At 41.7% G+C, this 144,179-nt stretch overlaps 5 protein-coding genes across 8 annotated transcripts in view; 3 read left to right on the top strand and 2 right to left on the bottom strand.

Moving 5' to 3' along the window:
* The window catches only part of SAGE1 (sarcoma antigen 1), an 18,746-nt gene extending 18,236 nt beyond the window's left edge, over positions 1-510 (top strand). Inside the window, exons 10-11 of the mRNA XM_064384244.1 lie at positions 1-74; positions 459-510. The exon at positions 1-74 is cut by the window's left edge and continues 20 nt beyond it. Of these exons, the coding sequence (XP_064240314.1) occupies positions 1-74; positions 459-510 (126 nt within the window). The remainder of the gene's footprint in view (positions 75-458) is intronic.
* Positions 511-19,136: 18,626 nt separating this feature from the next.
* Positions 19,137-27,915, bottom strand: LOC105730833 (cancer/testis antigen family 45 member A6-like). Of its 3 annotated transcripts, none has more exons than XM_064384236.1 (5): positions 27,674-27,915; positions 23,627-23,798; positions 21,441-21,686; positions 20,954-21,047; positions 19,137-19,746 (listed from the first exon to the last, which is right to left on the bottom strand). In XM_064384236.1, the coding sequence occupies exons 2-5, from the start codon at positions 23,790-23,792 to the stop codon at positions 19,656-19,658; spliced, it is 597 nt and encodes a 198-aa protein (XP_064240306.1). In that variant the 5' UTR covers positions 23,793-23,798; positions 27,674-27,915; the 3' UTR covers positions 19,137-19,655. The 3 variants fall into 3 exon arrangements, with proteins under 3 accessions (XP_064240306.1, XP_064240311.1, XP_064240307.1); XM_064384241.1 differs by having other exon boundaries at positions 27,831-27,915; XM_064384237.1 differs by having other exon boundaries at positions 19,185-19,746; positions 27,657-27,915.
* Positions 27,916-31,047: 3,132 nt separating this feature from the next.
* Positions 31,048-40,330, top strand: LOC105730836 (large ribosomal subunit protein eL42-like). Its single transcript, XM_064383721.1, has 2 exons — positions 31,048-31,172; positions 40,009-40,330. The coding sequence occupies exons 1-2, from the start codon at positions 31,048-31,050 to the stop codon at positions 40,328-40,330; spliced, it is 447 nt and encodes a 148-aa protein (XP_064239791.1).
* A 6,802-nt stretch (positions 40,331-47,132) lies between these two features.
* MMGT1 (membrane magnesium transporter 1) lies at positions 47,133-59,981 on the bottom strand. The gene is made up of 5 exons (XM_064360965.1): positions 59,590-59,981; positions 56,882-56,934; positions 53,532-53,635; positions 49,983-51,335; positions 47,133-49,949 (listed from the first exon to the last, which is right to left on the bottom strand). The coding sequence occupies exons 1-4, from the start codon at positions 59,666-59,668 to the stop codon at positions 51,176-51,178; spliced, it is 396 nt and encodes a 131-aa protein (XP_064217035.1). The 5' UTR covers positions 59,669-59,981; the 3' UTR covers positions 47,133-49,949; positions 49,983-51,175.
* Positions 59,982-72,084: 12,103 nt separating this feature from the next.
* Positions 72,085-133,032, top strand: SLC9A6 (solute carrier family 9 member A6). Of its 2 annotated transcripts, XM_012472317.3 has the most exons (17): positions 72,085-72,409; positions 81,637-81,836; positions 84,388-84,465; positions 84,742-84,818; positions 85,108-85,220; positions 88,307-88,412; positions 96,650-96,791; positions 98,857-98,962; positions 99,256-99,344; positions 103,284-103,397; positions 108,115-108,226; positions 109,815-109,968; positions 114,744-114,833; positions 116,019-116,049; positions 119,002-119,081; positions 126,010-126,115; positions 130,352-133,032. In XM_012472317.3, the coding sequence occupies exons 1-17, from the start codon at positions 72,085-72,087 to the stop codon at positions 130,622-130,624; spliced, it is 2,196 nt and encodes a 731-aa protein (XP_012327740.1). In that variant the 3' UTR covers positions 130,625-133,032. The 2 variants fall into 2 exon arrangements, with proteins under 2 accessions (XP_012327740.1, XP_012327741.1); XM_012472318.2 differs by lacking the exon at positions 114,744-114,833.
* Positions 133,033-144,179: the final 11,147 nt, after the last annotated feature.

Below are 144,179 nucleotides of genomic sequence, written 5' to 3'. Positions count from 1 at the left end.
TTGCTTGAAGAAGTACAAGGATCTCTGAAAGTCAAGAGACAATTTGTTGAATTTACCATCAAGGAAGCAGCAAGGTAGGCGCAAAAGGAAACTCTTCTATTGTTTTAAGCACTTGTACCCAATCTGGGACAGGAGCAGGAACAAATCATGCCTTGTTCTTCCTAATCCCTAGCCCTCAATCATAGTTCATGCTATTTCCACAGGCATGTAGGTTGATATTGTCTTATTCTAACACTTCCTTCTAATGCCATGGAGCCTTCCAAATTTATCATAATCTGGGAGTGGGTGTGGGCCCTCAGTTGACTCATTTGGTCTTTTTCTAGTTCGTATTTTTCCATGAGGATGCATTTTCTATTTGCATGTAGATTGTAAAGTCTGTTTTGTATCCACTACTACCTCTTACATATCACAGATGCTGTGGGTATCCTCCGGTTAATGGAATACCTCTTTAATTTCAGGTTTAAAAATATTGCCTTAATTCAGCAACTCAAGAAGGTGCTAAAAAAATAGATGCCCACTGCCATCTCAGCAAAGTTAAGCACATGAGAAAAAAATAATTGTGTTAATGCAAAGACCAAGGAGAAACAAGGACATGTGCTATACAATGGACTAGGTCATTGCTGAAGCTCCCTGTAGTTTGAAGTGAAGAGAATTCCCTTCCTGAAGCTAAGAAAAAAAAAAGATGGAGATTTTGAAATTTAATAAATGTCTGTTAGTCAAAGCTAGACTTTTGTAGTTTGTTGGTTTGTTTTTCTACCTGAGGAGGGATATGAGTTGATAAATCACCAATGTATTTAGTATTACAGTCATGGTTTCTACATTGTTGTAGCTGGTATTTATAACTGCCTTCGTTCACTACCCGTTTCTCATTCCCTTTGCCCTGAGATAGCGTGTCATCTGGTCATGGTGCTTGGACTGGCAGGATAACTCAAACCTTCATCATTGAACAGTCTGAAGGACTATTAGATATCTGCCTGGATTGGGTTGCCGTAATTTTCCATTAAGGGTAATCAGAAAACATGGGAGGACTAAAAAGCTCTCTAGACACAGCAGACATACTCCATTTTAGCCCCTGGTGTAGTGCAATTAATACCCCTTTGATGGTCAGGTTCATCACCCCAAGCCAGTAGACGACCGCCTCCTTTGCCTCTAGATGAAAAGTGATGAAGAGACCAAAATGGTCAGCTGGCAGTATGAATCTTTTTTCAGTGGAATCACTATTGTGTCCCTTGGCAAAAGCATTTCTTCCTTTAGAAATAAGACTTCTAGTTCAGCAGAACCTAAAGTCAGGAGAATAGGAAATGTTTTTGCTAGTGGGTCACTGGGGTATAGAGTGAGTAGAGACACTTCCAGTTATACCCCTTGAATCTAGGACCCATGAATCCTGACTATGGGAGAGAAAGCAAAGTATGTTGGATGCAGACATACAGCAAACACTGCTTCCTAAGAGTGATTTCTCAGATCTGCAAGACATTGCCACCTAGCTAGCACTATAACCGAGTTCCGCAAGTCCATTGCACAGTTCTGTTGATCCAGTCACCTTAAGATAATGAGGGACAGTTCGGTAGCCTGATTTGGAGTCCAAGGCCAATGTGGGTAAGACAGTATCACCTCTAAAAAAAAAAAGCTGATGGAGGATAAGGGAATATAAATATTAAGACCAGTGAATTACTATGAGCATGGGCCCATCACTACACTTTATTATCTGTGAGTGCCTTGTGTGGAATACCATGGTGGTAAATAAGGCATTTTTTCTAACTGCACAAATGTTGATTTTCTCAAATTACTGTGGGTGGAAATGAAGATCCATAGTCAGTATAAGTGTCTATTTGAGTAAGAACACAGCCCTGTCCCTTCCATAGTGGAAGTCGTCCAATGTAACCACCTGCCATCTGGTAGCTAGCTGATCACCCTGGAGACAGGTGCCATATAAGAGACTCGGTGTTGCTCTCTGTTTCTGGCAGATTGTACACTCAGCAATGACTATGTTACAGAATTTTGTTCCTTAGTTCAGCTGAAACCGAGTTCTTGTCACATGACCAGGAAAGATTAGGTTCGTGGACACATTGAAGGGTGAGGAGGGGAATGTACTAGTTGAAAAGGAAAATTAGGAAGGAAAGAAATCTCTCAGCAAAGCGAGAGGGAATCCTGCTAACAGGCGCCCACCTCCCAGATTGTTTCTGTGCCACCACACAGGAACCAAAGAGACCAGGCTCCCCATTGCCACCCCTGCACAAGGCACAACCTTCCCGTGGCTCCGCCCCCTTCCCCCAGTTACCCGTCAGCATTACTGAGAAAGAATCAGTTGGGAAAGGGCAAGCAAACAATGACAATTCTTCTTCTGGGTCGTGGGTTTCATTCAGGACCAGCAGTCTGGTTTTTCAACCTTCAGGCCGTTTTAGGCTAGAAAGTGGAGTTTCGCCAGGGACTCTCGTCTGTCTCGTGTCTCTATCAACTGTAGCCAGGTTGGCCTTGGTGAGTGGAAGTCGGTGCTTCTGAAGCATAATCTCTATCCCTGTCACCTTGGCCACTTTGTGAGCTCATGAGGCTATGACACAAGTGTTGGGGAGAGAGGCTGATTAATATCTAGATAATAGGTACCTTATCCTTCAGATTATTAAACTTCTGCTCTGCTGAGGTTACCCTTTGCTGAGAACTCTCCTGAGACCCAAATATCTTCACATTGTATGTCTGTTTGGGCTAGTTTTTTGCCACATATTTTTCCCCAGACCTCCTTGTCACAAATTTTCAATCATGTGTCCACAAAGTTCCTGATCGTACACCCAACAAATGAGACACAGCGTACACAAGGATACATACTTATAGGTCTGGCCATCTCTCTGCCACACAGGAGCACTGCTGAAAGTTCTTCCCTCTTGGAAGGTTTCCCTTCACCACTGTCCTTCAGGGCTATCCCAGTTGGTCCTGTCATAATGCTGCTGTCCACTTCTGGCTTGTGTGGTAGGCAGGCATTATGAACGGACTGAATATGTGTGACCTCTGAGAACTCATACGATGAAACCCTAAATCCCAATGGGATGATATTTGGAGGTAGACTGTTTGGGAGGTAATTAGGTTTAGATGTGGTCATGATGGTTGGGTCCCTGTGATGAGATTAACGTCCTTCTAATTAGAGAAAAGAGAATTTGTTCTTCCATGCCTCTTCAACATGTGAGGATATAGCAAGGTGGCTGACTGCAAGCCAGGAAGAGGACCCCCACCAGAATTTGAGCATGCTGGCACCCTGATCTTGGACTTATAACCTCCAGAACTGTGAGAAAGAAATGCCTGGTGATGAAGCCACCCAGTCTGTGGTATTCTGTGATAGCAGCTGGAGCTGACTGAGACAGCTGTAGCCTGATGCCCCAGATTCCCATCTCCTGTATACTCAATCACTAATCCTAATACTGCTATGGTGGGATTTTGCCGGAGAATTAAGGTCTCAAGTCACTTAACCTTGAGACATGAATGTGCTGTGGGTGGGCCAGACCTGGCAGGGGAATCTTTGAAAAGCAGAGCATTTTCCTCACCCAGGATCAGAAGAAGAGCTAAGAGAGTCAAAGCACAAGAAGGATGTGACACAGCAGGCCCTCTTTGAGGATAAAGCAGTGCTCCCGAGAAGGTACAGTGTGGCTCTAGGCATTTAGAGCAGTCCCTGGATGACAGCCAGCCAAAAAATGGGAACCGCGCTCCTACCACCTTAAGGAACTAGATCTAAATGAGCAATAACCTGAATAAGCTCAGAAGTGGATTATTCTACAGTCTCCACATTAGCACCCAGCCGGCCCGTTTTGAGTTGGCCTTGGGAGACACTCAGCAGAGAGGCCGGTTGAGCCTTCCTGGTCTTGACTTGCAGAACTGTGGATAATACACGTGTGTCGTTTTAGGCCCCTCATGGGATGTAGCGTGTAGGCAAGTGAGCATGCGAACTGGCCGGCTGCTTTGGCACTGGCGAAAGCAAACTCCGTGCAGGCGATGTGGCAGCATCCAGGTAGGAGTGCCTGTGACCCCAAGGCCCCAGATGGCATGTTGCAATGCTTTCTTAGCTCCACCATCCACAGAGAGCAGTGTGTTGTCAGCTCAGTGGGACCTTTGCCTCATTGTGTGAGGTGGTTGCCCTCTGTCAGCAAGGGCAAAGGGCCAGTGTGACAGCCTTGGTGGGTCCCAAATTCTTGTCTGGTGCCCAAGAAGAATGAGATCACGCAATGAATTGAAGGATGGTGAGTGCAAAGAGTTTTATTGTGTGATGAAAGCAGCTCTCAGCAGAGAGGGGAGCTGGAAAGGGGCCGGGAAGGGCAGGTCGCACTCCCCTGAAGTCAAGTTGCCTCTCTGCCTTTCTCCTCTGAAGTCGAGTTGCTTCTCCCCAACGTCCAGCCGACATCTGAAGACAAGTCACCTCTCCCTTATGTCCAGCTGCTTCTCCTCTCTACTGGCGGTATGTGGGGTGTTTATAGGCATGGGATGGAGGGCTGGGCAGGCCGTAGGTAGTTTTGGAAAAGGCACCATTCGACTGGTAAAAAGACATTACTTAGAAAGAATCAATTGGCAGAGAGTGGCCAAACTGGGATAGAAGTTCTCACTTCAGGGTTTTCAGCTTGAAGGTGGGGTTTCACCGAGGAACTACCCTTGTCTGCCTAGAGCTTCTCTGCCTCCTGCCTCTATCACGTGGAGATTTGATATAAGCTGAGGTAGGAAGTGTAAGGTTGGTTGCGTCTCCGAGACCTCGGACACACCCCCCCTCCCCCTCAGGGAGCTCGGACACCCCCCCCTCGCGGGGAGCTCAGACACACCCCCTCCCCTCGCCAGGAGCTTGGACACACCTCCTTCCCTTGCCGGGAGTTCAGACACAGCCCCGCACCAGGAGCCCGGGAAAAAAAGCCTCACCAGGACCTACCTGATACCATTTTGTCCTATCCAGGCCCCACTCCATGCCTGCCATTTTGTCTTCCTGTTTACCATTTTGTCCTATCTGGGCCCCGCTCCCCGCCATTTTGTTCCATCTGAGCCCCACTCCCCGCCATTTTGTCTCACTCACCTTGGGCACAACCAATCAAACGCCTCCACTCCCTATAAAACCCCACATCTGAGAGGAGTCCGCGCGACTTCTCCGGCCCTTCTTGTCGGACCGCAGAACCTCACCCGGGAGCCTGAATAAATTCCCTCGCATTGGATTATTTTCGTGCTGGCCTCAGTTTCTTCATCTTACACTCGGTGAGAACGGGCCTTACAGGAAGGCCCCAAGAATGGGTTCTGCTGACCTTGCCAGCTGAAAGCAGACAGTTCCTCATGATCTTTAAAAAAACATGTATACAGAAAAAGGCATTCACATCATCTTACACACACATATATACATGTGTGTGTGTATATATGCATATATGTAATGTGTGTATATATGCATATATGATGAGGCCCCAAGAAGGGATAGACCCATCCCAGGTCATAGGCGGCTAGGGCTGGAACAGAGTCTAAGAAGCCAAATATCCAACCTACAGTGTCAGGGCTGCTCCTTGCCCAGACCCAGGAGCCTCAGGTATTTTGGGTGAGAGCCTCTCTGCTTACTGAGGGCGGTATTTCGGCAAACGCACCCTCACTGGGTGCTTCCACTCTATTCCTCTAGCTATAGTGTTCTAGATATAGTCTTCTAGATATAATGTTAAATACCTATCTAATTTTAAACATCTATCTGCATAAAAGGGAGTTGTCACGTAGAATTGGTGTGATAGAGTATTGTTACATGACTATTCTGTCTCTATAAGGCTCTTCTCTCACATATAATACCCGACAAGGGGGCAAATATTTCCGGACTTGCCCAACCCCAGCACGTTGGGAAGCTGAGGCGGGAGGATCACTTAAGCTCAGGAATATGAGACTAGCCTGGGCAACGTGGCGAGAACCCATCTCTACAAAAGATAGAAAAAATAGCCGGCTTTGGTGGTGCACACCTGTAGTCCCAGCTACACAGGAGGCTGAGGTGGGAGGATCGTTTGAGCTCAGGAGATCGAGGTTGCAGTGAGCTGTGATCCCACCGGCATGCTCCAGCGTGGGTGACAGCACCAGTACCCATCTCAAAGCAAACAAACAAACAAACAAAAAACAAAGACATATAAGAAACACGCTAACAGAGAGTGGATTCATCCTGACTGGATCGTTTATTCCAAACAATGTTTGTCTTTATCTGGTTCTCCGCGAATACGTTTTAGCAGTAATGTGACAGAATCAGATGTTTGAAACTCAATGAAGGGGGTTCAAAGGTTGGAAGAATTAAAGTAGAGTTTGGAAGCAGAATGTCGTGTTCCCCATGATGCGTTTCCAAATGTATTATGGTATGTATATGCAGACACATAGCTTAATAGACGATGGTTTGCAGAAGGTGATTAAATCAACCAAAGTGGTAGTGGTAGAATATTTGGAGTGTGTTTGCTGGCTGTTCTGTGACATCCATTCTTGTTTTCTTAGCTTAAAAGAATTTAAACAAGAGGCACGTAGCAAAGGAGATGCAGCATAGAGTAACTTATTGCAAAGGAAAAATAATATTTTGAAAGTTAGGTGTAGAATAGACAGTACAGCCTGGGAGAGACAGACGGGATTCAGGGCTGGCTGCTCCTAAGGATGAGACAGCATGGATTATTACCTGGGAAACTCCCTTTCTGGGAGTCTTACATGATTATTCATAGGGAGGTGGGAAGAGGTGTTACTAGTGAGCATGTTCTGGGTGGTCCTCTTGTGCTCATGCCCAGTAGCTACCCATGCTTGTTAATAATTCACATGTCACATTAGCATCTTAAATCTCCACCCAGGGGTGTGTTTTCTACTATGATAATGAGCAAAGGGTCAGTTTGAGGACAGGTAAAATCAAAGTACACATGCTCTCTGCAGAGGAAAGTCCCTACTGAAGACAGCCTTGCTTGAATGAGCTTAACTGCAATGTGAATGCTGAGGCTTATTGTGTTGGTTGTACGGTCCCCACGGTTGCTGCGTGCCAAGGACATGGTCACTTCCTTGACTACCTCTCCTGCTTGATTACCCTCTAAGAGATCTTAGGGCCTAGAATCATGTGGGAGGTTGAGGGGCCAGGTCATTTCTTCTGAAGCTCCTTCCTGCTGAGTGGGGCATTCTCCCTGCCCAGCCTGGGCCCTAAAGTCTCTTCCTGCCTGATCCAACGGGGTGTGAACCACGTTGTTCACAGGACTGGTGGGCAGGACATGAGATAGCTCATTAGCAGCCCAAGGTTGGAAGCCTTGCAAAACCATCAATCATATGGACCTGGAGAAACTGTGAGCAAGAGAGTAAGAGATCAGCATTTTAAACACAGTCAGACCAAAAGTCAAAGCTAAAAGTATGTTAACGACTGGCAATGTTAAAGGGAGCAGAGCAGACAATAGCTAATGCTTCCAGTTCCCATGGAACTTCCTAAAGTGTTAATTTCGTTTGCCTGGGTGATGACATTTCTGATATTTTCTTGGACTAAACCAGACCGATTGATGTAAAAAGAACATTCATCTTTCAGATACAAACATGTTTCTCTTTGACCGGCTGTGAGAAGATTGAAGGCTTTTCAGTTTTGTAGGACTCTAATGGCTAGGGAGTCCAGCTGCTGTTGAAGTGTAGCGAGGCCCTCTGCCGTTTGTGGGAGGGCCACCGTCGTCTCCTAAAACGGATTATGCTGGATGTCGAGGCTCTACCTCCCGTAGCTGACCATGATAATCCCAGTAGAGAGGGCAGTAGTAAACTTAAGGGAATACAGGGTCTTGCTGGGAGCTGTATCTTGCTATGCTGGTACATGGGGAAAGGGAGAGATGTGTTAGCCCACGTGAAAGTTAGATAAGGGAAACGTAAGCGATAGAGCATCGCCCCTTCCATAGTGGGTAATTGTAGATATGCTGAAGATCCGCAAACCACAAAAATGACTTGTGATGCTGAAATTTCTGCTGCAAAAGTATTTTGCATTAAAGTGGTGAAAGCAGTGGAGGGCCTATAAAAGGGGTCTCCTGTTTTGTGGCCTATAAGCGAAAGGTTATGTGCAACCAAGTTGGCAGTGGTTACTGGGTCCATTAGTGAATGCTAGAGTTGGGCCGTGGCATTACTAAGTTCTTTAATTAAAGCTCCTCCTTTAGGGTTCAACCACAAGGCATAGTTGTCCTTTGATAGGATATGTTGACAGTCCCTGGAAGATATATTGAGATGGGGTGAATAAGGGCTTTCTGTGAGAGGATGGCCTCAGCAAAATCTAGAGGTTGTAGCTTTGTTGATAGGAAATAGAGGTGGTACCAGTCCAGGGACATCATAGAGCAAAGAATTGGTTTCCTGGGTGAGGTGTCCCCTTATTAGTTTAGTTCCTGCAGAGGTATTGACTCAGATAGGTGACCCAGTGACAAAGTATCACCTACACTGTCTCTCCTGGAGTTCTACGAAAGTGACAGCACTAGCATAATTATTGTAAAGGCAGAAAGGGAATTGCTGTGAATAAAAGTTATGTAAGAAAGCATTCTTTTTTCTGTTTGGGACATTTGAACTGCTGTTGATAAGGAACTCAGGACCTGACCCAATAAAATCCCTTTGCATTGACCATTGGGCCTGACATCCCCATTCTTTGGCCCAGTGCGTTTGCCCATGGAGATGTGCTGGGATGCCAGGCCAGTCTTCTAAGGGCCCAGGTCTGGCATATCCCCAACTTTTGGTAGTTACGCAAAGTCAACAAGGTTGAGTTAAGTTCATTTTTTCAAAATTTTATTTTTGAGATGTAATTTTGCTCTTGTTGCCAAGACTGGAGTGCAGTGGTACAAACTTGCCGCATTGCAATCTCTGCCTCCTGGGTTCAAGTGATTCTCCTACCTCAGCCTCTGAAGTAGCTGGGATTACAGGCATGCACCACCACACCTGGCTAATTTTGTGTTTTTAGTAGAGACGGCGTTTCACCATGTTGGTCAGGCTGGTGTCAAAACTCCTGACCTCAGGTGATCCACCTGCCTCAGCCTCCCCAAGTGCTGGGATTATGGGGCGAGCCACTGCACCCAGGGGTGAGTTAAGTTTAATAGACTAACACTATGGTTAATTACTTCCCCAGCACACAGGCCAGTGTATCTAAAAGCCATTAGAGTATGGCAGGCACGTGCCAAGAAAACAAAGATGTTGCTTGTCTTCCAGCCTGGCTTTATCTGGAATTGTGCTCTTGAATAGAAGCTTTAGAGCCTCTACGGGCTGGCAGCTGTAATTAGTAGCTTCCTCTGGTTCCTGTAAAGGCTTATTACAAAGTTTAATTCTGGTCGTGCGAACCTCACTGGCTGTTCCTTGCAGCTTGACAGCCACTGAGGTGGTTAGTAGTACTTACTAAGGTCCCTTCCATTTAGGAAGAAGTTGATCTGCTGGGGAGCCTTTCTTTCAAGTTGTTAATAGGACCCTGTCTCCAGGTAGGATTTGGGGGATGTTTTTCACTTGTCCAGGTGAGGGCAGCACTGTGTTGCTGTATTCCTGGATTGCCTGTTGTACAGGGCTTAAGTGTTTTTCGTGTTGTTGTTGTTGTTGCTTTTATTTGTTTGTTTCCAGCAGAGTGTCCCTCTGTGGCCCAGGCTGGAGTGCAGAGGTGCGATCTCAGCTCACTGTAAACTCCGTCTCCCAGGTTCAAGCGATTCTCCTGCCTCAGCCATCCGAGTAGCTGGGATTTAAGGCCCGTGCCACCACACCCGGGTCACTTTCGTATCACAGGGGTTTTACCATGTTGCCCAGTCTGGTCTTGAACTTCTGACCTCATGTGAACTGCCCCCTCGTCTCCCAAAGTGATGAGAGTGCGGCTGTGAATCACCGCGCCTGACCCCTGGCTTAGATTTTGAATATATTGTATATTAGACTGGGTTTCTGGTTTGATTAACAGGTCTAAGGTAAGGAAGGGTCTCCCAGAAGTCTTTTCAAAAGGACGAAGTTTTGTCTTTTCTTTGGGTGCCACTTGTATTCTCATGAGGGCTTTAGGCAATAGAGTGTACCAAGATCCAGAAGTTCCCTGGCACAGTTTCGCCAGGGACTGCCTTAAAGTTTGATTAGTCCTATTAACCTTGCGTGAGGAGTGTGGCCTCCATGAGGATTGGAGATGAAATTTAATTTCCAAAGCTTGGGCTATCTATTGGGTCATGGTTACAAGAAAACGGGGCCCTCTGTCGCTCTGGAAGGAGCAGAGGAGGCCAAATCCTGTTAGGAACTCTTTTGGCAGTGGCTTGGCCACTCCCGTAGCTTTCTCTGTTCTGGTGGGGAAAGCTTCTACCCATTCCGTAAAGGTGTCTACAGAAACTAAAAGGTATTTAAAAACCTGGAAGGAGGGCCTTTGGGTGCAGTGAATTTGCCAGTCCTCACCAGGATAGGTTCCTCACCACTGGACTGAGGTTAATAAAGGAGGGGACCCTTGTTTTGTTTGCCCCCATTGTGGGTAACCCCCCATATAGGCACCGAGGAAAGAGACCTAAGCAGAACCCTGGCACAGTTAGGGCTTGAAGAATATCTCAGTTTATAGTGTTACTACCCAGCTATTTCCTTTTACATAATCCTTTATGTAATCATATATTAGTTTGTAGAATTAGGGCTTGAAGAATCCCTTTATATAATCCTCTCTACATAATCATATAATAGTTGATAGTATGAGTGCCTAAAGAGTATTTCCCTACATATATAATTATATCTTAGTTCATAATCAGAGGGATGCCTAGAGTAGACACAGTACAGAGCATGAATTAAGGAATAAGCAGCTTATAATCGGAGGAGTGCCTAGAGCACTCAGACACAGTGCAGAGCATGATTTAAGGGAAAAACAGTTATACCAGGACAAGAATCCATGGCCCAGGCGGCAGCATTCAGTATCGTAAAGATACCCACTGTATGGCAGGCTTGGGGCAAGAGCCACTCCTCCTGATAAAGGAGTTGTAGGACCTTGCTCCAGTTCCTGTGGAAGGCTGCCCTCAGACCGGCAATCCCCCTTGGTGACTGTGAACTTTATCAGCTCTTGCTACTGTGCTGCTCGAAAAGCGTCTTCCCATAGAACGCATTGGAAGCTGCCAGCAGGTGGCGGTAACCTGACACCTCTGTCACTCCTGCGTAACTTAAAGCATCCCCCCATAAATCTTCTTAGAAGTAGTTTGCCCATAGGTAGAAGTATTGCACACTGCACCCTCTTACTGCACACAGCCCTTGCCTTGATGAGAATGGGCCCCTTGCTGTGCACTGTCCACCTCCTAGCCTAGGTGACCTAATGGAGGTGGACCCCTTGTTTTATTGCTCACGACCCTATCATTATCCTTAAAGATGATTTCACTCACTGCCCTGCCGCCTAACCTATACACAATAAATACTCACGCTTCTGGACATTCGTGGCCCCTCGAGCCCAGCTGCGTTTCCTTGTACTTCTGTTTCCTGTCTCTTTATTTCTCGGATCCTGCGCCTCAGCACAGCATAAGGCACACCCCGCGACCCTGTGGGGCCTTCAGCCCTACACCGCGTGGTAATTTTGAGAGCAAAGTTCACAGTCCTGAGTGACCTTTTTATTGTGGTTGCCAGGCCTTTACCTCTAAACACGTGGTCCGTCCAGGTGGTCATAGTGTCCTGCCCCATATGGATGGAATTATGTAAATTTTTAACAATTTTTCATGGGTGGGACTAACAAGAGCTTTTCACCTATGAGCCTCCAACCCTCAGGTGTTAGGATCCCCTGATTTTCATCTCAAAAGAATGAGGTCGGGCACGGTAGCTCACATCTGTATGTAATTCAGAACTTTGAGAGGCTGAGGTGGGTGGATCACTTGAGGTCAGGAGTTCAAGACCAGCCTGGCCAACATGGCGAAACCCTGTCTCTACTGAAAATACAAAAATTAACCAGGTGTGGTGGCATGAGCCTGTAATCCCAACTACTTGGGAGGCTGAGGCAGGAGAATTGCTTGAGCCAGAGAGCTGCAGGTTGCAGTGAGCCGAGATTGGGCCACTGCACTCCAGTCTAAGCAACAGAGCAAGACTCCATCTCAAAAATAAATAAATAAATAAATAAATAAATAAATGAAGAGAATGGGAGAGAGGAATAAGGCCAGCAGGGCTACAGCTTCCATAGCTGACCTCCTAGCTTCCCTGCCAGCCCTTGCATTGCCCAATGCGACCGAGGAGTTTCCTTTTTGATGTCCCTGACAGTGAATGACTGCCACCTGATTAGAATCATGCAAAGCCTCGTAAAGCTGCAGTATTTCCTTTCCATGTTTAATAGGGGAATTCCATGCATTTAGAAGATCTCGCTCTTTTCAGATAGCTGCATGTGGTTGAAGCACCAACAAGGCATTCTTGGAGTCAGTGCGTATGTTAAGTGCCTTTCCTTGACCTAGATCCAGGGCCCTAGGGTGAGGAACCAGGATCCAGGGTGAGGGCAATTAGCTCTGCTTTTTGTGCTGAGGTTTAGGTGGCAGTGTTTGGGCATCTGTTGTTTGGTATAGACTCACCACAGTATATCCTGCTCTTCTTTTTCCATTTTTAAGAAACTTACTTCCATCAGCGAACCATTCATGATCAGGATTCTCAAGAGATGTATCCCTGAGATTTATTCTGTGTAAGTAGACTTGGTCCATGATTTTACTACAGGAATGAGTTAGGTTCTCGGAGGAGTTGACTGGCATGAGCGAAGCTGGATTAAGGGTGCCACAGTTTTTATAGTAACCTTGTGGGAGTCCGGGAGGAGAGCCTGATATTTGATGAGTCTTCCTCTCAAGAGCCAACAGTGACCCTTTATTTCTAAAATTCCCTGCACTCAGTGGGGAATGAGGACCTCTAAGGTGTGTCTAAAAGTCAGCTTCAGGACTTCCTACACTAGAATGGCAGTGGCCGTGACTACCCTAAGGCAACCAGGCCATCCACAGGCCACGAAGTCCATGTGCTTCTAAACGGAGCCAACTGGATGAGGTGGTTCTTCCAGTTTTTGGCTAGGACTCCTAAGGCGACTCCCTCTTTCTCTGTCACATATAAGGTGCACAGAATTTCCAGGTCAGGAGTCTAAGTAAGGGCCTTTTTTATGTCTTCAGACGTCCTGGTTCGTTCTCCTTCCCGTTGTAAGAGCTCAGTGTCAGGCCCTTTTGGAACCTCAGATAGAGGATGAGCCATTGGTCCAAATCCAGGAATCAGGATTGTACAGAAAGTGGACATTCCAAGAAAAGTTCTGTGTTGTCTCTTGGTTTGGGGACTAGGCAACTCCAGTGGGGCTGGTTTTATTTTCCCGTCGAGCTTCCTTCTTCCAGGGGTTTTGGTGTACCCTTAGTAAGTTACTCTCTGTTTGGTTAACTGTGCCCTTTTATTTGAAACCTTGTATCTGCTTGCTCCAAAGAAATTTAAGACTGTGATGGTATTCTTGTCAGATGTTTCCTCAGTAGGGCTACATATTAAGATGTCATCTACATAGTGTAGGACACTGCCTTCCCTAAGTTGTAACTCTCAAAGATCTTTGCCTAGGGCTAGTGCAAACAGGTGAGGGCTATGGTGAAAGCTCTGGAGCCATAACACCCAGGTGTACTGGTGGGTGTTCCCTGTATTTGGATCTGTCCACTCAAAGGCAAATAGAAACTGAAAGGACAGATGCACTGGGATGCAAAGAGACAGAATATTTAATGTCTAGTACACTAAACCGTTGGCAATACCCTGGAATTTGGGTTAACAAGGTATAAGGGTTTGCTACTAAGGGATGAAGAGGGTTCCTGCCTCGTTTATGATTCTCAAGTCTTGTGTCAGTGGATGTTCACCATCTGGTTTTATGACTGGTGGAATAGAAGTATTACAATGTGATTGGCAGGACACAGGTAAACCATGCTGTCAGAATTTAGAAATTAAGAGCTCCAATCCTTTCTTTGCTTCTAAATTTAGGGGATATTGTCTTTTATTGGGGTACCTATTGGGGTCCTGTAGTTTAATGACCACAGGTTGAGCCCAAAGGGCTCTTGTGAGCACCCTGTCATCCCAGATGCAGGATTTACATTGGGAGGTAATCTGTTGGCACCGTAGTGAGGACCATTTGGGAGGGACTGGTGCCTTTGAGTGATGTGATGGCTCCCGTGATATTTAATAAATCTCTTCCTGAGAGTGAGGTAAGATACTCAGTAATAAGCAAGAAAGAGTGTGCCATAAAGTGATCCTTACAATGACATGTCATTAAGGGAGTAAAATAGTAAGAATGGGGTTGCTCATTGACCCCAGTTATAGTACAACTTTCTGAAGTCAGGGTCGCAACATGAGAAGTTAATACACAGTAGGCGGCCCCAGTATTCATTAAAAGAAAATCAGTATTCTTACCTGCCACATCAAGGGTCAGCCGGAATTCCAGATTGGTAACTGGAGTGTTCTTTTCAGTGGGGGCTGTCTGGATCCCTGGAGCTCCTCAGTCTTGAGTTAGTGCCATCTCGAGGAAGGATGTCCCCTTTCCCCTTTGGGACTGAGGAAAACCCATTCCCCAGTGACTATCTTCTTTACAGACCGGGCATGGCCCGGGTGCAGCTGTGTGCGCCCTCTGGCCTGGTGCTTCAATTGTCTGCATTGAAAGCAGGCTCCTCGATTGTCGTTACCTTGCTGGTGATCGGTTTCCAAGCCTCAAGGTTCCTGGGGGTGACTTGGAGGTTGCAGGTCACTACTGACAGAAAGAGCTGTCGTTTTAGCCCGGGCTTTATCTCACTTGTTCTTGCACTGGACTTTGCCTTTCTCCTCAGCCAGATTCCTATTATGAAATACTCAAAAAGCCCTTTCTATTAATTGAGGCATAGGTGTTTGTGGCCCTAGTTGTAACTTCTGTGAATATTCATAAGGAGGTGGGAAAAGGTGTAGCTAGCAGGCATGCTCAGGGTGGTCCTCTGGGTGCACATTTGCAGTAGCTGTCCATGCTTGTTCATACATCACAGGTCTCATTAGTATCTTAACTCTCCACCAGGGATGTGTTTTTGACTATTATAATGAGCAAAGGGTCGGCATGAGGACAGGTAAAATCAAAACACAGAGGGAATTCCCGAATGAAGATAGCTTTGCCTGAATGCGCTTAACTCCAGTGGGGATGCTGAGCCTTATTGGTGTTGATTGTATGGTCACCACATGCTGTGTCCCATGGACATGGTCACTTCCTTGACTCCCTATCCTGCCTCAGTGTGATTAAGAATTGACCTCATGAAAGATCACAAGAAATTATTGAAAGTCCAAATGCTTTAAATTTCTGAATCGAGGTGAACTTACAGGTGTGTATAATGTTGTTAGAGCTAACCATAGGCCATCATGAGTCTTACTGGTCTTAAAAATTCAAAACAAATATTTAATGCTTCTGGGAAATCATGTTAAATCTTGTGAGAACCAAACAAGCAAACCGTGTATTCTCACTTCTTGATTGTACACCAGATGTAACCGATTCTGAATAAATGTTTCAGATGATTAAGTATATTTACGTTAACAATAATGTCGTAACAATAGAAGAATTTTTTTAACTTCATTGAAATGAAAAGAGCTGGGTAGAGTCTAGTTTATAAAATGATTAACAAATTAGAGGATACTATTGGCATAAAAGTACTCAGAGCTAGGGATATGATAACAGAGCACTTATGGCAGGTGCATACAAGAGAACATACCTGCCAGAATTTATGCAAAAGTAATTATGCCAAATATGAGACTCACTGGGCTCATTTTTTGCATGATTCAATGAGTATAGGGAAATTCTTGTGTCTGTTCCTAATAATACGTGAAAGTATGTCTGGAAAATATATATTTATGTGAAGATATACTGGGCATCAAGATAACTTGCAATCGAGACACTAGAAACCGATTAAAGATGGTTATCAACTATTAAAACACGTAACATGAAATGACATAAAACATTATTCCAAGCCCCAAGTGGCTTGTCACATGTAGATTACAAATTTTTGTGTGACTCTTTTGTTTAATAATATTTTCTGCCAAGTAGAAAAAGTTAATAAAGCTGTATAATTTTTTTAAAAGCATAACGAGGCCAGGTGCAGTGGCTCAAGCCTGTAATCCGAGCGCTTTAGGAGGCTGAAGTGGGCGGATCGCTTGAACCCAGGAGTTCAAGACCAGCCAGGACGACACGGTAAGATGCTGTATCTAACAAAATACATAAACATTAGCTACGTGTGCTGGCGCACACATGTAGTCCCAGCTAGTGGAGTGGATGAGGTGGCAGGATCACTTGAGCCCAAGAGGTCAAGGCTGCAGTGAGCTGTGATTGTGCCATGGCACTCCAACCTGGGCAACAGATCAAGACCCTGTCTCAAAAAAACCCCCAATAACCATACATACAAGAAAGCAAAGCTACCTTTGTTTATAGCAAGTGGAAGAAAGCATCTTTGAAAGTATGTTTTATGGAGGTGAAAGTTTAACAAGATAAATGAATGCATTTCCTTGATTTGAAAATGTCGGGAACAGAAAAGTAGAGAAATTAGAAATGTCCAAATCACCAGCTAAGAATATAAATCTTACTTCAGATTATGTTGGGAAAACTACAATTCAAACAGAAAGCAAGATGTTTATAGATGTCCTAATTTCATATTAATAATGGAGATATGACAAGGTAAACAAAGTGTTTGGAATCTTTACCTGGAGAAATATTACTTCCTATGAATACATCTGATCTACAAAAGAAGCCACTGATGTAGCTTGTAAATATTCGGTTGATAGGTCTTGTAGATCTTCATCTACAATAATTAGTTTGAAGCAGAACATAGTATCAATACTTTGTAACACATCAGCATCAGGTTTGGATCTTGTAAAACTGAGTCACTAACCTCCCTTTGCACAGTCTTATCCAAATTTAGCCCTAAGATTTTTATTAAACAATGCCAGTCACAGTGGCATCCTGCAAAGCAACTTTCAGTAAGCTGAAGTTGAAAAAAAAATCGCTTCAGGTCATCATTTTGTCAAGAGAAATTGTCACAGATGGCAATTCTTCTCACTGAAAACGAGATCAACAAAGTAGTATATTTTCAAAGTATGATGAGCTCGCTTCTGTTAGAGCCAGAAAGTAAGATGTTAATAAATTCTATTTGGAGCATAAATAAAAGATTCCAATTTAAAATAATGTTGCAGGTGGGCCCAGTGTCTCACGCCTATAATCTCAGCACTACGAGAGGCCGAGACAGGTGAATCCCTTGAGTCCAGGAATTCAAGACCAGCCCGGGCAATGTGGCAAAACCATCCCTACAAAATATACAAAAAGTAGCCACGCGTGGTGGTGTGCACCTGTAGTCTCAGCTGTTTGGGAAGCTGAAGTAGGAGGATTGTTTGAACCCATGAGCTTGAGGCTGCAGTGAGCCATATTGTGCCACTACACTGCAGCCTGAGTGACAGAGCAAGACCCTGTCTCAGTATATGCATATATATATATGGGGGGGGGGAGGGAGAGAGAGGGTAAATAACAAAAACAAATAAATAAAATAATAATGTAAGATTTGTTCACCTACTTTCCAAATTTTCAATATCTTTGCGACAACTTTAATGCCCTGGAAACACTAATTGTTTAAAAAATTATGAAAACATGTTTATCGAGGTGCACAGTTCCCCTGTGCCTCGGGCTCCAGTGTGACTCCGCACAGCACTAAGTGGGGGCAGGGGAGTACGGCTCCCCACATCCAGGCATCGTGAGCGACTCTTCCTGGAATATAAAAAGGAGAGAAGTGGAAGAAGGTAGTTTTATTGTATGATCTCAGCTTAGAACAACACAAATATATAAGCAGTTCTGTAGATCAGAAATCCAGGCAGTCTGGATTGGTTTCTCTGCTTAGGATCTCACAAAATCACAGTTAAGGTATCAACCAGGCTGGTGACTAATTGAAGACTCAGAGAGAAACTGTCTTCAAGCTCATTTGGGTTATTGGCAAGTCTAACTTCTTAAAGTTGTAGAACTGAGGTACTCATGTTCTTGCAATCTTGGCTGAGGCCATGCTAAGCTACTTGAGCCACCTCCAGACTGCCTTAGGTGCACTCTTCCATCTTCTAAGCAGTAATGGTGCATCATGATTATGGTGGCTGACATAGAGGTTATCCATGGTCTTGGTAACGTGAACTTTCATATACCAGGTCCATGTCGCTACAGCTACTGCTCACTATTCAATCTGCCAGCAGCAGAGACCAACACTGAGTCCCCAACAAGGAACCATGTTCCAGAGTGGTCTGTCAGCTTCCAGATAGCACTGTGATTACTTGAATCTGCTTCCACAATTGAAGGGACATCACTTTGATTTGCTCGAATGGACACTCATTCTGGACATGGATTTTCATTCTCACCCATGGTACTTCAAGAAAACAAACACTGTGGTATTAGGAAAGGCTGTGTCCACCATCGTGGTATCCCACACTGTACCAGTTTTAAACAGGAAACTCACTTTACGGGAAATGAAGTATGGCAATAGGCTCATGCTAGCCAATGAGACTAGTCTTGTGATACAGTTCACCATCCTGAAGCGGCTGGCTCAATAGAACAGTGGAATGATCTTCTAAAGCCTGACTTGTAATTCTAGCTTTGCGGTAGTGCCTTAAGGGTTTTGGCTAACAATATAGGAGGTGGCAATGCTGTATCCCAGAATCAAGTATATGGAACTATTTTTCTATAGCCACGTCTATGTCTTCAAGAATGAAAGAGGCAAGATGAGGGCCTCCTCTCACTATGACTTCTGGGTATCTAGTAGTAAAATTTTGCTTCTTGCAAACATTTGGCTCTGCTGGACTAAAGATCTTAGTTACAAATTGGGAGACTTTTTTTTCAACAGCGGATCCAAAAATCATTCCATTGAAATGAAAGTTGTGTCTGCAAGCTGATCACTTTGGAAAGTTCATTCACAAACAAGAGACAAAGAAGGGGGTCCGCTAGTGGCTGGGGTGATGGAAAATGACGATCAATAGGAGATGGGGTTCCTACTACACCAGAGGCTAAGAAAGAGCATGACTTATATGTCTAGAGAGCTTCTTAGTCCTCCCGTGTTTTGTGATTAGAGTTAATGGAAATTACAGCAAATGAAAGTTGTGTCTGCAAGCTGACCACTTTGAACTCTTCACTCCTCTCAACCAAGAGACAAAGTAGGGGGCCCGCTACTGGCTCGGGTGATGGAAAGAAAATGGATATTGGGTTCCCACTACACCAGGGGCTAAGGGACAGTATGTCTGATATGTCTAGAGAGCTTCTTAGTACTCCTATGTTTTATGATTAGAGTTAATGAAAAATTATACCAACCCCATCTAGGCAGGACACCTAATGGTTCAGACTCTTCAGTAAAGAAGGTTTGAGTCATCCTGCCAGGCCAGGCACCATGACCAGCTGACATGCTTTCCCCAGGGCAAATGGAATGAGAAACGGGTAGTGAAAGAATACAGTTATAAATACCAGCTACAACAATGTGGGCTGCTGCAGAAACCACGACTGTAACAGTATTTACCTCATGGGTTAATAATATCTGCCAGGACAGGAGGGAAAACCAACCAACCAACAAACAAGTTATCCTTTCAAATGAAATGCTTATGGAAAAAGACCAACTTTTACTAACAGAAATTTCTTAGCCTCTGGGAGGCCATTTTATTCACTAACACACGCTAGGAGGCTTCAGCAATATCCTACTCCATTGTAGGAAACAGCAATCCGATCCTTTTTCTCCTCAATCATTAAAGAGATTCTGCATTTAGGGTGTGATGTTCCTTCTTGGACAAGTAGCCAGAAGTAGTTTTTCCAGTTTCTTCTCAAGGTGTAGAATTAAGTCTCCTCTCATATATCTGAAAAGAAAGAGACGTGTCATTAACCAAAAGAGAGCCAAAGAACCTATGCTGTAGGAAGCACTGTGGGAGATAGAAGGATGAAGTAACAGTCAGCATGGAGACAGAAATGCATCTGCATGGTAAGAGGTAGTCCAGCCAGGCAATAGCAAATGCTGGCGAGGGTGTGGAGAAAAGGGAACCTTCATACACTGTTGGTGGGAATATAAATTACTACAACAACGATGAAGAACAGTTTGGAGTTTCCTCGAAAACCTGAAAATGGAGGTATCATGTGATCCAGAAATCCTCCTGCTGGGTATACTCCCAAGAGAAAGGAAGACAGTAAACCGAAGAGATAACTGCACTCCCGTGTTTGTTGCAGCACCGTCCACAGTAGCCAAGATCTGGAAGCAACCTAAGTGTCCACCAACAGATGAATGGATAAAGAAAATGTGGTACATATACACAATGGAGTGCTGTTCGGCCATAAAAAAGAATGAGATTCAGTCATTTGCAGTAATATGGATGGAACTGAAGGTCATTATGTTAAGTGGAATAAGCCAGGCACAAAAAGACAAACTTTACATGTTCTCACTTATTGGTGGGAGCAAAAATTTTAAACAACTGAACTAACGGAGATAGAGAGTGGAATGGATGGCTGCCAGAGGCTGGGAAGGTTGGTGGGGGTGGGGGCAAGTGCAGATGATTAATACGTACAAAAATGGAATGAGTAAGATGTAGTATTTGATAGCATGACACGGTGACTATAGTCAGTAATAATTTAATTGTACATTGAAAATTACAAGAGTATAATTGGATTATCTGTAACACAAAAGATAAATGCTTGAGGTGATAGACATCCCATTTACCTTGATGTGTTTATTACACACTGTTGTATCACAATATCTCATATACCCCAGAAATATATGCATCTGCTATGTACCTACACAAATTTTTTAAAAAGCGATAATCTAGCAAATATAAAGACTGCCAACTGAGGGACAATGCCTTCCGCAGACTACAGTGAGAATGGAAGTCTCCATAGGCTTGGAAGGATGAGTTAGATTCAGATAACATTAGCCTAAGTAACTGTGGAGACAGACGTAACTATGAGTGAGGGCCACGGTGAGAAACTCAAGGCAGGGGCTGTTTCCCCACGCTCACCGCCAGTACTGTGTTGGGCCCAAGTGCTTAAAGAAATTGGACAGTTCCTATCTCTGCCCACCTTGCTGCTTCCTTGATGATGGTTTCAAAAAATTGTTTCTTGACTTCTATAGGTCCTTGCAGTCCATCAAGCAACTTGAAAATTTTTTCATATACTGAGGATGTTTAAAAAAAAAAACTTCAGTATTATCAAATATAAAGAAGAATAGAAGTGAATCTTGGTTAATCTATACCTCAGCAATCATGCTTCACAGGCTAAAATGTTTTAAATGCTTAAATCAAGATAACTTCACATACAAAAACTAAATAATAAAAAGGCGCCTGTACAAACATACAAATGAAACTCTTTTAACCATACTCAAGTAAGAAAAGAAAAAGGAAAGGTGTACTATATTTTAGTCAAAGAAAAGAGGAACCACTGTAAATTATGTGCAAACTCAACTCTGGCAAAGAATTCGCCTCAACAGGTAACATGGATAGTTTCTTTATCATAGAAAGAGAGACTTCCTCTAGTTTGTTTTTAAAATAGACATTCTTATACTACTTACTTTGTCCAAAGTGTTGAATTTCTTTCATTAACTGACGTTTTATATCAGCACTATTTTTTTCTTGGCTTTTTGGAAAGAGGAGTATTTCTGTGACTTTTAGGTCATCTCCAGAGAAATTGCTGGTAATGATTCCTCCTACAGTTGCATTTCTACAACGTTTCTGCATCAGTCCATCTTTGCTGAAGCCGATGAACTCATCAATCTGATAAAATTGGCTCAGTGGAATACCATCTCCTGACTTAAGCTCTGGTGAAACAGATTTTGACAAAGAGCCATCAGTTGGAGTTTCACCACGTTCTTTCCCCTCCACATAGACATCATGAATGACAGATCTGAAAACCAAACTGAGAAGTCGAGCTGTGGGATATGTGTGTTTCGTCACCCCTCTCGGTACATCTATGTGCTCCTCAGTTTCTAGGGAACTATTTATTTCATAGATGGGAGGATATACCAGGGAGAAATCCCAGACCTGACGAACTGAGGCCAGGACACATAAAACGATAAAACCATCTCTTAGTTTCTGGCTCTATAAATACATATGGAAACCAAGTAAGACAGTATAACTCTAACAAATATTCACAGGTCCCTGGTAGTCATCTGTTAGTGTCAGCTTGTTATGCTTTATAAGTTGAAAGCAGCAAGTCTCACTTGATATCATGATTTCTCAAATTCACATACAACCTGCCATGCTTTACTCAGCTGGAAGCCAGACAACTTGGATACACCACAACCTGCCTCCTCTCTATATCAAATATATTCTGAGAAAATGGAGGCGGCCATTAGTGCTGAAAGTTCTATACCTGCTCCATCAGCAAAAATCCCTTTTAGTGTATGATCTTCCTCAGCCTTCTTTTCTGTCTCAGAAAAGTGACTTTCTTTTCACTCCAGGTCTGACACCTCTTTCATTTATTCGTTGTCTGTGACAGTAGCATGCCAGGAGCTGGGGATCAGCAGCAAGCAGCCCAGAGAGCAACGTTCCCTGCCCTTGTGGAGCTCACATCTTCACGGGACAGTCAGACAGTGTGTGCACAATGATCAAATGAAACAAACAGCGTTGGGGTGGTGTTGGGGAAGCCGTCCACAGGCCTGTGGGAGACAGGAGCAGAGGGAGCCTCAGGAGCTACCACTGGTTGGGCAGGGCCTTCTGAGGAGGTGCCCTTGGGCAGCGATTGGAGGAAGAAGTGGGGCAGCCTGTGCAGAGGCAGAGGGGGATTTCCAGTCTGCAGTGAGGCCAAGGGTAGGGGCTGGAATGGGGATGGACCAGGCACTATGGGGTAAAGGACAGAGGCAGAGAGAGCCAGGAGATGGATGGGACCCGTGTTAGGAGAGGGTGAAGAAGGCCAGGCCATGTAGAGCCTCGCAGACCAAAGCTGGTTTACGGTCTGTTCTGAGTGCTCAGGAGAGTTGAGGATGGATTTTCAGGAGTGATGTGGCATGATGTAATTGACATGCCAACACGGTGACCTGGCTGCAGGGTTGGAGGGTGTGTGTTAGATGGGGGCAATAACGGGAGACACGGAGACATCACAGTAGCTCAGTAACTCATCATGGCAGAGTGGGATAGAAGGAGAGAGAGATATGCTGGGGTTCAGAAATTTTTTACAGTATTTACAGAAGAGAAGAAAAAGAAAAGTAGAAAAAAAGAATGATAGGAGTCAGGCGCAGTGGCTCATGCCTGTAATCCCAGCACTTTGGGAGGCTGAGGTGGGTGGATCATCTGATGTGAAAAGTTCAAGACCAGCCTGGCCGATATGACAAAACCCCATCCTATTAAAATTACAAAAATTAGCTGGGCATGGTGGCTGGTGCCTGTAATCCCAGGTACTCAAAGGCTGAGGCAGGAGAATCACTTGAACCCAGGAGACGGAGGTTTCAGTGAGCTGAGATCACCCCACTTCACTCCAGCCTGGCCAAGCAAAACTCCATCTCAAAAGAAAAAAATGATAGGGATTCACCAATGAGGACAAGAAATTTAAAAAAAAAAAAAAAAGATTGAAGAAAATGGAAATCCTAGAAAGTTTCCATGAAGAAGCATGTGAACAACTGTGAAATGCTGCTGAGAAATTAATGGCCATGTCAAGTGAAACTGTTCACCTTAACAAGGGCAGTTTCTCTGGAGGGGAACAGGCAGGAGGCCAACTGCACCGGACACAGCATGAAGAGGAGGTGAGGACAGGCTGACTTACTCTTTTCTTTGGACATGGCAGAGCCTCCAATAAGGCCATCTCCTGCTCCTTGTTTCCTTGCCAACAGGGCCATCTTCTGCCTTTTCTGATAAGGACTGTCAGATTCCCTGGGACATTTAAATACAGTTTCAGGATCACCAGCCACTTTCTCTGTTTTATTGGACATTGTTTCCTGAAAAACATCAATGAACATATTCAAAAATAATAAAAATCTATCAATCAAAAAATGGCAAACAGTTCTGCATATATGTATACAATCAAGACTTTGAATCATTGATTTCACTTTTAATCATGAGGCAAGATTTAGCAAGTCTCAATAAACACTCTGTTCTCAGGAAAAGGAATCTATATTAATGTATGCTTAGTAAAAAAAGAAGAAAGGTGGTACAAGCAAAATCAATCGGAATGCTTGTGGAATAAGCAGCTCTTATCAACCAAAAGTAGATAAAAATATGATTACCTATTTGAAGATGTATAAACCAATCTGTATTAACCCTTGTTAGGAAAAATAGTTCCTGTTCTTTGTCCTCATTTTAGGAGATTGATACACACCTGATAACAAAATCTGACAAGGACATTAGAAGAAAGAAAAACTACAAGATCAAGCCAAACTACAAGCCAAGATCACCCCTGAACTTACACACAAAAATTCCAAACTAAAGGTGAGCAACTAAAATGCCATAGAACTTAAAAAGGACATACATCAGCCATGGTGGAGAATATTGCAGAAAGCCAACATTGATTTAACATTTGAAAATCAACAAACGTAATGCACCACATTAACAACAACAACAACAAAAAAAAAAAAAAAAAAAAAAAAAAAAAAAAAAAAAACAGGGAAACACTACATGATCATTTTCATACATAGGTCAGTGTTTAAAGTCCATTCTTGATTAAAAACTATCAGCAGCTTAGGAAAAAGGGCTACTTTCCTATTCTGGCTAGCATATGTACAGAAAAAATAGTAAATGCCATACTTCATAGTGAAATGTCAGTATTTTCTCCCTGAGTTTGAAAACAAGACAAAGATGTCCACTATCCATTCAACAATTTTCTGGAGGTTCTAACAATTGCAGTAGCATGAGGAAACTATAGTAGGTTTAAGATTTGGAAAGAAATAAAATGGTCATTATTCATGGATGACATTGTTCTGTACATAGAAAATGTAAAGGAATAAAATCATCGTGATTAATAAGCAAACTTAGTGAAGTTAGTAGATATAATAAAAAACCACTGGTGTTTCTGTATAATTAGTAACAACAAATAATCAGAATATGAGATTTCGAATGCTACTAAAACCAGTACCAAAAACATCAAATACTTAGGAATAAATCAAATCAACATGTATTAGGGTACTACACAAAAATTATAAAACATCACTGAGAGAAATTCAAGACTGCAGTAAATGGAGAAAAATATTCTTGCCATGCATTGGAAGACATTATGAAGAGGCATTATTGTTAATTCTCTCAGCATGATCATAGGACTCATATTTAAAACTCCACCATGTTAACAAAATGTTTTCTGAAAATTGACAAGCAGATCGTTTTTAAGTACATGCAAATTAAAGATTTGGAAAAGCCATGACAACCTTTAAGAAAAAGAACTGAGTTGGTAGATATGTACTACTAAATATGAGATTTACTATAAGGGTAGAGTAATTAAAACAGTGTAGTATTGGAGCAATGACAGACAAATGCACCAAAGGAAGAGGACACAGAGGCCAGAAAGAATCTGGAAACACAAAATACAGAAGAGCTGTAAATCATCGTGGAAAGGGTAGTGCTTCTAATAAATGCACTTGATAAATGCAGGGAAAATACAAACCTTGATTCTTACCTCTTCCCACTCCACAAAACTTTATTAAAAATGGATAGACAATCTAGAAAACACTTAAGATATTGTCTTAACAACTATAGAATGGGAAAAGATGTTTTTAATGAAGATAAGAAAGCCCTAACTAAAAAGAATGAATTGTTTAATTAGACATAATTAAATGGAAAATTTCTGTTCCTCAAAAGACACTATTAAGAGAGTGAAAAAGCAAAGATTGTTTGTAGATTATATATTATGTAGTATACAGTACAGGTCATATGTAAAAATATATATTAATTACACACATACATATACATATGTATTTATATATACATATATATGTATATATACATTTGTTGCCAGATATATATAAAGGATGAGTTCATGTCCTTTGCAGGGACATAGATGAAGCTGGAAACCATCATTCTCAGCAAGCTAACACAGGAACAGAAAACCAAACACCACACGTTCCCGCTCATAAGTGGGAGTTGAATAAGAGAACACATCGACACAGGGAGGGGAACATCACACACCAGGGCCTGTAGAGGGGTGGGGGGCTTGGGGAGGGATAGCATTAGAAGAAATACCTAATGTAGATGATGGTTTGATAGGTGCAGCAAACCACCATGGCACGTGTATACCTATGTAACAAACCTGCACGTTCTGCACATGTATCCCAGAACTTAAAGCATAATAATAATAATAAAGAATATTATTGTCATGGCATTGGGTAAGGCAAAGATGTTTCTTAAAATAACGAAAAGCACTAGCCATAAATAATACACGGATTAATAAAATTAGGAAGATGTGTTCATCTAAAACATTATTGTGATCGTGTAAAAACAAAACAGCTTTATGGAAGATACTAAAATTGTACATGTATTTTTATATATGTACATATAGGCATGTGTGTATAACTGAAATCCAGAATATATGTAAACTACAAATCCATTTTTAGATTACAAACATCTCAATAAAAGCTGGGGGGAAAGACCTGAAAAGGAACTTTATAAATGACAGTTAAATGACCAATAAACACATAAAAAGGTGCTCAAAATAAATAAATAAATAGCTGGGCGTGGTGGCTCTGCACTCCAGCCTGGACAACAGGGGGATACCCCATCTCAAAACACAAACAAAAATCAATAAATAAAAACTTTTTTTTTTTTCTAAAAAAAGGTGCTCAATCTCATTAATCAGCAGAGAAATGCAAGTGTAGACATAAGGAGAGATCACTGCACACCCATCAGAGTGGCTGGAATGAAAGCCTAACTGTACAGCGAGTGTGTGAATGTGGCACAGCTGGAACCTACAACTACTTCCGGACTCCGATTCCCGCACAGATACCTGAAGCCGTGGCTGAAAGGTCAGATAGTACCCCGGGGAAGAGCTCCTTCAGGACTGAGAACCAAGGGAGGAAAAGCACCCCAACCCGGGGCGAGACAGAGCTCCCAGGGTCAGGTGGCCTCCCTCATGGCCAACACAGAGCTCCCTGAGTCCCACCATAGGCTTAGAGAATCCAAGGAACAGCACCCCACTCCCCCACAGCACCGGGAGACAGCACCCACAGATAATTTAAAAACCCAGCACCAAGAGAAAGGATCTGGTAGGCGTCCCCATCCCAGACAAGCAGAACCAAAGAAAGGCCAACACATCGTAGCTGAGAGTGAGCAACATTGAAGAACAAATGTGCCCCATGGCCGACATCAGCACCCAACGAAGAGTCCCTCGCGGGCTGAGATAAAGACCCCGACGGAGAGTGACCACACAGGGAGGCGATCATGTGTCCGTAGAACAGCCACCCCCACCCCAGTACCGAACACAGACACACCCCCTCTGGCAGAGTCCCTTCAGGGCTGCGACTGAGCGTGGAAGAAACATCGCAGCACCCGAGACCAACACAGGCGACCAAGGCAGGGTCCCTACGTCCGAGTTCAGGTCATTTCAGCAGGAAAAGTCCCTCACATCACCAAGAGGGAGGCCCCAAGAAAAACTCCCCGGCCCCACAACATAACCAAGACGGGGTGCCCAGAGAAACCGCTCCCCCACGGCTCACACAGGCGCCCACGCTGGTGTCCCCAGAGCGGAGTCACATCACCCAGGAAGCCCACACCACACACCCGACGGAGAACACCCTAGAAAAGACACTTTCCTAGGACAAAGGACACTTTCCAGGGCGAAATTAAAGCATCCGGGGAAAAACTGCCCCTCTCACAGTCCTGAAGTCCTGACCTTGCCCGAGAAGCGGAGGTGTCGCCTCACAAAATGGCAGTGAAATTGTTGTGACGCCTCACCCCGGTGGAACTTTCCAGAAACCTGTCCTCTGGGAGTTGTGGGAAATGTGCCCTCCTAGGGCACCTGGGAGTGATGTGCATGGGACGCATCTCACCAGAAGCACCGATCCCGTAGTGCCCTAAGGAGATGGAAGGAAGGGAAGCTTCCGGCCACCGCGTGCCCTGCCCAACCCGAACACTGAGAACCTGTTGGGGACGCCAGAGTCCAGAGGAGAAGCCTCCTAAACCAGCAGGACCAACGGCGCCAGCCCAGAGAACAAGGAAGCGCAGCCTTACCCTCACTGACTCTGGCGCCCTCTCCAGGCGACCTTCAGTGACAAGTGCACAGCGACATAAGCAGAGGAGCGCAGAACCTTCTGACACAGCGAGATGAAATCACCTAGGTAACACAGTGAGACTCTGGCTCTCCGTAGCAGCCAAGCAACCAAAGAAATAGAACAGAAAGAAAAAGAAAAAGAGCGAGAGAGAGAGAAAGGAAAGAAAGAAAGGAAGAAAGAAAAAGAAAGAGAGAAAGAAGAAAGAAGGAAAGAGAGAGAGAAAGAAAGAGTGAGGGAGGGAGAGGAAGGAGGGAGGTAGGGAGGGAGGGAAGGAAGGAAGGGAGGGAGGGAGGGAGGGACACAAAAATTAAGCCAGGCGTGGTGGCAGGTGCCTGTAATCTCAGCTACTTGGGAGGCTGAGGCAGGAGAATTGCTTCAACCTGGGAGGCAGAGTTTGCAGTGAATCCAGATCGTGCCAATGCACTCCAGCTTGGGTGACAAAGCTAGACTTTGTCTAAAAATTTTTTTTTAAAATTTTTTAAAAAAACAAGGTCAACCTCTATCTGTTAACATTATTGTTGTTATTGTTATTGTTAATTGATAAGAAAAAGGAGGGCTCAGTGCTGGCTCACAACCCTAATCCCAGCACTTTGGGAGGCCAAGGTGTGTGGATTCCTTGAGCCCAGAAGTTCAAGAGCAGCCTGGGCAGCATAGTGAAACCCTGTCTCTACACAAAATACAAAAATTAGCTGAGCGTGTACCTGTGGCCCCAGCTACTTGGGAGGCTTGAGACCAGGAGGTTGAGGCTGCATTGAGTATTGATTGCACCACTGCACTTCAGCCTGGGTGACAGACCGAGACTGTCTAAAAACAAAAAGAACAAGAAAGGAGAAGAAACCTCATTATGTTGCATCTATTAACCGTTTTTATCTGGAACTTTGTACATTTTTCCACTTTAGTTTTTTGTGGGTTTTTCTGAGACAGAGTCTCACTCTGTTGCCCAGGCTGGAGTGCAGTGGTATGATCTTGGCTCACTGCAACCTCCGCCACCCAGGTTCAAGCATTTATCCTGCCTCAGCCTCCTGAGAAGCTGGGATTACAGGTGTGCACCACCACGCCCTGGTAATTTTTGCATTTTTAGTAGAGACAGGGTTTCACCATGTTGGCCAGACTGGTCTCGAACTCCTGACCTCAAGTGATCCATCTGCCTTGGCCTCCCAAAGTGCTGGGATTACAGATGTGAGCCACCGCGCCCAGCCCATTTTTCCACTTTCAAAACTTATTTTAAGTGCAGCAAAACTTACTTGAAATGTTTATAGTGGTAAAAAGTATTACAGCGAAATTTTCAGAGTTTTAATGGAACAAGCAGCTTCACTCGACACAACTATTTGGAAGGGATTGTTTCACTGGTTTTGTAATTCAAAAGTTATGTTTGTAAAAAAAATTTAAATTTAAATTTAAAAATATAGCCAGGCATAGTGGTGGGTGCCTGTAATCCCAGCTATTCGGGAGGCAGAGGCAGGAAAATCTCTTGGATCTGGGAGGAGCCAGCTTTAGTGAGCTGAGATAGCGCCACTGCACTCTAGCCTGGGTGACAGAAGGAGACTCTGTCTCAAAGTTGGGGAGGGATAACATGGGGAGAAGTGTCAGACATAGGTGATGGGGAGGAAGGCAGCAAACCACATTGCCATGTATGTACCTAAACAACAATCCTGCATGATCTGCACATGTACGCCAGAACCTAAAGTACAATTAAAAAAAAAAATCCCACCACAGCAGTACTCATGTGAGTATTGGATTGAATAACCATGAGACTAGAATCTTGGTGGGGTGTAATTAGAATCCTGCCTACCACACAAGCCAGAAGTGGACAGCTGCATTATGACAGTCCTGACTGGGACAGGCCTGAAGGACAGTGGTGAAGGGAAATCCTCCCAAAGGGAATAACTTTGAGCAGTGCACCTTCTTGGAGGAGACACACCCAGATGTATAGGTATGTATCACACATAGGCTGTGTCCCATTTATTAGCTGAATTGTCAGGGACTTTGAGGACACATGATTAAAACTTTCTGACAAGGAGGTCTGAGAAAAAAAAATATGTGGACAGACCTGTCCAAACGGACATGCAATGTGAAGATATTTGAGTCTCATGAGAATTCTCAGCAAAGGGTATCCTCAGCAAAGGGTATCCTCAGCAAAGCAGAATTTTAATAATCATATAGATAATGTGCTTATTAGCTAGATATTTATTAATCAACCTCTTTCCCTAACACTTGTGTCACAATCTTATAGGCTCAACAAACAAAGTGGTCAAACTGTCAGGGATGGAGCTATGCGCAGTAGCATGGACTTCCACTCACCATGGCAAACCTGGCTATGGTCATTGCTGAGTGAACAATCTTCCAGAAATGGAGACCACCACTAAGCTCCCAATATGGCATCAGACTCCAGAGTGATCTGCCAGCCACCAGGTGGTCGGTGGATTACAATTGATCACTTGTATTATAAAAAGAGAAGTGCTTTGTTCTTACCTGAACATTTAGTCTGGATGCGGATTTTCCTTCCCACTGGCAACGCTTTTGAGAAAACCAATATTTGCAGATTTGAAAAATGACTTATCCACCATCGTGATATCCCACACAGTACCACTTCTAAACAAGGAACTCACCTCACAGAAAATGAGTGTGGCGATGGAGCAATACTCACAGAATTCACTGTTCTTATTATGCTTCCTCTCACCCTGAAGTATAATGACCTTTGGAAGACTGAGTTATGTTTTTGGCTAGGCGGCAATAACTTGAGGGGCAACAGCGTTAGGAGATGGTAATACTCTATCCAAGCATTTATATGCATAGATATATGGTGCTGTTTCTCCCGTAGCCTGCATTCACAGGTCCTGCAATCAAGGTGTGGAAATGAAAGTGCCTCCCCTCACTGTTCATCCCTAGAGATACAATAGGAAAAATGTTGCTTCTCATCCCCACAATTCTATGCTCTTCTGAACTAGAAATCTTAGTTCCAAAAAGAGAAATGCTTTGATTAGTGGAAACAACAATGACTCCATTGAATGGGAAATTGAGACTTCCAGCTGGCTGCTTTGGACTCCCCATCCTTCTCAATCAGCAGGCAAAGAAGGGCTGTACTGTACTGGCTGGGGTGATTGAACTTGACTCTCAAAGGCAAATTGAGTGCCTACTACAAAAGGGGCTAAGGAGGAATATGTCTGATATGTGTGGAGCGCTTCTTAGTACTCCCATGTTTTGTGATTCAAGTCGATGGATAATTCTAATAACCCAACTGAGGCAAGACATCCTGGAAAGTCCATTCAGGAATGAAGATTTCAGTCATCCTCCCACCCCAGGCAAAGAACCTTGAACAGCTGAGGTGCTGCCTGAGGACAAGGGCAATGGAAGAAGGCAGTTACAAATACCAGCTATGACAATGTGACTGCTACAGAAACCAGACTGTAATAGTGTTTAGCTTGATGAATTAATAACAGACCCCCTCCTCAAGTGGGAAAACAAGCTATATCTTCAAAGATAATTCTTAGGACAAAAATTCAGCTTGTAGTGATAGAGAATCATAACATGAAAAAGTTTCAATTTTTTTCTTGGCCTATGGAAGGCAATTCCCTTGACTGCCCCATTCTAGGAAACTTCACCAAAATACACATCCGTTCTACAGCCCAGCAAACTTGTCTCATTTCTCACAGATAGTTGTGAAACATTATTAAATGGTTTTGATGTGGTTAACTTTGTTGTGAAGGTGGTGGAAATTTATTTCTTCTAACACTGTCTAAAGGTCCTAAATTAAGGCTCTTCTTTTAAACTTGAAAATAAAGAGACATTTTATTAACAGAAAGATACCTAGAGCACATGTGATCTGCAAGACATTGTAAGGGTCAGAAACAGAAGCTTACTATGTACATGGGATTATGAAATAAATTCTCCTGGAAAGTTGCAGGATATAAAATCAACACACAAAAATCAGTTGTGTTTCTATGCACTAAACAAGCCAAAAGACAAATTAAAAACATGATTCCATTTATAATAGCAACAAAAGAATAAAATACTTAGGAATAAACCTAATCAAGAAGGTGAGAGATTTGTACACTGAAAACTACAAAACACTGATGAAAGAAATGTAAAAAGGCACACATAAATGGAAAGACCCCCCCATGTTTGTTTATGGATTGAAAGACTTAATATTGTTAAGGTATTACACTACTATGCAACCCAAAGAGATCTGCAGATTTAGTGCAATGCATATCAAAATCCCAATGTCAGTTTTTTGCAGAAATAGGAAAAAAATCCTAAAATTTATATGGAATTTTAAGGGACCCATATAGCCAAAAATATTTAGAAAAAGAAAAAGTTAAAAGACTCACATTTCCTTATTTCAAAATATAATACAAAGCTATAGTAATTAAAACTTTGTGACACTAGCATAAAGACAGACAAATAGACCAATGGAACAGAATAAGAGCACAGAAAAAAAAAAAAAACCCTGACATATGTGGTCAAATGATCTTTGACAAGAGTGCCAAGACTACTCAATGGTGAAAGGACATTGTCTTCAACAAATTATCTTGGGAAAACTGGATATTCACATGTGAAAGAATGAAGCTGGACCTGACACCATATGTAAAAATTATACAAAAATCAACTCAAAATAAATAGAAGACCTAAATGTAAGATCTACAACTACAAAGCTCCCAGAAGAAAACATAGAGGATAGAAACACTTTTACATTGTTGGTGGAAGTGTAAATTAGTGCAACCATTGTGGAAGACAGTGTGGCGATTCCTCAAGGACCTAGAAATAGAAATACTATTTGACCAGTAATTCCATTACTGGGTATATACCCAAAGAATTACAAATTGTTCCATTATCAAGACATATGCACACGTATGCTCATTGTGGCACTGTTTACAAGAGCAAAGACTTGGAACCAACCCAAATGTCCGTCAATGATAGACTGGATAAAGAAAATGTGGCACATATACACCATGGAATACTATGCATCCATAAAAAACTATGAGTTCGTGTCCTTCATAGGGACATGGATGAATCTGGAAACCATCATTCTCAGCAAACTGACACAAGAACAGAAAACCAAACACCGCATGTTCTCACTCATAGACGAGTATTGAACAATGAGAAAATGTGGACACAGGGAGGAGAGAATCACACACTGTGGACAGTTGGGGGGGCTAGGGGAGGGGCAATGGGGGTGGGGAGGGATAACGTGGGGAGAAATACCAGATATAGGTGATGGGGGGAGGAAGGCAGCAAACCACCTTGCCACGTATGTACCTATGCAACAATCCTGCATGATCTGCGCATGTACCCCAGAACCTAAAGTACAATTTAAAAAAAAAGGAAAAAGAAAAAAAAAGAAACATAGAGGAATAGCTTCATGATATTGGACTTGGCAATGATTTCTTGAATACAACACTAAAAGCAAAAATAGACAAATGGGACTACATAAAATTTTGTGCATCAAAGAATGTAATCAACAGAGTGAAAAGACAACCTATGAAATGGGAGAAAATATTGGCACATTGTTTATCTGTTAAGGGGTTAATATCCTGAATATGTAAAGAACTCCTTAGCTAGGCACGGTGTTGCGAAACTGTAATCCTAGCTACTCAGGAGGCTCAGGCAGGAGAATCGCTTGAATCCAGGAGGCGGAGCTTCCAACAAGCCAAGATCTCGCCACTGCAATTCAACAATAATAATAAAATAAAATAACTCAAGTTAAAAATGAGGAAAGTTTGGCATGTTCTGGGGTAGCACAAATATTGGACAAATGACTTGAATAAATATAACTGCATATCTCCAAAGATGATATATAAATGGCTAACAAGTATATGAAAAGATACTCAACATGAATAATCATCAAAGAAATGCAAATCAAAACCACAATGAAAACCTCACACCCATTAGCATGGCTATAACAAGTGTTGGTAAGAATGTGGAAAAATTAGAACCGTTTTGCACTGTGGATAGAATTGATGCAGTGGCTATATAAAATAGTATGAAGGCTCCTCAAAAAATGAAATAAAACTACCATATGATCCAGCTATCCCACTTAGATATATATCCAAAGGAATTGAAACTGGATCTCAAAGAAATGTTTGCATATCCATGTTCATAGCAGCATTCTTCACAATAGCCAAGAGGTGGAAGCACCCCAAAGGTCCATCAAGAGACAAATGGATAAACAAAATGCAGTTTACATATAGAGAATCTTACTCAGCCTTAAAAGGGAAGGAAATCCTCTCATGAGCTACGACATGGATGAACTTTGAGGACATTTTGCTAAGGGAAATGAGGCAGTCACAATAAGATGAATATTATATGATTCCACTTATATAATGAGGTATATAAACTAGTTAAATTCTTTTTTGTGCGTGTGAGACAGAGTCTCGCACTGTTGCCCAGGCTGAAGTGCAGTGGCGCAATCTCGGCTCACCGCAACCTCTGCCTCCCGAGTTCAAGTGATTCTTGTACCTCAGCCACCTGAGTAGCTGGGATCACAGGCACCCGCCACCACCCGGTTAATTTTTTTTTGTATTTTCGGTAGAGACGGGGTTTTACCATGTTGGTCAAGCTGATCTTGAACTACTGACCTCATGGGATCTGCCCACCTCAGCCTCCCAAAGTGCTGGGATTTAAAGGCATGAGCCACTACACCCAGCCTAAATTCATTCAATTCAGAGACAGAAAGTAGAACGGTGTTTGCTCGGGGTTAGGGGAGGGGGCAATGTTTTGTTGTTGTCGTTGTTGTTTTGTTTTTGTTTTTGTTTTTTTAATGGGTAGAGTTTTCAATTTACAATCAGCCCATATTTGCAGAGACTAGTTAACTCGATAAATAGATAATTCAATTAATTGGGTAGAATACTGTCTCCTTCCATGTTCATAACCTCTGATGGAGCAGATTTTGACAAGGTGCCATCAGGTGGAGTTTGACCACTTCCATCTTCTCCTCATGGACATCGCAAATGACAGTAGCATCTGGAAACCAAATTAAATGGTAGAGCTGCAAGGCAGGTGCATTTCATCACCCCCACAGGGATATCATTGTACTCTGCAGTTTCTAGGAAATTACTATTTCATAAAGTAAAATGATAAACCAGACGGAAATCTCAGACCTGAAAAACTGAGCTCAGAAAAGATAATACACAAAACTACCTCTTAACTTCTTGGCACTATCAATACGTACAGAAATCGAATTAAACTATACAACTAATAAGCATTCATAAATCCCTGATATGGAATCTCACTCTGTTGCCCAGGCTGGAGTGCAGTGGTGCGATCTCAGCTCACTGTGACCTCCGCCTCCCTGGTTCAAGCGATTCTCCTGCCTCAGGCTCCAGGTAGCTGAGATTACAGGCGCACACCACCACGTCCGGCTAATTTTTGTATTTTTTTAGTAGACTGTTTCACCATGTTGGCCAGGCTGGTCTTGAAATCCTGACCTCGTGATCCACCTGCCTTGGCCTCCCAAAGTGCTGGGATTACAGGCATGAGCCACCCTGCCTGGCCGGTACTCTTTTTTTTTTTTTTTGAGACAGGATCTTGCGCTGTCACACAGGCTGGAGTGCAGTAGCATGGTCATGGCTCACTGCAGCCTTAACCTTCTGTGCTCAAGCAATCCTCCTGCCTCAGCCTCCCTAGTAGCTGGGACTACAGGCATGTGCCACCACCCCCAGCTAATTTTTCTATTTTTGTAGAGATGGGGTTTACCACGTTGCTGAGGCTGATCTTAAACTCCTGGGCTCAAGTGAGCCTCCCACCTCGACCTCCCAAAGTGCTGAGATTACAGGTGTGAATCACCACACCCAGCCAAGATACTCTTCATTTAATGTTGCCCTTTTGCCTTTTACAAGTTGATGAGCTGAAAGTCTCACGTGATGTCATGATTTCTGAAATTTGCATATAATTTTGCGTGCTTTTCTGAAGTAGAAGCCAGACAGCTTGGATACACCTTGAGCTGCCTCCTCTCTACATCAAATATATTCTGAGAAAATAGAGGTGGCCATTAGTGCTGAAAGTTCGATGCGCACTCCATCACCAAAAATCCCTTTTAGTGTATGATCTTCCTCAGCCTTCTTTTCTGTCTCAGAAAAGTGACTTTTTTTCACTCCAGGTCTGACACCTCTTTCATTATTCATCATCTGTGGCAGGCAGCATGCTGGGAGCTGGCAATCAGCATAAAGCCCCCCAGAGAGCAACGTTCCCTGCCCTTGTGGAGCTCACATCTTCACGGGACAGTTAAACAGTGTGTGCACAATGAGCAAATGAAACAAACAGCCTTGGGCTGGTGTTGGGGAAGCCGTCCACAGGCCTGTGGGAGACAGGAGCAGAGGGAGCCCCAGGAGCTGCCACTGGTTGGGCAGGGCTTTCTGAGGAGGTGCCCCTGGGCAGGGCTTGGAAGAAAAAGCAGAGCTGCCTGTGCAGAGGCAGAGAAAGAGTTCCAGGCTGTGGTGTAGCCAAGGGTAGGGGATGGACTGAGCACTACGAGGTGAAGGACAGAGGCAGAGAGTCAGGAGGAGATGGATGAGACCCACTTTAGGAGAGGGTGACAGAGGGCAGGGCATGCAAACCAGAGCCAGGAGTTCAGGATCTGTTCTGAGTACTTAGGAGAGTAGAGGACAGGTTGTCAGGAGGTGCATGGCGTGATGTGATTTACATGCCAACATGATGACCTGGCTGCAAGGTTAGAGAGTGTATGTTGATGGGGACAGGAATGAGAAACATGGAGATAGCCTAGTCACTCAGTGATTGATCATGGCAGAGTGGACCAGAGAGGTGGAGTGAAACGGTGCCGTTTGGGAATTATATTAGACATCAAGTTGCCTGGAGTTGCTAAGAGATTGTAAGAGAAGAATAAAAGAGAAATCACAGTGATTGTAAGGGTTTTTTTTTGGCCTGAACCACTGGGTAAATAGCAGGACCAGGAGTGTTTAGGAGCCAGCATACAACTTGCAAAAGCAGATTGTGCCCAACTCTTCTGGACTCAGTGTTCAGTGACCAGATGATAGCTCAATGCTAGCCATGTCAGGATTAATTTACACAACACAGTAATCTGCAAAGACTGCAAACCAAGGCTTCTCTACCCTACCACCCTACACATACCTGTGGACAGGGGATTGTTACAGTTTTACCAGTACACTGTATGATGTCATTAACTGTGTTGGCAAGTGCTGTAGGTAGAGAAGGTTTGTTGGGAGAGACAGTTCAGGAGTTCAGTTTAAACACATGGAATGAGCCGGGCACAGTGGCTCATGCCTGCAATCCCAGCACTTTGGGAGGCTGGGGGGGGGGGGTGGATCACAAGGTCGGGGGTTCGAGACCAGCCTGACCAACATGGTGAAACCCTGTCTCTACTTAAAAATACAAAAATTAGCCAGGCATGGTGGCACGCACCTGTAATCCCAGCTACTTGGGGGTCTGAGGCAGGAGAATTGCTTGAACCCAGGAGGCGGAGGCTGCGGTGAGCCGAGAACGTGCCATTGCACTCCAGCCTGGGTGACAGAGCGAGACTCTGTCTCAAAAAAAAAAAAAAACATGGAATGGAATGGGTTGAATTTTAAATGTTTCTTGGACAAGCAAGTGGAGATGCCATGTATGCATTTGAATTTGAGTTTGGAAGAATGAAATTGGACCCTGATCTCTCAACATATACAAAAATAAACTCAACGTGGATTAAAGACTTAAACATAAGGCCAGAAAGTTTAAAACTCTTACAAGAAAACATAAAGGAAAAGCTTCTTACCATTGTTCCAGGCAATACTTTTTTGGATAAGACCCCAAAAGCACAGACAACAAAAGCAAATAAGTTCTGGAAACTTGTTGTATATATGGTGACTATAGTTAATAACATTGGATTGTATACTTGAAAGTTGCTAAGAGAGTATACTTTAAATGTTCTTACCACACAAAATAAATATACAAGATGATGGATACATTAATTTGCTTGATTTAGTCATTTAACAATGTATACATATATCAAAACCTCATGTTGTACACAGTAAAAATATACAAGTTTTATTTGTCAATTATACCTTAATAAAGCTGGAGAAAAATAAACTTAGAAAAAACATGCAATGAAATGCAATAATTATTAATGGGGACAAAATTAAAAGCATTGTTAAGAAGTGAATCTACCAAAAACCTACAGTGTGCATCACTTCTAGTGATTAAAAATTTAAAATATTCTTTGTAAAATCAAGAACAAGGATGCCCATTAGTGCCACTTCAATTCAACACTGCATTATAAGAATTCCCAGCTTGTATCCTGAGATAAATTATTTGTCTAAACTGAATTCTCAAAGTAGTCTATAGAAAAAGCATTTAACAAGGTGGCTAGATATAAAATCAGAATATAAAAATTAACTGTGCTTCTATATAAGAGTACCAAGAAACTTAGGAAATGTAAGTTTTTAAGATAACATTAGCAAAACTATATAAGGAATAAGTATATAAAGATATATATGTATAAATATATATCATATATATGGAATACATATGGACTATATATATGAAGTATGTGAATGTATATATATATATATATATAATGAATATAAGCAGGTATACCAACCAATATGCAGATAATTATAAAATTTTACTGAAAGACATCAGAGAAAACTTAAAAGGGGGGCTACACTGTGGATAGGAGGACTTAATGTCCATCCCCATCTTCAGTTTAATGTATAAATTCAATAAAATGACAATGAAGATCCCAACACGTTTCTTTCATGGAACTTGACAAGCTGATTCTGAAATGTATATGGGCTGGGTGCAGTGGCTCACACCTGTAATCCCAGCACTTTGGGAGGCCGAGGTGGGTGGATCACCTGAGGTCAGGAATTTGAAACCAGCCTAGCCAACATGGTGAAACACCGTCTCTACTAAAAATACAAAAATTAGCAGGGCATGGCTGTAGTCCCAGCTACTAGGGAGGCTGCCTGTAGTCCCAACTATTCAGGAGACTGAGGCATGAGAATTGCTTGAAGCTGGGAGACAGAGGTTGCAGTGCAGGAGCTGAGATTGTGCCACTTCTCTCCAGCCTAGGTGGCAGAGCAAAACTCTGTCTAAATAAATAAATTAATTAAATGTATATGGAAAAGTAAATTCTCAAGACCAGTCAAGATAAACATGAAGAACAAATTAGGGGGACCTGACTTGCTGTTTTTAAGACATTATTAAACTTTAATAATAATGACAGTGTGACATGGATGCAGAGGTACATGGATTGAACAAAGAAATAGAATAGCAGAGCCCAGAAAGCATCCTATGCATATGTGGAAATTTGACACATTTCAGAGGTATCATTGAAGATTATTGGAGGAAAGAATAGATCGTGTAGTAGTGGACAGCACTGGGACAACTGGCAATCCATGTGAAAAATAATGCCGTTGGATTTCTTTCTTACACCATATTTTATAAAGCAATTTCAAATGGATTAAGTGTGAAAAAAAATTAAGACTTTAGAAGAAATTATAGAAGAATTTCCTTAAGATTTCAAAATAGAAAAATATTTCTTAAAGAGGGCACAAAAAGTGCTAAACATAACAGGTTACTGCAATGGTATTGATAATACTCTCATTTTTACATTTGATGGTATATTAATCCATTCCCCTTTTATTAAGTTTCATCTTATATATATGTATGCTCTGTATATTTAACACATTTGACTACAAAAAGAAAGGCATATAAATTATGGCAGAGCAAAAGATCAGTACCCTTTTAAAATCATAAAAATAAAATAAGCCTAACTCATAGCAGAATTCTCCTCCTCCTAGTGAATCTGTGGTTTAAAGGAATTATTAAAGCAGGACTAATAATAAGGGAAATTTAAAAACCAAAATCCTAGCAAGCTGTTATTTTTAATGAATATTTGTTTCATCAGATGAATGCAAGGATGGGTCAACATTTGAAAATCTATTCTTGTAATTCACCATTTTAATAGGTAAAACAAGAAAAACCTTTCTTTCCGTGCTGATAGTGCTCATGCAAAGATAGTGAACGTTCCTAAAACCCACTGGACTTTCTGTAAGAAGTGTGGCAAGCACCAACCCCACAAAGTGACACAGTATAAGAAGGGCAAGGATTCTCTGTATGCCCAGGGAAAGTGGCATTATGACAGGAAGCAGAGTGGCGATGGTGGGCAAACTAAGCCGATTTTCTGGAAAAAGGCTAAAACTACAAAGGAGATTAAGCTAAGGCTTGAGTGTGTTGAGTCCAACTGCAGATCTAAGAGAATTCTGGCTATTAAAACATGCAAGCATTTTGAACTGGGAGGAAATAAAAAGAGAAAGGCCAAGTGATCCAGTTATAAGTGTCATCTTTTCTTTTATGAAGACAATAAAATCTTGAGTTTCTGTTCAAAAAAAACATGGTTATTTCGATAGATTCCAAAAATGCATTTGACAACATTCAAGATATATTCCTGAATTTTAAAAATAACAAGGAGTAGGATACAAAGTTAATACACAAAAGTCGATTACTTTCCTAAATCCCAAATATTGGAAATTGAAATTTAAAATTTAAAGGCAATTTCACTTGCAAGAGCACCAAAGTAATGAAATATGCATAATCCAAACAAAATATGTACAGGATCTACATGTGGAAAACTACAATGTCTATATAAATGGAAAGCTGTTCCATATTCACAAATTGGAATATGCAATATTATTGTCAGTCCTTCCCAGAGGGATCTACAGATTCAAAGCAATCAGCATCAAAATCCCAGAAAACTATCTTACAGATACTGACAAACAGAATATAAACCTTCTAAGGAAAGAGGAATGATGCTGAATAGCCAACACAATACTAAAAAATAACAACAAAGTTGGTGTATTCTTAGTACCGAATTTCAAGAGACAGTGTAAACGTACAATGATCAAGACACTGTGAAACTGGCAATAGACACACTGACCAATGGAACAAAGTAGATAGCCCAGAAATAGATCCACACATATGCAGTCAATTGGTTTTTGACAAAGGAACAAAAGCAAAGCAATGAAAAAAGCATAGTCTTCTCAACAAATGTTTCTGGGACAAGTGGATGGCCATATGAAATAAAAATGAACCTAGACATGGATCTTATTTATACCTTTTGCAAAAATTACCTTAAACTGGATTACAGATCTAAATGTAAATGAAAAACTACAAAACATCTGTAAAAAAACATAGGAGAAAATCTAGATGAGCTTAGGTTTGGAAGTGAAATTTTAATTTCAACACCAAAAGCATGATCCATGAAAGAGAAACTCAATAAGTTGAACTTTACTACAATGAAAATTTCTGTGTGATAGACACTGTTATAAGAATGAAAAGACAAGCCACTGACCAGGAGAAAATATTTGCAAAACACACGTCTGTAAAGGACTTGTATTCAAAATATATAAAGAAGTCTTACAACTTACAACTCAACAATTAAGCAAACAACCCAATTTTAAAATGGGCAAAAGACCTGAACACATATCTCATCACAGGAGAAATACAGATGGCAGATAAGCACATAAGATGCTTAACATAATTTGTTGTTAAAGAACTGAAAAATTAAAACAAAGAAATAGCACTACACACCTATTAATAGCTAAAATTTAAAAACTGACAATACCAATTGGTGGCAAAGACATGGAGCAAGAGGAATTCTTGTTCATTGCTGATAGGAATGCAAAATGGTACAGCCACTTTGAATGGTAGTTTGGCTACTTTTTTTTACACAGGGTCTCACTCTGTCACCCAGGCTGGAGTGCAGTGGCGCCAACACGGGTCACTGCTGCCTTGAACTCAAGCAATCCTCCCACTTCAGTCTCCAACTGGCTGGGACTACAGACATGCACCACCATTCCTGGCTATTTTTTTTTTTAATTTTATTTTGTGTAGAGACAGGGTTTCACCATATCACCCAGGCTGGTCTCAAACTTCTGGGCTCAAATGATCACCCATCTTGACCTTTCAGGGTACTGGGATTACAGGTGTGAGCCATTGCACCCTGCCTGGCAATTTCTTACAAAGCTGAACATAATCTTATACAACCCAGCAATTCTGCTCCTCGGTATTTACACTCAACCAATTTGAAAAATCATGTCCACACAAAAACCTGCATGTGAATGTTTACAGAGCTTTATTAATAACCAGCAACAACTGGCAGCAACCAAGATGTCCTTCAATAGGTGAATGGATAAAGAAACTGTAGGAACATCCATACAATAAACTATTATTCAGAGTTAAGAAAAAATGAATTATCCAACTACAGAGAGAAATGGAGGAACCCTGAATGCATATTGCTAAGTGAAAGAAGCCAATCTAAAAAGACTACATACTGCCTGATTCCAACTACATGACATTCTAGAAAAAGCAAAAATGTAGGGACACTAAAAAGATCAGTTGTTACTGATCAGCGAAATAAGAGGACACAAACAGATGGAAAAACATTCCATGCTCATGGTTAGGAAGAACTAATATTGTGAAAATGGCCATACTGCCCAAAGTAATTTATAGATTCAATGCTATCCCCATCAAGCTACCATTGACCTTCTTCACAGAACTGGAAAAAACCACTTTAAACTTCATATGGAACCAAAAGAGAGCCCACATAGCCAGGACAATCCTAAGCAAAAAGAACAAAGCTGGAGGCAAAATGCTACCTGACTTCAAACTATACTACAAGGCTACAGTAATCAAACAGCATGGTACTGATACCAAAACAGAGATATAGACCAATGGAACAGAACAGAGGCCTCAGAAGCAACGCCACACATCTACAACCATCTGATCTTTGACAAACCTCACGAAGACAAGCAATGGGGAAAAGACTCCCTGTTTAATAAATGGTGTTGGGAAAACTGGCTAGCCATATGCAGGAAGCTGAAACTGGACCCATTCCTTACACTTTATACAAAAATTAACTCCAGATGGATTAAAGATTTAAACATAAGAACTAACACATTAAAAACCCTAGAAGAATATCTAGGCACTGCCATTCAGGACATAGGCACAGGCAAGGACTTCATGACTAAAACACCAAAAGCAATGGCAACAAAAGCCAAAATAGAGAAATGGGACCTAATTAAACTTAAGAGCTTCTGCACAGCAAAAGAAACAATCATTAGAGTAAAGTGGCAACCAACAGAATGGGAAAAAATTTTCGCAATCTACCCATCAGACAAAGGGCTAATATCCAGAATCTACAAAGAACTAAAGCAGATTTACAAGAAACAAACAAACAAACAAACCCATTCAAAAGTGGGCAAAGGATATGAAAAGACACTTTTGAAAAGAAGACAAATATGCGGCCCACAGACATATGAAAAAATGTTCATCATCACTGGTTATTGGAGAAATGCAAATCAAAACTACATTGAGATACCATCTCACGCCACTTAAAATGGTGATCATTAAAAAATCTGGAGATAACAGATGCTGGAGAGGATGTAGAGAAAAAGGAACACTTTTACACTGTTGGTGGGAGTGTAAATTAGTTCAACCATTGTGGAGGACAGTGTGGCAATTCCTCAAGGATCAAGAAATAGAAATTCCATTTGACCCAGCAATCCCATTACTGGGTATATACCCAAAGGATTATAAATCGTTCTATCATAAAGACACATGCACACATATGTTCATTGTGGTGCTGTTTACGATAGCAAAGACCTGGAACCAACCTAAATGCCCATCGATGATAGACTAGACAAAAAAAATGTGGCACATATACACCATGGAATACTCTGCAGCCATAAAAAACGATGAGTTCGTGTCCTTTGTAGAGACATAGATGAACCTAGAAACCATCATTCTCAGCAAACTGACACAAGAACAGAAAACCAAGCACTGCATGTTTTCACTCATAGGCGGGTGATGAACAATGAGAACACTTGGGCACAGGGAAGGGAACAACACTCACAGGGCTGGAGGGGAGGGGAGGGGAGGAGAGGAGAGGGGAGGGGAGGGGAGGGGAGGGACAGCGGGGTGGCGGCGGGGAGGATGGGGAGGGATAACACTGGGAGAAATGCCTGACCTAGGCAACGGGGCAGGGGGCAGGGATGGAGACAGCAAACCACTATGGCATGTATGTACCGATGCAACAATCCTGCAGGATGCAGGACATGCACATGTACCCCAGAGCCCAAATACAATTAAAAAAAAAAGCTCAGTGGTTAACAGAGGCTCAGGAGAAGAGGGAGGGATAAATACATGAAGCTCAGGGATTCTTATGGCTATGAAACTATTCTATATGATAATACAATTGTGGATACCTAACATTATGAATCCATCAAAACTTACTGAACTTCCAGAAACAAAAAGTGATCCTTAATATATATACATTTTTAAAAACCATTTGGGAGGTCAGAGGAATACCGAAATAGAATATAGAATGTGACAAAACAAGCTAAGCTTATTACAAATTTATGAAACAATCTCACTGAAGGAGATGCGGGCAAAGGTGCTGACCTAAGCAACCTTGAAAATGAGTAGAGACTGTGAAATTAAGGGCAGCAAAGGAACAACCAAGAAAGCTACATAATCACTGTGCTCTAGTTGATAAAGTTGTTTCTTGTGGGGGAATGGGTTAACAATTCTGAAGCCACTTTATATGTATACTGGAATTAAACAATTCAAGTAAGAAGAGAGCAGATGGTGGGAGTCACGTTTCTCAGTTGGAGTAGAAGTTTACAAATATGCAAAGGAAGATGTTAGAATAATCTATGTGGTAATGGATTGAACATCAATATGAACCCGTTTCATTTAATGGAAATACAGATGTTACATATTTACACTTAGGCATAAATGCATAGGTTGGTATGCACACATGTATTTCCTTAATCTGTCTGCTAAAAAGGCCTAGAGGCAATGAAACATCAGTAGCAAAAAGCGAACCTAGTGGCCAGACACTGGTTTATACCATTCTTCAAGGAACCAGGCTCCTTGGCAAAATGGCTGATTCTAGAACTGGGGAAGGAAAAATACAACACAGGCCTGAAACATCTTTGTAGTGCCAGAAAGGAAGTGCTCAAAAGCAAACAAACAACAACAACAAAGAAAAAACCCACAATGACAATGATGGGAATATGTCAAAGGGACACAGGAGTCCAACTGAAAATGCTACCAATGTCTGAAACTGGAACAATTTCAACAAAATATAGTATTAAAGGATAAAGCAAGGCATAAAATGAGTCAAACTCATAAAAATAAGTGAATAAATGGGGGAGAAGAAACATATCTCCCATGCAGAATTCCAATTATGTAAATACTGTATCCTCAAGGAGGTGCAGCATAACATTATCACTCCTTAAGCATGGGCTGTGCAGAGTGACTTCCTTTCAAAAAGTACACTATGGAAAGGGGAAAAAGGAGTACACTGGGGAAATCTGACAAACACTACCTCAGCCAGGTGATCAAGATTAACATCAATAGTAATAAATTTGCCCTTGATGTGATGAGAATAGCACCTTACCTTAGTGGTCTTCCTCCAAAAACATACACAACTTTATTTCCCTGAAATAAAATTTCAGGGAAAATATCAATATGATTTTAGATTTGGACAAAATGATGTGAAAGCTTATTTGAAAAATCATGCAAGAATAACTAGAAAAAAATCCTGAAGAATGAGGTATGGACTAGTTTAATAACCAAAAAATCAACAGACAAATCCCAGTAGAGAAAGATTCTACAAAATACCTGACCAACACTCCTGAAAACTATCAAGATCATCAAAAACAAGGAAAGTCTTAGATACCGTCACAACCAAGAGATGCCAAGACATGATGACTAAACGTGATGTGGTCCCCTTGATGGAATCCCAGAACACAAAAAGGACACTAGGTAAAACCAACAGAAATCTGAATAAAGTATGGATTTTAGTTAATAAAAATGTATTGATATTGGCTGATTGTGTCAAATGCCTCATGCTAACATATTAATAGGGGAAACTGAGTGTGGGGCATGTGGGAATTCTCTGTACTATCTTCTCATTTTCTCCATAAATCTAAAACAGTTCTAAAAAATATTGTTTAGAAAATACCAGTTTACAAAAGTGGTAGACTGTTGAGACTACAGAGACACACTAATCAATGGAATTTGTCAACCTTGATGGGGACAGCTATAAAAGCTATTTGGGGGATACATGGGAAAATATGAATATGAAATATTAGGTGGTCGATCCTTTTTTCACTTGTGAGAATGGAATTGTGGCTAAATGGGAGAATGTCCTTACTCCTGTAGGAGTGGCACGCTGACATATTTAGGGATGTCCTGAAGTGTGATGATAAAGTCTGCAACTTCGCTCAAATGAATCAGGAGCGGGGAAAAAAAGCACATTTGGAGAGAGCAAAAGCAACAGTGGTAAAATGTTAAAAATGGTGAACCTTAATGAAAAGTATACTAGTGTCCAGCCTACTATTCCTTCATATTTTCTGTAGATATGAAATTTTTCAAAATAAAATTTCAGGGAAAATATCAATATGATTTTAGATTTGGACAAAATGATATAAAAGCTTATCTGAAAAAATAAACATGCAAGAATAACTAGAAAAAATCCTGAAGAAGAATGAGGTATGGACTAGCAATACCCAAGATTAAAATGTATAACCATTTAAAATAATTAAACGACTGGTATTTTTTTCAACAGACTACAGAGCCCAGAAGCATATCTGAACAGTATGAATGAGGATGATGGTTTTTCCAATCAGTGTGGAAAGTTAATAAATGGGGTTGGAATACATAGCTATTGAAGGGAGAAAAATGTTGAATCCTTTCCTCACTCCTACTACCTAGACAAATTCCAAATGAATCAAAGATTTAAAAGTTGAAAAAAACCCTTAAAAGTATTGGAAAAATAGATCAAATTTATTCTTAAATGCAGAGGCAGCCTTTCTAAGCAAGGCAATATCTCAGAAGCCGTAAAGACTAAGTTTAACTACATAAATAAAACTTAGGAAAATATTATTAAACATGACAATGGACCAATTTTCTTAGCTTACAGAAAACTCATACAAATCAATAAAAAACATACCACCTAATAGAAAACAGAACATGACTACAGAGTTCACAGGAAATATCAGTAACCGATGAACATGAAAATGTGTTCCATCTGCTTCATTAAAATGCATTAGACCTTGATTAAAATGCAAGATACCATTTATTCACTTTCACATAATCAGACTTCAAAAGTTCAGTACCCAGTATTGGCATGGGTTTGGCAAATAATCATTCTCATACATTATATGTGGAAGTAAACTGGGCAAAGATTCCTAGAGGACAGTTCGGCAGTAACTACTGAACTGAAAATAAAAAATACCCTCTGATCCAGCAATTCTATTGCTAGGAACCCCGTAGAATATAAACTCATTATATGCATAAGTATATTCATCACAATGTGATTTAATAAAATATTGGGAACAACCTAAAGAGCCTATCAATGCTTGAACATTTGTAACACATTCAAACATTAGAATACCACACAGTCATTTAAAATAATGAGGTATTTCTATATATACTGATACAGAGTGATCTCATAAAACACAGGTAGCAAAAAAGCAAGGTACAGAAGAATATAGTCTGATTCCCTTCACGTGAATTCTTTTTAAGTACAAATTTGCTGACAAATAAAAAATTGTTTTCCTGTGAGAACGTACAAGACACTTGAAACTGGTTACTTTTGCAGAGAAATATTAGGGTAGAAGGGAAGGGGCCAAATTTTTATGCCTTTCTGTATCTGTACCATCTGATCTTTTTGCCATGTGCGTATACTAGCTTTCTTGCCCCCACTCCCCTAAGAACACTTGATTAGCAGGTTATTTTGAGATATTCCTAGGTAGGTTTGAATATCGGTGGTGTTATTTTTCAAAATACTGTAGATAAGTGCCAAGTTTTGCAATTTAGAATGTCCCCTAGGATTTTCACTAAACTTTATATTTGCTCCCTTGATGCTTTAATCATAACGATTTCCTATTAAGTATAAAGTGGCATTTTTAATGGCAGTTTGGCTATATAACAAATTCATGATAGAACCATTAGACACTGATGCTCAAGAACACATTTTTATACCCCAAAGGGCATTTGATGATTTATAAATATCATCGAGATTATACATTCTTACTATTAAAAACATAAAATTGTAGTAAGATTTTACATGCACATTGAATTTAGTAAAACGGCAACACAGTAGAAAAATACAGTCATAAAATTAGCTCTTACATTTTTCTGGGGACAGAAAAGCAGAAGAAATGAGATTTAAAGTCCAAAAAAACCAAAAAGAACCCAAAAAACACTACCAAAAACGGATGAGACAATCATTTATTTATTGGACAGGGCAAGGTCATTTAAAGAGAGGAAACATATCCCAAAAACATGTGTTTACCTTGGTGTTACAGGCATTGATGCTCACAACAAACAACATTACTCAAAACATCATGAAAACAGGCCACATACAACCAGGAAGATGCTCTCAAGCCACTGAGAAGCCACAATGCTTAGGAAATAATCATCAGAGAGTTACAGAGCATAATAGTCTCCAAGATTCACTGCTATGCATATTCTGCGGCTGCACAGTATTTGGCTGGTTCCCTGGTTATTGAGTCTTCCTATATTTTAAAGAGCCTTGACTGGTACACACCTCTGAACATTAGTCAAGTGAAGGCTTAACTAGCTCACATTATCCTATTTTTGAACTATCCTAGGCAATAATTGACTGTCTCATGGTACTGTAAATAAAATTCTGTACTTAGTACATTTAGCAATGTTACAATGCATCCGAATCACCTTTAAGTCCTATGGTACATACTTGAAAAAGACAGCAGAAACTCATTGGTGTAAATGAAAAAAGAAATTTGGGGAGCTCACCTGGCCCAAGGTATACAAGCTGCTAGCAAAGACAGACACAACTGAAAGCTACTTTGTCAATTATTTGCCAAGTGACTTGGCCTGATTTTTAGCAGGACTCTTCCTGACTGTGCAGGCAAAGATTTCAACATCCATTCTAGAGACTAGCCACAATACTCTAAGTAGTAGTATATGATGAATGCTTCCTTATGAGAAAAAACTATTAGCTTAAGATTCACAGAGAAAAACCTGTTAGGTATGTGGCCCTCCTGCCTGAAATCTATTGATTTCTACCAACCACTCCCTTTCACAGCAATAACAGTTCTCAAGATGAGAATTCACTCCATATAGAAAACTACTTTTGGGAAGCCAGTTCAAAAAGACCAAATATTGTAGAACTCCATTTATATGAAATGAACAGAATAGGCAAATCTACAGAGAGAGAAATAGATTAGTGGTTGCCAGGGGCTAGGGGGTGGGCACTGGGAGAAAATGAGAGGTGACTGCTCAAAGATGCAGTGTTTCTTTTTGGGGTAACAAAATATTCTCAAACTGACTGTGGTCATGGTTACACAACTTTGTGAATACACTAAAAACCACTGAATTGTACCCTTAAAATGGGTGAATTGTAAGGTATATGAATGTCATCTCAGTAATGTTACAAACACACTAAGAAAGGAAGACAGCCCCCAAAGAGAAGGAAACAAGAGGCTCTTCCAAACCAAATCATTCCTGAGGAAACAGTAGCCAAGTCTGATGGAACGAGCTTGTTTCTTGCATGCTGTTTTAAGTTATCATCACTTTAACCCCTGATTTCACATTTTAATTCATTTCTAAATTATTTTAGGTTATCAGATTTCTAACTTTGTTCTCATTAAAGAGCAGAATCAATGTTCCACAGACTGGTTGGCATAACAAACCAAAACTAAACAACAAGAATAAAAACCCAATGAAAAAATAACCTCATGCTTTGGGGCTATGTGTTACCAGTCAGAAGAGAGGAGCTGAGGCTCATCTCTAATAGCAAAAACATGTCCACAAGTGCAATGGCATCTTATGACTTGTGCTTAAAGCACATTTGCTTTTAAAACACACATACGGTTATTCCCTTTACACCTATACAATTCAATAAAAGCAGTGTTTTTACACCTGTACAATCCAATAAAAGCAACGTTCTCTACAAAGAAATGTTGAGCTTCCTACTGCTCTCTAGCTCCAAGAGCTAGCCAATTTCCTTGAAAGTAAAATTACTGTTTCTAAAAATATCAACTCTGTATCCTCATCCTCACTTTCAGCACCATATAGTGAAGATGGAAAACTTGAAGCCTGCTATAAATCAGAAACTACAAAACAATTTCTTAAATGACCTGATTTTTCTCAAAACATTAGTCCAAATATTGAGAATATATTTGGCCCAAATTCCTTTGAAGTCTGTCTTTAGATTAATGGCAAGTTTCCTTTATTTCACTTATTCACTAGTTTAGTATGAAATAAACAGATTTTAAATCAGTTAAACCGGCTAATGACAATTTTCCTTAATGATTTTTCTTCTACATAGGCAAGATAATGAAATCACAAAAGGTCTTCAACTAGTCTTCAACTACTCTTACACTATATAATCAATTACGGAAATTTTTACAGACAAAGGAGAACACAAGTAGCTTTACAGCAAGTTGAGCTTGTTAAATATATTTGTTCTGACAAAGAATTTCTGACACACACATTGCCCGCTACACACAGAACCTCAGAGAAGTGATGAAACAAGACAGCCAATGGTAGAAGGCATATGGGAGCAGGGTGGGGTGAAAAGTCACACACAAATTAAAAACTGGCAAGTACTTCTGAAGCACAGCCACTTTTTAGGGACACAAGAAAAACTGTTCAATCACCATTTTGGTCTCATTAGGGAAATTCATTTGTTAAGAACTGAAGACCATTTTACCATAATTCATGCTGCAAAATGCAGTAATCACAGAGTATTTCCAAAAGGATTCCAAACACTGTAGTGCAAAAGAAAAGACATCTAAGAAAATAAATAATCAAAAAAACACCAAGAGTTTTCAAGGAAATGTGTTCAAAACAGTGGCTTTTACAAAAGATGTGGATTTGTTTTAAATGAAAAAAAGAAATTTCCTATATGAAATACCAAAGACCCATTTCACATATAACTTACACCGCATTAATGATTGAATTAACAGTATATAAACAAGGGGCATGGTTTTTCCTAAAGTAGGTCTGAAAAATCAATATAAATACTAATGGGGGGGAAGGAGTGTTTTATACCCCAAACTCCGATATTTCAGCTCTGTGTCCTGTCCTATTTATCATAATTTGTAAAAATCTTAACGACGCAGTGATTCAAGTTTTCGTAACTTCAATGATGTGTTAGAGGATAATGCATCTTGATTTGAAGAATTTGCTGTATCCGAAGGCCGGAACAGTACTCGACCACGATGATTAAATACATAAAAGGATGGGTGATTCCTTAACGTATCAAATGTCCTTAAAAGAAAAAAAGCATCAATTTTAGATAAACCTTTATAAAACCCTACTTGAAAATATAAGCAGACTTCTAACGAATCATCAATTTGCTATGGGTCATATTTTTTAACAAGTATTAACACATGAAATCAGACTGTAAATAATATTCATACTGTATCTCTTTTCCTGTATAAAGAAAGTAAGAAACCTGCAAAAGCAGCATAAAGCTCTCAAATTTCTTCTTTTTTAAAAAAATAGTGATAGGGTCTCATTCTGTTTCCCAGGCTGGAGTGCAGTGGTGCCATCATAGCTCACTGCAGCCTCAAACTCCTGGACTCAAGTGGCCCTCCTCTCTCAGCCCCCCAAGTGCTGGCACTACAGCTGTGTACCACCACACATGGCTAATTTTTTTTTTATTTTTGTAGAGACAGGGTCTCCCAATGCTGCCCAGGTGGTCTCAGACTCCTGGGCTCAAGCGATTCTCCTATCTCAGTCTCCCAAAGAGCTGAGATTACAGGTGTGAGCCACCATGCCTGCTTCTAATTTGTTTTTTATTCAGCCATTCCTTCCAGGATGCCTATGAATCACAACACAAATACTAGCTCAACTTTAATCGCCCCTGTAAATCTAACAGTAGTCCATGTCGAATAGTCTTTTTAAAAAAGTAGCACATAGATTACAGCTTTGATTATTCTCATTTGGCTCTCATTATTCAAACCATATGATCATTTCACAGATCTGTTTTCCAAGAACCTTTCAAGTACAACAAAAAATTCCTTTTAACCCTCTGCACCTGCTATTATCCAAACTCACATATTTTTCTACTACCTACCTAATGACATTGTTTTACTTCTTTGTTTCCTGGCCCCTTGCCTGTGATTTTTGGTAGACTCTTTGTAAGAGCAAGCAGTGATGACACTAAAGTATCCTTTCTACCTTTCCAGTGAGAGAGAAAAGAGTTCACAAACACCTTGGTGTATGGCCTTTCACAACACCTTGGTGTATGGCCTTTTTTGTTTCTCAATATTATTTTCCTGGAAAGGATAGGAGAACTCTTCCTTTGATACAAACACAAATCTCAGTCAGCCCACCTAAACATCCAAGCATACCCCTAGACAAAAAAGGAGGCCTGATATCTAACTCTTCAAAATGTACATATTGGGCGAGGCACAGTGGCTCACACGTGTAATCCCAGAACTTTGGGAAGCCAAGGTGGGTGGATCACTTGAGGTCAGGAGTTTGAAACCATCCTGGCCAACACGGTGAAACCCCATCTCTACTAAAAATACAGAAGTTAGCCAGGTATGCTGGCGGGTGCCTTTAATCCCAGCTACCCAGGAGGCTGAGGCAGGAGAATCGCTTGAACTTTGGAGGCGGAGGTTGCAGTGAGGCAAAATCACACCACTGCACTCCAGCCTGGTTGTTAAAGACCCTGTGTCAAAAAATAAATAAAATGTACATATGAACTAAAAGTAAAAGAAGGGTATGAGTTTCCTGTAACACATAAATGTTTACTCTGACTCCTTCTAAGGAAATATTGTAAAGGGGTATCATGTCCAGGATAAAGAAGGTGGGTAAAGTCCAGAGATGGAACTGAACAAAGCTAAAGAATGATTTTAGGAAAGTAAAAATATGAAAAAGAAAAGCAAACACAGCTCATGAAAATAGTTTAGAAGTAGTCCAAGAGAAAAAAAGAAAGCAGAATAACAAATATACTTTTCATCCAGTAGTAGAAAAGGGCCTGGGGGCAGAGCTTATCTCATAGACTACGTTCAAGTGAGAGAAGAAACCGAAAACCACTTATTCTTCCAAAGACTAAGCTGCAACAAGAGGATAGAAAGAGGATGGTAGGAAGAGAGGGATGGAGGAAGAGAAAAGGGAAAAGGAGGGGAAGGAAGGAAAGGAAGGAGGAACATTAAAAATTTGGAGGCATTATTTTTCTATAAATCTATTTTCATCCATCTGTCCATCCAACCAACCAATAATTTTAAGCAACATAATTTTTTATTCTACGGTGAATAATCGGGCATTCATGTTCCATTTTTCTTACGGTATCAAACGCCACCTCAATGTTTTTACCTCATTATTCACACAAACTGCGTAATCAAAATGTAGAAACAAAACCAACTTTTATGTACCGGAAAATGTACACTTTAAATTATGTGAATACAGCAAACCTCTATGAAATTCAATACCTATGAAAAGGGAAATACTTACTTATTTTTCAGTTCTGAAGTAGCATCCATGTCTTTAAACTCCCCTGCAATGTGAACTATGCCATAACAGGTAACTGCAAAGGCCAGAAGTGTCTGAAGAACTATCTGTGAGTATAAAGATTGAGATTACTAAATAACACAAATATTATTATAAACATTTACAATTTTCTGTCCATCTCTTTATCGCCTCTAACAGGTAGTCCTCTCAGGGCCACTAGCAGGGAGACAATTCTTGCTTGAAATGACTGTGATTCAGATGCAATACAATCTAAAAATTCTGTGACTTGGCTGCAAAAATACTTCTGATGCTTCAATAAATAAACCTAGCGACATGTTCAAATAAGCAAAATCACTGAGTACCAAATGGTACTAAGCCACTCAGAACTCAATTATCAAATATTACCTGCTTCCAAGAGCAACAAATAATTTTTAAGGTATTATTGTTAAATATCATAGAGTACAGAAAGCATATGTGCACAGCATAAAGCAACTAAAAGACCACGTACCCACCACCCAGCTGAAAGAACATTCCTAGTACCTTTCAAGTCCCATGTCCCTCTCGGATTGTATCCTTCACCGCCCCTCTCAAATTTAACTATTGTCCTGAATTGTATATTACTGTTTCTTGCTTTTCTTGATAATTTTACCAGCTATTAAATATATATGAATCTCTAAAACATATATTCATTACTTTTGCCCATACTGAACTTTATTTAAATGAACTCAAATGTATTCTTTTGTGTCTAGCTTTCCTCACTCAACATTACGTTTGTGAGATTCATCCGTGGTGTAGTACGTAGTTGTAGTCAGTACATTTTCATTGTGTGGTTTTTTTTTTCTTTTTTTGAGACAGAGTCTCGCTCTGTCACCCAGGCTGGACTGCAGTGGTGTGGTCTCAACTCACTGCAACCTCTGCCTCCCAGGTTCAAGCAGTTCTCCGGCCTCAGCCTCCCAAGTAGCTGGGATTACAGGCACGTGCTACCACAGCTGGCTAATTTTTGTATTTTTAGTAGAGAAGGGGTTTCACCATGTTGGCCAGGCTGGTCTCAAACTCCTGACCTCAGGTGATCTGCCCACCTCAGCCTCCCAAAGTGCTGAGATTACAGGCATGAGCCACCCGTGCTGGGCCAATTTTCACTGTGCTTTGTATATCATTTTATGAAAATGCCACACTTTATCCATTCCACTGTTGTTAGATATGTGGGTTGTTTCCTGTTACTTTCACAAGCAACACAAATACTCATATGCATGTCTCTCAGTTCACGTGTGGTAACACTGAGTGTAGAGTATGCACATGTTCAATTTTATTGGGCAATACCAAACGCCTTTCCAAAGTGGTTGAGCAAGCAAAAATGCTGAATGTTTTGTTTTAACCAACATGGGAATATGGGCATGTTCAGATTACAGAAAAAAGTTCTTTAGGCTGGGCACGGTGGCTCACTCCTGTGATCCTGGCACTTTGGAAGGCCAAGGGGGGCAGATCAGGAGGTCAGGAGATCGAGACCATCATGGCTAACATGGTGAAAACCCATCTCTACTTAAAAAATATATATATACAAAATATTAGCCAGGTGTGGTGGCAGGCACCTGTAATCCCAGCTACTCAGGAGGCTAAGGCAGGAGAATTCCTTGAACCTGGGAGGTGGAGGTTTCAGTGAGCCAAGATTGCACCACTGCACTCCAGCCTGGGCAACAGAGTGAGACTCAACCTCAGGGGAAAAAATTCTTTAAAATAGACATGAGTGTGTGAGAGTGTGTGTGTGTGTGTGTGTGTGTATGTGTGTCCATCACAAAAAAAAGGTGATAGGAGGCGTTAACAGCCTCATCAACCATATCTTTAATTATAGACAAATAAAGTCAAAATTAGCCACAATCTATTTTCCTGTTTAAATTAAAACCTAACATTATATATCATACCATTTTACATTCCCATCACCAGTCTACCAAGAAGACTTGTTTTATACAATGCAATCACAGGTACTTTTAACAAGACTCTATATGAGCTGTCATGAAAATAAGATTGAAGCTGCTAAGTAATAAGTGAATTACAAAACTATACATATATACACACGTATAACTTTTTTTTAAAGACAGAGTCTCGCTCTGTGTCCCAGTCTGCAGTGCAGAGACACGATCTTGGCTCACTGCAACCTCCACCTCCTGGGTTCGAATGATTTTTCTGCCTCAGTCTCCCGAGTAGCTGGGGCTACAGGTGTGTGCCACCACGCACAGCTAATTTTTGTTTTTTTTAATAGTGACGGGATTTCACCATGTTGGCCAGGGTCGTCTCGATCTTTTGACCTCATGATCCACCTGCCTCGGCCTCCCAAAGTGCTGTGATTACAGGCATGAGTCACCGTGCCCGGCCTACATGTATAACTTTTTGAAGAAAAAAGTGTTTGTACTAAGTAAAACTACACATACATAATGTTGTTTGTGCACAGGAAGAAGACTGAACTACTACTGTACTCCAAACTGTTGGGGGTCCAAGTGGAACTGTCAAGGAATGAGGCCAGTTTTCTTTTGTTGTTGCTGTTTTTATAATTGTGTAGGGTCAGTTTTAATTTTTACTGTTTGATTCTTTTACAAAGAACTTAATACTTGTGTAATTTCAAATCTAATAAAGATAAAAATTGTGAGTGATGCTGGAATATTTATCATTTTTGTCTAAAAAAAGTACTTTCCTGGCAGGGTGTGGTGTCTCACACCTGTAATCCCAGCACTTTGAGAGGCTGAGGCAGGTGGATCACCTGAAAGGTCAGGAGTTCAAGACCAGCCTGGCCAACATGGGGAAACCCTGTCTCTACTAAAAATACAAAAAATTAGCCAGGAGTGGTGGCAGGCACCTGTAATCCCAGCTACTTGGGAGGCTGAGGCAGGAGAACTGCTTGAACCTGGGAGGCAGCGGTTGCAGTGAGCCCAGATCACGCCACTGCACTCCAGCCTGGGCAACAAGAGCAAAACACTGTCTCAAAAAAAATAAAACCACTTTTTTTCTTTCATTTTACTACCTATGCATGTCCCTAAACAATGTAGTGTTGGCTTTATCTCCTTTACATAAAAAGGAACTTTTCTCAGAAATAAAGCCAAATCATCTTTTTAAGTACATCCCATACTATGGACAGAGCAACTTCTAGAAAGACTATTTTAACTATAGTTCTAGAAACCAAACAGAGAAATCTTTTAAGGTTTCCAAATCTTTGAGCTTTATAATGAGTGATGAAAAGTGGAGATCAGATGTTATTTTACGTCTGGAAAACTTTAAGAGAATAAAAACCAGTAATAAAATTATAATAAGCTATGTGTCTAATTTTAAACATACATGTAATGGAATATAAATGACCAACTTACATCTATTGGCAGTGATTCATCTTCCTTTTCTGTTAGCCGCATATAAGAACGATCTATAAACCAGAAGCATACCATTAAGGAAATTGTAGCTCATTTTTCTTTCTTAAAATGCAAGCGAATCAATATACCAAAGAAGTGGCTGACTTACATGCTACATAAAGTAATGCAAATCCCAGATTCCTCAAAACCTTCTATCTTCTAAGGCAGTCAGCCCTATCTTACTGAACTATTTTATTTTCATCACGACCTGCTTTGTCACCTTATAAAATGGGTAAGAGTGATAAGTGAGCAAGTATGAGGCAGAAATACCTTAGTATAATTTTCCTTTCATTATTCTAGAAACTTCTCAAACTGTTACTTTCACTAACTCATCAAAGAAAAATCACAATTATTTAAAAGGTAAAGTCTACAGAAAATTTCAACTCTGAAACAGCACCATCACCACGCAGTATGGATAAAATACTGTTATAAAAATGGTTCTCCTGAGAGGATACGCTGGGGCAGTGGTGGAACAGGAATTCCATGAAATCAGTTTCTGCCTCTACCAGTTAATTATAATTCTGCTGCTGCTGCCTAACCTCAGGAGGCAGCAAAGACTAAAAGAAAAGGATCAGGATTTGGAAACTGGTAAGCCTAAATCAGTGCCAGCTCTTCAATTTACTATAATCTCATTTAATTAAAGAAGCTCTCAGTGATCATCATACGTACCTCAAGTTCAGAGTGTTAAAATGGGGGGTGTCTTAAAAATCAAAGAAATACAGTATCTACTTTTTCATTACCTGAATTTCCACAACAGTAAAATGAGAATAATGTGAGGTGAGGATTAAACAAGATACAGTAAATGACTGGTGCCCTACTAGAACAAAGTTCATTACAGCAAAGATGAGCATGTCACAGCGCCACACTGTGCTATCTGCTGCCACAATCTGACATGACACAGTCTTAAATGTATATATTACTCTCTCTCTAACATGAGCATTATACATAAAGAGGTCTCACTGCAGTGGCAAATCCACAAGGCATTCCCATCACCCAAAACATAAAATACAAAAATCTTAATTCTAGATGAACCTAGGACAATCCCTATGTAATAACTTACTTTGGACTAAATAACTCAAATTGGTTTTGAGTGCATGTGTATTGACTCTTAAAAGAGAATGTGTTTAGAGACATTTCTAAAGTTTTAACCTACAGGTTTGTCATAAAGACAAGTGTAAAAGAAACATCAAACCAATACCAAAAGTAGATTTTAACTAATCTCCTATCTGGTTCAATTCCTAGCTAGCTTGCATGAAGCCTCGCCTAATTCTAACACTACATTCAACCAGGAATTTCTTCATCTGTAAAATTAAGGGGTTGGAATTCAGTGAACTCCAAGAGCCCTTCTCGCCCTACAATCATACAATTCTACAGCTAAAGCTTAGTGTAGAAAATGACAGAGTACTCCAGTGTATCCTAATCTCCTCTAGGACAGTGTTTCTCAAACTAATGTGTATACAAATCACCTGGGGATCGTATTAAAACCCAGATTCTGGCCGGGCGCGGTGGCTCAAGCCTATAATCCCAGCACTTTGGGAGGCCGAGGCGGGTGGATCACAAGGTCAAGAGATCGAGACCATCCTGGTCAACATGGTGAAACCCCGTCTCTACTAAAAATACAAAAAATTAGCTGGGCATGGTGGCGCGTGCCTGTAATCCCAGCTACTCAGGAGGCTGAGGCAGGAGAATTGCCTGAACCCAGGAGGCGGAGGTTGCGGTGAGCCGAGATCGCGCCATTGCACTCCAGCCTGGGTAACAAGAGCGAAACTCTGTCTCAAAAAAAACCAAACCAAAACAAAACAAAAAACCCAGATTCTGATTGAACAGATCTGGCCTGAGGGTCTTCTAACTACATGCCAGGTGGTGCTCATGATGCTGGTCTGTTGACCACACTTTAAGCAGCAAGGATCTAGGATACTTTCTTTCCTTAACCTCCCAGTTCCCCACCCAAAATGACTGTCCCTGCTTCCATGCATCCTTATATACTTTTAGCATATCACTTCATTGTAATCACTTCTTGATCCACTTGTTTTCCTCTAGACTTTGAACTGGCTCAGGGCATCGCTGTATCTCTAAGCACCTAAGCACAGTGCAATTTCAACCAACGACCCAAAACTGAAGTTCATAACTCAGTGTAGCACAAATCTTTTGCCCAAGGTCACACAGATTTAGCGGTAATGCAAGTATTCTAACAACCGGCCCTTTAGACTCCCAGTCCAGTGCTCTTTCTCCTGTACCACAGTGCCCCCCTGAGGCAATCGGTCACTTAACTACTCAGTCTTTGCCTGGACAGCCCAAGAGTGCCCAAGATATTGTCCACTTTGTTGTCAGGGGACCATGAGCATCCAGAGTCCTCAATCCCACAACTGTGCCTAATCTGCCCCGTGCTGGATCTGTCATCACTTGTCCTGGATTCCTGGAGACCCATTCTGAACCCTCCCAGACACCTCCTTCCAACCTTCCTGCAATTTCAGGTGCCACACTCTCCTCAAATTCAAACTCCGAACCTTCCACTGGTGACTCCTGCACTGATTTTCTTAGTCACTCCAAACTGTAAGGTCTCAAAGGACCATTAATCGGACACTTGCTCTGATGGCCCCTTAGAAGTGCGCCCACACACCGCCCCTAAGATCCCACACCGGAGCGGTCCCCGTGCCCCAGGCACTTACGCTGCGCAGCGGAAAAGGCGGCGTGGGCTAGGGCAAAGAGACCGATGCCTACCAGCCCCTTCCAAAGCGACGGCGCCATAATGCCGAAGGAGCAGCAGCCCAGCAAAAGAAGCGAAGGGCGGCAGAGCTGCTGCTTCTTCCACCTGCGGGTGTCCGCGCGCCGCAGAAAGATGACGTCACTGAAGTCCTGAGCGCCAAGTGTCAAAGTGGTGGAAAAGCCAGAGGGCCGTGAGAAAGCGGAAACAGGAATGCCGGGAAGAAGGAGAAAGCTACACGGAAAAAGGTCCGCGAAAACCCAGGAACCTGCGCTATGGAGGCCTCTCTGGGAGGGGCGGAGCTCAACGGAGTCGTAAACGAAGACGCGAAAGTAGGAGCAATGCGGAAGCGAAGAGGAAGGACGCCGGCTAATAAGCGCGGGCCGCGACAGCGGGGCGGGGCCAGTGGCGAAAATAGGGTGGGGAGAGGGGCGGGGGCCTGCGAAAGGGTGGGTGTAGCCGAGAGGCGGGGTCTAGGGTTGGTGGGTGTATCCAAGGAGCAGGGTTTGGTGGGTGTGGTAGAGGGGCGGGGCCTTCGGGGAGGAGGTGGGGCGGAGGGGCGGGGAGGAGGTGGGACCGAGGGGCGGGGAGGAGGTGGGACCGAGGGGCGGGGCTGGGGCGGTGGGGAAAGGCAGTAGGTGCAGAATATAGACCCTGGACAGTTGTGTTTTGTGGTTGGTTTGGGTTTTTCTTCAAACTGTGCCTTTTGTTTTCTGTTGGTCTTTCCTGTGCTTCAGCTCTGTGGGAACTGGCACTGCAGAAGGAGGCAAAGGTGTTAAAACGAAGAGGCAGTTGGAGGATCAAGGACAAAAACCCAGGATTTGGAGCCCCAAATACTTGGCCAGCGGGAAGTGCTCAGTAAACCCTTTTAAGGTCCTGGAGAAAGATTCGCGCAAAAAGAGGTGTGTGGGGTGCTGGGAGTGTTTTGTCATGAAAAGAACCAGCTTACATTAAGGAAGAAATGAAAGAGGAAATTTTAAAATGCTAATAACACAGTCTTGTCTTGTGTCTATGTCTGATCTGGGTAAAATGTATACTCCTCTGCCCATTTTTCTTTGTCTTCATCTCCTAAAATGTAGGCATTTGATAGTGAGCTTCTCCCCTTGACCTCATCACTCTGCTCTCCCCTGGCGAGCTCACCCATTCATTCCCACCGCTTCAGCTGGCGTAGATATTACAGTGATTCCAAATCGACATCTCTATCACAAATATCTCTCCTTAGCTCCATGGCTGCATTTCTGACTACGTGGTAGGCGTTTATTTCCTGTGGCATTTCAAACGTAATATGACCAAAATGGAATTCATCCTTTTTTCCCCAAATTCTGCACCAGTTCCTCCAGTGACTCCTGACTGAGTGGCAAAGTTTTGTAAACTGCATATCACAAAGCAAATGCAAAGTATGATCACCATTCTTTCCCTTTAACCCAATCAGAATTCTATGTTTTAGTAACATCAATTTGCTTTTGCTCAAAGATGCCTCCTATCCCGACCACCCCTTTTAAATGTCCAAAATTCCCATTCCTGATCCCCTTATTCTGTTCTACTTTTTATATCACCTTCTAACATACTATACAATTTACCTATTTATTATGTTTGTTGTGTTGTTGTTTACTGTCTGTCTTTTCCCACTGGAATGTAAGCTCTGAGAGGACAGAGATTTCTCTGTACCTAAAAGTTTAACTGTCATGTGGTGGGCATTCAATAAATGCTTGTTGAATGACAAATGAATGGATTACGGAAAAGAAGTGGGAGGGTATCCCTATTTGAAAGGATTTCTACAGAGAATCCTTTCAATATTTTGAATTGGGCTCAAAAATCCCTATGGACTTGCATGTACTGTCACATTTTGAAAACCTTTTGATTGTAAACATTTTCTGATATGCTTGAGCTTCCTCAAAGCTGGAGGAAACAAATAAAGAAAATAAAGAAAACATCTCATTGGCTGGGTGTAGTAGCACATGCTTGTGGTTCTAGCTAGTCCTAGCTACTTGGGAAGCTACAGAAGGAGGATTGCTTGATCCCAGGAGTTCAAGGCTGCAGTGAGCCATGATTATGCCACTACACTACAGCCTGAGTGACAGATCAAGACCCTTTCTCTAACCAAAAAAAGTAGAAGAAGAAGACATCTAAGATTCATCATATTTCCTCAACTTTACTTATATAATTTTTGTCCTAGATCTCATTTTCCAAACCTTTAGTCATAGTCATTATTTTTTTCTGGGCCTTCTCCAATTTCTTCACCTCTAAGCCAAAATTTTACACAGTACTTGATCGATGTCAAGTGCCATATAATGTATTCCTTACAAATGTAGTTCTGTTTATAAACTTCACAATCAGGAAGAACCAGGAGATAATCTCTCTGTAGTTGACAGGAAAGTGCTTCCTTCTCCACCCCTGGGAGGTAATAAGATAGAAACGATAATTGACCAAAAAAAATCTTAAAACTTTGTTTTAGCTAAGGTAATGATCAAATTGAAATTAGCCTTTTCAGATTCCCTGTTAAATTACCCCTTCTTCGAGACCAGCCTGGCCATCACAGTGAAACCCCATCTCTACTAAAAATACAAAAAAAAAATTAGCCAGGCGTGGTGGTGGGTGCCTGTAATTCCAGATACTCAGAAGGCTGAGGCAGGAGAATCGCTTGAACCCAGGAGGCGGAGGTTGCCGTGAGCCAAGATCACGCCATTGCTCTCCAGCCTGGGCAACAAGAGTGAAATTCCCATCTCAAAAAAAAAGAAAATGACCCCTTCTAATATCAATTTATCTGAAGCAGAAAATGATTAAGAGTTTTCTTATAGGACCTGAGATCTGGTTATTTTCCTTTAAAAGGATGAGGTTATAGGATAAAAGAGAAATTCAATAATGAATCTGGTATTTGTATAAACCACCAATGCATTATCCTAGTCTTCAGGGAGGTCACCCATGTCCAGATATTGAGTTTTGTTTTCTCTCTTGCCCTCTTAAGATGCATTTCTCACTCTCTTCTTTTTTACCTGTTTACCCATATAGTGGGTCCAAGAGTAACTAGCCTAGTTTCACATGTTCTGGTAATACATGATTAAATTATGTTCAGGGACTGAGATTTTAATTTTTTTTTTGTATTTTCCAACCTGAAGGGAAGCCAGTGTATTCATAGTCACAGTTACCAAGGACTGTATCATTCAAATAAGTACCCTGGGTCCACGCACACACAGTACTGTAAGTTGCAGTTAATCCCAAATATGCAAGGTACAGCTAGTGGTAGCACTGTTTTCATGAGCTCCTAGAACAAAAGTCAAACATCATGAGAAAGCGCATTTAAATTTCTAAATGACCCCAGAAGTGCTGTTTGTTTTTCCAAAGAAAGAGCTATTTTCCATATGCACCTTGGATAAGTGATGTGGATGTAATTAAAGGTGGGGATAATGGTCTTTAAAGCATTTCCTACTGAGGTGTTATTTGTGAAGACTCATCACATTTCCCAGCCTAGTTCATTGACTAGAGAAAGCACTCCTATCCCAGACTTGTCTTGACTTTGTTACATGCCACCCAACTCCATGAATATCTTCACACACTACTTATCCATATCTCCATTACCCATGGAGATTCTCCCTCTATCTGGCACACTCTGTCCTTTCCTACCTTGTTCCAAATTCCACTTTCTCTAGGAATGTGCTCCTATTATAGATATTTATAAAAGGTACATATCTATTGGAGGCACAAAACCTTTCTTCAAGCTATTTATATTTTGTTCAGCCTCTCTGGGTAACACATTCTAGAAGTTTACTACCTGCTGAGTAAACTAGTGCTTTCAATATTGAAATCGCATCCTGTTTACTTTTTTTTTTTCTTTACCAAAGTGGTATGAGCTCATTGTGAGAAATTCAAACAAACAAACGAAAAAAAGTATTTGTCTTGAAGCATTAAGTGTACCTTGGTATTTTAAGTTGTGAATCTTAGTAAACAGAACTGTGGTTTGTGGGTAACATCCCCATGGGCACCGAGGAAGGAGAACTGTGCAGACCCCAGGCACAGTTAGTGCCTGAAGCATAACTCACTGCTTACTATATCTAGCTTATATATATAATCATACTTAGTCCCATGTAATCTTTCTATATAATCATATAGGTATTGTAGTCGGAACTGTACTGACACATTTAATGCTGATTTATATAATCCTTCCATATAACCATATAGTAGTTTGTAGTAGGAGGAATGCCTGGAGCAGTCACAGAACAGAAGCAGTACATGGGAGAACAGCCAGACCAGGACGAGAACCAAAGACCCAGGCAGTGTCATCCCTGCCTGAAAGGGCATACGCTGTATGGCAGGCTTGGCACAAGAGCCTCTCCTGATAAAGGAGTTGTAGGACCTTGCATCCAGTTCCTGTGGAAAGTAGGCCTCAGGCCTGAGATCCTGCAAATAATGAAGGGAGAAGAACCCCTCTGGTGTGACCAGTCACAGCTGCTGTACACCCTGTCAGTCTTTTCTCGCTTCTGTGCTAGCTCAAATCATCCTCCCATAAATATCTTAAGAGAAGAGCACAAGTCTGTCAGCTCCCACTGCATTGGCTTACAGTATCCTTCTATTAGAAATCCTTTGAAGTCTCCAGCCCCCAGATAAGAAGTATTGCGCGCGACACCTGTTGCACACAGCCCACCTCCTTGCCTCGGTGACCTAATGGGAGTGGACCCCTTTTCTGTACATGACCCTCTACTACTGCGCACAGCACGGCCACCTACTGCACATGGCCCACCTCTCTGCCCAGGTGACATAATGGGGTGGCCCCCTTGCTTGTGACTCACGTGATTATGTATACCCTATCACTAAGCCTATAGATGAAGACCTCACTTACAACCCTTCCCCCTGCTTGTACCCAATAAATACAGACACTTCTGGGCATTCAGGGCCTCGCCTGTCTCTGCTCATAGGTGGTGTGGCCCCCTGAGTCCAGATGCTCTTCACCAGTTCTTCAGTGTCCTGTCTCTTTACTTCTCAGATCCTGCAACTCAGCACAACATAAGGGACACCCCACGACCCTGTGGGCGAACAGCCCTACAGTGGTTACATGATTCATAGCTTTAAGATTTGTTTATTTGCTGGATGATTTATACTACAGTGGTTAAAAGCATATGCTCTGGAATCATATTGGGTTTGAATCCTTGCTTTTCCTGTTCCAGCTCTGAGAGACTGGAGAAGCTACCTAATTTCACTGCACCTCAGTTTTCTCATCTGTAAAGTGAGAATAATAACAGTGTTTACCTGCCTAGGTTGTTACCCGGATTGAGTGAGATGATACATATAAAGTGATCAGAAGAGTATTACACATAGTAAACACTAAATAAATGTTAGCTATTGTTGTTGTTGCTATTGATTCTTCTAGCTATTTTTCCAAGCTAAAGAGGCTCCGTATTACCTTTTTAGTCTTTCCTAAAACATCAGTTGCTTCTCCCCTTTGATTATTGCTCTTCTCTGAACCATTTCCTGATCTACTAATATCTCTCTTAGGGTTTCATTACCACATCTGCACAAAGTAGCCTAGGTTACTTGTATGAGGTTAATATGATTATTCATTTCAAATAGCCTTCCTAGCTGGGCACGGTGGTTCGTGCCTATAATTCCAGTACTTTGAGAGGCTGAGGTGGGCAGATTACTTGAGGTCAGGAGTTCGAGACCAGCCTCACCAATATGGTGAAACCCATCTCGACTAAAAAATACAAAAAATTAGCCAGGCATGGTGGCAGGCACCTGTAATCCCAACTACTTGGGAGGCTGAGGCAGGAGAATCACTTGAACCTGGGAGGTAGGGTTGCAATGAGCCAAGATTGCGCCGCTGCACTACAGCCTGGGTAACAGAGTGAGACTCTGTCTCAAAGAAAGAAAAAAATAATCAAATAGACTTTTTGAGCACATTGGGTTGGTCTGTTCAGCAAATAAACTGAAATTTATCCAATAGTCCCATAGACCGTTATTTTTGATAAACATAGAAATTGACCCTTCTGTTCTTAAAGCTTGAAATGTATATTTGTTTGATCTGAGTTCCTTCCTCAGGAAAGAACCTTCAGGCCTCTCAAAAAAAGCATCAAAGAACTAAAATTCACCAGCAGATGTGGGACCCCTCATTCATCATGATTGCTTCCTTGCCCCTCCCTACTTCTTGTTTTCTTATCTATTATTGCATTTCTTCCCTGCTATGTAAACCCCTAGTTTTAGTCAGTCAGGGAGATGGATTTGGGACTGAGCTCCCATTTCCTCAGCTGCAGCACCCGATTAAAGCTTTCTTCCTTGGCAGTACTCATTGTCTCAGTGATAGGTTTTGTGTGCAGCGAGCAGCAAGACCTAGACGGAACCCCTGGTATTTCAGTAACAAAACTGTGAAAACCTCAGCATCCTATTCTTTGTTCCACGTGAATATAAGCATTTCCTCTACTACTGCCTTAGGTCCAAGTCTCTTTACACCTTCTCTTCTTTGGCACTCCCACAGCTTCGATATTATGCATATAGCTCACAAATCCATTGCTGGTCCAGTCTTTACTACTGAACTGCAGAGCCAAGTTTCTAAGTGCCTATGTTGACATCTGTTCTTGGATATTCTACCAGTCCCTTAAATCCAAACTGTCCATAGTTGAGCTCTACTTTCTGACTCCCACATTAATGCTACTGACAGCCCTCTCTTTTCCAGTTATCCAGGTTCAAGCCTTTGGAGTCATCTCTCAGTTCTTCTTCCTCAGGCACTCTCCACTCACCCACCCAATCAATTCCAAGGCAGGTTAATCCTACCTCTGCATTGGTTCTTGCATCCAACTTTCCATATGCATTCCTACTGCACCTGCTAAGTTAAGACCTCATTATTACTTTTCAGCAAGATGACCTTTCTAACCTCCTAACTGGCCTCCCTAGTACTTATCTCTCCTCTTTTTTCTTTTCTTTTTTTTTTTTCTTGAAATGAAGTCTTGCTCTGTCACCCAGGCTGGAGTGAAGTGGCATGATCTCAGCTCACTGCAACCTCCATTTCTCAGGTTGAAGCAATTCTCCTGCCTCGGCTTCCTGAGTAGCTGGAATTACAGGCACACGCCACCATGCCTAGCTAATTTTTGTATTTTTAGTAGAGCTGGGGTTTCACCATGTTGCCCAGACTGGGTCTTGAACTCCTGACCTCAAGTGATCTGCCCACCTCAGCCTCCCAAAGTGCTGCGATTACAGGCGTGAACCACTGCACCTGGCCTCCACATTTCATTCACCCACTTTTCTGTTGCCAAATTAATATTGGGGAGGTTTTTGACCAGGGAAATTAGAGTTAAAATTTTTGTGGCATAGAGCACTTCCACAATATGACTTCACCCTAGTTTCTCAGCCTCTCCCCAATATGTGATTTTTTTTTTTAAAGACAGAGTCTCACTCTGTTACCCAGCCTGCAGTGCAGCGGTGCAATCTTGGCTCACTGCCACCTCGGCCTCCACCGTTCAAACGATTCTCCTGCCTCAGCCTCCTGCCAATGCATGAATTATTTAATTCAGTGTTTATCAAGTGCCTCTAATGAACCAATGACTGTGTTGACTAAACTTATCTATACTGTTCAATCATCAAGTATTATACTGACTGAAGCTCTCTTTACAGTTTAAAATTGAATTGAATCTCTCTACCTGGAAAAATTAAATATTATCTGCAGACATGAAGATTTCTTTGGTACTTAATTAAATTTAAGGGATATTTATTAATTATTTTTAGAGTTGAGGTTTCATTCTGTTGTCTAGGCTGGAGTGCAGTGGCATGATCATAGGCCACTGTAACCTTGAACTTCTGGGCTCAAGCAGTCCTCCCACCTCAACCTCCCAAGTAGTTGAGACTACAGGTGCACATCACCATACCTGGCTAATTTTTAAAATTTTTGTAGAGATGAATTCTCACTGTTGCCCAGGCTGGTCTCAAACTCCTGGCCTTAAGCAATCCTCCTGCCTCAGCCTCCTAAAGTGCTGGGATTATAGGTACAAGCCACCATGCTTGAGCTAGACACTTATTGATGCACAGATATGTTTTATAAAGTTCCTGTTTTGTTTAGGCCTTGTGCTAGATGCTGTCAGTAAAGAAATAAATGAAGCCTAGTTCCTGCCCTCAAGGTGCTCATGACCTGTTGAATGACAAACTCATCAATCAAACACAATACGTCATGAGAACTACTAGGATAGAGATCTTCCAGGGGGCCTTAGAAGCCCTTTCTGAAGAGGGGCTCTGTATTAGTCTGTTTTCACACTGCTATAACGAACTACCTGAGACTGGGTAATTTATGAAGAAAAGAGGTTTAATTGACTCACAGTTCTGCAGGATGTACAGGAAGCATGACTTGGGGAGGGGGATCTTGGGAAACTTGCAATTCTGTTAGAAGACAAAGGGGAAGCAAGGCATGTCTTCTTACTGCAGCAGGAAACAAAGAGCAAGGGGGGAACCGCCTTAAACCATCAGATATCCTGAGAATTCAGTCACTGTCACAAGAACAGCGTGGGGGAAACTGCCCCCTTGATCCAGTGACTTCCCACCAGGCCCCTCCCCGGACGCCTGAGGATTACAATTTGACATGAGATTTGGATGGGGACACAGAGCCGAACCGTATCAGGCTCCTGACTCAGCCTGGGGGCAGCCTGGAATCTGAGTTTTGTCAGACAAGTGGAAGTTAGTTAGATGAGGAGAAAGTTTAGGACTATCCAAGCAGAAGGAAGACATGGAAGGGCACATAAATGGCATGAAACCACATGAAGCATTTCAAGGAACTAGAAGGAGTTCAGAATGGCTGAAGCAAAATATATTTGGGAAAGAAGGACAGGATAGAAGGGTGAAGAGGCAGTCTGGAGGAGCATTGGCCACCAGGCTAAGGGGCTAGAACCAAAAGCAAGGTGGGGAGGATTAGAGGATTTGTGCTCCAGAAACACCCCTCTTATAAAAGTGTAGAGGAATGGTTGGCAGAGACTAAAGAGGAGGTCAGCATATCTTTCTGGCAAAGGGCCAGCATATATGTAGACTTTGCAGTCCACGATCTCTTTTGCAACTACTCAACTCTGCCCTTGTAGTGCTAAAGCAGCCATAGACAATAAGTAAAGGAATGGACATGGCCATCTCCAATAAACCATCATCGATGGACATAGAAATTTGAATTTCACATCACTTTTACATGTCACAAAATATTCTTTAAATTTTTTTCTCAGCCCTTAAAACATGTGAAAAACATTCTTAGCTTCAAGACATGCAAAAACAAGGTAGCAGGCTGGATTTGGCCCTCAGACTATAGTCTAGTTTTTTGTAGCCCTGGACTATGGGATGGGAGCCCAGAGAATGCAGACAGCTCTTTTGAGAAGCTTATCTCTGAAGAGAAAAGGAGAGATAGTGCAGTAGCTGGAGGGGGTGTGGATGAAAAGCTGTTTCTCATAGGAGACCTGAAAATGTTTATGGAGAGCAGAAAGAGATGATAGAGAAGGAGCCACTGAAGATGGTGGAGGCAGGGGGGTGATTGTTGGAGTAGATCCTGGACGAAGAGGAAAGGAAGTGATGACATGCAGAGTACAGTTTGGTCGATTCACTTTTTTTTTTGAGACAAGGTCTCACTCTGTCACCCAGGCTGGCCTGATCTCAGCTCACTGCAACCTCCGCCTCCTGGGCTCAAACTCTCCTCCCACCTCAGCCTCCTGAGTAGCTGGCGAATTTTTGTGATTTTTATAGAGACAGGGTTTCACCAGGTTGACCAGGCTGGTCTCGAACTCCTGGGCTCAAGTGATTCGCCCGTCTTGGCTTCCCAAAGTGCTGAGATTATAGGCGTAAGCCACCATGCCTGGCCAATTAGCTTCTTAAAGGAGAAGGAAACACCTCTTTCCACTGAGTCTGGGGGGAGAAAGACAGGATGGGCACTGATGGGATATTTAAGTAGATAGCAGGGTAGGATTTTCCCAGAATACCTTGACTTTCTCAGTGAAAAAAGAAGCAAGGCTGGGATTCCCGGTGAGTTGTCTATATGAGCAGTGAAGTCACTCGGGATGATGTCAGTCTGGGCAGTGGGGTGGGAGGAGAGAGGAAGCCTGTGAACCAGATTTCCAAGTACTCAGCAAATGTGTAGGAGTGACCAGGAAGTCATTAAGAGAGGACAATGTGGGAAGGAGATGGTGTTAGAGCTTCAATGGAGGGGAAATGAGCTTGAAACAATGTGAAACGATGGGGAGTGAGCACAGTGCCAACTCCTTCAGGCCACCTGATACAGGGCGTGAGTTGTGTATACGTGTGTATCTGTGTGTAGGACAGTGGGGCTGTGACCAAATGAACACAGACAGCCTCCATTTGCAACAGCATCAGAACATGTGATATCCTGGGAGAGACGTGGATTCTGGTAATAAGAGGAGATGGAGGGGCCATCCATGCAGTGACCGAGAGGGTTGAGTAGTATGTTTACAAGGAAGAACATTCCAGGAGCACACTGACAAAGATGGACAGAGGACAGTAGCAAGAGGAGAAACTGGGGTGTAGACGTCAGAAGTATAGAGCAGTGTTGGATGGAGAGAGAATTATATTTTCTCAGGAGCAGATATTTTCTCAGGAGCAGAAGCCTCGGGGATTGGCTGCCTGGTAGAAGTCATTACCATTTCAAGACTCCTCCTGGAACTCGAATACAAAGAGGTTGCTGAGGGGCATACTAAGTTACTGGAGCCACATAAACAGAAGCAGAGTCTGGTGCTTGAAGACATTTGCTGAATCTGGTCTGGGAAGCAATCTGTGGCTTCGGTTTTTTTTTTTTTTTTTTTTTCAGGTTCTAAACACTCAGTGAAAAGTGGGTTTGTGTTAGGACAAAATAGCCTTGGAATGAGAGTTAGGCATGAAGAAGCAGATAAGCTCATTTACTAGGTCTTCTGGGGAGGGGATGATGGGGAGACTGGGAAGGATCCTTACCTAGATTTCTTGCTTTCACAAAGCCCAGCCCTGTGTGAACAGGGCAGTGTGGTTCGGCTGGAGTCAGGGGGACAGGCAGCCATGAGGTTTCTTGGGAAGACACAGGCAGACCCAAGTACTAATAGCAGAGAATGGGCACACAGTCACTGGCTCTGATCCGGGGCAGTTCCCGACCTAAAAGGGACAGAAAGTGGAATTGGACATCGTTGGAGTGCTTTTTTTCTTTAGCTCATCCTCCTGAGAGCTTAGAGAGCTGGTTAGTGAGGGTGAATACACACAGGAGCAGCTTGGTGTTGCCTGAGTATTACATGTTTTAGCAAGGAGGTTATATGGCCATGAGATGGAAACATTTAAGAATCACGAGTTCCAGGCAGAATGCTAGGAATTGAACTGATAGTGGTACCACTGATGGTATGAAGAATTTGAGAAAAAATTTGTAATTGTAGAGGGAACTCATTTCAAATAAGCCCATTTCAAAATATTTTTAGTTTTGAGGTGGTAGGAGCCTCAACAGAATATGCTCAGAATCCAACAGGTAGAGGCCTGAAGTTAGGGCAGCAGGCCAGGGCTTGACACTTGTAGCTCATTCATATTGAAATCAAAGTCTTGAGAAAACAAAGAGCCCACACAAACTAAGAAGCGATCTGAGAAATATGGAAAAAATAGGAAGTCACTGTTCTCAAAAGACAAAGCTCGAGTTTGGAGGTGAGAACTGTGAAAATTCTGGTGAGAGGTTGGACAGGCTGAGAACAGAAAAATATACTGTTCTGAGGAATTCCAAGGAGGAGAGATGAGAGATAGAGGTCAAAGGAGACTTCTGAGCTAGGGACCTTAGCTTTAAAACAGCAGTTAAAAAGGAGCAAGAGGAGAAGGAGAAATCCACCACACTACCCAAGATTTTTTCTTCAGGAAGAGAGCGTTTACGAGCATCGGGAAATCTGAGCATAAACCGCTCTGTTTACAGATTCCTGGCGTGAGAGATATCAGATGTTTACATGTAGAGAAAACCTACTACACAGACATACACATAATCCACACACCTTTGAGTTGCTTGTTTTATGAACTGTTACAGTGCTGTGTGTTTTTTTTTTTTCCGATAAGGATAATACAAGGAGAATCCGATTTAAATTACAGAGATGGAGATTGAGGTCCCTCCCAAGGGGACAACTTATCCTGTTAAGAGACACTGGGGGACGATATTGAGATGGGTTATGAAATATCTATTCCCCTGAGAGCTCTAAGAATAGGATCAAAGTAGACAGTGCGGTCGGCCTCTGCTTGATTACACTGAGCCGATGTTTCTTTAGCAGAAGGCAGGGGGCTAGTTTAGATGGCCTTTCATTCCCCGGCAGCGCTTGTGGGTGCGTGTGACCTGTGGCAGAGGGGCAAAGGAACGCGGCAGAGCGAGCTGGGGATGCCGCGGCCCCTTTAAGAGCAGTGGCGGCGGCGCGCGCTCCGATGGCTACCACCGGGCCCCGCCTCTTTCCCGTGAGCCCTCGGGGAGTGGTCCGACCGCGGGCGGCCGCCGGTGAGGAAGGGGCGGGGGGCGGGGGTAGACATGGCTCCGCGCGGCTGGCGGCGGGCACCCCTCCGCCGCGGCGTCGCCGGCGGTCCCCGAGCCCACAGGCTTATGCGGCCCCTCTGGTTGCTCCTCGCAGTGGGCGTCTTTGACTGGGCAGGGGCTTCGGACGGCGGCGGCGGAGCGGCGAGAGCCATGGACGAGGAGATCGTGTCCGAGAAGCAAGCCGAGGAAAGCCACCGGCAGGACAGCGCCAACCTGCTCATCTTCATCCTGCTGCTCACCCTCACTATTCTCACGATCTGGCTCTTCAAGCACCGCCGGGCCCGCTTCCTGCACGAAACCGGCCTGGCTATGATTTATGGCAAGTGCCTCAACCCTTGTCAGCCCCTTGGCGCTGCCCCTTTCTCTGCCCGCCGGCTGCTTCGCCTCCTCTCCTGGCCCTGCTCGGCCTACGTTCGGCTCCTCTTCTAATTCCTTCCATTTTCTGCCTCGCCTTCCCCCCACCCCGCGTTTCTCTGCCTCATCCCCTTTCCTCTTCAGCCTCGCGCCCCATTTTCTCTGCCTCCTCACACCTTTTTCGCTTCCGACCCCACCCCCTTTTTCCTCCGCACCCCAAATCCCCACCCTTTCTCTGCCTACCAAGCTCGGGACCCGGGGATGGAAAAGGAGTGGGTGCGGTGTCTGGAACTGGGCTGGGGGCTGGGGGAGGGGAGACACCATTGGGATCCATTTCTCTGGGGTGTCAGTTTGTTTAAGGTTCATTGAAGCTGCAGTAGTATCTCTGCTGCCCAGAATCTGGCGTTCTTTTGGAGCCAGAGTCGACCTTTACTCATCACCTAGCTCCTGCTACGCCCTGTCCTTTCGAGGTTGCAAAGGAAAACCTTATTCCTGTGGAGTCCAAGAAAAAACCCGAACGTGAAATAGGCTACAGAAGGCTTAGGGCATTTTTAATGACGTCCCATTTATTGTACTATGCCTCTAATATCTGATATGGATACATATAGTTGACCCTTCCAATTCAGGCGTACAAAAGTGAGGACGAGGAAGAGTTAAGATCCTTCCAGCAGTGTAGTGTACTGTACGATGATCAGGACAGTTCAGACAAACAGTAATTACAAACACCACGCATATGCAGAATGGGTTACTTGCTGTTGGTATAAGGTTATTGACGATTGTAGAATAAATAGCTTCGGTCCTTGTGATTCAGTCTGCTTTCTGAGGTTTATTTGTGTTTTGGTGACGAGATGAGAAGGGTAAATCAAACTGTGAGCTCAGACGCATTTTGAGCTGTGCTGGCACCTCAAGAGGAGAAAAGAAGGTACATATTGCCGACTGTCTTCATCTCACTGTGCGGGTGCTGAAGATGATGAGGGCGGACACACAGTTCTTTCTGTACAGTATATGTGTGAAGATTATCTTCATTTTAAACAGTTAAACTGATGAGTTTGTCGAGGTTTGTCTTTCAGACTTGCAGATTGGTAGATGAAGCTTTGGCACAAAAGACATTTCTCCATGCAAACCCCCACCCCCTCCCCGTAAATCCAGACTTCTGGAATGTGCATCTCTCAAGGGTAGCAAGTAAAGGTAGTTGTGTACCTCAGGAAAATGCATGAACTCCGTCTTATTTTTCATTTGTAAGAGAATACAAGTATGAGCCTGCATGTAAAGTATCTCTGCTCGCTAAGATTCCTAGTTTTTAGACATATTAGATGGTTTGTATATTTCGTGTGTTTTGCATTTCATTTGCAGTGCACCTTAAGCCAAATTGGCCAGATAAGCTATACATTTCCGTACAATTTTCTGCATAACAGTGTGTGATTTATTTACTGTCCTCAACAAACATTTATTGATAAACCATCTATGTATTATGCTCGGAAAATGCAAAGAGGTGTAAGATCTTTGCCTTCAAGGAACTATAGGCAGGTCATATAAAGAAAATAATGGCATCTTAAATTTGGTTAAATGCCAAATGAGTATTATAAAGTAATGAACTGATCACAGATAACTCTTTTATAGAGAAAGATAGTATGATGCGGTAATTAAAAGTACAAGGCTTTAGACCAGAGGTCAGCAATTTTTTTTTTTTTCTGTAAAGGGCCAGGTAGTAATGACTGTTGACCTTGTTGATACATAGATCTCTGTCTCTGTTGTATTTTTTTCATTGATTTTTTTTTCTTTTTACAAATCTTTGCAAACATAAAAACTATTCTTAGCTCTTGGGTCATACAAAAACAGACCAAGGGCTGTAGTTTGGCCAACCCTGCTTTAGAATCAGACCTATCTTCCCGACCCATTCTGCTCATAGGTATGTGTGATCTTAGACAAATCCCTTACTCTCTTTTACCCTCATCTATATGTTGGGGATGATGCGATAGTAGGATTACCGTGAGGAAGAAATGTTTTTAGCCTAGTAACTGACCCTTAAGTAAATGTCCAGGAAACGATAGCTATGCTATTATTATTATTATTATTCTGTTACAGCTGCATTTTCATTTTTCTCAGATTAGGCCCAGACAACTCTTTTTTTTTTTTTTTTTTTTTTTTTTGAGACAGGGTCTTACTCTGTCGCCCACACTGGAGTGCAATGGTGCAATCTCGGCTCACTGCAACCTCCGCCTCCTGGGTTCAAGCGATTCTCCTGCCTCAGCCTCCCAAGTAGCTGGGACTACAGATGCCCACCACTGTGCCCAGCTAATTTTTGTATTTTTAGTAGAGACGGGTTTCACCTTGTTGGCCAGCCTGGTCTTGAACTCCTGACCTCAGGTCATTCGCCCGCCTTGGCCTTGTGCCCAGCCCAGAACAACTTTTTTAACTGCTCAGTCTCATAAGTCAAGGGGCAAATACAGTCCTTTTAAAAGAATCAAATAGGGGCTTTGAATTGCCCTGAAAATATTTTCTCTTTGGTAGCTGATATCATTAACCTCATCTAACTCTAGGACTGCAGTAGAAAAGTAGGATTACTGATTGCATTTTGTGAGGTTTCTAAGTTAATAAAAAGTGATAGAGCACCTTGATGTTAGTATTTTTTGAAGGAAAAACCAGGGTATCTCTTGTGGAATGTAAAGTGTAAGAGTGTTAGTCTGGGAGACAAATCTGGAGTTGACTTGGCGTTCTGTAACCTGTCCTGTTTTCTCATTGTGGGCAGTGGGTGCTGTGGACCAAACAGCCTCCTAACTTAACTCGCAAGTCCAGTTCGAGAATAGCTGGAATTGAGTCAAAGTATTTTCAGTACTTTGAAAATTGAAGTTTTCTTTTTCCTTTTTTTATTTTTGATATGGAGTGTCGCTGTTTTGCCTAGGCTGGAGGGCAGTGGTGGGGTCATAGTTCTCTACAGCCTCAACCTCTTGGGCTTACAAGATCCTCCCACCTCACCCTTCTGAGTAACTGTGACTACAGGTGTGCACCATCGCACCTGGCTAATTTTTTATTTTTATTTTTGTGGAGATGGGTGGAGGGGGTCATCCTATGTTTCCCAGGCTGGTCTCCAGCTCTTGGGCTCAAGCCGTCCTCCCACCTTGGCCTCCCAAAGTGCTGGGATTTTAAGTGGGAGCCACCTCGACTGGCTGGAAATTGAAGTTTTCTAATTCTTATTACTGTCTGTCATTTTTCTTACAGCTCTCATGACATCATAGCTACTGTATTACTATTAATGTATTATTTTAAGACCTTTATTTTTCAGCATGACTCTGGGTCAAAATGGAAGGCCTAGACCTTTAAGATTCAGCCCACTGGTGATCTTATTTCTGTGATACTGGGTTAGCTACGTAAATCCTGGAAAATGCTATTAAAAATAAGCTTTTTCTTTATCTGAGATGCAAGAGTAAAAAGTTTAAATTACCAGAGTGGTCAGTTTCTAGATTGTAATATAGACCAGTTGCTCCAGTTACAAATACACAATCTCAAAGCACCCACATGTTTTGCTCATTGGGCTAGCTTTCTTAAGAAGCTTAAAAGTGAGTCACTGTTAGTAAAAGTTGTTGAGGTAGTTAAATTAAGTCTGAAAAGTGATCACTCACTACAGTGTGCTTACAGATGGTGTAAAAAGCAGAATATGGAAGAAATAATTGTTTTGCCTTAAGCTGAAGGCATCTGGAGTCCGAGGCTTAACCAATGTGATTCATCAATAAATATTGATTAGATGTCTATGATGTATGGGATATGATGAGAAATACAGGTCTGAGCCACAGTATCTGCCCACAAAGCACTTACCTTCTAGTGACTATGGCTCATACCTTATTTCTCATCATACCTTCCACAAAACTAAACTTAATCTGTAGAAATTGTATCAGTTTTGGTCACACTTAATGCCCTAGGGATGTTCTTCCTATATTTTTGACTGTCCGAGGCTTCAGGTGTGATCGGCTGGAAGAATGAGCTGAAATCCACAAGGAAACCGTTGGTCATTGCCAACTGGGAGAATCACACATTGGTGGGGCCTTGGTGTGCTGAATTTCTTATTACAGGTAGAGTTTTCAGCACAGGAGGGTCAGGAATGTGTAGGTGGGGTAGAGGACTTCTCTGTCTTATGAAAGATAACTCTTTGTGGCTGTGTTCTTTGTTGCCTTTTAGTGGTAATTTTAAATTTCATAATATAAATATTTTCTGTGCCTCCCTCTATGTAGGAGGCTAGACATTTCTGCTTTAGCCTCTTAACAAAGCACTGTTTTTGTATCCTTTCACTGAGAATTGCTTTAACTCTATGACTAGGATTTGACCTTTTACAGAACCCTCGTTAACTTGATCTGTGCATTGTTTTCAAAGAAATCCCAATTTTTCAGATGCCTGGTGCCATTATAAAGGAATCTTGATTTTTTTCCTGACCTAAATAATTATACTCCATGCTGTTGTTTTATCAACCTTGCATTATGTGTTTCAAATTTGCCCAAGTGCTGAGCTCTCCTCAGGGTACCCAGTGATACTTCAGCATAGGGTCTGGCAAACAGTAGAACCAGTGGGCACTCGGGAGGCAGAGATTGCTGTGAGCCGAGATCACGCCACTGGGCGACAGAGCAGGATTCCATCTCAAAAAAGAAGAACCATAGTTGGGATTGGGGACATGGAAAGAATTTATGCTGCAGTTATTAGTATTTGTAGTAGCTTGTCTGTGATTTTTTGCATGTAAATATAAGAGGACAGCTTTTACTGTGCCTCTTAATTGGCTCTTGTGGAATAGTAGAGAAAAGGGCTGCTTTTTTTTTTTTTTTTTGAGACCGAGTTTCGCTCTCGTTACCCAAGCTGGAGTGCAATGGCGCGATCTCAGCTCACCGCAACTTTCGCCTCCCAGGTTCAAGTGATTCTCCTACCTCAGCCTTCCGAGTAGCTGGGATTACAGGCATGCACCACCACACCCGGCAATTTTGTATTTTTAGTAGAGACGGGGTTTCACCATGTTGGTCAGGCTGGTCTCAAACTCCTGACCTTGTGATCCGCCTGCCTTGGCCTCCCAAAGTGCTGAAATTACAAGCGTGAGCCACCATGCCCGGCCCAAAAGAGCTGCTTCTATCTCATATAGGCAGAGGCTTTTTTAGGTTATGTCTATCAAGCACAGTTACTATCTAACAGCCACTTTTTAATTTTATTTTTTGGAGGTGAGATTTTTTAAAGGGTATCTTTCGTTTATTTTAAATTTGAACGTTTGTTAAAATGTTTTTAAAGTTGGTGTCATCATACTGTTCATCAATTAATCATTACTACTCTAAAAATATATGTGATTATAAATTGACTAGAAGGATCCCTCATCTCTGCTCCCTCCCTGCTTCCTGGGCAACTACTGCTCTTCTTCTTCTTCTTTTTTTTTTTTTTTGAAACTGAGTTTTTGCTCTATTGCCCAGGCTGGAGTGCAGTGGCGCAATCTCGGCTCACTGCAACCTCCACCTCCTGGGTTCAAGCAATTCTCCTGCCTTAGCCTCCTGAGTAGCTGGGATTACAGGTGCCTGCTGCCATGCCTGGCTAATTTTTGTATTTTTACTAGAGATGAGGTTTTATCATGTTGGCCAGTCTGGTCTCAAACTCTTGACCTCAAGTGATCTACCTGCCTCGGCCTCCCAAAGTGCTAGGATTACAGGTGTGAGCCACCGCGCCCAGCTGGCAAGTACTGCTCTTATATCCCCTCGTTTCTGCTTCATCAGTTCTCACTTGGATCTGGTTTCCACCCCTGCTACTCCACTGAAACTGCTCTTACCAAGGTCACCTAGGGACTTCTTGTTGCCAAACCCAGTGGATATTTCTAATGCCTGCCTTACTTGACTTTGCTGTAGTATTTGATGGTGTTTTTTTTTTTTATCACTTCCTTCTCCTCAACAGTGAATTTTTTTTCCCTTTCTTTCTGACTTTGCCACCACTGGTTCCTTTTTTTTCTACCCCTGTGGGTTTTCCTTCTCAGACTCCTTCATCAGTTCCTTCTCCTCTAGCGGCCCTTTAATGTTGGCTATTAATAGATCAAACCCCAGACCTATATCATAGTTTTCTTCCCATTTTGTTTGCTCCCCTGGTGATCTCATCTACATTTGACTTCAACCATCTTATGACTGCCCAGTGTGTATCTCCAGTTGAGACCTCCTGCTCTAGCTCCAGATACCACATACTCAACTATGCATGTGTCACAAGTACATCCAACTCAATGTGTCCAAAACAACATAGGCTTTTCCCTGTAAATCTGTTCATCTGTCTGTGTTCCTTACCTCATTGAACAGCCTTGCTATCCCCCGGGTGCTCAGGCCAACTTACCTACCTGGTTACCAAATCAACTAAGGCTTCTCTTAGTCTTTCATCTCCCTTCCTCATAGTCTGTTCTACTCAGTCACTAAATCTTACTAAAATATAATACCTTCTAAAAATCCTTCTCCTCCCCTCTCAGTTCTCTCTTAGGTTAAGACCCAAACTCTTATGGCCTGAATGCCTGCAGTAGCCCTGTATCTAGCCTTTTAGACTCTCTCTAGTCTAGGCCAGTCTTTCTAAAGTAGAAATCTGATACGAAGCCTCTGCCTTCTATGATTTCATCTTACTTTTGGGATGAACTAAAAACTCCCTCCCCAACAGATAAGATCTTTTATGATTCAACTCCTGCCAATCTTTCAAACCTCAACTCTTGTTACTTTATAAGCCAGCCATACTGAACTAATTGATTCCCTGGATGGGCTGTGTTCTCTCCATCTGTGACTGGATATGTGGTACTATTCCCCTACTTGGAATAGACCCATTTCTTCTAGTTGGTTACCTGCCCAGGTGATGTCTCCAGAAAGACTTCCCTAATATCTTACTCCCCCAGGCTTGGGTAGCTACGTGTCTCTTTTGTTTTTATAATACCTTGTATACATATATATTGCATTATGATTGTTTATTGAGTCTGTTTTCACTAACTGGACCGAGTTTTCATCTCTGAACCCTGGAGGCCTATCTAGCATAGTACATGCATTTACATATGAAAAGAATGGCTGGATAGTCAGAAAGAAAGGCAATAGGAAGGCAAAATGTAGCTAGTAGTGGTATACTATGCATCTTGAAGTTAAGGAAAGTTCCAGAAGTTTGGGTTATATTTGTAGTTGAGGTATGTTTATGCAATGAAATATTTGTTTGGCCATAAAAATAAATGAGGTTCTAATTCATACTACAACATAGATAAACCTTGAAAATATTATGCTAAGTGAAAGAAATCAGACACAACAGGCCATATATTTTAGGAGTTTATTTATATGAAATGTCTAGAAAAGGCAGGTCCATAAATAAAGAAAGTAGATGGGTGATTGCCAGGGACTGGGGATTGGGGTGGGGGGGAATGGAGAGTGACTGCTAATAGGTGTGGGGTTTCTTTTTGGAGGGATGAAAATATTCTAGAATTAGAATTAGATATATCTAACTCTGTGAATATACTAAAGACCACTGAATTGTACAGTTTAAAATGATAAACTTTTGGTGTTTGAATTAGATATCAGTAAAGCCATTATTAAACAATTACAGTTGATCAATGTAGTTAGTTAGTTTGTTTGTTTGTTTGTTTGTTTTGAGATGGAGTTTTACTCTTGTCGCCCAGGCTGAAGTGCAAGGGTGCACTCTCGGCTCACTGCAACCTCCACCTCTCAGTTTAAGCGAATTCCCCTCAGCCTCCCAAGTAGCTGGGATTGTAGGTACCCGCCACCACACCTGGCTAATTTTTGTATTTTTAGTAGAGACGGGATTTTGCCATGTTGGCCAGGCTGGTCTCGAACACCTGACCTCTGTTCATCCACCCACTTCGGTCTCCCAAAGTGCTGGGATTACAGGCATGAGCCACCATGACTGGCCCTATCAATGTAGTTTTATAGGCCCGGGCGTGGTAGCTCATGCCTGTAATCCCAGCACCTTGGGAGGCCAAGGTGGATGGATTGCAAGGTCAAGTGTTCGAGACCAGTCTGTCCAACATGGCAAACCCCGTCTCTACTAAAAATACAAAAATTAGCCAGGCATGGTGGTGGTGCGTGTCTGTAATCCCAGCTACTTGCGAGGCTGAGCCACTAGAATTGATTGAACCCGGGAGGCAGAGGTTGCAGTGAGCCGAGATCATGCCACTGCACTCCAGCCTGGGCAACAGAGCAAGACTTCATCGTGAAAAAAAAAATTAGTTTTATGGCATCTAGAACATTGTGCATATTTGAATGTCAATAGGATGATCCAAGTAAAATCTTAGCAATCTGTTGATGTCATAGTGCCAGATTCAGGACTTCTAATCCATGTTTTGATTTTAAAGCAGGTATTTTAAAATTTAAAAAAATCTGACTTCTAGAAGAACCCAATCAACCTACAAACATTATTGGCTTTTCAATTTGTTAAATATGCGTTATTTGGCCAGCCATGTGCTTTGGGAATAAACTTGGAAGTGCATTATTTAAGTCTTGTAAATTGATGGATGGAGGTGAAAAACACGTTTCTTTTCTTTTCTTTTTTTTTTGAGACAGAGTTTCCTTTGTTGCCCAGACTGGAATAAAGTGGCATGGTCTCGGCTCACTGCAACCTCTGCCTACCAGATTCAAGCAATTCTCGCACCTCAACCTCTTGATTAGCTGGAATTACAGGCACCTGCCACCACGCCTGGCTGATTTTTTGTATTTTAGTAGAGACGGAGTTTCGCCATGTTGCCCAGGCTAGTCTCAAACTCCTGAGCTCTCAGGCAGTCTGCCCGTCTCGGCCTCCCAAAGTGCTAAGATTACAGGCGTGAACCACTGCTCCCTGCCAGAAAACAGATTTCTGACATGATTGCACTGCCGAGTTGGGACACCTTGAAGCATATTCTGTCTACAAATGATTTGAAGATATTTTCTCCTTTTGTTACCTCCCTCATTACTTATTTAAATATTGATCTAGAAATGCAGAGATCTGTGCTGTTGCCTAGGGAATATTTTTCTCTCCTGTTTCACTGGATTATATGAAGATTGGGCTGTTGGTTGTATGAATTTAGTAATACTTTAAAATGTAACTGCATTTCATCTAAAAACCAGTTCTGAGCTACAGGGAACTACCTACCGTAAGAGATTTTCTCTTACCCATAGTTATGCATGGGATACAAAAGAAATGATCTCTGTTGGCAAGAAGAGCTTACATTGTTCTTTTTTCCAGGTCTTTTGGTGGGCCTTGTGCTTCGGTATGGCATTCACGTTCCAAGTGATGTAAATAATGTGACCCTGAGCTGTGAAGTGCAGTCAAGTCCAACTACCTTACTGGTAAATGTTAGTGGAAAATTTTATGAGTATACACTGAAAGGAGAGATTAGTTCACATGAACTCAATAATGTTCAAGATAATGAAATGCTTAGAAAGGTAAGTTCTTAAAGGAAATCTTTGAATTTTTTTTGTGTGTGTCTAAGAGCAGAATGATTCAGGAGAAAATAAGTAATGAATTTTAAATGATATTTAAAATAATGAGTCTTTTTAAATGAGGTAAAACCTCAATTAACAAACGTAATATGTAAGGAAATGGAGATGCTTGTGCGACTCATTTTCTGATTGAGGCTAAGTAGTATGACTCTTTTAGTTTTACTCTGGATTGTTTACAGCTTGTGATAAATGGAGACTGGGATTGAGTTAAGCAGAATCTATAAGCATTTCTTTCCATTTGCAGATGGTCCTTACAGTTTTATTTATTTATTTTTCTGAGACAGAGTCTGACTCTGTCATCTAGGCTGGAGTGCAGTGGCACAGTCTTCACTTACTGCAGCCTCTGCCTTCTGGGTTCAAGCAGTACTCCTGCCTTAGCCTCCCAAGTAGCTGGATTATAGCCTGCCACCACTACGCCTGGCTAATTTTTGTATTTTTTAGTAGAGACAGGTTCCACCATGTTGGCCAGGCTGGTCTCTAGCTCCTGACCCCAAGTGATCCCCCTGTCTCTACCTCCCAAAGTGTTGGGATTACAGGTGTGAGCCACTGCTCCCAGCAGGTCCTGATAGTTTTATAGTACTTCAGCACACTGACTTTATTTGATAATTCCTAAAATATTCTATTCATATTTCTTTGAATTCTTTCTTGCCTTGCTTGTATTCTATACTGATCACAATGTAATCTTTCTTTGATTCACAATCTGGCACAACTTCAGGGGCCTTAAGTGTGAGTCTGAGTTATTGTACCATGCTGTGCATAAAGCTTTATGTTCAAGTTTGAGTTGCAATTGTACTGGCTCCCAGACATCCCTGGAGCTGCTTTCTCCTGTCTCCCTCATAGTTTCTATCATGACGTTTCTCAGTGCCACTTCGCTCATGTCCCTTTGTTTTCTCCACCCTTTTCTGTTTGCCTTCACTTCTGTCTGCTACATTGGCAGGACTTGACTTTTTTTTTTTTTTTTGGACACAGGGTTTTACTCTGTCACCCAGGCTGGAGTGTAGTGGCACAATCTCAGCTCCCTGCAACCTCCACCTCCCAGGCTCAGATGACCCTCCAACCTCAGCCTCCTGAGTAGCTAGGACTACAGGCATGTGCCACCATACGTGGCTAATTTTTGTATTTTTAGTAGAGTTGGGGTTTCACCATGTTGTCCAGCCTGGTCTCAAACTCCTGGGCTCAAGCGAACACCCACCTCAGCCTCCCAAAGTGCTAGGAGTACAGGCAGGACTTGACTTTTTAGCTACTGGATTGTGTTTCTGACCATCTTTAATGCTCTTAAAATTTCATATGAACTTGAGGTTTACTTTGCAGCAAGAGTTCTTTCCACCTGTGGAACATTCCAATTCCTTAAAAGTTCTAGTAAATGAAGTTTTAGCATGGATATGTGTATAGTTGCTTTGTGTTCATGTCACATTCTACTGCAGCCTTATGAACAGAAGGGGGCATTTGCATTTTTATGGTGACTAGGTCTTAAAATGAGTGGGCTGTCAGAAGTAGAAATCTGAGTCGTATAGAAACAGAGTGCAGTGGCGTGATCTCAGCTCCTCCACCTCCCAGATTCAAGCAGTTCTCCTGTCTCAGCCTCCTGGGTAGTGCAGATTACAGGCATGCACCACCATGCCCAGCTAATTTTGTATTTTTAGTAGAGATAGAGTTTCGCCATGTCAGTCAGGCTGGTCTTGAACTCCTGGCCTCAGTTGATCCACCTGCCTCAGCCTCCCAAAGTGCTGGGTATATAGGCATGAGCCACTGTATCCAGCTGGGTTTCTTTTATTAAAAGCAAAAATAATGTTCATGCTTTCTCTTACTTTTTTTTTTTTTTGAGATGAAGTCTCACTCTGTTACCCAGGCTGGAGTGCAGTGGTGCGATCTTGGCTCACTGCAACCTCCGCCTCCGAAGTTCAAGTGATTCTCTTGCCTCAGCCTCCCGAGTAGCTTGGATTATAGGGATGTGCCACCACACCCGGCTAATTTTTGTATTTTTAGTAGAGATGGAGTTTCACCATGTTAGCCAGGCTGGTGTTGAACTCCTGACATCAGGTGATCCGCCCATCTTGGCCTCCCAAAGTGCTGGGATTACAGGCATGAGTCACTGTGCCCGGCCCTATTTTTAATTCTTTGTCTCTTGGAGATGGAGTCGTAATCTGTCGCCCAGGCTGGAGAGAAGTGGCGAAATTTCGGCACACTGCAGCCTCTGCCTCCTGGGTTCAAGCAATTCTCCTGCTTCAGCTTCCCAAAACATTTTTTTAATAGCATAGTATTTTAATACACTTTCTACAGATAGGGCTTAACTGCTTGTTCCAGTGCTATCTCCTGGTTGTTCGGTTGAGAAGTAGAACAGAAGCTATCCTATATGAAATATTTTTAAGTTAACACAATAATGTTCTTGCCTTGAGTAATTTAACATTTAATTGTTTTTTTCCTTTTGATCATTTGATAATGGAATATGAAGTCTTCTAGGGAATTGATCTAAAATAACTCTTTATTTTAACAGGTTACTTTTGATCCAGAAGTATTTTTCAACATATTACTTCCTCCTATCATATTTTACGCAGGTTATAGCCTGAAAAGGGTAAGTCCTTTTGTCTTTCTTATACTTTGAACAACCTTAAACTCTGTGGGCTTCGTAATATTTGACACTTCAGAAATGGGCCGTTCTGTCCAGATTCCCCTCCTTTCTCCTCTCCTTATTCTTTTTAGATGCTGAAATTTATACCTGTACAAGAATGCTTTCTCTTATTTATCCTTGAAAATAATGGATTTAATATTAGCATAGCATAGAAAACCTTTTCTTTTTCAAATAACTGGTAAGTATTCTAACACAGTGTAACTTTTTTTTTTTTGTCAGAGACATTTCTTTCGAAATCTCGGGTCTATCCTAGCATACGCTTTTCTTGGAACAGCAATTTCTTGTTTCGTTATTGGGTAAGTATTTGAAGCTTAAAATACTTTGTAGCCTTCAAATTATAATTTTAAAATAAGATATTGTTGACTTATGCAGTGTTATATTCTTGATGAGGTCTAAAGACTTTTGCAATATTCACATAGGTAATAAGTTGTTTGAATTTTCCTTAAGGCCAAGGTATTACCATATTTCAATGACATGAATTAAATTTGGGATTAGTCACAAAGTGCTACAGTAAACCGATCTTCTTATTCTTACTTTATCCTAATTTTTTTAACAGTTGATTTTTTTCTAAAAAAAATTGAACAGGTCAATAATGTATGGCTGTGTAACACTGATGAAGGTAACTGGACAACTTGCAGGAGATTTTTACTTTACAGATTGCCTTCTGTTTGGTGCCATTGTATCAGCAACTGATCCAGGTATGTTTTATATAAATGGAGTTTACGTATTTGAGGTACATTGTTTTGCGGTCAAATACATGTGGGTTTTTCTTTCTTTGAGGTGTAGAATTCATGATTATGTACTTTCTTAGTGCTATACTTTCTAACTGGGGAGGAAAAAGTAAAATTCATGATTCCTTTTGGTTCAGCACAAATTTGTTTTCCTTTTACTTTTTTAATTACATTTGCCTATTACTGATCCACAAGTTGATGCTGTTTCAATAAGGACTATAAGATATTTTCTTCAGAAATTCATGTTGGTCTTTATCCCTAGTGATCGGGTATAGAAGAAGATGAACTAGAATATAGATGAGTTTAAATGGGTAATAATTACATATTTCCTTTCAAGGTTTTAGAAAATCCATTCCCTAAAAATCTTTCTGTTTCTGTTCACCTATATGCATTTAACAGTAAGAAAAAATGTTTTAAAACGATAGTTAGAAGGCAGTTGTGCTAATACAGGTATGATTTGGAGTCATTGGAGAACTTTAATATACATTAAAGAACTGTTTTTATAAAATTGGCTTGATGATTATACAGTTGCCTGTTTAATGGTAACACAGCTTGTTCCCCTGTGCTTTTAGTGTCAGATATTCTAAAAGTTGTATTCCAGAATGAATTTAATTGTACTGAGTTAGGTTTTAGTTTTCCTGATACAGTACGGCGTTGGTAAACTTAACAGCTACATTCAAATTAGGAATTTGGAGAAGATGTAGAATGAAAAGGTTGGGGTAGGAACACAGACCGATGTTTTTGAGGAGGGTGGACGTTTTCTTTTAGCGTGCTTTAAGACTTTCATTGAAGCTTGTTTTACCTTTTTTTTTTTTTTTTTTTGAGACGGAGTCTCGCTCTGTCTCCAGGCTAGAGTGCAGTGCCACGATCTCAGCTCACTGCAACCCCTACCTCCCAGGTTCAAGCGATTCTCCTGCCTCAGCCTTCTGAGTAGCTGGGACTACAGGTGTGCACCACCATGCCCAGCTAATTTTTTGTATTTTTAGTAGAGATGGGGTTTCACCATGTTGGCCAGGGTGTTGTTTTACCTTTTAACCTTGTAAGTTAATCATCTTTAATTGTCATCCAGCACAATTAAAGGTAGGATCCTAAGGTTATTTCTGAATTCCTGTGTTAACTCTGATAACACAGGGCCTTATGGGAAGGAGAAAAATTTGTTCAGTACTCTGTGAGAGATTATTTTGACTGGGCACAGTGGCTCATGCCTGTGAATACCAGTGCTTTGGGAGGCCGAGGCAGTAAGAGACTAGGAGTTTGAGACCAGCCTAGGCAACACAGCAACACCTTGTCTCTACAAAAAAACGGAAAAAAAATTAGCTAAGCATGGGGATGCGTGCCTGTAGTCCTAGCTACTTGGGAGGCTGAGGTGGGAGGACCACTTGAGCCTAGGAGTTTGAGGCTGCAGTGAGCTGCAATGAGGCTGCAGTCTCACTCGGCCTGAGCGACGAGTGAGACCCTGTCTCAAAAAAAAAAAAAGATTTTAGAAGATTAGTTAGAGGGCCATTTTACAGAGACATTTGTGTAGTTTAGCATTTTTAAAACTGGAAATTAAATTCCTTCCCTAAAGACCACCAAGGCTGTCCTCTTATTGTTTGTAGCTACTCCCATTATCAACGTGAAGATAGGATGGTTTTTGCAAGGAGCCAGTGGACTCTGGTTTCTGTGTCCTTTCATTATAAGCAAGCTTCTCAACTTTTCAAATTCTATGAGAAATCTGAGTCCATTGGCTTGGCTACATTATTTCAACTTTCTGGTTTTGTTTGGTAGGATTATTGCCTGAATATCCAAGAAAAACTCTTTGGCTTACATAAAGTTTGACTGTTATTTTTTTCTGAATTATGTAGGCACTTGCCCTATTTCTGTTATTTTGCCATTGTTAACTTGCTCTTAGAAGGGCGAGCTATGGGTTCTCTCTTCGAAATTCTGCCCTATTGCTCCACACTCCTTCTTCTCCTCTCTTGGTGAGCTTTGGTATTAGTATAGTCGAGCTGCAATGCTTTGTAGTAGAAACTGTAGCTTTTAAAATATGCTGGACATGGTGGCTCATGTCTTTAATCCCAGTGACTCGGGAGGCTGAGGCAGGAGGATCACTTGAACCTCGGGGTTAGAGGCTGCAGTGAGCTGTGATTGTGCCACTCCATCCTGAGTGACAAAGCAAAACCCCATCTCTAAAAAAATAAAAAAAATTTAAATAAATAAGATGCAAGTTTCTTGTTTTTATGATTGGCATTTGAAAAGGCTCTCTCACCTCTGGTTATATTAATCTTCCATGTCTGCTTGGGTTTATTTAGTGAGTTATGTGACTTAGTAATTAAAGTTATAATGTAACTTCAATCTCATCTGATTTTCTAAGCTTTCTCATATAATTGCTTCCCTAAAAGGAGGATTCGTTGGTTTTTTTTTTTCTTTTTCTTTAAGATGGAGTATTGCTCTGTTGCCAGGCTGGAGTGCAGTGGCGTGATCGCGGCCCACTGCAACCTCTGCCTCCTGGGTTCAAGTGATCCTCCTGCCTTAGCCCAGGAGGCAGAGGTTGCAGTGGGCCGAGATCATGCCAATCATAAAAACAAGACACTTGCATTTCCTACTGTCTTTGCTAAACCTGTGTGCACGCAATTTGTAAGTCAAGTACAAGTAAGTTGTAAGGCCCTGAGAAACAAATGAAGTTTGCAACATTAGATTCTTTTCATAATATTCTTCTCCATTAAAGATTTATGACTACCTGGACTATAAGAAATTCTGAATATATTCTTTATGGGAAAAAAATGTACAAGACGTGATTATTAACATTTGCATGAAGAATATAGGCCAACTCAGTTCTTCAAGGTTACTTTCAGCCATTTTTAAGAGAGGAGAAGCTTGTACAGGTACACAATTAGAAAAGAAAAATGTTTATATAAAATTATAGGATCTTTAATATAGTAAAAGAATGTTTATTAGGATTGAATTCTAGGAGGAAGAAATGAATTTCTAAATAACTCTTATAGTCATCTACTGAGGAGAGTATGTTATATTTGTAATGTCTAAGTATTCCTCTGGCTCTTTCTCCTTGCTAGTGACTGTTCTTGCTATATTCCACGAGCTTCAAGTTGATGTTGAACTCTATGCACTTCTTTTTGGTGAAAGTGTCCTCAACGATGCTGTTGCCATAGTGCTGTCCTCGTAAGTATTTGTTTCCTTACTATATTCTGAATATTAAGTGTGAGAGTTCTTGGAACTGAAAGTCACTTATTGAATAAAGTACATTATGAATGGAAACATTTGGAAGAATGAAGCATTTTTTTACCCTCTTGAAGAAATCCATATTTTATAACTAAAATGGAAAACTCAGGGAAGAAAAAATATGTACTGCCACCACTGAAAGACAATTACTATAAACATTCTAGAACGTTTCCTTTTCCTTTTTCTGTGTATGATATTTTTACATAGTTGTGATTGTAGTGTCTACATAATTTTGTATTTGGTTTTAACATTTTAACATGAGCATTTTATTTTTTAAATTAGATTTAATACTTTCTTTTTCTTTCTTTCTTTCTTTTTTTTTTTTTTTGGAGAAAAAAGTGTCACTCTATCACAAAGGCTAGAGTGAAGTGGCGCAATCTCAACTCACTGTAACCTCTGCCTCCCAGGTTCAAGCTATTCCCCTGCCTCAGCCTCCTGAGTAGCTGGGACTACAGGCACCTGCCACCACGCCCAGCTAATTTTTGTTTTGGTAGAGACGGGGTTTCACCATGCTGCCCAGGCTGGTCTTCTCCTGACCTCAGATAATCTACCTGCCTTGCCCTCCCAAAGTGCTGGGATTACAGGCATGAGCCACCATGCCCAGCCTTAATTTTTTCTGAATACATAATATATTCACATGGCTCATAAATCAAAACCATGTAAAAAGTTATACACAGAAAAGTCACACTCTTACCCACCTGTCCTCATCCACTTGTCCCCCAGTTCCTTGTAGATAACATTCTTATTAGTTTCTTATATATTTTAGTATTTCTTTATTCAAATGCAAGTACAATTGTGAATAAATAGTCTTATTTGCCTCTCATTTCTTATTTTTAAAGTCACATACTGTATATGTTCTCTCACATAAGTATCTTCTGGAGAACTTTGCATATCAAAAGAGTGAGTGTTCTCATGAGTGAACTGCATTGTTGTTTATTTGCTCAGTCTTCTATTGCCAGACACTTGAAGGGTTTTTAATCCTTTGCTGTCCCAAATGGTGCTGCAGTGATTACCTTGAACTTACCTTGTTTTATACATGCATAGGTATATTGGTATGCTGAATGCCCCAAAGTGAGATTGGCAGATAGGTTAAAGGGTAAATCCATTTGTAATTTTGTTTGGCATTGTTAAATTGCTCATCAAAGGGATTGTACCACTTTGCAATTTAACTGTGAAATTACAGGTCTGTTTCCTCACAGGTTCACCAGCAGAATATTTGTTAAACTTTTATATTTTTGCTAACTTGATAACTGAGAAATGTCTCATTGTAGCTTAATTTGTTTTTCTCTTATTTAATATAATCATTTCAAAACATTTTTAATCTTTAGAAGTGTTAAATAATACATATTATAGTTATTTAATTACATATTATATTACTTATAACAATTTAATTGCAAGCAACTATTGAATGAGCAATATTTTTAACCTAATTATAGAAGGTACTATACATCATGTTACTGTAAGGTGTGTGCAGGTTGAGGAATGGGTCTGAACCTCTGAGGAATTCAATCCTGCCTACCTACTCTTTTTTTTTTTTGAGACAGAGTCTCACTCTGTTGCCCAGGGGAATGCAGTGACATGATATTGGCACACTGCAACCTCCACCTCCCAGGTTTAAGCGATTCTCCTGCCTCAGCCTCCCGAGTAGCTGGGACTACAGACATGCACCACCACGCCCAGCTAATTTAGTAGAGATGGGTTTCACCATGTTGCCCAGGCTGGTTTCGAACTCCTGACCTCAGGTGATCCGCATGCCTTGGCCTCCCAAAGTGCTGGGATTACAGGCGTGAGCCACCACACCTGGCCCCTGCCCATCTACTCTTATTAAGCAAATATCTAACTCTATGGACAGTTGGCTTTACTTCATACCAGAACCTTGTGTGAGAGAGAAGTAAGAGCCCTTCACATTTTCTCTTTATTTTTATTTTCTTAATTTCCACATTTTTAGTTATGAAAGAGTAAAATATCACTGGCTCTGTGTACATAGCCTGCTTTCCCCCTTTGTCTTCTGCAAAGTTGGAAATTATTTCTAGGATGTAACATTAATTCCTTAAATGCTATGTATTAAGATACACAAAAAAACCATATCCTTTTTTGTGAATGCAATGTATGTAAATGTTACCCCCCCACACCAAGTTTATTGCCAGATTTTTTTTTGCAGCTATCTGCCACTAATATAAATTTAACTTGAGAAATAAAACCTAAAGGCTGTAACTAATATTGATAGTGAACTTTAGCACTCCAATGATGATAGGTACAGAATAAGAGTTTTATATTATTTGAGGAAAGGGAGAAATGGATAGTGTGGTTATAAAAAAGTTATAAAAAAATGAATCAACAAAGATTGTTGAAGTTTCCAGTACATAGGTACATGAGAGATTACCAGCACTACTAAGTAAAGAGAACGGGTACAGGCAGTCACTTTTAGCATCAATTCCCTATCCTAGACAACTATTCTACTGTTCAGTCATCTTACTAGTAACTGTTGTCTTATAATTGCCCTAATGGATTAAGAGTTAAAAAATCTCTGTCTTTTCTTAAACTGATGTGCCCTGTGCCTTCGTTTTTCCCATTAATAAAATAGCCTGTTTCCTGCATCTTTAGAAACAGCTGATTAGTGTTACAGGAAAAGATAAAAACCCTCACTGAAAGATTTTGAACTTGGGGTTAAAAATAACCTATTTCCTGCAACGTCTGAATAGCTGATTCGTGTGAAAGGGGGCAAAACCTCATTGAAAGATTTTCATCTTGGGGGTGTACATACCAGCATTGGTGAAGAATAAATGTTAAAAAGAGAGAGCCGGCTGGGTGCATTGGCTCTTGCCTATAATCCCAGCACTTTGGAAGGTTGAGGCGGGTGGATCACCTGAGGTTAGGAGTTTGAGACCAGGCTGGCCCATATGGCAAAACCCCATCTCTACTAAAAAATACAAAAATTAGTTGGGCGTAGTGGTACACGTCTTTAATCCTAGCTACTCAGGAGGCTGAGGCAGGAGAATATTTTGAGCCCAGGAGGCAGAGGTTGCAGTGAGCTGAGATCGTGGCACTGCACTCCAGCCTGGGCGACGGAGCAGATTCTGTCTCAAAAAAAAAAAAAAAGCCCTTTCCATAGCACTTCTTACAAAGGGCCATGCTTGTCTTTCTCTTACAGCCTTTCTCAAACAGGGTTTTCTGTGAGGGAATGAAGCCTTATAGGAAATGATTTGAGTGAGTCTTTTTTCATTTCACCTAAGGATAATAGAGAGCTAGAGCCATTTTAGATTGGTACAGGATAATAAGTTAACTCATTACAACCTCATTGGGACTCTTGTGGAGAAGGACTGAATCTAGAGAGGAGCATAAGAGGGAAATTGTTAGCTCTGTGTCTTAATAGAGTTGGAAAAATGAGTTACTACCTGAAAGTTGAAGGGAAAGCAGTTGTGTTGTTCGCCGTGGGAGTTTACTAGCTGGAATGCTTAGTGGTATGTTGCTCATTGTTCTTCATTTACCTTTTATGTGTTTTAAAGTGAGTTAGATATGGATAGTCTACTTTGTGTTGCATTTTCTTAGTTTGAGGATTATCTACTGTGTGTATTTTGTATAAGCAGCTTTGGATCAAAGGGGAGAAAACCCCTTTCTGAAGGAGTTCTGTTTCTTAGTTAACAGGTTAAGGCAACTCATCCTGAAATTTATGTTGGAGGTTGTTTTTGTTTCTGTTTTTTGTGTTTTTGGATTTCCAACTTTTAAGTTCAGGGGTACACATACAGGCTGTGCAGGTTTGTTATATGTGCCGTAGAGGTTTACTGCACAAATCAACCCATCACGTAGGTATTAAACCCAGCATCCATTAGCTATTCTTCCTGAAGCACTGTTTTGTTTTGTTTTGTTTTTTGAGAAGGAGTCTCACTCTGTCGCCTAGGCTGGAGTGCAGTGGCACGATCTTGGCTCACTGCAGCCTCCACCTCCTGGATTCAAGTAATTCTCCATCTCAGCCTCCTGAGTAGCTGGGATTATAGGCACCTGCCACCATACCCGGCTAATCTTTATATTTTTATTAGAGATGGGGTTTCACCATCTTGGCCAGGCTGGTCTTGAACTTCTGACCTCGTGATCCACCCGCTTCACCCTCCCAAAGTGCTGGGATTACAGGCATGAGCCACCATACCCGGCCTTTTTTTTTTTTTTTTTTTTTTTAATTAACCTATTGGAGTAGCAGTTTTTTTTTTTTAAAAATAATACTTGCAATCCAGTGAGGGTAAAGTGAAATTGAATCCCTCATACATGGCTGCATGAGGTAGATCTATATGTATATTGATATATGACAGATACAGTATATGTAGTTAGAGATAAACTGTAAGTTGCATAGTGTTCCACTGAATGGATTACCATGATATCCTGAAGACCTAAATTCACACCGTTTTAAAATATGTGGTTTACCGTCATTTACATTTTTATAAAAGAGGATATACCGAGAGATGACAAACTGTTTAACTTCACTAATTACCAGAGATACATACCAGGATCAGTGGCCATTTCTACCTATTGAATTAACAAAACAGAACTTTTTTTTTTTTTTTTTTTTTTGGTGAGATGGAGTTTTGCTCTTCTCACCCGGGCTGGGGTACAGTGGCCCAAAGTTGGCTCATTGCAACCTCTGCCTCCCAGATTCAAGCGATTCTTCTGCCTCAGCTTCCCGAGTAGCTGCGATTACAGATTACAGGTGCATGCCACCACATCTGGCTAATTTTTGTATTTTTAGTAGAGACAGGGTTTCACCATGTTGGCCAGGCTGGTCTTGAACTCCTGACTTCAGGTGATCTGCCTGCCTCGGCCTCTCAAAGTGCTGGGATTACAGGTGTGAGACACCTGCCCAGCCATAATTGTTAATGATAATAGTTATGACTGGTAATTATGTAGTATAGTCATTCTTAGCCAGTGGCAATTTGTCAGCCCCCCCCCACGCGCATGCACACACACACACACACACATACACGGGATATTTGACAGTGTCTGTTGGCATTTTGTTTGTCATCAATGGGAGCAGTTTCCTACTGACATGGCCTAGTGGATAGAAGGGTAGAAGCTTTCAGTGTACAGGACAGCATTCCCCTCACCCCACCCCTGTCATAGCCAACAAATAAATATCTGACCACAAATGTCAATAATGCTGGGCTTGAGAAACCCTGGTGTAGTAAAACTAGACCACTCATACATTGTTGTTAATGTCGAAATTGGTATCACCTTTTATCATTCTTTATGATAATATTAACATATGTTTCTGGCAAAAATTCAAAGCATTTGACTCAGAAAGTAGAAAATTCCTGAAATTTCAGCTCAGAAATAACCACTATTAGGATTTTCATCCAGACTTTTTCCATTAAGTTAGTAATATACATATAAGTATTCATAATATTTAAACAAAAAAAGGCATAGTAGTATACATACTTTTCTGTAACTAGCTTTTTCACTTGGATATTATACTATATTAATACCTCTATTATCACATTGGATGGATGCATTTCAAATTTACCTCTCCAATCCTCTATTGATTGATTAATATTTGGTGTTTTCTAATATTGTGTTATTGTGACTAACATGGCAGTGAGCATATTTATGTGTAAATCTTTGTGAATCCTTGATAGTATTTCTGTAGGATATATTTTAGGAGTAGAATTGCTAGGTCAATGGGTATGATCATTAAAAAAAATTGGGAGAGATTATCATATTTCCCTATAAAATGTAATGGAGACCTTTTGGAAGGCAGTCGTGCAACATGTTAAATGAGCCATAGGTATGGTAACAGGTCTATTTTTAGAAATATAGGGCAAGGAATAGTCTAAAATATGACAAAAGCATGAAGATGTTCTTTCAGTTATTTGTAGTAGCAAAAATAGTAGAAGCAATTTTTAAATATCTAACAATGAGGAAGTGGTTGACTAAATTGTGCTATATCCATTTGAACCATTGTGAAGTCTTATGAAGACTATGAAAAAAAATTTTTTTTGAGACGCAGTTTTTTTGTTGTTGTCCAGGAGGGAGTGCAATGGTGCGATTTCAGCTCACTGCAACCTCCACCTCCCGGGTTCAAGTGGTTCTCCTGCCTCAGCCTCCCAAGTAGCTGGGCTTACAGGCATGTACCACTACACCCCACTAATTTTGTATTTTTAGTAGATGCAGCATTTCACCATGTTGGTCAGGTTGGTCTTGAACTCCCAACCTCAAGTGATCCACCTACCTCGGCCTCCCAAGGTCCTGGGATTACAGTTGTGAGCCACTGCACCCAGCCAAGGCTGTGAATATTTTTATGTCATTGTCAGTTAAAAAAGCAGAATTCAAAACCACATGTTCACTGTGATTACAGATAATTAAGAATTAGCATGCATGTAACACAAAGAGGAGAAAGGAATACAGAAGGAAAATAAAATCTATCTGTCAGGATAGTGGAATGATGGAATGCTTTTTCTGCCTAAACTGTACATTGTATTACTTTCACGGTTTAAAAAAAAAGTATTCATAAAAAATGTTACTGCCTCAAGATAAAATATTGATTGATATGGAAAAGATGAGTTAAGATTTCAATCTAGAAGCCAGTATCTGCCTAAAAAAGAAAAAAACAAGCCTGTCATCTGTTCTCAGCCCATCGTGTTTCCCATGTGTTCTTATACATTTTAATGACTAAAGAATGAAATAATAATTAGTGTGAATCTTGAATTTACATGAACAAATCCAGGGAAAGCAACCTCAGGAGGCATGGCATAGATATTTTGTTCCAGACAGCATTTTGGAAAATACCACCAAAGAAAAGGAAGGTTGTATAGCATTTTTTTTTCTTTTCTCCAGCCAGTTACTGTATTTTCGTAATGGAAGCAGATCTCATTTATGGTGGTGGGACCCTTTATGTGTAGGTAAGGTAGCTTGATGTTAAAGGCCATTTCATATTCAACCAAATGATATTAAAGCTACTGTTCCAAAATGATCTGGTTACTTTGCACATTTAAACATAAATGTTTAACATTTTCAATTTAGAGTGTGTCTCTGAAATTTCTGGATGCCATTATCAGAAATAATTGTTAGTGCTATATTTCAATAAAATAAGTACAAATTAGGAGATTTTAGTTTGATTTTAGATTTTTTTTTAACCTGGGAGATCTGAAAAGAACTTGTACGTGGTATAGCAAACACATTTTTCAACCTTGAGTCAGAAAAAAACATTGCAGCAACCACAGGGAGAATTCATTATATTCTTAGGAATGTGTTTTTCCTTCTTTTCTTTGATGTGATTTGTATGATGTTGTTGAGTCTGGACTTTTTATAATGCTGGTCTCTCAATTAACTGAGATGAGAACTGATTTAGTAACGGTAAGCACTGTTGCCAGAGACCTGCTGGCAACAGCAATTTTCTCAGGCATTTCTATTTTCTGGGGTAACTGTTATAAAAGAAGCTTTTTCAGACCAGGTTTGGACTGTGAGTTCAAGATGGAGAGCATCTCCTGTAATTGCCTGTCTTGGCCTGGTAGAGAGTGACTTTCTTTCAGAAGCTTGAGGTGGAGGATCCAGCTGGTTATGCTGAAAGTACTGTTGAGTAGATTCTAATTCCTTGGGAGGCCTTTTGAGTGCTTTTTCCTATAATAGTCCATTTCAGTGAATGAATAGATATTAGGCATTTGGCCCATTCTGGTATTCTAGAAGTTGGAAGGGTCCTTCAGCTACCTTTTTTCCCTTTTTTCTCATAGGAAAAACAAAATGTGACTGGTTTGAGTATTGAATAATGTTCTTTATGTTCTTATGCCTCTACTGGAAACAAGTGGGATTTTTCAGTAGTTGGTTCACATTAGTATGTTAAGGCTTTCGGACACTCAGTACTAGTAATTCTGAAACAGAATCACAAAAGAATAATACTCCACAGTATCTTGAGGGTGGAGGAAAAAGCTTGGTGCAACTTTCATATACAGGATTTTACAATGTTCTTACCCCCTGAAATTAACATTTAAAGAAAAGCCAAGTTTTCTAGTTTTCTTGCTAGCCAGATACATTGCAGGATTTTTGGGTAACTGTCCTTATTTTGGCAATTCTAATCAAAAGATTTTTTTTTCTTCTCCCTCTAATTTCGTTTTTCAAGCTCTACACTACATAATGTTTTTGTTTTTTTTTTAAAGTAAAAGTTGCTTTCAGAAGTAAAAGCAGTCTCTCTTCTGTAGCTCAATAGTGGCATACCAGCCAGCTGGAGACAACAGTCACACCTTTGATGTCACAGCAATGTTCAAGTCTATTGGGATCTTCCTTGGAATCTTCAGTGGATCTTTTGCAATGGGTGCTGCTACTGGAGTGGTGACAGCTTTAATATCCTTTTGTTATATTTATTTTTTCTTGTTAACCTAATGTAGCAGTTGAATGCTGTGTTCTGTGGTTTTTCCTAGTTCTATGATTAGAATAATGTTAGAATTATTAATCTTATAACTTTAAGTACCTGGTTTGAAAACATTAAGCAGTAGTCTTTGCCACTAAATAAATAAAAGAACTGTATTGTTCTGTGTGGGGTTTGGTGCCCTAAAACTTTCAATGCAAGAATATAATTAGAGATGGTATCTCTTTGAGGGTGAATTTTATAGTTGTAGATTAAATAGCTGTAAAGGTAGACATATACCAAAGAGCCTCTGTGTCTTCTGTGCTGCTGGTCAGCCTGGCAGTCTTTTGCTCTTTGTTTAATGGGACAAATAGGAAACGTACAGCAGCAATGCCAAATGAACAAAATGTGGTTCCCTGGTTAGGATATGTAAGAGTTCATCTCAGCTCTCCCAATTTTAACTGTGTACTCTAGAGCCCTGAACAGGGAGCCCAAAGGACCTGAGTTGTAGTCTTGGTACTACCACTAGTTAGCTACTGAAATACTGGGCAAGTTATTCTTGTGTTCATGCAAAGACCATTTTATCCTGGACTTCACCACTATTCAATACATCCATGTAGTAAATCTGCACTTGTGCTTCTGAATCTATAAAAATAAATTTTATTTTATTTTTTTTCTTTATTTATTTATTTTGAGATGGAGTCTCGCTCTTTCACCCAGGCTGGAGTGCAATGGTGCAATCTTGGCTTGCTGCAACCTCCGCCTCCCGGGTTCAAGCGATTCTCCTGCCTCAGCCTCCCGCATAGCTGGGATTACAGGTGCTCACCACCATGCCCAGGAAGATTTTTGTATTTTTAGTAGAGACGGGGTTTCACCATGTTGGCCAGGCTTGTCTCGAACTCCTGACCTCAAGTGATCCACCCACCTCGGCCTCCCAAAGTTCTGGGATTACAGGCGTGAGCCACCATGCCTGGCGTAAAAACAAATTTTAAACTCCCAACCCAAAACAAAAAGTCAGAAGACATGTCTTGATCACCTGCTACATGGCTGCGCTCTGTATATCAAAGCTAAAGAAGACAAACATGACCCCTACCTCCCTGGAGTTTTCGGGATAGTGGCAGACACAAACATGATAGAAGCTTTGACACTTCACCTCTTTGGCTCTCAGTGAAGGAAAGTGGAGGGTAGGGACGGTAGGAAAGAGGAGTGGGACTAGATGATGTCTAAAGAGTTTCCAACTTTAAAACTTCTGTGATACTTGTACAAAGTGGAGACATTCTTCTTTGGTAAGTACCTTTTAATTGGTTATACTTCAACCTTGTGCTGGAAGACGCTTCTTTTATGGCTTTTTATAGGTGAACTGAGGAATAAAGCAGCAGTAAAAAGAGTTTTGAAGGTGACGCCAAGACAGATAGTATCTCTTCCCCATTACTGGTTCCTTGAGGGTAGAGAGTATATCTTGTTAATCATTTTGTTGTAGTGCCTAGTTGTGGAAATGACTCTAGATTCTAGCCTGAGATTGGTCGCAATTTGGCACAGGCCGTTTCACTGTCAGCTAACAGATGCTTGTTAAACTAGTGTAAGTCAGTGAAGTGCCTCAATTTCTTCACCATGGAATGAATGCTCTATATCACAGAGGTGGTAGAGGATCAAATTAGTGTGAAATCTCTTGGAAATTATGTGTTTTTATAAATGTAAATTGCTATGGAAGCTGTCTAGCTTTGGGTCTCAGATTAATAGAGGTGGCATGTTGTAGATCTGATCTGTTACTCCTGACTCTACCTGTCCTTCACTGCATGATTTATGGCAAGGTATGTGATACCCATGAAACAACTGGAGTGGCTAAGCCGTAAGGCTTCCTCACTGAAGGGAAGGCAGCTGAATCCTCAATAAGATGTTCATTTTAAAAGTTTCCCACTCAGGTGGTTCTTCCTTATTCTGGGACTTTTGTGTTAGAGAAGCTACAGAACCCTTCTTTCATGGTTGCCTTGCTTAAACTGTTATTTTTTCTAGTCACACTTTTGTGTTACAAGATCTCATTACCAACCTTAACAGTCTTACGTGACAAAGTTCACCAAATTACGGGAGTTCCAGTTGTTGGAGACAGGCCTGTTCTTCTTGATGTCCTGGAGTACCTTCCTCTTGGCTGAAGCATGGGGCTTCACAGGTGGGTGACTTGCTCCTTTTGATTGTCAACCCTTACAAGGAGTGACTTTGCCAGTCAATTTTGCTCCAAGTGAATCAGCTCCATTAGTATTTGAACATACTTGTTGTGGTTGGGATTTAGACTGTCACTTTAGAATATAAAAAAAATTTTCAGTGGAAGTGGTTCCTGTTAACAAAGTAAGTCACAAATGAGAATTTCAAGACAAAGCATATAATCTACTGTGAAGAGGGAACCTCAATAGAAAAGGTAGGAACCATCCTTTTATATGAACTTGGAATTTGTTGTCTTTATAGGTGTGGTTGCAGTATTGTTTTGTGGCATCACACAAGCACATTATACATATAATAATTTGTCCACAGAGTCACAGCACAGAACTAAACAGGTAAGAGGAACTTAATAATTGTTTGTGAATAGGCTTTTCCTTCTTTCAGCGAAATAGAAGTCTTTTTTACTAAAAAAAGAAAAAAAAATAGTCTTTGATCTGTTTTTGGTGATATCAACTAATTTCAGCTCCTATTCGTTTGACTGTAAAAGTAGGTGGGATTGGTAAACTGAAGAGTGATAGCATTTAGGGTGGAAATATATCAGCAGAATAGCCAGGGACTGTTATTATTGTGGCTTCAATAACCAGTGAAGTAGCTTCCTTTTCTCTCAGTGTTTTCCCAATTTAATGGCTTTTAAGGGGAATGTTTTGGAAGCTCACTCTGGTTTTACTCAAACTACTGTTGTGTGACGTAGATAAGATTAACTTCTGATCTGACTAGACCTACTCAAAGAAGATGAACTTCCTTCAGTCTTTGCTTAGGTATTGCAAAGCTACTGTTTCCAGGAATGTCAGGGGACTAGTCAGTAGTCTGGCTTTATTTGGTATCGAATGATCAGTTGTGCAGGGTATCTGAAGGGAATTACAAAGGAAATAGGAATAGGATTTTCCAGTCTTAGGAGGTATATGAGACAAATACATGAACAAAATGTGGTGTCTGGAATAGAAACAGGTGCATATTTGACTATGGCTATAGTGAGAAACAGAAGGTTTACATTTTGCCAAACGACAAGAATGTTGTTGGATTCTCCTGAAAAGGAGTGGTGCTAAAAGCAGGAGCAACGGTACTACTACTTTCTGCTGGAGCCATAAATCAAGTTTATGACCTGTGCTTTTCCCCAGCCCCTCAATAGAGATTAGGTTTTTTTCCCCCAAGCATACACATTGGGGGTTAAAAATCTTTGTTACAAATTAATTCAGTGCAATAAGTATAGAGAAGAAAATCAGCTGGTGGTGGAGAGAGTAGGGGTGGGGCTGGGTCCAAATTTTCCAGGTTATGGGTAGGGAATAAAAAACAAGAACAGGCCGGGTGTGGTGACTCACTCCTGTAATCCCAGCATTTTAGGAGGCTGAGGTGGGCGGATCACCTGAGCTTAGGAGTTTGAGACCAGCCTGGCCAACATGGTGATACCCCGTCTCTACTAAAAATACAAAAATTAGCTAGATGTGGTGGCACATGCCTGTAGTCCCAGCTACTCGGGAGACTGAGGCAGGAGAATCTCTTGAACCTGAGAGTCTGAGGTTGCAGTGAGCCGAGATTGTGCCACTATACTCCAGCCTGGACAACAGAGCAAGACTCCGTCTCAAAAAACAAAACAAAACAAGCAAAAAAAACAAGAACAGCGTAAGAGCTCCCAGTGTTGTTGATGATACGAAGCTTATGTACATTTAAAAAATATGATGAATAGGAATCCTAGATTGTGTACTTCAGATTATATGTCACAGAAGACATCAGAGAAGTAGGGGAAATGGTTTGAGGCTTGAGGATCTGGAAAGCTATCCTAGAAGAAACAGTACCCTTAGAAGGATGGGGAGGATTTGGGAAGGCCTAGGGGAAGCAGTACAGATAAAGGCAGGAATCAAAAGAAGGCAGTAAAGTGTAGAGCAAAGGTTGGCTGACGCCAGCCCTCAGGCCACATCCAGCCCTTGCCAGTCAGTGAGCTAAGAGTAGTTTTCTTTCCATCCATTTTTAATTGGTTGGCAAAAGATCAAAAGAAGAACATTTTGTGACCCATCACAGTTATGTGAAATTCACATTTCCGTGTCTACCAGTAAGATTTTCTTGGCACACAGCCACACTCATTTTTTAAAAAGTGTATAGTCTATGGCTGCTTTTATGCTCCACTGGCATAAAAGCAGTGGACAGAGACCTCTTGGCCTGCAAATCCCCTCATGTTTACTCTGTCCATTCATAGGAAAGTTTGCCGATCTCTGTGTTGCAGAGCAAAGCTGGGACTTTGGAGTCACTGTATCCTTTTAAATCCTGGTTCTACTCCTTGCTGGCTGTGTGAGCAGGAGCAAGTTCCATAACTTCTCTGTTTCAGTTTTGCCATCTCTGAAAATGGACATAATGATAGTACCTACCTCACTGAGTTGCGTTGGGATTAAAATGAGATAATGCATATGAAGTGCATAGTATAGTATCAGACACACGGTAAAAACTGAAAAAGGTGTAGCTGTTATCATTAAGTATCAATAAATAGTAATAATAGCATATTCAATCATTTAAAGAAAATTAAATATGTACTTACTTATTTTAATTTTCTCATTTTTTGGTAATAAGGCAACCCTGATTTAAAGAAATTAACTAATTTGCCCAAAGTCACACATCCAGCAAAGGGGAAGACGGGGCTCAAATCTAGACATTTTCTTTCTCTTTTTTTTTTTTTTTTTTGAGACAGAATCTTGCTCTGTTGCCCAGGCTGGAGTGCAGTGGTGCAATCTCAGCTCACTACAACCTCTGCCTTCTGGGTTCAAGCTATTCTCCTGCCTCAGCCTCCTGAGTAGCTAGACTACAGGCGTGCACCACCTCGCCTGGCTAATTGTTGTATTATTAGTAGAAATAGGGATTCATCATATTGGCCAGGCTGGTTTTGAACTCCTGACCTGGTGATCCGCCCGCCTTGGCCTCCAAAAGTGCTGGGATTACAGGCATGAGCCACAGCGCCTGGCTGGCATTTTGATTCCTAAGCCCATGTTCTTAACCACTATTCTGTTATGTGGCAGAGGGCTTGTAGTAATAAGCCATTGTAGATAACTGGTGGCCAGAGGGATACCACATTATGAAGGACCTTAACTTCATTCAGCAAGTATCATATACCTTTGCCAAGGCTATGATGTGAATAGGGTGGAGTGGGCAGGCAGCAGGGGAGGACACAGGGTTTAGTTCTCCCCACAGATAGTTCTGCTATCCTATAGATCGTTCTCTTCCATAATGTGGAAACCTGATCTATAGGATGCTTACTCCCTACACGAGGGTAAGACCCATGCAAAAAGTGAAGTCACAGGGCAAGCCGGGAATACAAGAGTTCTCACGAAGCACTCTCTGCCAGGATAAAAAAGGTTGAAATGAATCTTATAGCTTACAAGAGGAAAGTATCTTGAAACTATAATTTTTAGAGATTCATTGGTTTGGGGGAGCTGGAGGATGAGGGATGATTAGAGGTCCTTTTTCATCATTATGGGTAGGAAGTGGCGAAAGTTTGACTAGGGCAGTAGGAGGGACACAAGGAATATTCCTAAAGAAAAATTGACAGAGTTTGGAGGAGGAGGAGAGGAATAACTGAAGATGGGGCTTTGGAGAAGGGAAGCTGACTGGGGAAAGTAAAGGGGCAATGTTTCTGGCTTTTTTTTTTGAGACAGAGTCTCACTCTGTTGCCCAGGCTGGAATATAATGGCTCACTGCAACCTCTGCTTCCTGGGTTCAAGTGATTCTCCTGCCTCAGCCTCCTGAGTAGCTGGGATTATAGGCATGCATCACCACGCCTGCCTAATTTTTTGTATTTTTCCTTTTTTTTTCTTTTTTCTTTTTTGTTTTTGAGACAGGATCTCACTCTGTTGCCCAGGCTAGAGTGCAATGGCACTCTCTCGGCTCACCACAACCTCTGCCTCCCAGATTAAAGTGATTCTCCTGCCTCAGCCTCCCAAGTAGCTGGGATTACAGGTGCACGGCACCATGCCCGGCTAACTTTTGTATTTTTAGTGGAGATGGGGTTTCACCATGTTGGTCAGGTTGATGTCGAACTCCCCACCTCAGGTGATCTGCTTGCCTCCCAAAGTGCTGGGATTACAGGCATGAGCCACCGCACCCAGCCGTTTCTGGCTTTTTCTGCAGGACTAGAAATGTCATCTCCACATTTGCTCCCTTCCAAACCACATATTGTGTGTGTATGTATGAACTTTATATATTTGAGTGTCTGTTTTATTATCTTAGTAATACTCATGTTTTCAAATTATATAACTTATTTCCTGGACTAATCTTTTACAATTTCGTTTCAGTTGTTTGAGCTTCTCAATTTCTTGGCAGAGAATTTCATCTTCTCCTACATGGGGCTGACACTGTTCACCTTCCAGAACCATGTCTTTAACCCAACATTTGTAGTGGGAGCATTTGTATCCTTTATTACGTGTTTTATTTTGAAAAGTATTTTTAATTGAGATTTTTCATGTGGGTTTTGGGTATGTGGTTGATAAGAATACATTTAAATATATGCAGTTTTTCTCTGAGTAAAACAAAGATTCTAGCTCTTTTTTTATAGTTATTTTATTATATTCTATTTCAATTTGTATTTTTTGCACAAATAGTGTTGACAGATTAAAATGACAGACAAGTGTCCTACTGTTTTGCCAATCCCAAAAGATAAGTGTTTTCCCTTTATTACTACAGGGATGGAGAGGTTGGACACTGGGGAACAGTTAGCAGTCTCTGCCACAGGGCAATAGGTGAAAGATGAGGAAACGTTAAATGAGGCCACTTTCTCTCCCTCCTTCAACCCCTCTCTCTCCCTCTCTCTTTCTCTCGCATATATACAAAGAGTCTTAAAAAACCCCAGCCTGGGCAACATAGCGAGACCCCATCTTTACAAACAAAATTTTAAAAATTAGCCAGGTTTGGTGGCACATGCCTGTAGTCCCAGCTACTTGGGAGGCTAAGGTAGAAGGATTACTTGAGCCCAGGAGTTCGAGACTGTAGTGAGCCATGATTATGTCACTGCACTCCACCCTGGGTGACAAAGCGAGACCCTGTCTCAAAAAAAAAAAAAAAAAAAAAAACAGTTGCAGTTGAAGGAAGAAACTGAGTATATGAAAGAGAAGAGGCAATAGTGAAAGCCTCTTGAGAGGGCAGGAATGAAATCCAAAGCATGTAGAGAGAAATTTTGCCTTCACTGGGAGGAGAGACAGCTCCACCATTGCTACAGGAGAGGATAGGGTATGTACAGATAAAGGCACATTTGTAAGATGGAGCTCCTGTCTGATGCCTTCTATGTTTATCTGTTAAGTAGGAGGTGAGATTATCTGCTGAGACTAAGATAGGGAGTTGGGGAGTGTATCAGTTATCTATTGTGTAACTTAAATTTAGCAGCTTAAAACAACAGACGTTTATTATCTCACACGGTTTCTGAGGGTCAGGAATCCTGGAGCAGCTTAGCTGGGTGCTTCTGGCTCCAGGATCTCTCAAGAGGTTGCTGTTGTGCTCTTGGCCGGGACTGTACTTTCTCAAGACTTGACTAGGGCCAGGGAATCCACTCCAAGCTTGCTCAGCTCACATCGTGTCAGCAAGAGGCTTCTATTCTTCTCCACATGGACATCTTCATAGGGCAGCTTACACCATGGCTTCCCCCAAACTGAGTGAGCTGAGAGAGCCCTAAAATGAAAGCTGAGGTGCCTTTTATAACCTAATCTTTGAAGAGACGTGCCAGCATGACTTCTACAATATTCTGTTGGTTATACAGACCAACCTGGTACAGTGTGGGTGGAGATTATACGAAGGTGTGAATACTAAGAGGCAGGGATGGTTAGGTACTACCTTGGAGGCTGGCTTACACAGAGCATGGGGATTTTGATGAAAGTGGAAGTTTGTGAAATAGTTGTTGTAGAGAGTGGGAGAATAAGTTGGCCAAAGAAACGCAACAGGGCTGCTAAGAAGTACTAGGGATTCATTGTGTTTGAGGAATAGGCACTAGCAGTAGAACCAATCTGCCCCATTGAATGACTTTGTCCAACAGTACTTACTGTAAGCATGGAAAAAACAGATAGTTGGCTCTTTCCAGATTTGGAGTTTTTTCAAGTGGATGCAATGAAAACAGAAGGACGAGAGATCATGGTGTTATTACATGACTGATGCAATCTAAACACTTCATTTAATGTTTAAATAACATTAACGGGGCCGGGCGTGGTGGCTCACGCCTGTAATCCAAGCACTTTGGAGGCCAAGGCGGGCAGATCACCTGAGGTCGGGAGTTCAAGACCAGCCTGACCAACATGGTGAAACCCCGTCTTTAAAATAAATAAATAAATAAATAAATAACATTAAAGGGTGTTATTAACATGATAGTAAGAAGGGAAGTGAGGAAAGAAGACATTGTTTAAGGAAAGAGTATAGGGATCTTTGGACTGAAAGTCTCAGTGCTGTGGAAGAATGATCAGAGTGGGATAGTTGAACACAAAATATGGAAGGAGCAATTGTGGCCAGACGGAATGTTTGAATAAAGAATTTTCAAAAGACATATTTTAAAACCCCACCTCAGAATGAAGAATTTGCCAAAGATATTAGAAGTTTTTTTTTTTTTTTAATTAAAACTCTAGGTCACATACCTATGCAACAATTTTGCATGTTCTTCACATGTACCCCAAAACCTAAAATACAATAAAAAAAAATGGAAAAAAAACACCAAAACTTTCGGATCTCTGTTAGAAGTGAAGTTTTACTGAAATACCATTCTGCAGAGCCTTAGTCTGCAAATGAACTTTAGGCAAAAAATAAAAAATAAAGTACTGTCAATAGGAGATCTTAGCTGAAAGACAACCATGAGATCAGTAACTTAATGTCCTGCTAATCTTGGAGAAAATTTTGAGCAGTCAAGTGGCTTGATCCACTATACTTAATCTGGAAACAAAGCTAAATATTCTCTATAGGTTTCTGAGTCTGTTAGGAATTAAAATTCCTCAATACAAAATCCTACCATGAAAATGGCCTCTTAACAGGAGAGAGTTGCTCTATTTCTGGCTATATTAGTTAGGATGTAGGTTTGGTTTCATGTGAAAAGACACAAACTAATCCAGGTTTAAACAACATAGACATTTCTTTCTTATCTAAAAGTCTGAACTGATGTGGCAGTTCTGCTGCATAGGATCACCAGGGACTGAAGCAGCATTGTTGCTAACATCCTTAGGGACTTGCCCTTGTTCTTACAATCCAAGGTGGCTCACCCCTGTCTGTCAGTTGCCTTCAGGGGCTTGACCCAGAATGTGCACACGTCCCTTCCACTTAACATCATTGGTTACACCTACTCACAAGGGAGGCTAGGAATTACATTATTTCTCTCGGTGGCTGTGTAAAGATGAAAGGGAGGAGTGCAAACTACCAAGGAAGAAAGCAAGAACAGATGTTGTGGGGAACTAGCAGTCACTGCCACATTGGCCCGCCTGGTTAGTGGTTATGTTTTCTTTTCTTTTTAGAAAATCACTTAAAATTTTTTTTTTAATTTTAGAATGATTTTAGGTTTATAGAAAAATTGTGAAGATAGACTGGATGTGGTGGCTCACGCCTGTAATCCCAGCGTTTTGGGAGGCCGAGGCGGGAGGATCACTTGAACCCAGGAGGCAGAGGTTGCAGTGAGCCGAGATTGTGCCATCATACTCCAGCCTGGGCAATAGAGCTATATTCCGTCTAAAAAAAAATTAGGAAGATAATGCAGAAAGTTCTTATATGCTCTACACTTAGTTTCCCTTATTATTAACATATTAGCATGGTACGTTTGTCACAATGAATGAACTAATATTGATATATTATTATTAACTAAAGTTCAAACTTTATTCTGATTTCCATAGTTTTTCCCTAATGTCCTTTTCTATTCCAGGGTCCCATCCAGGATACCACATTACATTTAGTTGTCATGTCCCCTTAGGCTCTGCCTGACTGTGACAGTTTCTCATGTGTGTTCTTTGTTTTTGGTGACCCTTGACAGTTTTGAGGGGTACTAGCCATGTATTTTGTAGAACGTCCTGCAGTTGGAACTTGTCTGATATTTTCCCCATGATTAGACTGGAGTTACGTGTTGTTCGGGAAGAGGACCACAGAGGTAAATGCCATTCTCATCACATCATATCAAGGGTACATACTTAATAATGTTGATGATAGTCTTAATCACTTGGTTGAGATAGTGTTTGTTAGATTTATCCATTATAAAGTTACCCATTTACCCCCTCTCTATGCTTGGCAGGAAGTTGCTATGGGCAAGGATTGAGGAATCGGGAGTTAGGTTCCACCTCCTTGAGGACAGAGTATCAGCAAAATTATTTGGATTTTTTCACACGGGACATTTATCTATTCTTCCTCATGTATTGTTTTATTCAATCATTTATTTTTAAAATTTTATTATTTTTTTTTTTTTTGAGCCGGAGCTTCGCTCATGTTGCCCAGGCTGGAGTGCAATAGTGCAGTCTCGGCTCACTGCAATCTCTGCCTCCCAGGTTCAAGCAATTCTCCTGTCTCAGCTTCCCGAATAGCTGAGATTACAGGCATGAGCTGAGATTACAGGCATGCACCACCACACCTGGCTAAATTGTATATTTTCAGTAGAGGCGGGGTTTCACCATGTTGGCCAGGCTGGTCTCGAACTCCTGACCTTAAGTGATCCGCCCATCTCAGCCTTCCAAAATGCTGGGATTACAGGCATGAGCCACTGCACCCAGCCAACTTATTCTATTAATAATCTTAAAAGTATAGTAAAGAAACTCCTCTTTTAAACATGTTTCTCTTCAGCTAGTAAATTTCCTGCATGGTACACCTGCTCTGTCCAATTTGGTAGCAACTAGCCAAATATGATTATTTTAATTTGAAGTAATTAAAATGAAATAAAATTAAATTTTCAGTTCCTTCATCACACTAGCCACATTTCAGGTGCTCACTGAATTGGACACTGCAGATACAGACAATTTCTATTGTTGCAGAAAGTTCTATTTGGACAATGCTATGTTAGGCAATGGAACCAAGGGACTGTGTATTAGAAATTGAGTTCCCTAAAATAGTCTTTCACCATCTGGAATGCATAGTCTAAATAATATTAATAGTAAAATGAAATTATCCTTAACCTATTAATAATTTTAGGTTGCTATTTTCTTGGGAAGAGCTGCCAATATTTACCCCTTGTCCCTCTTACTTAATTTGGGTAGAAGAAGTAAGATTGGATCAAATTTTCAACATATGATGATGTTTGCTGGTAAGTTATGATTTTCTTCTCTTGCCCATCACAAGCAACCATTCACAATGCATATGCCAGCTTGATGTAACACTGAGATGTTACGCTGGTAATATAATACTCCGTTATTTTTATATTATTTATTTATTTATTTTGAGACACGGTTTCACTATGTTACCCAGGCTGGAGTGCAGTGGCACAATCTTGAGTCACTGCAACCTCTGCCTCCCAGGTTCAAGTAATTCTCATGCCTCAGCCTCCCAAGTAGCTGGGATTACAGGCAACCACCACCAAGCCCAGCTAATTTTTTTATTTTTAGTAAAGATGGGGTTTCATCATATTGGCGAGGCTGGTCACAAACTCCTGACCTCAGGTAATCCACCCACCTCAGCCTTCCAAAGTGCTAGGATTATAGACATGAGTAATCATGCCTGGCGTGTAATACTCCTTTAAACATTGAAGTTGCATCCTTGAATAGAAAAAAAATTATAGCATCCCATTGCCTTCTGTGGGAATTTCTTCATATTCTGGTTCTAAATCCTTGGTTCAGAATTATGTCACACAAAGTGAGAAAGATAAAGATGAAGTCATTTTCAAACAAAAACCTGTAGGTGAATGTTTATAGCAGTTCTATTCATAATTGCCAAAACCTGGAAATAACCCACTTGTCTGTCTCTCAATGGGTGAATAGCTAATCAAACTGTGATACATCCATGCTATGGAATACTACTCGGCACTAAAAGGAACAAACAATTTACCCATACAGCATGGATAAATCTCAGAGACATTGTGCTAAGTGCAAGAAGCCAGTCTTGAAGGGCTACCTGCTGTGTGATTCCGTTCAAATGACATTCACAAAACGACAAAATCATAGTGATGTGGAATACATCAGTGGTTGCCAGGGGTTTGATGGAGTGATGAGAGGTTAGACTGAAAAAGGGTAATGCAAAGAAATTTGACAAGGGGAGGGATGATGAAACCATTCTGTGTTTCGACTGTAGTAGTAGTTACACTCACCTCTATGAATTTGCCAAAACTCATGTAGCTGTAGACCAAAAAGAGTGAATTTTACTGTTCGGAAATGAAAAATGAATTTTAAAAATTATTAAAAAAACATCAATGCATGTCAGTCAGTATCATATACAAATTCTATTTCTATTTGTACGTGTTTTTTTTTTTTTTTTCAAGACAGAGTCTCACTCTGTCACCCAGACTGGAATGCAGTGGTGTGATCTCGGCTCACTGCAACCTCTGCCTTCCTGGTTCAAGCAATTCTTCTGCCTCAGCCTCCCGAGTAGCTGGGATTACAGGCATGTGCCACCACACCTGGCTAATTTTTGTATTTTTAGTAGAGATGGGGCTTCACTATTTGGCCAGGCTGGTCTTGAACTCCTGACCTCTGGTGATCCACCTGCCTCGGCCTCCCAAAGTACTGGGATTACAGTTGTGAGCCACTGCACCCGGCCTGTACATATTTAAGTATGTTACTATTTACTGCATATTTGTTCACATGCTTCTAAGTTTTCAGAATGTGCTTTCTTGCTCTGAATTTATGAAGCCTGGATTCGCAATGAGTTATTGAAGAAATACCTTTTCTGTTCCTTTGTAGGCCTTCGCGGTGCAATGGCATTTGCCTTGGCCATTCGGGATACTGCCACTTACGCACGGCAAATGATGTTCAGCACCACGCTTCTGATTGTGTTTTTTACTGTGTGGGTATTTGGCGGCGGCACCACTGCAATGCTCTCATGCTTGCATATCAGGTAATTACCAACTAGAGACCTCATTTTAAGATTAAACTTTAATTTGGTTTATTTTCTCTGCCCGTTTTCAATTTTTAAGCTTTGGTGAATCTGTAATTATATTTTCCTTTTAAAAAATGTGTAATATGTAGTACACAAAAAGGAAAATATATATTTAAGAGAAAAAGAAAATTCATTGTTAACACTTTGAGGGATATCTTTCCAGACCGTTTGCTATACATAATACATATTTTTAACAAAAAGGGGCAACACTAAAGGTACTCTTGTAGCCTGATTTTTAAATGTAATATAGCATGGACATTTTCATTGTGAATATATTTACATCGTTGTTTTAATGGCTGCATATGTCCTGATTCATTTAATCAAATCCCTGTTGCTGGACTTCTGTATTGTTTCTAGGATTCTCCTATTACCATTACCGTTTGAGGATTTTGCTATTACTATTACCATTAACAACGTGAACATTCTTAAATGTATACACCACTGTGTACTTGTTTGATTATTTTCGTAGAATGCATGTCTAGAAATGAAATTGCTTGCTCAAAATATATGTATATATTTAAGGCTTTTGATCGATACCACTAGGTCAGATCAAAAACTTGTCTTCCACATGCAACGTATGAGACAGTGCAGTTTACCCCAACCCTAATCACTACTAGATATTATCCTTTTTCTCATCAGCACTGTTGTTTTTTTTTCAGCACTGTTTTTAACCTAACAATCCAAAGCCGAGATCTTGAGGTCTTAGTCTTAAATGTGTACCAGTTAATGTATTCAATTTGAAAGCTCCCTTGTATCTCAAGAGTTCTGCATTTGTTTCCATGGATACAGCAGCCTATGCTGTTAAAGCCTTTGTAGATTTTAGTTCTGTGTTTGGCTGAAACTTCATAGACATTAAGAGCTACCAAGCTTCCAGAATACATAGGGCTCATTAGAGAAAACAGTTATTTCACACTTTAGAGATCCTGTCCTCCATTTTTTTTCATTCTATTATGCCTTTTTTAAAACATTCTAAATACCAGCCAGCCCTAAATCACACTTTGAATGTTGTTATTATTGTCTTAATTTCTCTTTACTATTCAAATCCCTTATCATTTCTGTGCTTTTATTGTGCATAGTGTAAAATACACAAAAATAATGTTCTTCTAACCTTAATTATTACTTCAGGGAGGACCTGGCATTTATTGAACACTTACTATGTGCTGGGCATCATGCTAAGTACATTTTACATATTTATCCAAACATGATAACTCCATTTTCCAAGTGATGAAATAGAGGCTTGGAAAGGTTCTGAGTTGTTCAAGGTCATCTGGATAATTAATTGGCAGGCAGAGGAGTCTCCAGTCTTTCTTTTTTTTTTTTTTTTTTTTTTTGAGACGGAGTTTCGCTCTTGATACTCAGGCTGGAGCGCAATGGCGCGATCTCGGCTCACCGCAATCTCCGCCTCCTGGGTTCAGGCAATTCTCCTGCCTCAGCCTCCTGAGTAGCTGGGATTACAGGCACGCGCCACCGTGCCCAGCTAATTTTTTTGTATTAGTAGAGACGGGGTTTCACAATGTTGACCAAGATGGTCTCGATCTCTTGACCTCGTGATCCACCCGCCTCGGCCTCCCAAAGTGCTGGGATTACAGGCTTGAGCCACCGCGCCCGGCCTCCAGTCTTTCTTAATTTCTTTTAGAAATTAATTTCATCAAGAAATGGGCGTGGTACATTTTGAAAGGACACAATTCCTTTCTTTTCTCAAGAGCTTGTAGATGAAGACTTTCCCTCATTTTCCTATGGAGAAAAAAATTAAATGTAAGAACAAACCAAACAAAATCCCTATGCTTACCATCCCCCTAAAAAGAAAAGACAAAAACATACCTACTCACACAAAATCTAATCTGTATTACTCACTAGCTGTCAAAACTCTTTGTCTAGCAGCATAGTGCCTGTCCTGTAACATAATTTATCACTTAACTATATATAATATTGTCTTATAGTCTTAGGTTGCTTCTTCTTGTTTTCTCGGTATTATTCTTGGCCTCTTCGTGAACGGGGGTGTATTTTAAGCTTCTCCCCCCCCCAAATTTGTCTAGTACAGTTTTAAGGGCACTGCTAAGTCCTGAAAGTTTAAGATTTGTGCCCACTTAGACTTGGCTTTGAGTTCTTGCCCCTTCACTGACGAATTCTGTAATCTTAGGCAAGCTCTCTAACCTTTTAAAGCCTCAGTTTCCTCATCTGTAACATGTATGTCATAGTACCTACCTCCTTGGGTTGTAAGGATTCAGTGAGCTAATAATATCTGTAAAGTTCTTAGCACAGCATTTCAAATATACCTTTTGTTCATTCATTTGATAAGCATTTACTGAACACCAGCCATGGTGCCAGGCACTGTTTTAGGTTTCAACTCAGTGGTTCTTTTTATTTATTTATTTATTTAGAGACAGAATCTTGCTCTGTCGCCCAGGCCGGAGTGCAGTGATGCAGTATCAGCTCATTGCAATCTCCACCCCCCAGGTTCAAGCAATTCTCCTGCCTCAGTCTCCCAAGTAGCTGGGACTACAGGCATGCACCATCATGCCTGGCTAATTTTTGTATTTTTAGTAGAGATAGAGTTTCACCGTGTTGGCCAGGCTGGTCTGAAACTCCTGGCCTCAAGTGATTCGCCTGCCTCAACCTCCCAAAGTGTTGGGATTACAGGCTTGAGCCACCTCGCCCAGCCTCGGTGCGTCTTAACTGGGGATAATTTTACCCCCCAAGGGACATTTGGCACTTTATGGAGACATTTTTGGTTGTCACAACTGGAAGAGGGGGCTGCTGCTGCCATCTAGTGAGTAGAGGCCAAGGATGCTGCTAAACATGCTCCAATGCATAGGACAGGTTCCTCCCCACCCTCGCCACCTGCCAACAGAGAACTATGTAGGCCAGAATGTCAGAAACGCTAAGGTTAAGAAATCCTGCTCTAGAGAAGCACAGTGATTATAATAAGACAGAAAAGGTTCCTGGACTCATAACATCTATACTTCAATGAGAGAAGACATACAATAAGCTAGCAACACATAAATGAACCTGACAACTGTAGATGATATTGAATGCTGTGATGGCAATCGAGCAAGGTACTGTGATAGTGACTGCGGATGGGGATGTATTTTACAAAAGGAGGCCAGGGAAGTTTTCTCTGAGAGGTTACGTTTGAGCTCAGTCTTTCCTGAGTGACTAGATGTTGCCAGTTAAACAGTCATCAGGAAGGAGAGCAGTCTAGGCAGAGGGAAGAGTACAAAAGTCCTGAGACGGGGGCAAACTTGGCCTGTTTAATGAACAGGAAAAATCTCTAGTGGCTAGAGTATAGTGACTGAAGGGTAGGTAGGAAATGAGGTTGGCAAGATCCTATGGAAGCAGGGGTCTGCAAACTTATACTGTAAAGGGCCAGAGAGTAAATATTTCAGGCTTTGGAGGCCATACGGTCTGTCTTAGCTACTCAACTCTAGTGTGAAAGCAGCCCTTGACAATATGTAAATCAATTGGCCTGGTTGTATCCCAGTAAAACTTGATTTACAGAAACAGAAGAGGTACTGATGTGGCCCGTAGGCTGTAGTTTGTGGACCCGCAATAGTCTTGTGGAGCATGGTAAGGGATTTGGATTTTAAAATACAACTGGAAATCCTGGAAGATTTTAAAGCAAGGGAATGACATGAAGTCATTTATAGTGTAAAAGGCTCACTTTAGCTGTCATATGGACAGTGGACCCTCAGTAAATTAGAAACAGCCAGCTATTCCTATGTCCTTTCACATAGTTTGTGACAGTCACATTTGGCTCTATCATTTACTCTACATGCTTTGCACTTCTGTGTCTCTGAGCCTTTGCTCATACGGTTCCCTCTGCCTGGATTGTTCTTTCAGTAAATGACACAGCGAAGTGCCACCTCCTTTCCCCCCCGTTCTTTTCCCTCAGAACCACTCTTCTGTTGGTGCAACATTGGGCCTCTGCATTGTAGCACTTGTTTTATTCAGTCTTGTGATAATACTGTTGTAAGAGCTACCACTTAGTGTTAATGATGTTTCAGATGCTCTTTAATGTTAACGGTGTTTCAGGTGCTCTTTTAAAACCTTTTCATACATTTTCTCACTAAATCCTTGCAGCAACTCTGTATGGTGGATATTAGCTCCATTTTCCAGGTGATAAAATGATGATTTAAAGGACTGCATCACTTGACTGAGTTCACACAGCTAGAAAACAGCCAAGGCCACATTTGAACCCAGAGCTCCCTGAGAGAAGCCCTTAGGGATTATGCCCTAGTTGTGTCTGTTTCCCCCACTGGTCTATGAGTTCCTTGAGGGCAGGGGCCGTGTTTAATTCATTTCTATGCCCTGTGCCTAGTACAGTGCCTGGCAAATAATAAGTGCTCTATAAATGTTTATTACATTGACTTAGCTTCTGATAATATAGGGAGTATTACAAGTGTGCTATCTTCAAGACCACTAGATGGCACTCAAGATGCATAAATGTAGTTAGAGTTTAATGTGACCGAGAAGATGTTAAACAGCTCCTGGCCTTTTTAACAAAGGAAAAATGAGCCAGTCTTTGAATTAAGAATCTGGTCATGACAGTCTGTTTTCAAGTCCTTGACCATGATTCCTTTGCTTTCCAGATGCAGCCTTGCATCATTTTCTCCCTTCAGTGTTATTCATGTTCTGGGATGCTACTGCTACAGCTTCTCATACTGCTATTTTTTCTGTGTTGTCTGTAGTAGTTAATTTAATTGATAAACATTTGAGCACCTATTGTGTGTCAGGTACTGTGCTAGACTCTGGGGATACAGAGATGAATTGAGACATGGCCTTTACCCTCAAGGAGCTCACAGTCTTTTTGGGGAGACTGACAGGTAAATAACTATACTCTACTGTGCTAAGTATCATAATAAAGGGCTGTAGAAAGTACTGCATATGCACAGAGGAAAAAATGATTCTGCTTGAAGGGGTCATAGAATGGTTACTTTGGAACTTGGAAAAACGAGTAGAAGAAATGAGGGAAAGCACATTGCAGATGGAGAGAACAGCATGAGCAAAGGCATGGGAGGCTCAGGAGAGGACGGATGTGGGGAGAAGAGTAGGCAGGTATGGCTAGAATGGGGCAAGTAGAAGATGAGGATGGAAAATGAGGATGGAAAGGTGTAGGCTGGAGTGGGGTGGGGGCGCTAGTTTGTAGAGAGTCTTGAATGCCCCACAAAGGACTTCAGACTTGACTCTCTGGGTGGTAAGCCACTCTCAGAGTCCTTTGTCAAGGGAGTAACACAGTGAGTTCTATGCTGGTGACAGCTGGCTCTCAGGGAGAGGCTGGCAGCTGGAAAAGCTTCCATAACAGACCCTATGAGCCTCAGGATGAGGGCTGTGCTTGAGCAGTTGGGATGGAAAGGAAAGAGAAAACCTGAGAGACCATTTAGAGGAAGAATGAACAGAATTGGTGGGTGCTCATGTTTAGGGAATAGAGAGGAGCCAGAGAACTTTGTAATGAAGCTGTTCCCTGGGATACAGAAAGCAGGAATTTGAAGCAGATAAGGAAAGAATTGTGAAGAAGCAAGGCTGATGTCTGTCCTAATAGCCTATGAAATACCTGTAATTGGACCCTCTCTTCAGTCATAGTAACAGAATGTTGCCAGGAGAGCTGCGAGGTCCAAAAACATGCAACTCCCTCACAGAACTGCACTGTGCCAGCCTTGTTTTTGGAGCTACCCCAGTAGTTCTTATTTAGCATCTGGGGCGGTGTTGCTTTCCCTGATTCCGCTTCAAGTGGACCTATATTCAGAGAAGAAAATCCTATTTTTTTTTTCTGGTAAGTAGGATTGCAGGAAGAGAATCATTGGTACACCCTGCTTGCCTTAGAATCCAAGTGGTTGCTAAGGAAAGTGGCAGGAACCAAAAGTCTGCATCAACAGCCATAGAGAAGCAAGAAAACATTAACCATTCCGTAGCTTCTGTGTTGAGGAAAGTAGTTGCCTGACAATGTGCATGTGTGAATAGACCTTTTTTTGGCTTCCAAATCTCATTTGCTCTTTGTGTTTCTCCTTTAGGGTTGGTGTTGATTCAGACCAAGAACACTTGGTAAATATGCGTTTGTGTTGTTCCTGGCATTTCTGTCAAATGTGCAGTGATTTGGAAAAAAACCAATCTACTGTAGACTTCGTGCCACTATTTAGATCCTGTCCTCTTTGCCTCGGCTTTTAACTGACATCATTCCTGGCTTTTCTCACTGCTCCACAGAGACAAAGCCAAGTTAGCCACAGTGTGTGGTTATCAAGGGTGACAGCTTTCATGTCTCTGGGCCATCCTGCCTGGGATTTTGCCCCAGAGGAGAGCACTCTCTTAAGCACTCCTGGGTTTTCAAGTGACTCCTCTGGCACGGGGAGGCTTTTTCCACTTCGGTTTGTGCATGACGGCTTGTCTCTGATGTAAGTCTCACTCCAGCTGCTCTTTCTGCGTAACTTTCAAATTGGATGACCAGCAGCTGCCCTTGAGAACCGCCTAGAAGCTTTTGAATGTTCAGGCAGTCTTCCCTGCCTGTTCAGGGGAGTGCACTTTCTTACTTTGTCCCTCAGCCTTGGCCACGTTTCCTCGCTTCCTTCCTTCCGTTGTGTCAGTTTCCCAGTTGTTGCTATGAACTTGAGCCTGTTGGACTGAATGCATTGTAACTGGCTGCCCTCTAGACTGACTACCCTTGTCTGGTATTTTCCATCTGCTTTTCAATGGTTTCTGAGCACCACTGAATATATGACTCTGTATCAGACGTTAGATAAGAAATCACAGAAATTAGGTTTTTGAACATGGAAAGCGTCTCTTTAAAAACACAATTATTCTTCTTGTCTGAAACAAACCCCAGTTTATTTGTCTTCAGGGTGAGGTTAAAAAAAACATTTCTCAGATTTATTTCCTAAATGCAGATTTTGTTAGCTGTTGAGTAATGAATGGGATTGTATATATGAGATATAGTAAGTACTTGCCTCTTGTGGTCAGACCCTTAAAGTAGAATTCCATGGGCTTGACATACTTGTACAAACCAAGCTGGATAAATTCCCATGATGCCAAGCTCCTGGGATAGTGTCCAAGGGGTAATAACTCCTCAGTGCCTCCTCCCTGTGTCAAAATAAGAATAAAGTTAATCATGCAGCTCAAAAGACAAATGCTTGATCACTCTCTGTATAAGTCTCCACCAGCTGTGTCACCTCTGTAACCACAGAGGACAAATGGAAATGGAGTGACAGGGAGAGAGCCAGGTAGGTGAGTATCAGTCGTCACATACAGAAAAAAGGACCAATTTTTCTCCTTGCCTTCAAAACCCTATGGCTGGGCCGGGCGTGGTGGCTCATGCCTGTAGTCCCAGCACATAGGGAGGCCGAGGTGGGTGGATCACCTGAAGTCAGGAGTTCGAGACCAGCCTGGCCAACATGGCGAAACCCAGTCTCTACCAAAAATACAAAAATTCCCTGGGCATGGTGGCAGGTGCCTGTAGTCCCAGCTGCTTGGGAAGCTGAGGCAGGAGGATCATTTGAACTTGGGAGGTGGAGGTTGCAGTGAGCTGAGATCGCACCACTGCACTCCAGCCTGGGCAACAGAGCAAGACTCCATCTCAAAAAACAAAACCAAAAAAACAAAAACTCTGTGGCTGTCTTGGTTATATTGTTTCTTTAATGTTTTGAATGTCCACTAGAAAGCAGAGGAACATAGTAAGTACGGAGTGTGTGGGGTGGGGTGTACAGGTGTTCATGTGGTCAGGTGTGGTGAGATTTATAGATGAATTGCTCTTCAAGGGGCAGAGGCCCACAAAGCTACTCTTAATGACGTGAAAGGACTTGCAGGTGTTCTTCAGCTTTTGTAAGCCCATACAGTGTTTCCAAATATTTTTGTTATATATAAGTTGATACGTGACACATTGAGGGGGAGAGAAATTTATTTTGAGCATTAGGAAGGACAGGAAGAAGCCAAACCCCAGAATCTAAACTCTGTGCTTTTTGATTTATTTATTTTTTGTGATGGACTTTCACTCTGTTGCCCAGACTAGAGTACGGTGACACAATCTTAGCTTACTGCAACCTCCACCTCCCTGATTCAAGCGATTCTCTTGCCTCAGCCCTCCGGGTAGCTGAGACTACAGGCGCCTGCCACCACCACACCTGACTCTTTTTTTGTGTGTGTTTTCAGTAGAGGCGGGGTTTTGCCATGTTGATCAGGCTGGTCTCGAACTCCTGACCTCGAGTGATCCATCTGCCTCGTCCTCCCAAAGTGTTGGGATTACAGGCATGAGCCACTATGTCCGGCCTAAACTCTGTGCTTTTAGAAAAGATAATCATGGAACCATAGAACATGAGCACTAGAAAGGGCCTTCGGAATTCTCTAACCCTCATGTTGTTTTTAGACATGAAGAAATTCGGGCCCAGAGAGAGAAAGGGACTTACTTAAACTACTTAATGTCAGTGAGCTGGGACTGAAAGCAGATCGCCTCACTGCCCAACTGCTGACCGCACCGTGTTACAAATAAGGACACAGTTTATATTTTTGGAAGCTATTTTAGAAGATGCCTACTTGCTATGTTAGTTTTCCCTCCTAGCTGGTCAGGCTTACCATGCAATTTCCCTACTTGTTTTTATTTTGCTAGTGTTTCAAGAACATAGTAGCAACTTTGAAGTTGTTAGTTGTTTTTGAGACTCATGACAACTCCCAAATACATAGGGATGTTGATGTGATGCCTTCTAAGGTGCTATTACATAGACAGTATAACTCTTTCAGGTTTAGGACATGAATTCTCCCACAATGATTTTTTAAGTGACAGTAGATTCATAAATTAGCAGGCAGCCTGAGTAATAGAGATGTTCTGAAAAAAATTTCAATTTCTTATTCCAAAGCTGCAATATACAAGCTATTAAATTTCCAATATTACCCATGTTGGAGAGTGTCTTATATATAATAGCCTCTATTTCTGATTCTCCAAAGAAATGGCTCTAAATAAATGTGTTCATGTCTTTGCGTATATATATTGATTTATATATTATCTGTCTGCAGGGTGTTCCTGAAAATGAAAGGAGAACTACCAAAGCAGAGAGTGCTTGGCTTTTCCGGATGTGGTACAACTTTGATCATAAGTATCCTTAATTGAGAAAAAGAAAAGGGTAGTGTGGACATGGATAATTACAGTTTAATGGAACAACTGTTTTCACTGTTCTCTTTCTGGAGCGGAATATAAAACCTACCTTTCATCTTCCCTTTCCCCATCAGTGCTGTGGAAAAAGAAACCCACACAGATAGATTCCTCTGCAAACCCATGAAACCATAGGGACTGGTTACTTCAGAAGCTGGCTGTGTAAAGGGAACCAAGAGCCCAGATGACATACTTTCTTTGATATATAGGTTTATTTATTGAGCAAACTTTAATTTATTGTCCTTTAGCTAATTTAGTAAATGCTGCAGAAGATATTTCTTGGTTCTTGTCAGTGTACTTGGCAGGGTAAGAGAGGAAGGCTTAGGGAAAACCAGGAGAATAAAATAAATGTGGCAATGTTTGATACTGCACTGTTCAGCAATACACCTTTTTTCCCCTGACCTTTCCAAAGACTGGGAGATTCTCTGTATTCAGCATGCCACAGATAGCTAATGTTTTTGTTTGCCAGATTTCTTTCTTGCTCTGTTGTAAGTCTGTTTCATAGCTGTACTTTGAGTAGTGTTGATATTCTATAACCTCTTTAAATCAGGGGTTCCCAACTCCCAGGCCACGGACCAGTAGTGGTCCGTGGCCTGTTAGGAACCAGACCGCACAGCAGGAGGTGAGCAGTGGGTCAGTGAACATCACTGCCTGATCTCCGTCTCCCATCAGATCGGCAGCATTAGATTCTCATAGCAGCTCAAACCCTATTGTGAACTGCACATGCAAGGGATCTGGGTTACATATTCCTTATGAGAATCTAATGTCTGATGATGTGAGGTGGAACAGTTTTATCCCAAAACTGTTTTGTTCCCAGCCCCGTCCATGGAAAAATTGTCTTCCATGAAGCCAGTTCCTGGTGCCAAAAGGGTTGGGGACCACTGCTTTAAATCATGCCTTTTAAACATTTTATCACTATTCACATTAATTTCTTTTTTGGAAATTCACCTAGCAAAAAGAGCCATGGAGTTCTTTCAGGCTCTGATTTATCAGTAAATAATTCATAACTTGGTTTATGTTCTATTGAAGCAAGTTGGAGACAGCCATGTAAGAAATTTGTCCTTGCTTTCAACTTTCTGATGAAAGCCTTGTATATTTAAGAAAAATCACTTGACACTTAACAGTTAGAAGCTACTGCTTACCGTGTTCTGTTTGGTAATTTCTGCATTCACTGTTTGCAAGTACTTCAGAATTAAATTACTGTATGGAAACAAGAATTCAAGCCTATCTGGGGTATTAAGACTCCCATTAGAGAGGGAGAGAGCCTGGCTCTTTAAAATTTTTTAAAGATTATGTCATTACTTTTGGCTCCATTGTCAGCCTTTTGGATATAAGCCACTTCGTATCTCTTGGGGCTTTTTCATCCCTCTAATTTAGCAGTAATTTTTCAGTGAGTTTTCTGCAAAAAATGTTTTATACATTTTCTACATGATATATAAAACAGTTCAATGATCCTAAGGTTGAGAAAGAGAAGAATAATAGTTGATATTTCTGTATGTTTTGTAGAAGTAAACATCAAAGCTTGTTTGATTCAGTACTGCCCTGTTAAGTCCTGCTCAGTGAAGACCTGATCATTATACCTAGCACCCTGATATATTTAAATATTCATTATTTTAGATTTCAGTTCATTTGTGTAGGAAAATGATTTGTTATAATTGACATATAACTTGAATACAATACACGAATCTTAAGTGTACAGCTTAATGAATTTTGACCTATGTCTATACTTGTGTGCCTACCACCCATATAAAGATATAAATGAGCATTCTCTATCCCCCTCCACAAAGGGGTAACCATGATTCTGACTTTATCAACATGAGTTAGTTTTACCAGATTTTGATCTTTATATATATGGATTTGTATATTAGGTATTCATTTCTGTCTTGCTTCTTTCACTCGACATCTTCTGTGTAATTTATCCATATTGTTTCATGTAACAGTAATTCATTCTTTTTTATTGCTATAGTAGAGTAGAGTTCTGTAGTACGAATATACTACAGGGTATTTGTTTTTAACCAGTCTATTGTTCATAAATATTTGAGTTGTTTCTAGCTTTTGGCTATTACAAAAACATGCATGAACATGCATCTTTTGGTGGACATAAGCACTCATTTCTCTTGGGTATATACCAAGGAGTGGAATTTAAGGCAAGTATATGTTTAACTTTTTTTTTGAAGTAGTGTCTGGCTCTGTTACCCAGGCTGGAATGCAGCGGCGCAATCTCGGCCTACTGCAACAACCTCTGCCTCCCAGACTCAGGTGATCCTCTCACCTCAGCCTCCTGGGTAGCTGGGACTCCTGGTGCATGTCATCATGCCCAGCTAATTTTTATTTTTTTTTTAATGTAGAGACAGGGTTTCTCCATGTTGTCCAGGCTGGTCTTGAACTCCTGGACTCAAGCCATCCACCCACTTCGGCCTCCCAGAGTGCTGGGATTATAGGAGTGAGCCACTGTGCCTGGCCCGTTTAGCTTTAATAGACATTGCCAACCAGTTTTCCGGAGTGATTGCAACCAGTTTAATTGGTTTTAACCAATTTGGTGAATTTATGATTATTTCCATCAGCAAATTAAGGGAGCTCTGTTTCAGCCTTTTAAATTGTAGCCATTTTGATGGGTGTGTAGTGATATCTATATGGTTTAATTTGCATTTCTCTAATGACCAGTGAGGCTGAGCACCTTTTCTTGTTTTTTGACCACTTAGATATGCTCTTTTGTGAAGTGTGTCTAAGTCTTTTGTCCATTAATTGAGTTTTTTTCCCTTTTTCTCAATGATTTATAGTTATCTCTATATTCCTGAATTGGGTTTTTTGTTGATTATTGTATTTTCTCTCAGTCTGTAGCTTGCATTTTCATTTTCTTAATCCTATATTTAAGGAGTAGAATTTCTTCAATTTAATGAAGTCTATTGTATTTTGTTTATTTTTGAGATAAGGTCTCACTCTCACCCAGGCTGGAGTGCAGTGGTATAATCATAGCTCACTGTAGCCTCAACCTCCTGGGCTCAAGTGATCCTCCTGCCTCAGCCTCCTGAGTAGCTAGGACTACAGGTGCATGCCACATGCCACCACACCCAGCTAGTTCTAAAAAAAAATTTATAGGCTAGGCACGGTGGCTCATGCCTGTAATCCCAGCACTTTGGGAGGCCAAGGCGGGTGATCACCTGCGGTCAGGAGTTTGAGACCAGCCTGACGAACAAGGTGAAACCCCATCTCTACTAAAAATACCAAAATTAGCCAGGCGTGGTGGCAGGTGCCAGCTTCTTGGGAGGCTGAGGCAGAGAATTGCTTGAACCCAGGAGGTGGAGGTTGCAGTGAGCCGAGATCACGCCACTGCACTCCAGCCTAGGTGACGCGGTGAGACTCCATCTCAAAAAAAAATTTTTTTTTATAGAGACAGGGTCTCATTTTGTTGCCCAGGCTAGAAATCCATTTTATTCACCTCTTATGGTTAGTATTTTCTGTGTCTTAAGAAATCTTCCATATCCCAAGGTCATGAAAATATTTTCCTATGTTTTCTTTTAGAAATGTGATTGTTTTGACTATCATATTTAAGTCTTTGATCCATCACAAATTCATTTTTGTGTAGGTGTGAGATAGTGGGTCAAGAGCTACTTTCCATATGCATATCCAGTTGATGCAGCACCATTTATTGAAAAAATACCATTATTACACCACTGAATTTGCAATACAATCTGTTGTAAATCACTTCACTGTATAAGCAGGGATAAGTTTCTGGACTCTCTTTTTTATCCTATTTCTCTATTTTTATATCAATACCACACCCTTTTAATCACTGTGCTTTATAATAAGTCTTGCTATCCAGTAGAGTAATTAAAGTCTGGCTTTGTTCTTCTCTAGTATTGCCTTGGCTATTTTGGGTGCTTTGCATTTTCCTTTAAATTTTAGAAACAGCTTGCCAATTTATACACATGGGTGTGTGTGCGCACAAACACACACACACAAGTGCTGGCAGTTTTATTGGGTTTATATTGAATCCATAAATGAATTTGGAGAGAAATGATGTCATAACAATATTGAAATTTCCATATCATAAACACAGCATATTGCTCCATTCATTTAGGTCTTTTAAAATTTCTCTCATTAATGATTTGTACTTTTCAGTGCACAGCTCTTATACATCTTTCATTAGATTTATCCCTAAATATTTGATGTTTTTGATCCTCTTGCAAATGGTATTTATTCTATTTTCTATTTGTTTCATGTAAAATATATATATATATATATAAAATTTGATTTTGTATATGGACCTTGGGTCCAGCAATCTTGCTACGTTCACTTAACGAATTCTGATAGATTCTTTTTTGTCGTTGTTTTTGTTTCTGAGCTGGAGTCTTGGTCTGTCACCAGGCTAGAGTGTAGTGGCGCGATCTTGGCTCACTGCAACCTCTGTCTCCCAGTTTTAAGTGATTCCCATGCCTCAGCCTTCCAAGTAGCTGGGATTACAGGTGCGCACCACCACACCTGGGTAATTTTTTGTATTTTAATAGAGACGAGGTTTCACCATGTTGGCCAGGATGGTCTCTATCTTCTGACCTCATGATCTGCCCGCCTTGGCCTTCCAAAGTGCTGGGATTACAGGCGTGAGCCACCATGCCCAGCCAATTTCTGATAGATTCTTTTTGATCGTCTATATACATAATTAAGTGATCTATGAGTAATGATTTTTTTTTTTCCTTTTCCAATTTCTGTATTTCTTTTTTGAGTCTTTTTACGTTGGCTTTTGTAGGGGACTTCTCCGGTGCAATGCTGAATATAAGTGATGATACTGGACATTCTTATATTCCTGACCTCAGAGGGAAATTTTTCAGTATTTCACCATTAAGTACAATAAGAGCATTCTCTTTTTTTTTTTTTTTTCCAGTTGGAGTCTCGTTCTGTCCCCAGGCTGGAGTGCAGTGGCGTAATCTTGGCTCACTGCAACCTCCGTCTCCCGGGTTCAAATGATTGCTGAGAGTTTTTATGAGTTTTTATCTGCTGAGAATTTTTAGTATCAGATGCTTTTTCTGCATCGAGATGATCATATATTTATATTTTTCTTATTTAATCTGTTATTTTGATTTTCATTGATTGACTGATTGAATGATAAACCAATCTTGCATTGCTGGAGCAAATTCCACTTGGTCATGATGTGTTATCCTTTGTGTACATCACTGGATTTAATTTGCTAGTATTTTGCATCTGATTTCTGTGTCTATTTTTATGAACAATATTGGCTTATGATTTTTTCTTATAATGTCCTTGTCAGGTTTCTATAACAAGATTAAACTGGCCTCATAAAATGAATTGGGAAGTATTCCTTCATTTTCTGTTCTCTGAAGGAGTATTAAGATTAGTGTTACTTTTTTTTAAATGTTAAGAAAATTTTACCAGTGAAGCCATTTGAGCCTGGAGCTTTTTGTAGGAGAGAGTGTTTAATTTCATTAATAAATACAGGACTGTTTTTTTTTTTTTTTTTTTTTTTTTACCATTTGTCAATATCTGGCGAGTTTTGTTTTTTAAGGATTTTTTTCTTGTAGAGTCAAACATCAAGACTTGTTAGCCTCAATACTACCTATTCAGTACCACAAGATGAAGACCTGGTCATTTACTTGAAACACTAGTAGAATTCATCATTCCAGTTTTTTGGTTGCTTTGTGTTTGGCCAGATGTTTTATAAAGCATGTTTATATAGAGTGCTTTAATCTTTACTTAGATTTTATTAATATGAGGATTCATGAAATTTTCTCTTTCTCATTTTTAATTGAGAACCACTTTAGGTTCTCATTTTAGAAAATGAGGAGGCAGGGCATGGTAGCTCATACCTGTAAACCCAACACTTTGGGAGGCTGAGTTGGGAGGATTGCTTGAGGCAGGCTCAGAGTTCAAGAGCAGCCCTAGCAGCATAGCAAGACTCTGTCTCTGCAAAAATCAAGTTGAAAAAAATTTAAATTAGTTGACCATTGTGGCACTAGTACCACATTGTGGTACCTCTAGTCCCAGGTACGCTGGAAGCTGAGGTGAGAGGGTCACTTGAGTGCAGGAGTCTGAGGTTACAGTGAGCTGTGATCACCCACTGCACTCTAGCCTGGGTGACACAGCGAGACTCTGTCTCAAAAAATAAATAAATGAAGTGGGGAATTTATGTGTCTGTATCCTTTTCTCCTTTTTCTTGTGATTCCCTCTTTTTTCTTCTGAGTGTCATGTATTCTCATGTCTATTTTTATTTTTGGCAAATAAATGAATACTGAAATGAGGGCCAATGATAAAGGGCCTCATGATACATAGTTTTTAAAACTGTCTTGAGGTTTGACTTGCCTTTCCTTCTTATAGCTTCATAAGAAAAGAGTCCGTCTGATACTGAAGTTTCAACTTACAAAATGCAAGAGGCCAGCTGAATTCACAATCCATGATGAAAGCCATTTTATTACTATGTTCCACTGGCACGTTTAATTTCCTCTCTGGGCATTAGCTTTGTTTACTTTCTCCCTTATCTCCTTTAGTGCTCAATTTACAGTGATGTTCCTTTTGGTTTTAGTAAAATCAGAAAAGCAACATGATGGAGTGGAAAGGGCACAAGATTTGAAATTCAGACCAATTTGGGCTAGGAGATCCGTCCCCATTTACCTCATTGTGTGGCTTTCAGCAGGTCATTGACCTCTGGGAGCCTCAGTTTTCTTATCTGTGAAGCGAAGTTGATAAACTATCCCTTTACTGTTTCACTGCCATAAAGTGAGGAGGAAATGAGACCACAGATGTGAAAGCCTTTTGCTGTCCTCCCAAGTGGTTACTACACTGTGGTGGTGATTATTATCAAATGAGTTGCTCTTTTAAATTTGTAAAGAAAGGACCTCAGCTCTTCCTTAACCACGCAGCTATCTGAAGCCTCTGCTGACTCACAGTGGGCCTCCGCTGACGACGACACTCCCCGCCTGCTGTGGACCCATCGCCAGGTGCCTCACCAGCCCCCAGGCTTACGAAGTAAGTTGGTTTTATCCAAAACTAAATTCTTCAGTGAGTTAAATGTATCTGCTCTGTGGATGAGTCGCTGGTTTTATTTTATTTTGGTTTGCTTTTCTGCCTTTGAGGTATAAATTCCATGAGAGGGAATTTAAGCATATTTGGCTCAACCAGAAAATACACTGAAACCTATAAATATAATTCACAGCCTTTGAAGCAGCATTTGAAAACAGATATAGAAGTGTGCCTCTTCTTACTGTGGGTGATTTTAGTAAATAGTTCTATTTCCATGCTGGCTTTCATTTCTTTGCAGTATGTGTCCTGAACTCAGCACTAAATGTGTGTGCTTTCATCCACAAATGGGGGTTGTCTCAGTTACATTGAGAGGATGTTAAAACAATTTTGACATCCCTAAAGTGAACAGATGGTCTATTATTTCACACCTCCTAACCTTTGGATGTTTGAGAAAGCTTGTCTGCCTCTGTTCCACATTGCTGGGAGGCATGAGCATATCTTGATAGAATCTGGGTATTTTTTCCTTACATGTGATTGGTAATTTGGTAAATATTGCAACTAGGAAATTGTTTTTAAATGTGCACATTTTTATTTTTCAAGTTCTTTTTTAAAAACCTTCCATTCTGGCCAGGCCCCGTGGCTGATGCCTGTAATCCTAGCACTTGGGGAGGCCAAGGTGAGTGGATCACCTGAATTCAGGAGTTCAAGACCAGACTGGTCAATATGGTGAAGCCCAGTCTCTACCAAAATTACAAAAATTAGCTGGGCGCAGTGGTGCATGCCTGTAATCCCAGCTACTCAGAGGCTGAGGCAGGAGGATAGCTTGAACCCGTTTGGTGAAGGTTGTGGTAAGCAGAGATTGCACCACTGTACTCCAGCCTGGGCGGCAGAGTGAGACTCCATTTCAAAAAAGAAAAGAAACTTTCTATTCTAAACCAATCTTTCAGAAATAATCGATGACATCAAATAGGGTCCCGTTAACAAAGCCCACCAGTTTTGACTACTCAGATGCAACACGAAGAAACTTGAGAGGGGAAGCCGTACTGAAGGTGTGTAGACATGAACCACCCACACCTCCATCCTCGTACCCCCGTTCCCTGTGAGCAAACCTCATGTGAGAGCAGATTGTATAAGAAATGGACAGGAAAGAGTAGGCAGAGTGGGGGTGGCATCTGGGCCACGGAGGAGCATCCTCTGGCTTTGTGTTATGTCAAGTCAGTCCACGTTTCTGACAGACTGTGCCCGTGAGATGGGCAGCACACCCCATGTTGCCCCTCCTCTCCCTTCCACATTGCCCAGGCTCCCCTCTCAAACATGGTCTCCATTTCCACCATGCCCTGTGAACCCACATGACTATGCAGAGAAGTCAGCCAGCTCTCTTGCTTCAGGCAGTGAAGCTTGGCTCTTGGATTCCAGAGACCCACTCACCATCACCCAAACCCAGAAGAGGCCCTCCACAACCCTGTGTCCTTTGGAATGTAGCAAAACATGGCAGGCTTCCTAGAGCAGCTGTAGCAAAGTACCACAAACCAAATGGCTTAAACAGTACAAACTTACCGTCTCTTAGTTCTGGAGGCTAAAATCCAAGGTCAAGTTGTGGCAGGGTTGGTTCCTTCTAGGCTGAGAGGGAGAATCTGCCCCAGGCCTCTCTTCTAACTTCTGGTGGCTTCCTGGCGATGTTTGACCTTCCTTGACTTACAGATACATCACTGTGCATCTTTACTTTCATCTTCACGTGGTGTTCTACCTGTGTGCATACCTACCTCTGTCCAGATTTCTCCTACTCATAAGGACACCGGTCATATTGGATCAGGGCCTACCTTATTTCCAGGCAAGACCCTATTTCCAAACAGAGTCACATTTTCAGGTGCTGGGAGTTAGGACTTCAACATCTTTTGGTGGGGGGGGATACAGTTTAACCCATAACAAACATCACACTGATTTTTTTTTTTTTTTTTTTTTGAGACAGAGTCTTGCTCTGTCATCCAGGCTGGAGTGCAGTAGCACAGTTTTGGCTCACTGCAACTTCCACCTCTCAAGTTCAAGTGATTTTCAAGTCTTAGGCTCCCAAGTAGCTGGGATTACAGATGTGCGCCACCACATCTAGCTCATTTTTCTGTATTTTTAGTAAAGATGGGGTTTCACCATGTTGGCAAGGCTGGTCTTTAACTCCTGGCCTCAAGTGATCTGCTCACCTTGGCCTCCCAAAGTCTGGGATTACAGGCATGAGCCACCGTGCCTGGCCCAGATGTAATTTTTTATATTATTTTTGTTAACTGCTTTTTTTTTTTTTTTTAGTTATAAAACTAGCAAGCTCATGGCCAGATATCCATACAGTATAGAATGTACAAAGTGAAAAATCAAAGTTGCCTTCCTCCTACCTGCAGTCCTCAACTCAAGTCAGTCTTTTATTATAGGCTCATTGTGGATACATCCTGATATATTTTATCGCAAACAAATATGTGTATATATAGCTTTGTTATTGTTTTACACAAATGGCATCATAATAGGCAAATTGTCCCATTACTTGCTTTTTTTTTTTCAATTACTGATATATCATGGATACCTTTATATGTGAGTACATTAGATGTCTTACCTTCTCTTTTCATGGGTATATACTATTCCATTTCATAGCTATAGCAAAATTTATGTATTCAGTCTCTTTTGGATGGACATTTCAGTCATTTCCTTTTTTGCTATTACAAACAATACTTCTGGTGAATATCCTTTTACATATAAACGTACCCAAATAGTAAAAGTATATAGAATAGATTTTAAAGATAAGATCACTGAGTCAAAAGGCATGTGCATTTTAAAATTTGATAGATATTACCCCAAACTTCAAACTTAATAAAGATACTAGAAGGTGCTGAAGAGCCACCATGGGCCTGTGAAGGAGCCACAGAGCTTTGTTGTGAATATTGCTGAATTAAGTGATAGATACTGGTTAGGTAGACTTGTTGTCCTAACTAGATTAGACAGGAAGGGATTTGGGCTGATTGGTGGCTATGAGTTCGTTTTTGAGATGGGTTCTGGCTGTGTTGCCCAGGCTGGCCTCAAACTTCTGGGTCCAAGCAGTCCTCCCACCTTAGCCTCCCCTGTAACTAGGACAATAGGCATGTGCCACCCGTACCCAGCTGTTTGTTTTTGAGTTTGTATTTATTTTGGTCTTTGAGTATTTATGGAAATTCTAGCAACAGCAGATTAAATTTCTTTTTAGATTTTGTCTAATAGTCTTGTCAGTCTGTTTGATGGTCTTAGACAAATTCAAAATTTTCAAACAAACATGGGATTTAGAAACCTGGAGAATGTACTTCCCTCAAGGAATATTAATGACAGACTTTTTTGCTGGATCAATGTGAATATTAAGAACGATCTTTTCTCTTTACACTAGAAGAAATGACTTTCTTCTGATTTTTAAAAGGAATATGTACTCATTATAATAAAAATTTAGATAATACAGAAACATAAAGAAGAAAAGACTTTTCTACACAAACATTTTTTATTTGCCAAAATGGGACTATGTATTCCTGATGCTTTTCCCTTTTGTAGAACCTTACTTAAGTATACTATTTTGGCCCTAATATTTCCACGAGAACCAATGCTTATGGAGCTGGGAGACACACATGCAGTGAGGGCTTGATATGTTTTTCTGTGCCTCAAACCGTATTAGGTGGTTGGACTACGTAGCATTTACCCTGTGTCTTCACCACATGTATATCTGTCAGCTCCCCCCACACACTAGACTCTAAGCCTCTTGAGGGCAGATCGATACACACACAGTTATAGCTCAAGGGTAAATGCCACTACAGGGAGAGGGCTAGGTACAGGATGCCACGAAAGCACACAGGAAGAACACCTAACCTAGTCCTAGAAGCTCAAGGAAGACTTTAGGGCAAAAGTGATAAATGGTGTTAGTCATGTGAAGGGGAGGAGGGGTCATGTAGAAGGGCCTGGAGGTAAGAGACGCTGGAGGAGTCTGGGCAGCTGTCAGTACTTCAGTCTGGTTGGCAGACAATAGGACCGTTGGTGTGGGAGAGGCAGATTGTGGCAGGAGAGGAACTAAAGGGGCCAAGTCACGCTGTATTTTAAGCCAAGGTATGGACTTTAGACTTTATCCTGAGGCCAGTGGGCTCCCACTGAAGGGTTTTAAATGCAGAATCCTCCAGAATTCTCCTATTGGAAGTGTCTCTTGAACTCCTCCACAATTCTGAAATCTTACTTTTATCTGTTTGCATTTAGAACCAGGAACAGTTGAAAGATGATGATTCTGATCTTATTCTCAATGATGGCGATATCAGTTTGACATATGGAGATTCTACTGTAAACACTGAATCGGCCACATCCAGCGCCCCAAGGAGATTTATGGGAAACAGTTCAGAAGATGCCTTGGATCGGGAGCTTGCATTTGGAGACCATGAACTGGTCATTCGAGGAACACGCCTGGTTCTTCCAATGGATGATTCCGAACCCCCGCTAAATTTGTTAGATAATACGAGACACGGTCCAGCCTAAGCTTACTAATACTCACTTAGTGATTTGTAAAATTTGCACATGTGATTGTGAAGAAATTTGTACTACCTAAAAGTCCCAGTGCATGTCTCTGAATGTGTAAGCTATATAAATGCTATTTATATGGCGTAGAGAGAATATAAATATCCTGTACATGGCAGATTGTGAACAAACTATTCCTTTTAAGTTTTCCTGGCTGCACTCTGTAGACTGGATCTGTTTTAGAAAGTTATTTTCACAGTGATGTTGTATGTTCTGTTAGTTTTATGTCTCAGTTAAAGTATAAAAAGTGACGGATTTTCTCTTTCTTATACTTACCTGACACTTAACCAGAGTACCCAGTTCTTGTGATGTGAATTAATTTGTGTGTGTGTGCTAGGGGAGGGAGAGTGAGGAGGGAGTGTCATTTCCTTGGGAGCCCAGGGAGGAGAGGTTCCTTTGTTGGGAAACTTGTTGATAGCTGCTGCCTTTGTCCTGACCGTTTTCTTTCCCTTTTTTCTGGTGGCCTGTTGTGGTGCAAGGAGCTGATGGTGTTGTGATCTTGCCCCATTCAGGTTGGGGAGTGAAGTGTGGGGACCCTTTTCCCCCCTTGCTGTGAAAGCACAGATTCATTGACTGCAGTACACTGTTGTTCAGTAAAGAAGGCTGCAAATGACTTCTGAGGCCCTATGTCTTTTCTTCCAGACCCAGGCCATAGAAGGAGTCGCATCCAGCCAGCTTAGCCAAAGTACAGGTGTATATAGTTCAGGGCACTTGACTTCGATTTGGAGGGGTTGGGGTGGGCAGAGGGCAAGAGGGGAGTAAAGAGAATGGTGGTTTTAGAAATCTCTCTTCCCAAATATGTAAATATTCTATACCAGATAAGTTTAAATGAGAAATTTAATTGCTGCTTAATTTTTGATTATGTACTTTATCTGTATAGCAAGCTTTGTTGTCAGAAGTTTTTATATCGATTTAAATTGCTGCTCTTTAGCAGCCAAACAGGAGCAAAATGTAAAATTTTTGAACTTACTGTGTCTAAGTATCATATGTTAGTCTGTAGTCAATGTCAACAGTTAATTTATGAGCCCATGATCGTTCCACACTACACCGAGTCAGTCATAAGAGAAGTCGCATGTTCTGAAGTGTAGACTGCAGCAGGGTGGCTCCTTTGTGTGTGGCAGGTGTAGTAGTCTTCATTTTCATGGTACTTTTTAATATTAATGACCTAAGCTGCCATGCATTTTTTTTTAACAGTTTTCAAGGAAGAGCACAGAACCATTTCTTATTTCATATTTGGAGTATGAAAGCAGATTCTATTTTGTAATGCTTACAATACTTAAAGGTGCATTGAACCCTTGGAAGGAGAATACTTTTTTTGATTTTTGATTTTGACCTGTTCATGATTCAGAAGAAAAATAGAAACTTTTTGGGATTATTTTCCCCCCCTCAGGTCTGAGTAGCATTGCCTTAAATCTTACCCAATTAGAAAATTGGTTTATTTACATGATGTTCAGAGTTTCTGATGGAAAATACCCTTCCAAACAAAACGTGTACTTACTCTCCAGAAGGTATCTGTGCTATCGCAAATACTCCTTGAGATTTTAAGGGAATTCTAATGTTGTACCCTTTCGTGGCAGCTTCGACTGTTGGCATAGCCATTTGTTATGTAGTGGTAGTGACTTTCCTGCTATGCAGGAATCCCTCCCATGAAGTGTGTGTTTTATATAATGTGTGCCTCTTCACGCAGTAAATGGTTTCTTGTTAATGTATGTTTGACGGGTTTGAACGTCAGTGTCATTTACCCACAAAGTTATTCAAGTTGTAAAAGGTTATACAATAATTTAACAACTACCTTTTTTATTCTGTCAGGTTACTGACCTCACTTTATGTAAATACTTCGCATGACCAATTCAGTAACTCGTCTGTTTCAGCATGCATAAGACTTTTCATTAGGGAAACTGATAAAGCTTGAGTCAACTAAATCTGCCTTCATACTTTATCAAGGGGAACCAAGCCTGCTGTGCTTACATCAGCATCTGGAAGATTTTCCTCTCCTCTAATCTGTGTACACATCTCCAAGCAAGGAAGAAAAAACAAACTCTGCTCAGACGCCGATGACACCTGAATGAACTTTGATGAAGTACAGTCTGAGTTACCATCGTGCACAAGTAGAACTGCTCTTGGACTTGTTTCCTGTTGTTTGTGGAACCTACACGTTTGAATGACTTGAATGTTGCATCTTTTGAAGTTATTTTTTAAGGTTTCTTGGCATTTATCCTAGTTGTCCGTGTTTGGCAATGTGCTGTTAAAGTAATAGACTTTTAATCTTTATGTATTTTTTGTTTTCTCTGGAGTACTTGGACAGATGTTATAGTGGTTTCTTTTAGGAAAATCTGTCATTAAAAAAATTATAGCCTTGCAAATAACCACTCACCGTATTTGAGTCACAGTTTATTCTAGTGAGACGTAAAGAGTGCTGACTTCATTTACTTTTCTACCTATATACCTACTGGAAAAGGGGAAGACTGATGTTTTCAAATAAACAAACAGAAACCTAACAGAACGTAACTTATGGGGTGGCAAATTTTTGGTGCTTATGTGTAAGGGTGGATGTATTTGCTTATGGTCACAATTGGACTCTTTAGGAAATATGACTCAAAGCAGTCAAATTATGTTACATTGATTTGTAGCCTGTTAGCTCAGTAATGGATAAGGTCATAAAAATGCTGGTAGAGGGAGAGAGGAGAGTAAATTCTATATCCAGTTAGGTAGGAAGGCAGTTCCAAGTTTGGCTGAAAGCATGATCACACAAATACAAATAGTCCTTCCAAGTTAAAGACGCTTCTCTCTTCTGTGCATGAGAAGTGTTTTTTTGTTTTGTTTTCTTATTGAGACAGAGTCTTGCTCTGTTGCCCAGGCTGGAGTCCAGTGGTGCCATCTCGGCTCACTGCAACCTCTGCCTGCCAGGTTCAAGCGATTCTCCTGCCTCAGCCTCTTGAGTAGCTGGGACTACAGGCCCGTGCCACCACACCCGGCTAATTTTTATATTTTTAGTAGAGTCGGGGTTTCACCATATTGGTCAGACTGGTCTTGAACTCCTGACCTCGTGATCTGCCCGCCTTGGCCTCCCAAAGTGCTGGGATTACAGGCATAAGCCACAGCACCCGGCTGCATGAGAGGTTTTATAGGCTAGAGTTTGCTGACTGCAACTCTGTCTAGTCTAGCAATGGCACCATCCACACTGTTGTGTGTTGCTGTCATCCACTCCAGCTTCCTTGTTAATTATGGCCCAGTGAGAGACATTGTGGGGGATGGCCAAACACAACAGGCTCTTTTCTTGAAAGAATCCATGTTTTCTAATTCACCACACAAAACCCTATATTAGATCTGAGCAGGTACATTTGTTAAGCTGACCCAGTGCAGGAGTATAATGAGATTAGAGTCCCCGACAGGACATATGCCACACAGATGATGTAGCGTGAGGCTTGAAAATAAATTGGAAATGATAACAATAGCAGTTCTGAGCCCTTCTTAGGTACTGGTCACATATATACTAGACATTTTAAAATCTATAATTCAATCATGCTGTTGAGGGCATGTTCTATCATCCTCAGTACACAGATGAGGAGACTGAGGTGCAGAGAAGTCACACAGCAAGTAAGTGGCAGAGCCAGGACTCCAGTCAAGTCTGACTGTGAAGCCCAGATGCTTACTACTATGCTGGTGCCAAAGGCAGGCTCTGCTGATTCATCCTGAGTGTAACTAGAAGGACGGAGGGAGTTGCAGATTTCTAGCCTGCTGCCCCCAAACTGCTTGCCATCAGGCCAGGCTAGGGCATGAAGTCCCAACTGTCCCTCCATTTGCTGCCATGCTCTTGGCTGTCGGGCATGTGTTCCCCTGGTTGGGAGGGTCCTCGCATTCATAGCAAAGGGCCCTCCAGTCTCTTGTTGGGCCCATGGGTGAACAGTCTGCCTAGCAGCATTTCTTCATGCTCTACCCCCCAACATTATCACCAAGGGGCCCAGATTTTATAGCACAGTTTGTGGTCCTGAACAATGGTTTGCATCCCCACAGTCAGGCATAGTAGAAAAAGCCCAGGCTCCGGAATGACATAGACCTGGGTTCAAACCCAGGCTCTGCTGCTTGGTTATTATGTAATGTTGGCCAGTTACTTCAGTGAGCCTATTAGTGTTCTCAGCTGTAAAGTTAATTCACTCAGACAAGAAATATCTGAGTGCTTACTTTGTGCCACAAACAGTAGAGATAGCAGCAAATAACTAAACAGTCCCAGCTCTTGTGGAGAATATTCTACAGGAGATGTAGCTATCTCACGAGGTTCTTAGGAATCATTCATGCAGGAAAGACTGATTGCCTTCTTGCCTTCTAGTAGGAAGATATCTTTTTTTTTTTTTTTTTTGAGGAGTTTCGCTCGTTGCCCAGGCTGGAGTGCCATGGTGCGTTCTCGGCTCATTGCAACCTCTGCCTCCTGGGTTCAAGCAATTCTCCTGCCTCAGCCTTCCAAGTAGCTGGGATTACAGGCACCTGCCACCACACCCAGCCAATGTTTGTATTTTCAGTAGAGACGGGGTTTCACTATGTTGGCTAGATTGGTCTCAAACTCCTGACCCCGGGCGATCCACCCATCTCAGCCTCCCAAAGTGCTGGGATTACAGGCGTGAGCCACCATGCCCGGTCTATATCTATCTTAAGTAATAAACAAATAAAAGAATCTTAAGTGCTAGCTGGATGTAATGGTGTGCACCTGTAGTCCCAGATACTCAGGAAGCTGAGGAAGGAGGATTGCTTGAGCCTAGGAGGTCAACGCCATAGTGAGCATGATCGCGCCACTGCACTCCAGTCTGGGCCACAGATCGAGAGCCTGCCTCAAAAAAACAAACTGCAGGACACTATGAGAGGCTGCTGTACTCTGGTGGGAAGGGGACTGGGGAAGATTGTCCTAATAAAGTGACATTTATATCTCGAGTAAGTCAAGGGTCAGCCACGTGAAGCGGGGTGAGGACAAGGATCATTCCAGGCAGTGCGAACACTGATATTCCACATGACCTTTATGTAAGGTCTGTTCTCGCCGAGTGTAAGATGAAGAAACTGAGGCCCGCACAAGAAGATCTGATGCGAAGGAATTTATTTAGGCTCCCGGACGAGGTTCTGCGGCCCGACAGGAGGGGCCGGAGAAGTCGTGCAGACTCCTCTCAGACGTGGGGTTTTATATGGAGTGGAGGCGTTTGATTGGCTGTGCCCAAGGTGAGTGGGACAAAATGGCGGGGAGTGGGGCCCAGATGGAACAAAATGGCAGGGAGTGGGGCCCAGATAGGACAAAATGGTAGGCAGGGAGTGGGGCCCAGATAGGACAAAATGGTGGGGAATGGGGCCTGGATGGGACAAAATGCTATCAGGTAGGTCCTGGCGGGGCTTTTTTCCCCAGGCTCCGGGGGTGGGGGAGGGTGTGTGCGAGCTCCCGGCAAGGGAAGGAGGTGTGTCCAAGCTCCCGGCAAGGGAGGGGGGAGCGTCTGAGCTCCCGAGAGGGAAGGGGGTGTGTCCAAACTCCCCGCGAGGGAGGGGGGAGTGTCCAAGCTCCCGTCGAGGGGAGGGGGTTGTGCACGAGCTCCCCGCGAGGGAGGGGGGTGTGTCCGAGCTCTCCGTGAGGGAGGGGGGAGCGTCCGAGCTCCCGACGAGGGGTGGGGGTTGTGCACGAGCTCCAGGCGACGCAACCAGCCTTACACTTTATTCAGTCAAAACGTTACTGAGTGACAAACACACCACGTGCGGTGTGCTATCCTGTTTATGTACAGTGAGGAATACCATAGATACGGGCTACCCTTTTTGGCACTTACGGGTTAGTGGGGAAAACAGTAAGTATCCAACAATTAGATAAGCATAGCAAGGAGCATCTTGAACCAAAATCTTCTCCCACAGCATCCTCTCCCTCATCCCTGTCCCACTGGATCTCTTTGTGTTGCTGACTTTAGACATTTTATTTTTGGAGATGGAGTTTTCATTCTTTTTGTACAGGCTGAAGTGCAATGATGTGTTCTCAGCTCACCGAAACCTCTGCCTCGTCTCCCAGGTTCAAGTGATTCTCCTGCCTCAGCCTCCCAAGTAGCTGGGATTACAGGCATGTGCCACCACGCCCAGCTAATTTTTTGTATTTTTAGTAGAGATTGGGTTTCTCCATGTTGCTCAGGATGGTCTCGAACTCTCTACCTCAGGTGATCCGCCTGCCTTGTCCTCCCAAAGTGTTGGGATTACAGGCATGAGCCACTGCTCCCGGCTGCCTTCAGACATTTGAAAGGAGCTGGTATGTCTTCCCTCAGTCTTTCTGTCCCCATGTTAAATAACTCCATTCCCTTTCTGTCTTCAGGACATCTGCCAGAAGTCCATTATTCTTTATTTATTTTATTTTTTTGAGATGGAGTCTCACTCTATCACCCAGGCTGGAGTGCAAATGTGCAATTTTGGCTCGCTGCAACCTCCGCCTCCCAGGTTCAAGCAATTCTCCTGCCTCAGCCTTCTGAGCAGCTGGGACTACAGATGCCCGCCACCATGCCCGGCCAACTTTTGTATTTTTAGTAGAGACGGGGTTTCACCATATTGGCCAGACTAGTCTCGAAGTCCTGATCTTGTAATCCGCCCGCCTCAGCCTCCCAAAGTGCTGGAATTACAGGCGTGAGCCACTGCGCCCAGCCACAGCAGGCCCCATTATTCTTTTATGAACATACCCAAGCACACACTGGCTTTGTTTCAGCGGCTGCCTCACGTGCTCATCTTAAGAGTGGGCAGACTATCCACAGAAAGTCTGGGCCAGTAACGCCCTGCCGTCATACAGCTTACATTCCAGTCGGGAAAGGCAGACCATAAATCAACACCCACACAAATTCATTCAAGGTTGGGATAAGTGACAAATAGGAAATGAGATTGAGGGCGATGGGTGTGTGGAGGTGGGGTGGGTGTGGGAGGAGCAGTCAGGAGACCTTGCTTCAGGGGTAACTTTAAAACCAAGACCTGAAAGAGCCAGCCAGGCAGAGAACAGTGGAAGAGTGGTGAAAAGGTCTGGTTTAGGGCAGATGCTCAACACATGTTTGTTGAGGAGTGAAATGCTCTCCTAACCTTTATGGAGTTGGATTTTGAAGTCCAGGGTAGTAGAATAAGAGAAACAACAGGATGACAGTCAGGAGGCCAGAGTCCTAGCCCCACCTGCCACTAGGCACTTTGAGGAAGCCACTTCAACCTGCCTGAGCCTGTTTCTTCCTTTATAAATGATGGCAGTTACTTTGAGCTATTACCATGTGCCAAGCACTGTGGTAGGTACTGGATACTGGTTCCAGCACCAAGTCACTGCCAGGCCTGTTGCAGGTGGATCGGATGAAGTGATGTACATTGAAACATTTTGACTGGGATTCAGAAGAGTCTTGAAACCAAGGTTGAGTATTCAGAAAGGTTTTGCTGATGAAACACTATTTGAATAAAATGTGGAAAAGTCTTGCAGACCATGCAGCTAGTTTGGGCTGCTTTCCTTTGGAATCTCCAGTTTAGCACTTTGGAGGTGCCCCAAGTGGTTGCTGTGGTAAAGACTGAACTCTGAGAACTGGACTAGTTGGGATTGTCATGGGTGGAGCCTGAACTCCATGAAACCTGCCAAGTTCTGGCCAATTCTACCCAGTGAAAGAACTCTTTCCTTTTTTTTTTTTTTTTTTCTTGAGATGGAGTCTCGCTCTTGTCACCTAGGCTGGAGTGCAATGGCATCATCTCAGCTCACTGCAACCTCTGCCTCACAGGTTCCAGCAATTCTCCTGCCTCAGCCTCCCAAGTAGCTGAGATTACAGGAGCCTGCCACCACACCCAGCTGACTTTTGTATTTTTAGTAGAGACAGAGTTTCACCATGTTGGCCAGGCTGGTCTCAACCTCCTGACCTCAGGTGATCCACCTGCCTCAGCCTCCCAAAGTGCTGGGATTACAGGCCTGAGCCACCGCGCCCAGCCAAGAACCCTTTCCTTTACCTTGAACCTGTACTGCAATTGCAGCTTAAGGAGAGGACTCCTGTCCTAATGGACCCCAGATCGACTCATTTTCCACTTGCTGCTGCCTGATGGGCACTGGGTCCCGCTAAAGAGACACAGCTTAGTTGTGCAAGTCATTTCTTTTTCAGTGATGGAAAAATGTATTGAAAGCTCTGTGAGCACTTCTTGGGAACAAGGTTTAATTTCTCCAGATTTGTTGGAATTGAAGTGGTTCACTGTGTGTTTAAATACAAATCCTACAAAAATTGCTTGAGAAGTATTCAATTTTTGGTTGCTTTGGGAGTCACGAGGCTTTATTGCATGATCTTTTTTTTGTTCATTTGAATTTCTTATACAGCTGTGTTCCCATGTGGACTAGGCGAAAAACATGTGAGCTGTTTTTTCACCAGAAAAAATCTGGAAGACTTCTGACAGATAATAGAAGTTGTCTGTTTTTTCAATCTGAGCTGGTTTCATGTGAGAAAGCAAGATAATGGCAATTGGACCCCCCGGTTGTGCTACAAAATTGGTTTTTTAACACTTTTTGAAACTCAATAATCAAAGTTTCATTTGCTGAGGGGAACGAAGAGGTTGATATTTAAACACTCCAGTTAATCGATATTTTGCTTACTAACATCCAGTCAATAGACACTGAGCACCTCACCTGGGCCGAGCCCTGGGCCAGGCACTGGGGACACAGAGGTGACAAAATCATAGTTTCAATTGAAAGACGAATGCAGCCAACTAAGTAAGCGCATTGCCATTTCGTGAAAAGCATTAGAAGGGGCCGCTGTATGGAATTCAGGTCCCTCACCTCCTGCTGCCCATGGTGGGCAGAATAATGGTCCACCCAAAATGTCCACACCCTAATCCCTGGACCCTGTGAGTATGTTAGGTTACACGGCAAAGAGAATTAAGGATGTCAATGGAATTAAGGTTGCTAATGAGATGACCTTGAGGTGGGAGTTTATCCTGGATTATCCAGAGGGGCGCCCAATCCTTTCAAAGTGGGAGAGCCTTTCCTGGCTATAGTCAAAGAGGTGATAACAGAAGCCAGGTCAGCGAGAGGCTATGTTGCCGGCTTTGTTTTGTTTTTTTTTGTTGTTGTTTTGAGACAGAGTCTCAAAACAGAGTCTCACTCTGTCTCCCAGGCTGGAGTGCAGTGGCAGATCTTGGTTCACTGCAACCTCGACCTCCTGGGTTCAAGCAATCCTCCTGCCTCAGCCTCCCAAGTAGCTGGGACTACAGGTGCATGCCACCATGCCCAGCTCATTTTTGTATTTTTAGTAGAGACGGGGTTTCACCATGTTGGTCAGGCTGGTCTTGAACTCCTGACCTCAGGCAATCGACCCACCTTGGCTTCCCAAAGTGCTGGAATTACAGGCATGAGCCACTGCACCCAGCCCAGGTCGCTGGCTTTGAACATAGAGGAAGGCAGCCTCTAGAAGCTGGAAAGGCAAAAAAAAAAAAAAAAAAGGATTCTCCCCTAAGGCCTCCAAAAAAACACAGCCCCACTGTCCCCTTGATTTTAGTCCAGTGGGATCCTGGTCAGACTTCTGACATACAGAACCGTCAGGTGACAAGTGAATGTTGTCTTAAGCCAGCAGTCCCCAACCTTTTTGGCAACAGGGACCGGTTTCACGGAAGACAATTTTTCCACGGATGGGTGGTGGGGGGTGGGGAACAAGGGGTATGGTTATAGGATGATTCGAGTACATTCTTTATTGTGCACTTTATTTCTATTGTTATTACATTTTGATAGATAATGAAGTAATTATACAACTCACCATAATGTAGCATCAGTGAGAGCCCTGAGCCTGTTTTCCTGGAACTAGATGGTCTCATCTGGGGGTGATGGGAGACAGTGACAGATCATCAGGTATTAGATTTTCATAATGGGCACACAACCTAGATCCCTTGCATGCACAGTTCACAATAAGTTTTGCCCTCCTAGGAAAATCTAATGCCACTGCTGATCTGACAGGAGGCAGAGCTCGGGCAGTAAAGCAAGCAATGATACCGGTACTGGTCTGTGGCTTGGGGGATAGGAACCCCTGTCTTAAGCCACTAAGTCTGCAGTATTTTGTTATGTCAGCAATAGGAAACTAACACATTGCCTTTGAGGGAGACACTATTGCCTCTGATACTATTTTATTGTGAGTTCTGCTCTGTGCCGGGCACTGTGTGTAGTGCTGCAGATACTGAAGTGAGCAAGACCAAGACTTCACAGTCTGGTGGGAGAGACTAGCAGGTATACAGATAACCTCGGGGTGGTGCAACAGAGCCACGATGGAGAAGAATCCAGGTGACAAATGCCAGGCTGGAGAAGGTCCTGCTATTTCTCTGACATTAACCTAGCTCTTCTTTCTTCTTCTTCTTCTTTTTTTTTTTTTTGAGATGGAGTCTCCCTCTGTCGCCCAGACTGGAGTGCAGTGGTGCAATCTTGGTTCACTGTAATCTCTGCCTCCCGGGTTCAAGCGATTCTCCTGCCTCTACCTCCCCAGTAGGGATTACAGGAGTGTGGCACCATGCCCTGCTAGTTTTTGTATTTTTAGTAGAGATGAGATTTTGCCATGCTGGCCAGGCTGGTCTGGAACTCCTGGCCTCAAGTGATCCACCCACCTCAACCTCCCAAAGTGCAGGGATTACAGACATGAGCCACCTCACCTGGCCTCTTTTTTTTTTTTTTAAAGAGACTGTGGCTGGGTGCAGTGACAGTGGTCCATGCCTGTAATCCCACCACTTTGGGACGCTGAGGTAGGAAGATCACTTAAGGTCAGGAGTTCGAGACCAGCCTGGCCAACCTGGTGAAACCCCATTTCTACCAAAAATACAAAAATTAGCTGGATGTGGTGGCAGATGCCTGTAATCCCAGCTACTCGGGGAACTGAGGCAGGAGAATCGCTTGAACCTGGGAGGTGGAGGTTGCGGTGAGCCGAGATCATGCCATTGCACTCCAGCCCGGGCAACAGAGTGAGACTCCAAAAAAAAAAAGAGAGAGAGGGAGAGAGAGAGAGTCTTGTTCTGTAGCCCATGTAGCCCAGGCTGGAGTGCAGTGCCATGATCAAGGCTCACTGCAGCCTCGATCTCCTGTGCTCAAGTGATCTTCCCACCTCAGCCTGCCAAGTAGCTGGGATTACAGGCATGTGCCACAATGCCCGGCTAATTTTTTTATTATTATTTTTTGTAGAGACAGGGTCTCTCTGTGTTGTCCAGTCTGGTCTCAAACTCCTGGTGTCAAGCAATCCACCTGCCTCAGTCACCCCAAGGGTTGGGATTACAGGCATGAGCCACTGCACCCAGCCTAACCTAGCTTTAACTAGCACTTTTTCATTACTCGCTGGTGTAAGGATTTTTCCCAGGTCACCATGCCCAGTATGTTACCAAAGAGTGTCAGTGTATGGAAGACACGATCATACAGGGGTTTTAGAAAGATCACTTATTGTGGCTACCGGAGGAAGGATGAATAATTTGGAGAGGAGTAAGAATGGACACAGAGATGATGGTTAGAAGACCTGGGGGGTGAGAGAGAGTGGGGGTGGAGAGGAGGGGACAGATACAAGAGACATCTGGTTGGTGTCGATTTGGAGACTAAGTGTAGTGAATGGATGGGAGCGGGGGCAGTTTACAATGATCCCAGCAACCTGCATTGGGCAAATCAGTGGATGGAGTGGTGGGAATCACAATTTTAGAAGATACCTGTTAGGACCAAGCGATTGAGAGATCTAGTGGTCAGAGCACAAATCTAAATTTGTTTCTGGGTCGCTTAAGGAAGGTGGAGCCCATTTAGAAAAGAGGGGAAGGAGAGGAGGGCTTAAGGGTCCCGAACAAAAGGGCTGGGAAAGGATACAGTTTTGAAAAACACCAGGGTTTGCCATCCATTCTCCCATTATAACTTAAAAACATCTGGAGCTTTTTGTTATGGGTGGTGTCTGGGGCAAAATAATTGCTTTAACCAAAGTACAATAGATGGAGGAAAAAATAAATTATTTTCCCTCCTTACGAAAAACAGAAAGCTTCAGAAATTCTCAGGAAATGATGGGTGGTGTTATTAGGAAACTTTTAAGTCTACATCACTCTGGATTTCAGTGTATCCACCTCCAGTCTGGCCAGAAGAGTGAAAATATATGTTGCGGGCTCTCTAAAATGCAGTTCTTAGCATTTTCCAGAAGGGTCAAGGGCCAAGGAATGAGTACTGGATATGGAAAGGAAGCCACGGCTAGCTGGCCAGACCCTTTCTGGTTCTGTGGGGGTTTGCATGCAAGCAAAGAGACCGCTTCGCTTTTTGCTTTTCTTCAGAAGCAAAGGGTTCTCAAGCAAATCCAATCTAGCGTCCAAGCCCTCTGGTATGCTGTTCGCAAACACTGAGTGCCACGAGCTTGCTGAAACAGTCCGTGCCGGAGCTGCTGTCTTTATGGAAGTTTGAACCAAATAGCAACTGTTGGGATGGAGGTCATCCAATAGGCATGGATACAAACTTTCAAAATGTTGGGTTTTGCCTCACTAGAAGGAAATCAGTAAGTGACAGTATAACTGAAAAAAGAAAGCTTACGGGCCTATATTAAGATGAAGGAAACATCTGGTTTTTGTTTTCTCAACTTTTATTAATTCATCTGAGGTGTGAGTCACCAGTACGCCCAGCCAGTGTTTCCAAAATGAAGTTTTCATTGCCTCCGGAGTGGCTGGGAAAAGTCACTTCAGAACTATCTTGAGACAAAGATGTTGGACAGAGAGGTGTCATTTTTTATTAAAGAAATGTAGTATTGGTCCTGATACATAGAGGTGTTTCTGAAAATTGCTTGTGTTAAACCCCAGTTACATTCCTTCCTCGGCAGGAATGTATTTCTTCATCCAGAAACTGTAGGACTGATGTGCTGACCTAAAAAAGATATATTAAACCCAGAGCCTCCCCTGCACCTACAAAAGCAGTCCAGGACAAAGCTGGCAGTTCTGTGTAATGATGGAGCCCACGACTCTGCTCTTGTTACACTGAGCTCTGTTCTTTCTGACCCATTGACCGATGACTTGATTCTACAGACCCTTCCTTCGTTCCTTCTGTCTGATCTAGAAAGTCAGAGGTACATCAGGCATGCTTCCTGCCCTCAAGGAGGTCACGGTCTAGTGGTGAAGATGGTCTTGTCATTTGATGTGATTGGATATATCGTTTTAGAGCTCAGCATTTCTAGTTTGTTAATGTAATAGATCAAAAGCGCCATTTTTTTGGTGGAGAACTTCATGCCATCTTTTCATTATTCCCTTCAGCAGAATCAATAGCTCATTATTAGCTATCTTTTGGTGTTTCTCTGATTTCTCCACTGATTTTATTTGAACAAGTAGCATCTGTGTATGTAGTTTCTGTACCTTGCATTTTGAGTCATTTGTAAGGATGAATCAAAGAGCTTACGAGGTAAATTAAAAACAAATGTACCTGGCACTCCGCTTCTCTCTGTGCTGGGTCAGTTGCCACTTCCTCTCTATTACACTGGTATATTATAGAACTTTCTCTTGTTCTTAAGCTAAGGAAGAAAAGAAAGGGTAGCTTCAGGCTGGTGGCTCACGC

Source organism: Aotus nancymaae, unplaced genomic scaffold, assembly GCF_030222135.1.
Source record: "Aotus nancymaae isolate 86718 unplaced genomic scaffold, 86718_ANA_hifiasm-v0.15.2.pri h1tg000004l, whole genome shotgun sequence".
In the NCBI taxonomy this organism is placed as follows: domain Eukaryota; kingdom Metazoa; phylum Chordata; class Mammalia; order Primates; family Aotidae; genus Aotus; species Aotus nancymaae.
This window is presented reverse-complemented; position numbering and strand designations above follow the sequence as displayed.

Excerpts from the sequence above, each read along its gene's own strand:
- LOC105730836 (XM_064383721.1), top strand. The coding sequence starts at position 31,048 with ATGACTCCATTGAATGGGAAATTGAGACTTCCAGCTGGCTGCTTTGGA. Across the intron at positions 31,173-40,008 it reads ATTGAACTTGACTCTCAAAG|TGCTCATGCAAAGATAGTGA; the intron begins GCAAATTGAGTG and ends CCGTGCTGATAG.
- LOC105730833 (XM_064384236.1), bottom strand. The coding sequence starts at position 23,792 with ATGTCCAATAAAACAGAGAAAGTGGCTGGTGATCCTGAAACTGTATTT. Across the intron at positions 21,687-23,626 it reads TGCCATGTCCAAAGAAAAGA|AGCTTAAGTCAGGAGATGGT; the intron begins GTAAGTCAGCCT and ends CTGTTTCACCAG. Across the intron at positions 19,747-20,953 it reads ATCATCAAGGAAGCAGCAAG|ATATATGAGAGGAGACTTAA; the intron begins GTGGGCAGAGAT and ends CTTTCTTTTCAG.
- SLC9A6 (XM_012472317.3), top strand. The coding sequence starts at position 72,085 with ATGGCTCCGCGCGGCTGGCGGCGGGCACCCCTCCGCCGCGGCGTCGCC. Across the intron at positions 84,819-85,107 it reads ATTTCTTGTTTCGTTATTGG|GTCAATAATGTATGGCTGTG; the intron begins GTAAGTATTTGA and ends AAAATTGAACAG. Across the intron at positions 99,345-103,283 it reads CACAGCACAGAACTAAACAG|TTGTTTGAGCTTCTCAATTT; the intron begins GTAAGAGGAACT and ends ATTTCGTTTCAG.
- MMGT1 (XM_064360965.1), bottom strand. The coding sequence starts at position 59,668 with ATGGCGCCGTCGCTTTGGAAGGGGCTGGTAGGCATCGGTCTCTTTGCC. Across the intron at positions 53,636-56,881 it reads ATGAATCACTGCCAATAGAT|ATAGTTCTTCAGACACTTCT; the intron begins GTAAGTTGGTCA and ends TTATACTCACAG. Across the intron at positions 51,336-53,531 it reads ACTTCAGAACTGAAAAATAA|GACATTTGATACGTTAAGGA; the intron begins GTAAGTATTTCC and ends TTTTCTTTTAAG.